This window comes from Papio anubis, chromosome 3 (assembly GCF_008728515.1).
Source record: "Papio anubis isolate 15944 chromosome 3, Panubis1.0, whole genome shotgun sequence".
In the NCBI taxonomy this organism is placed as follows: domain Eukaryota; kingdom Metazoa; phylum Chordata; class Mammalia; order Primates; family Cercopithecidae; genus Papio; species Papio anubis.
The window spans coordinates 89,230,076-89,374,254 of NC_044978.1; the positions used below are offsets into that span (position 1 = coordinate 89,230,076).

Sequence of the window (144,179 nt, forward strand, 5' to 3'; positions counted from 1 at the left end):
TAAGAAGCACCATTCATGTCACATCATATTTCTACGCTCTGGGAGTTGCTTTTCACAGAGAATATGTGTGATTGTTATCCCTAAAATTGTGCAGTGAGGCAATTGGCTAGGTGCTGTGCTGCTTTTTCTTTGTTTTTTTTTTTTTTTTTTTTTTTAGAGACAGAGTCTTGCCATGGCCATGTTGCCCAGTCTGGAGTGCAGTGCTGGCATGATCTTGCCGCACTGTAACCTCTTCCTCCTGGGTTCAAGCTGTTCTCATGCCTCATTCTCTCTTGTAGCTGGGATTACAGTCTTACACCATCGTGCTTGGCAAATTTTTATATTTTCAGTAGAGACAGGAGTTCACCATGTTGGCCAGGCTGGTCTTGAACTCCTGACCTCAAGTGATCCGCCTGCTTTGGCCTCCCAAAATGCTAGTATTACACGTGTGAGCCACAGCACCAGGCCATGTGCTACTTTTTCTTCCTTCCATCCTTCCGCCCTCCTTCCAGTGTAAATATGAGATTAATTTGTGATACTGTCCTTTAAAGAACTTAGAGGTCAGTAAAGGAAGCAGGTATAGAAAGTGCTATGATAAAGCTATACATAGGATGGTATAGAACCACAGACTAGAGGCACCTAAAATGGGCAAGAAAATAGCCTTTACAAATAAAATAGAAGCAAGAGATATAATGCTTTACTTGCAAAAAAACTATAAATACAGTCATGTACCATATAATGATGTTTCAGTTAATGAAAGACCACATACGAGGGTGGTCAGAACAGCAGGCTATACCATATAGCCTAGGTGTGTAGTAGTAGGCTATACCATCTGAGGTTCCTGTCAGTACAGTATGATGTCCATATAATGATGAAATCACCTAACAAAGCATGTCTCGAACTGTATCCACATTGTTAAGCAACACATGACTGTAGTTAATTGTTACAATTGAAATATTAGATGTACTTATTAAAATCCAGAATTCTCATTATCTGGATTATTATTTAATAATGTTCAGGAAATTTTGCCAGTGCAATGGTGCATTAAACAATGTCTTTTAGAAATGAGGTGGCCAGATTTCTATTTGCAGGTAATAATTGTATATCGAAAACTAGAAAAAGAAATGATTATAAATGGAGCTACTTAACCTTTACATGTTGAATGCTGCCACTGTTAAAGTTTCTGAGGGGGTATAATAGAGAAACTATCCCATAGTTCATCTGGAAAAATAAGTAGGTGAAAAAAGAAGTTTTTGAAAGGGTTATATAAACCTAGATTAACTATCTTTGAAAGGTAGTACAGAACTGAATGCACAATTAGATATCAATGGTATGTACTCACCCAAAAAAGATTGCAGTATCATACATGTGAGGGCTTAAAACGTTGTGATAAAGATGGGATCACAATGGGAAAAGGATTATCCAATAAGTAGGGCAGGCATTCTCTGTGCCTGCTAGGGAAGTGTAACTTGTTATACTCTTTATGTACAGCAGTTGGCAGTCTGTGAAACTTAAATTCACATACATAACCTTTTGCCCTGCAGTTCCACTTCTAGAAATTTATCCTACCAAACAAAGCACATAGATGTGCAAAAGTATGTATTTACAAGTATATTCTTTGCAGCTTGGTAATATCAAAGAATTGGAAGCAACCTAAATATCTGCCATAGGTAGGATAACCGTATGCTCTGGCTTTTTGAACACTATCAGTTTATACCTGCTGTTCTTGGTATAATTATTAATCGTGCTCCTTTCACTCTCAGTGTCTCCCTTTAGATAATAAATTACACAGGATTGGTGAAACAAATTTCATTTGCCCAGTGGAAAAAGGAATGAAGAAGTGCTTTAGGTACTGAGATGAAAGGATCTCTAAGGCATAATAATGTTTATTGAGAAAAGCATGGTGTGAAACTGTGTGGCATGCTACAATTGATGTATAAGAAGAAAAATGTGTGTATTCATATTTGTTTGTATATGGTAGACTGTCTCTGAAGATATACATGGAAGAACCTGATCACATTGGTAGTCTCCAAGGAGTGGAACTAGATACCTGGGGGATAAGGATCCCAGGAGTGCTCCTTTTCATTGTAAACTTCATTGTACTTTGAGTTTTTAACTGTTCAAAAATATAAAATTAGAAATAAAATATTTCAACAAACAATAAAATGGGATATTTGGGGAAGAAAGTTATCTCAGGGCCTCCAAAGAAGCAGAAGCAGTTGGATATATGAGTATTTATTTCAAGGAAGTGGCTTATGCGATTGTGGGAACTGGCAAGTCTAAAATCTGTGGGACAGATCAGAAGACTGAAAAGTCTCAGGTAGGAGCTGAGGCTGTGGTTTGGGAGCAAAAGTTCTTCCTCTTGGAAACTTCAGGTTTGCTCTTAAAGCCTTTCAGTTGATTGGATGAGTCTCACCCACATTATGGAGGATTACCTCTTTTTACTTAAATTTAAGGAATTATACATGTTAAGTACAACTCCGGAATACGTCCATAGGAGTACCTAGATTCAAGTTTTATAATAGTTTTTAAATATAATAGTTTTTTAATAACTAGGCAATGTGTCCTAGCCAAGTTGATGCACAAAACTAACCTTCACAGTCCACTCTTAGTCAGCTTGGCACCTGTATGCATCTTTTTTGGGTTTTTTGTTGTTGTTTTGTTTTTTTGTGAGACAGTCTCACTCTGCCACTTAGGCTGGAATGCTGTGGCCTGATCTCAGCTCACTATAACCTCTGCCTCCCGGGTTAAAGCGAGTCTCCTGCCTCAGCCTCCCGAGTAGCTGGGATTACAGATGTGCACCACCACACCTGGCTAATTTTTGTATTTTTAGTAGAGACGGGCTTTTGCCATGTTGGCCAGGCTGATCTTGAACTCCCAACCTCAGGTGATCTGCCTGCCTCAGCCTCCCAAAGTGCTGGGATTACAGGCATGAGCCACTGCACCTGGCCTGTATGCATCTTAAACCATATTTTAGTCTCTATTCAAATAAAGACAGTAACTAGGTTGTACTTCTAACATGTACAACCATGAATATTCCCTGGAGGAGGTTTCCTCAGAAGTGGATGCAATCCATTCCCCAAAGGAGGATGCAAAGTCCTTGGTGATCACTTTTTTCCTTGCTATCCTGTACCTTAATACTGCGATGTAAGGATACTATTAATATATCTTACATTAGCTAAGAGGATAAAGGAGGGGGAAAAAGATTTGTTCAGTATATATATGTGTGTATGTGCAATATATACATATTTGTATACATAAGTACACAGACATAATCACAGTTCTTGTTTTGGCAATTGGACATGTGGTTGTAGCTGGTATTTTTAACACCTTGCATTGCCTATTCCATATTTCCTTGCTCTCAGCAAGCAACTTGGCTATTTGGGATTCTGCCTGGTGAGATACTCCAAACCTTCATTCCTGAAGAATCTGAGCCATTCGTTGTCCTTCCTGTATTGGGTTTTAAAGTTTTCCATTGACTTTAATCAGGGCTTGGTAAAACAGATCTAGTGGATCTCCTGTATTCCAGACATACCCTTCTTTATTTCCTTGTGCAGTAGCAGCCCAGTTTCCCCAGGCAATCAGGACTAGTCACCATAGTCAGTACAGTAATTCTCTTCTTTATGTGTCGATTCAGAGGCATGAGGAGTGCAAAGTGGCAGAGTGGTAATCTTAATGTCCAGTTTAATAGAATCATTGTGTCTCCTGGTTGAGGTATTACTGGTTTTGGAACAAAGTCTGCTAGAACTAAAGAGCGTAGGAACTTGGGGACAGAAAACAAAAATCATGCCAGTGGACAAGGGGTGATAGTGAGTGGCACAGCTCCCATTTCCAACCCTTCATTGCTGGATCTGTGAATCCTGGCTCTGGAAGAAAGAACACCATATATTGGATGCTGATTTTACAGCATATATAGCCTCCTGGAGAACATTGCCTCAGCCCTGCAAGATACCGCCACCTACCTAGTGCTGTAACTGAGCTTTCAAAAGGCTATTCTACCATTTTCTCAAGCCAGCTGCTCCAGGATTATGGGCAACATGGTAAGACCAATGAATTACATGAGCAATATAGAAAACAGTGTTGCCTCCAAATTCCAAAGATGCTTGTTAGGTATATACTGTTTTTTGTTTTGTTTTGTTTTTATTGTCAGAGGGCCAGATGCAACAAGTTGTTCTTTACCTTAGGAGAGATATCTTGACATGTCCCACAACACTGGACCCCTAGAAATTTTGGTAAATTGGAAGGCACTTGAATTTTTGTCATATTTATTTCCCACTCTCTGAGACAAATGTCTCACCAATATGTCTAGGGTATTTGCTACTTCTTGTTGACTAGGTCCAGTCAACGTAATGTCATCAATGTAATGGACGACTGTGATGTCTTGTGGAAGGGAAATGCGATCAAAGACCCTGTGGAGAAATTATGACATAGGGTGAGAGAGCTGATACACCCTTGGGGTAGGACAGTAAAGGTATGTTGTTGGCCTTACCAGCTGAAAGCATACTGCTGTTGGTGGGGCTTATGGACAGGGATGGAGAAAAAGGCATTTGCCAGATCAGTAGCTGCATACTGGGTGTCAGCGGATGTGTTAATTTGCTTAAGCAATGAAATCACATCTGGAAAAGCATCTGCAACTGGAGTCACCACATGAGTAAGTTTGTGATAATGTACTCATTCTCCCAAGACCTATCTTTTTCTGCATAGGTCAAATAGGTGGGCTGAATGGAGATGTGGTGGAATCGCCACCATTGCATCCATCAAGTCCTTGATGGTGGCACTGACCTCTGAAGTCCCTCTGGGAATGTGGGCTTGCTTTTGGTTTACTATCTTCCCAGATAGAGGCAGTTCTAGTGGTTTCTACTTGGCCTTTCCTATTATAATAGCCCACACTCTGTAGATCAGGGAACCAATGTTGGGGTTCTGTCGTTTGCTGAGTACAGCCATACCTCATTCATTAACTATGTCTAGGATTTGTTTTAAAGTGTTCCAAACAGAAAAAAAAAGAAATTTTTAAGTGTAGGAGAGATCAACAATATGGCAAAATATTGATGACATTTTGAAAATTTCAGGAAAAGTTAAGCAAAAAAAATAAAAGATGAAATTGTTGCAGATGGTATCTTTGTGTAGAGAAGGAAAAAAAAAATGTAAGTTTTTTGATCATGCAGTTTGCTCTTGTTTAAGACCTGTCTTTTTGGATCATGGTTTGCCCCTAAGTTTTTGTTGTTGTTGTTGTTAATAAAGGCCAACTTCAGTATCTGATTTAAACAAACCAGGCTGGACTTGTCAGTTGCTCTGGTTTCATCACATAAAGGATACTTTATTGTCTGAGGCTGTGCTTAGCTGTCTTGAATAGCTAAGTTCATCAACCCAGGCATACCTTGTTTTATTGCTCTTTGCTTTACTGTGCTTTGTAGATGTCTTTGTTACAAATTAAAGGTTTATGGCAACCCTGAGTTGAGCAAGTCTATTAGCACCATTTGTTCAACAGCATATATTCACTTTGTGTCTCTGTGTTACAGTTTGGTAATTCTTGCAATATTTCAAACTGGTTTGATGATTATTATATCTGTTATGGTGCTTTGTAATCAGCGATCTTTGATGTTACTATTGTAATATTTTGGGACGCAATAAACCACACCCATATAAGGCAACAAACTTAATAAATGTGTGTGTTCTGGCTGCTTCACTGACTTGCTGTTCCTCCATCTCTCTCCCTCCCCTTGGGCACCCCCTTCCCTGAGACACGACAGTATTTAAGTTAGGCCAATTAATAATCCTAAAATGGTCTCTAAGTGTTCACATGAAAGGAAAAGTCTCACATCTTTCATTTTGAATCAAAAGCTAGAAATGATTAAGCTTAGTGAAAAAGGCGTGTTGAAAACTGAGACAGACCAGAAACTAGGCCTCTTGTGCCAAAAAATTGTGAATGCAAAGGAAACATTTTTGAAGAAAATGAAAAGTGCTACTCTAATCAACACATGAATATGAAGCAAGACAGCGTTATTGCTGAGATGGAGAAAGTTTGAGTGTGAGTGGTCGGGACTGAAGATCAAACTAGCCACAATATTTCCTTAAATCCTAATCCAGAGCAAAGCCCTAACTCCTTTCAATTCTATGAAGGCTGAGAGAGGTAAGAAAGCTGCAGAAGAAAAGTTCAAAGCTAGCAGATGTTGGTTCATGAGATTTAAGGAAAGAAACCATCTCCATAACAAAACTGCAAGGTGAAACAGCAAGTGATGATGTAGATGCTGCAGCAAGGTATGCAAAGGATCTAGCCAAGATCATTGATGAACACCACATTTTCAATGTAGCAGAATAGTCTTCTATTGGAAGAAGAGGCCGTCCTTCGAAGCTTTGAAGCCAGTCATTGACTTCTCCTTTCTAGCACTTTCACAGCTAAAGAGAAGTCGATGCCTGCCTTCAGAGCTTCAAAGGATAGGCTGACTCCCTTGTTAGGGGTTAATACAGCTGGTGTTTAACCTGAAACCAGTGCTTACTTACCATTTTGAAAATCCTAGGGCTCTTAAGAGTTATGCTAAATCTACCCTGCCCCTGCTCTATAAATGAGACAAAGCCTGATAATAGTACATCTGTTCTCAGGATGGTTTACTGGATATTTCAAACCCACTGTTGAGATTTACTGCTCAGAAACAAGAATTCTTTCAAAACATTACTGCTCATTGAAAACGCACCTGGTCACACAAGAGTTCTGATATGTACAATAAGATTAATGTTGTTTTCATACCTGGTAACAGGATCCATTCTGCAGCCCATAAACAGGAGTAATTTTGACTTTCAACTTTCAAATCTTATTATTTAAGGAATACATTTCATAAGGCTATCACTGCCATAGATAGTGATTCCTTTGATGTATCCAGGCAAAGTGAACTGAAAACCTTCCCAGAGGATTCACCCTTCTAAATGCCATTAAGAATATCTGTGGCCAGGTACAGTGACTTACGCCTGTAATTCTAACACTTTGGGAGGCCAAGGCCTCCCAAGAGGAAGTCAGGAGTTCAAGACCAGCCTGGCCAACCCTGTCTTTACCGAAAATACAAAAATTAGCAGGGTGTGGTGGTGCACACTTGTAGTCCCAGCTACTTGGGAGGCTGAGCCAGGAGAATCGCTTGAACCCAGGAGACGGAGATTGCAGTGAGCTGAGATCACACCACTACACTCCCGCCTGAGTGACAGAGTGAGACCTCATCTCAAAAAAAAAAAAAAAAAAAAAACACCCAGAACCCAAAGAACAAACAAAGATAAGAATATTTGTGATTACAGGAGGAGGTCAAAATATCAACATTAGCAGGAGTTGAGAAGAACTTGATTTCAGCCCTTATGAATGACTATGAGAGGTTCAAGACTTACTGGACGAAGTAGCAGATGTGACGAAAATAGTAAGAGAACTAGAATTAAGAGTGAAGCCTGAAGATGGGTCTGAATTGCTGCAATCTCATGATTAAAATTCAATGGATGATGAGTTGTTTCTTATGGATGAGCAAATAAAGTCATTTCTTGAGATGAAATCTACTTCTCCTGAAGATGCTGTGAACTTGTTGAAATGACAATAAAAGATTTAGAATGTTACATAAACTTAGTTGAAAAAGCAGTTGCAGAGTTTGAGAGGAATGACTGCAATTTTGAAAGAAATTCTACTGTTAGTAAAATGCTATCAATCAGCATCTTATGCTACAGTGAAAGCTTTCAGGAAAGGAAAAATCAATTGATGTGGCAAACTTCATTTTTGTCTTATTTTCAGAAATTGCTGCAGCCACCCCAACCCTTAGCAAGCATCACCTGATCAGTGAACAGCCATCACCTTCCAGGCAAGACTCTCCACCAGCAAAACGACTGCAACTTGCTGAAAGCTCAGATGATCATTATAATTTTTTTAGTAATAACTTTAGTATGAATTGGGAAACAAAAAATGGTGGGACTTACTTTATTGCAGTATTTGCTTTATTGTGGTGGTGTGGATCCAAACCTGCAATATCTTCAAGGCATTCCTGGATGGCTATACCAATGATGCATCTGGGAAATAATCATAAGATGGGATCAGGGACCTGCTGGGCTAACTTCTCTGGCTCCAATCTTGCTTTTTCTGTGGAAAGTATGGTCATTCTCAAATGCCTCCCAGATATTTCTGGAAGTCCTTATGGACCCTTCACACGTACTCCTGAAACCACATGGCATCTGCCATTATTTTATTTTCTTCGTTCTTGCTCTCTGGGATGATTATGCCCCACAACCCTGGCCATTGTTGCTACTGCTAAGTCAGGTTATGGCTGCTGTTGTCTACAAGGGCACACAACCCTTGCTTAAGGCCAAGGGTGCCATCTTTGTTCACAGCTGAAAATGTGACACAACTTACTATCTCATTGTCTGTGCACTGGAGACTCTGGTGAAATAGCTCCTTTAGATTTTGCTGAGGAGGGACTGAGTAACAGTCAAGAATGTGCTCTGAATCACCTTTCCCCTCTAATGATGCCCATATTCCATCAACAAAACATGTGTACTTCAACCCTTTCTGTCTTCAGGTGAATTCTTTCTCAAGAAGGCTATTTCCTTTTACCTGCCAGTCAGCTAGACCTGTGCTACTCACAACGTGGTCCACAGACTGGGCTGTTGTGCACACTGTTTGCTAGCAAGATAAGTACAGAAATGCCCATTTTAAGTGTTGAAAAACTTACAACAATTTAACATAGTAACTTTGTGTCTGTTGAACCTGATAATAGTAAACTGGGATTGTGATATTTGTATTTTTTGCTTGATTTTTCTGATAATTTATTGAATTTTATGAGATCTCAGTCTGTGATAGATTATAAATTTTAAAAAACAAAAACAAAAACAAAAACGAAAGAAAATCAGATCCTTTGCCACAGATGGTTTAAGAAACTCTGCTTGACATTATGGTCAGACAGCCTGAATTCATAGTGAGCAGAACGTAGGCTCAGCCTGGCACTCTGCTATGTAGTATACTTGACTAGGAAGAGTTTGGTAGAAACATGGATTTGCTGCAGAGGATCTGAAGTAGTGGAAAAGGAAGGAAGTAGAACTGACCTTCTCCGTATAATAGTTCTCTTGCTTTCTGCCTGAAACAGGGACAGAGCATAATGCCCTGACCTGCATGCCAAGCACTTGTGAGAAATAAGGAGAGAGGAACCCAGTCTCTTGCATGCCACGTGGTTGGGAAAAGAAGGGTCCTGCCCTACTGAGTTCTCTGATGTCCAGCTGTTCTGGCATAGGGTGAAGGTTTCCCCTAGAAATAGTACAGATGCTCCTTGACTTATGGTGCGGTTCCATCCCAATAAGGTCATTTTTAAGTCAAAGATATCAAAGGAGAAAATGTATTTAATACCCCAATAGACCCTTTGTGAAGTTGAACAATCCTAAATCAAATCATGATAAGTCAGGGACCATCTGTATTAGCCTTCCCTCACCATGCTGGTGTCTCCATTGGTCCAGAGAAAACTCCTCCTGCGGGCCAAGATCTTCCCAGAGGGAATTTGGAGAATAACTGCTAATACTCTGTCTTAATAAGTTCATACCTGTTAGCAGACAGGTCATAATGCAGATATCCGACTCTCTTTCCTTCCATATTCCCCTGCTCTGATCTGCCATTGGCACAAAACATCCTCCCTCTTTTTGGACTTGGAGAAACAGCTGAGGAACCTTCACAGGCTCCACTTAGGAGTTAGAATCATTTCTTTGCAGGAATGCTGAGGGCAGGCAAAACACCTAGCCTAGTACTAATTACATAGCAGGTACATGTTAGCTCACCCTTTTCATGTCAAAACCCTCCAACAAATTGTTTTATCCCCTGCTGAAGCACCTGTTCCATCATATAGCTTTGTGTACTTCTCTTACAGTAATTGTATTCTTCTCTTACAGTATTGTAACATATATATATATATGTTTATCGTTTTGTCCATATTCAACCAAGAACTCCTTGAGGTCTTGGACTATTTCTTCAACTTCCAATCCTTTGTGGTTAATAGTCTAACTGAAGTGAATTCTTCATTGCTATTTATGATATTAATCAGTTGTATATTTCTTTCAAGTTACAATATTAAAATATATTTTAATAGCAAAATAGTACATACACAGCAAAATCATGCTCTTTTTAATAAACAGAGTCAAAGAATATAAATAAACAGGTTACGTTTTATAAAAGGTAAACATAGTAAAACACAGTATTACACACAAAGAAACACATTTCTTTCTAAGAAAACAAACATAGAACCATACACATCAGTGAGGATTCATTTGTAACTTCTGGTTTTTTTTTTTTTTTTTTTGAGATGGAGTCTCACTTTGTCACCTAGGCTGGAGTGCAGTGCCACGATCTTGGTTCACTGCAACCTCCACCTCCCAGGTTCAAGCAATTCTGCCTCAGCCTCCTGAGTATCTGGGATTACAGGCACCTGCCACCATGCCCAGCTAATTTTTGTATTTTTAGTAAAGACAAGGTTTCATCATGTTGGCCAGACTGGTCTCGAACTCCTGACCTCAAGTGGTCTGCCTGTCTTGGCCTCACAAAGTGCTGGGATTACAGGCGTGAGCCGCCACGCCCGGCCAGTAACTTCTTACTTTACAAATGACACAATGCATTTTAACTCAACATTTGCTTTATCCCATATAATACAAACATAACAAAATACATTTAAAACGGTGTTGAAATATACAAAAATTTAATGTAATTTCTGAGTCTTAGATGTTTAAATAAGAAACTTCTTTAACCAGGTATCCCTTTGGACTGCAAGAGCAGTTTATATCATAATTTTGCATCATAATCTTTTTACTCTCAGGCTCTTCAAGCATTTTTATCTTCTTTGAAACTTCTATCTAAACAAAAATAGTATTAAAAAAGATAACAGAAGGGGTTAGAGTCTACCAATGAACTGTGGACATCAGTGTCTCATTCTTCTGTTTGTCTCCTTATTCTAGTTTGAAAAAAGCTTTGGAACATATTATTACCTATCATTATTACATATTTCATGTAGCTTTAGTGTTACTCCCCCAACTGGAAATAGAAGTTGCTCTTTAGTAAGGCCCGGGGTGCTTAGGGAGCAATGCAAGATTTTTCTTACATCTCTTGGGTCAACCCTATACAACTAATTCTGGGAAAGGAATTGTTAAAATACACTGTCCTTGAGAAGTGTCTTTTGGTCCATTTGGAGAAATGGTTAAAGATAGCTCAGTGCTTACAAGCGTCTATTATGATTACCCTCATGACAATAACTATTATTAAACTAAAAGTTACCTACTGCTTTATCACCCTTCCTCAATTTATGCTTTCTCACTCTTTAAAACGTTTACCCCCAAAGGGTGAAAATAATGCCTTAAAAATTGTACCTTCATTTACCTTTATTACACTACCTAATTGCCCATAGGACATCTAGCTCTCACAGTTTTATCATTAGAAGCAAAGGACTCACCAAATTTCTGAACCTTTTAAAAAGAGAAAATAAATGCCACAAGCATTTTCCATTTTAGTTTTGGAAATGTTCTTTTTTTTTTTTTTGTATAAAGAGGGAAAATTAAATTTAAAAAAAATAAAAAAAAAAAAACCTCTTCCCTGAAAATATATGATGTTTGCTGTCTCAGTATAAATCCTGCAGAAGTCATCTAAGCTTCTAAGTATCTGTTTCCTTCCTGGTTAATAGCACAACCTGGATGTCAGACAGGCTGACCATGACTCAGAGTGGGACTCTAGGCAACTAGTGTCAATAGGCTTGGGGACCACAGTGAGTGAAAACAAAAACCCTTCCTCTCCTCCACTGTGTGTTCTACGAGTGAGCAGACCTAAGAGTGGTGGTTTAAGCACTTTCTATCAGAATGGTGATTGCTTCAGCATTCTCAAGGAGATGGCAACATCATGGAGGGGCAGCAACGTGAATCAGCAACGTGGTATATGGGTCCCAATCAGCAACTGCTTCTGATTTGTTTTTAAAGGAAAATCCTTAGCTGGTTTTCATTTGAAGCCTGCTGCAGATCACAGCATCAGGGAACATTCCACCTTGCTCCTGGGCCAGAGCAGTCTTTGGCAAGAAAGATCTATTCAAAGATGAACGACCGAGATCGGATCGTACCTTCCCCTCGGTTGAGCTGTTTTCTTATTTGTGACTGTAATAAAGCACACACACGTGTATCCATTATTGAGTGATTGTAATGAACCCTGGATTCTAACAAATATTAAATAAGACATTTGATTAGTAAGGATATCATACAACTATAAGTTAATTATCATGTGCCCACCCCCAACTATAAGCTAATTATCGTGTGTCCAGAAAAATTTTCTGCATTTTTTTTTAGGACACATATTGTAAAGTGATTGCTAAAACATGTACAAATTGGGAATTGGTCTAATACTTATAGTAATCTATAAAATGCAATAGTATTCAATGAGTCAAAAGAAAAATATAGATCTAAAATTAATATGAAAAAATGTTCACAATATATTGCTAAGTGAAGTGAGCAGATATAGAACACCAGCAAGTGATTTGTTTTGTTTGTAGTTTGTATATTATCAATAAAGACGCTATGAACATTATTGTAACATTTTTTAGTGGATACATGCACTCATTTCTCTTAGATATATACCTCAGCGTGAAAATGCTGAATTATAGTGTAAGCATACGTATAGTTTTAAAAGAAACTGCCAAGCAATTTTTCAAAGTAGTCATACACATTTTCATTCCCTCTAGCAATGTAGGAGAGTTCTAGTTCCTTTGCATTCATGTTAATACTTGATATTGACAGTCTTCATTGTATCCATTCTGAAGGGTGTGTAGTGGTACATCATTGTGGTTTTTACTTCTAGCAAGTGATTAAATTTTGTTTTTAAATATTTATTTGTACAGAGAGAAGTCTAAAAGTGTGTATACTTGATATATTGTTCTATAATTCTTGTATAATGATTCTGTGTTACTTTGATAATTAAAAATAGAAAGAATAAGAAATTAATTCATATCTGAGCAAAAGTTTCACAAGGCAAATTATCCCTCACTGAGTAATAAATATATTGGAACAATTTAAAAATGAATGGTATACTTATTTGAATTTCAAACTGAAAAGATAATTGAAAGCAAAAGTCTCAGTATCTAGAAAGGAATTTTCACATATGAGACAATTTTACAAAAACTAGTTAAGAAAAATGTTTTATGTTTGAAATCATCTGGCTGGGCATGGTGGCTCACACCTGTAATCCCAGCACTTTGGGAGGCTGAGGCCATGGATCATTTGAGGTCAGGAGTTCGAGACCAGCCTGGCCAAAATGGTGAAACCCCGTCTCTGCTAAAAATATAAAAATTAACCGGGCATGGTAGCAGGCTCTATAATCCCAGCTATTAGGGAGGCTGAGGCACGAAAGTCGCTTGAACCCGAGAGGCAGAAGTTGTAGTGGGCCAAGATCATACCACTGCACTCCAGCCTGGGCAACAGAACGAGACTCTGTCTCAAAAAAAAAAAAAAAAAAAAAAAAAAAAAAAAAAAGAAATCATCAAAGCTTTCAAGATGGTATTTATAGGAAATTTTAGTCAGCTTTAAGGACAAGTTCTTGGCTAACAACTCACTAACTTGCAAGCACGTGAAAAACACGTAGAAGATTGGTGAAGTTTTGTAAGTACTCACTCAGTCTTCTCCCCGGGAGATATATAGAGAGCAGACAAAATAAACCAGCTTTTGTCCTTGACCTGCACAAAGTGATGCTTACACTGGAAACTAAGCTAAGTTCCTCTGGCAAACTTTCTTCTCTAACAATTTAAGAGGCTTTTCAACTAGAGAAATAGGTCGGCTTTCCTCTGTCAGACCTTCTGGTCCCAAATGTCCCCCTCCAGATAAAGCTGAACTAACTGACACACCTTAAAGGAAGTCTGATAGGTGGTTATTAGGCTAAGGCTCTATGTCTAAGACCCAAATACAGCTTAATTCTTAGTTTTTTACAACCCTGTCTTCATCTCTTCTCATGTCCCAGAAGAATTAACAGACTGTTCCGCAAGCCTGGAAGTAGGCACCCAGACACCTCTTTGATTCTCGGGGATAGTCTGACTCTTTTGATAGAAATATGTTTGAAATCATCAACATGTTATTTCTCAAGACTCGACATCTGAAGGCTTAAAACTCTCACCAGTTTCCAGCGTAATATCTTGATCCACTCATCAGCTTCTACTCCGGTCTTTGCACAGAGATAAAATGTCCTGAATGGAAATACCAAACTAATAGGACAAAAGAAAGAACATAAGATATAGCAGATGATTAGCTCTCTCTCTCTATATATATATATAGGTAGGTTGATTATATATATATAGAGAGAGAGAGAACACTAATTAGAGTATTGCAAGGGAAAAATGAATTGATAAAGGATCCAGGTAAGTACCTTGAAGAGCTGGTATATATGGACCTATTACTGCTAGCAAACTGCAGAAATGTTAAGGAAGTTGTAGATTCATATTACTACTCCAGGTCAGATGTATATACTCGAATAAGACTTTGAAGAAGAAAGAAGCATGTTCAGGACACCCCCAGATCCTTTTGTGGCTTATGTCTTAGGCTAACTCTAATACTTATGTATTTATTCAGCTGATCTCTCAAAGATCTCTCAAAACCTTGTGCTATGATTCAAAGAATAAGCAAGACAGGGAAGTTTGCTAAAAAGAACTCATTTATGTTAGCTTGCTTCAATGAGAATAACTCTGCCTTCTGTGGTTGTTGGCAATTTCAACTATCGAGACAGTAAAAAGAGACAACAAAACTCAATTAGTTATTTCTCCCATCTCTGAACAAGAGTCAGTCTCTGCTTCAGGGATATGAACTTTCCTACTGGCACAAAATACTTTTCCTAGATATAGAGTAATTTTTCATTTGACTGTGTCTGATTACCTAGTTAAAATTATGCAAGCGATAATAAGGTCAGCCCTAAATTACACATTGAACATACTTCCTGTACTTACAGTTGAGATGCAAAATACTAAAAATCTTTTCTCTTTTTGTGAAAAAAAGCCTTCAAGAGGGTTTCTTAAAGCCTATGCTGTATATTTTGTTGATGCCAGCATTTAATATTGAATAGGTAAGAGGTAAGTCCTTGTGCATAGAAGGTAATACCTTGATGTGAGTCTAGTGGAGGGTGAGTGGACAGTGGTGGGGAGGGAGTGATAGAGTGCATATACTCGAAAACTGGTTTCTGTAATTGTCATTGTTTGGTACTCCCTATAGGAGACATTATTAACTGCCAATTAATACAGATACTTTTTCCTTTCTCTTGCTAACAGAACCCCAAGCAATAAATCCTAATTTGTTTAAGCCAATTATCATCAGCTGCTGGGGATGGCCATGGCACCTGGTCTTGGCCAATGAGATATAAGGGACAATCTCATAGGGGAGATTCTGGAGAAACATTGGTTTTCCTGATAAAAAGGGACACACATGGCTGATACCATCCCTACATCTTTCTTTGTACTTTGTTGAAAACATGAGACCTACAGGTGTAGTAGACACTTGAATCCTGAAGTAGCCAGCATGAGAAAAGGCCAGGAGAACTGTAGAGACCCTGGACCTGACCTTGTCACCATAGCTGCTTGCCTCCTGGTTTTTGGATATATGAGAAAAATAAAGCTCTGCTAGCTCATAGGGCATGTCTATGCAAATTTTAAACAAGACACCCATTCTCAGTTGATATTATAGAATTAACATTAATTTCCTCAGGTGTAATAATGATATTGTAGTCCTATAGGTGATATTTTATTCTTAGGAGACACATACTCAAGTCTTTAGGGGTAAAGTGCCATGATGTCTGCAAATTACTTTCAACTGATTCAGGAAAAAAAAAAAAAGTGGATAGACTGGGATAAAGCAAATATGGCAAGATATATTAATAACTGCTGATGGAGGGTATATAAATGTCTGTCTTTCAACTTGTGTGTGCTTGAAAAACTTTAAAATAAAAGGTAGTGGGAAATAAGACATGCCTTTCTCAAGACTCTTCTCCCAGTTAGAACATTTTTATAATATACTGATTATGTTAGAAAAAAATATTTTTGTGCCTTCTGCCAGATATCGTCATAACAATACAAATCACCTATCATTAGAGTCAACAAAGTTATAATTAAAATGGGGGAGAGAGCCTCAAAGAAATTAAATTGTCTAAGATGTAAATGGCATCCTCTATGTGAGTCATACTTCTCCAGTACACAACGTAAGCTGAACTGGCCTGCCTGTTTGTTTAAGCTACTTTAAATGAGGTGTTATGTCACGCTCAGCTGAAAACACTCCTAATATGTAGGCATGCCCCTCAGATCTGAACTTTGTAGATATTGAGATATACAGCTTTCTATTCCTTAGCCAAAATAAGTGTCTGGCAAGAAGACATTAAAAAATGTTTTCTTAATAAAACGACTTACCAAAAACAGTTTACTCTTTCTTGTGAATAATCAAATTGTACAGCTGAACATTCTGTTAGGTCTAGGATCCGAATTGGTTCTGGTGACTAAATAAAATAAAAAGCAACATATATCATCTTAAAACAAAAACAAAAACAAAAACAAAACAAAACAAAACAGAAAATAGACAAATCTGTCCCTCACTCATTCCCCTCACAAGTCTTCCACTATGTGCAATTGTCAAATTTCACTAACAGGACTGACAATAGAAAAGCCCTACCACGGGAAATCCTTGGTTTTGGAATGAGCCTTTCATAAAACTGGACGTTAAGATACTGCCTTTATCAATTTACTGATGAAGATGGATTTTAACACATGGAAGAGAGGCATATTTTTCTCTCATTTTTTAAAAACTTCTACTTTCTTAGAAATTTTATATAAGAAAAGTGAGAAAAAATAATTTTAAATTGGCTTAACGAAATGGGCATGGGAAATGGACAGACTGTATTTTTAATAAAGGGACAAATTGCTGCAGAGAGACAGTTAATAAATTGCGGCAAAAGAATAATTACATTGCCCTAAACAGAGGGAATTATGTGCCCTGGGGAACTATAGCCAATCCAAGAGAGCAATTTCTGGGATACACATCTCATCTTTGCAAAATAACTCTGTTTATTTCAGGAATCAAGATTTCATATCTCCAATCATTTATTAGGTGTTTCAGTTGGATATAAAAATAATTTCAGAGATTTTAAAGACATAAGTTTCTTTCATCTAGAGAATTGATTTTTAAAGGAAAAATATATTATCACGTTTCTCACCATCTGGTCTTTGTAGTATTTCAGTTCATTCCTGTGCAGAGTAAACCATCTTGTTTTCCAGGTCTGAGAAAAACACACACACACAGAAACACACACACACACAAAGTTTTGAATGCAGGAATGTAATATTTGAACCAGATGATTTACTTTCATTTTAAAAGTATCTAAAAAATTAAATACTATAACCCTGAAAAAATTCTTGTGTGTCATTTCTGAGAAAAAAAGTTTCAAAATATCTATAAAAATTAAAATAATTTATTGCATTAAGCTCATAATGAAGGCAGATATATCATTAGTATATTTTTAAATACAAAAAGAATTAGTCTATCGTAAATATTCGATATGATTTATAACAAAAATGAAAGCAGATATATCATTAGCATATTTTTAAATACAAAAAGAATTAAGTCTATCAAAAATATTCATGTGATTTATAACAAACCACTACAATTTCCATTTTATTAACCCTATAATAAAGATAAATATTGTTCTTTGAGTACCTAATATGGACGATACACTATCGTTGGAGGCTTTATATATTATACTCAATTCTCACATACAATGCCAGTGTTATTATTCTTGTCTTACAGATAAGAAAACTGAGGTTTAGGAACCCTGACTCACGTGCTATTCTAAACCTTGCCTAAGAACTCCAAGGTATCAGTGGAAAAAACCGTCGCGGCCCGCTGTTACCTTCTTACATACAAACAGCATCCTACTCTATCCTGTGTGGCAATGTGCCCAGTTAAAAGAAGTAATAGAGGATTTAAACATAAGTATGCTATGAATATGAATACTCTCTGTCCTCAGGGAGCATTTGATCTAGAAGGGACACAAATAAGGAAATTATTTAGGCTAATTCCAAGCACGCCAGTACCTGTGAGAGGTTAAATCCTGTGACTCTTAAAATAAGAAGGAACAGGCACATTCTATGAAGGTCTTCTTGGCACATCCAGATGAAACAAAGGAATTCTAAAGGTACAATCTCATAAATGGGGAACATTTGGATACTCTGAACTTGTAAAAACCTAAATTATGTTTTTCTTTGGATTTTATAACATAGTTTCAGTAGCATGAGTGATGTTTTGGGCCTATCTTTAAGGAAACATTTTATACAATTTTGACTTCTTGTTTTAGAAAAAGAACGAAAGATGTTCTAGAGTTAACTTGCTATCTTCATCCTCAATCATTCCATTAAGAGGACTATATTTTATTGACTTTTAACTATAGGCTATACTTATGTAGGGCTTTGTCGAAGAATAGTCAAGTCATTTTCCAGAATTTCGACTAATGAGCCATAAAATGGACTCTTGCGTCAGGTAAATATTTTAAGTGGGTTAAAATGAGCAGGCAATTATGCTTCCAAGAAAAACTATCAAGATGCCAATTGAATCTACATGACGTGTTCTCTTTTTCTGTGGCTGGCATGAGCAAAACCATACTTCCTTACCTTGACCAGGCCTCCCTGTTTGGTGAGGTAACCTTCTTTGGTGCCCAGCTGAAAAAGAAAAGCACTGGATGAAGCCCAGAACTGTCACAACAGGACGTTTGTCCTTCCTTTCCTGTCCTATTTTTAAATGAAGAATGTTTGCATTTGATCTTTAAATTACTGTCTATTTTTCACCTAGGCACTTGAAAAGCTTCCAGTGCTGTGAGAGATTGTTTTCAGATTGGATCTACCCGCGTCATTCGGTAGCTACTAACTCTAGTTAGCAATTTACAAACAGTAAACCACATCGTTTCACTTATAAAAGTCCGTGTTTGTCAGTGTGTCATGTGAAATCCAGCTGTTTGGATTGTTACAGGGTTATTAGCACATAAACACGCACACATCTATTGTCAATACGTTTGGGAGACTGGATTAAGAAAACAAGGATGTTTTTACTTCAGGGCTTCCCAGAGTCTGTATTATGCTAATACACTTTGTAAATTTTTAAGAGGGAACCTTAGAAACAGCATTTTTACCATTTATTTTATCACATAATCCTCTTCCCCAGCTCCCACACTCTCTTGAGATCCATGTTCCGAGAAACAGACTGTCAGGAGTGTAGATTTATTTACACCTGATTTATCCAAAATGACTTTGAAATAAGAATGAGCCAGTTATTTTAACTTATGTTGTCATTAATTTAAAGGTAAAAACAACAGCACACACTTAGCTAGCACCAATGAATTACAAGGAAGGGTGGAAAATTGTGTGAACAGAAATTTGCATAAGACAAGTAGCCTAACATCAAACAATCTATCATTTCATAAATTTCAGAAGAAATTCAATTCCTAGTAGAATATTTTGTTCAAATGTGATGTCATCACATGTCTTAGTAAGAAACAAAATTAAAAATTGGGAAGTGATTTGGTTGACACCAAGGTTCTTTCTATGGTAATTTCCAGAATATTTTTTCTGAGGTGAATTCTCCCTACCAAATAAAAAGAGGAACAACCATCTCTACCACAATAAAAAGAGTTAAAGCAGGAAATAAGCAAATACTTCATTTAAAATCTTAAGATATAAAATTAAGGATAAACTACCCAAATGTTCACTTAAATAATATTAATCAATATTAGTGAATTTGATATCTCATAATCAGTGTGATTTATTTTGACATTAAAGAAATTGAATTGACACAATTGAGTTTAGGTGTTATGGAAGGGCAAAAAGTAATTATTTGGGGCTTCTACAGGTTAAAACCTGTAGAGGCAAAATAACTAGGAGTAAATGGTTACATAAAAGATCCTGATAGAATTATTTACTGAAATCAAGCTAGGGAATAATCCCATCTTACCTCCACCCAAACAATATAATATAAGTGTAGTATTTTTCTAAGGTTTTGATAGATAAGTGGAAGGCTGCATGGGAAAGCACTGAGACTATTAATTTTATTCAGGGTCTCAAGATGATAAGAAAGTAAATAATTATAGAGCAGATTTATCTTTAAAAATCTATGATCTGTAACAGAAAAACTGTTTATAAGAGCCCCCATTGGCGTACCATCTAAATGTTCAAAAACAAAGGACTATCCTTTCTGCCATCCTACCTACCTACTTGTCTCCCAGCCTTAAATGTAGTCAGAAGCCAACAGGTCAGGTAAAGCAAGGCAGGCATTGATGTGTGTGTGGAGGGCTTTCAAGCACCTTAGTACAAGGTAGTGGAGCCCAAGCAGGGCACAGGGAGCCTCTGTATGGACAATGGCGGTGACGGTGGCAGCAGCAGCTGTGTGCGAGGCATTGAAGCCTGGCAGGGTGTGAAGGGCTTCTGCCTGAAGGGGTGGATTGGGCAGCTACTGCACAGTTTCAGAGCCAAGTTGGGCTAGGTAGGCATCTGTAGTTAGGGTGGGAGCAGCAGTGGCCTGGAACTGGGCATTGAAGCATGACTGGGTGATTGGAGTGTCGGGGTAGGGGTTGGGTAGTAGAAACAGTGATGGGAGATTGCTTATATTCAATTGATCATCCCATAAGTAAGTGTACTGACGATGATAAGATCCGTATTTTCTCACTGTGGAGAAGGGAAAAAACTAGAATGAACTTTGTGGTATTGGAAGTATTGTTGTGAACTCATGGATGGATGAATGAATTGATAGATAAATACAGATGTAAAAGTATGTATGTGTACATGTGTGTATACATACATATCTTCCCAGCTCTGCTCACTGAGTGGGCTGGGAGAGCGACATCCCAATAACAATAAGCATATAGTACCTAGATGTTGATTTCCAGAGTGCTATTCTGAGGAAACAGAGCAGGGTTTCTTGGAGAAATAGCTGGTTCTAGAGCAGCGTACAAAGAAAGAACAAGATAAGTCTGAATCATCCTGCTATTCAGAAAGTAAGAAAGTTCTTAAAGAATTTTGAGGCTAGGCCAGGCACAGAGGCTCACAACTATAATCCCAGCACTTTGGGAGGCCGAAGCATAAGGATTGCTTGAGCCCAGCAGTTCGATACCAGCCTGGTTAAAAATGGTGAAACCTTGACTCTACAAAAAACAAAACAAAACAAAACAAAAACAAATATTAGCTAGGAGTGGTGGTGCACACCCGTAGTACCTGCTACTCAGGTGGCTGAGGAGGGAGAGTCACCTGAACCCAGGAGGTCGAGGCTTCATGAGCCGTGATCACACCACTGTACTCCAGCCTGGGAGACAGAGTGCACAGCGACAAAAAAAAAAAAAAAGGAATTTTGAGGTCATATGAACACAGACACCATTGAAAGGGCTCTTTCCCCAACTGACCAAATCAGAGAAATTTTGAAGGATCAAAATAAATAATGATAGTTAGGATTATAACCATTTGATATAAAATGACTGAAAATTTTGAAGAATAAAAAGCTTTTCCTTACGGTAGAATGACAACCAATAAATGTAAAAAGGAATAAGAGAATCAGAGAGTCACCATTTGATAACAATCACAGTAATGATTAAAACAGCCAAGAAACATCAGTAAATGCTAAAATTGGTGAGTAAAAATTTAATAAGCAACAGAATATTCTTATAGTCTCAAACAACCTCTCCCCAAATATTTTTTAATAACAAAGGGAATATGGTGACTTTAGAGTGAAGAAACCTGGTGGACACCACTTAAGGAATCAAACACACCATAGTGGGACAGATTGCAATTGTGTTATGTCTGAGAGGATGCAGTGAGGAGCACAAACAAAGCATACTTTTGTGGTATTTGTACCCAACATGAAAAAACCTGTATCTAATCATGATTCAATATCATATAAACCAAAGTTGGGGAGCAATTTACAAAATAACTGGCCTTTAAGTTTCAGATGTGTCAAAGTCACCAAATTAAGGAAAAACTGAGGACGTGTTCCAAAGTGAAAAATATTCCAGAGACAGGACAGACAAGTGCAACTTGTGCTTGAGAACTGGATCCTTTTACTCTGAAGGACCTTACTGAGAAAACTAGTGAAGCTTGAATGAGATCTGTGGATGAAACAGTGGCACGGCCTCAATGTTAATTTTCTGGTTTGAAAGGCTCTATGTGGTCATGTAGGCAAATGCCGTTACTTTTGGAAACACACACTGAATTATTCAGGGTGATAGGGCATCATGTAGGCAATTTACTCTCAAATGGCTTGGGGAAAACCAAGTTCTGTGTACTATTCTAGCAATTATTCTGTAACTTTGACATTATTTCAAATAAAAAAGCATGTAAAAACGTAATAATGGATTAACTGAATAAACTGATATACCCAAATAATAGGATATTATGGAATTTGTTTAATGGTGTTTTAGAAAACTAAGTAATTACATGAAAAAGATGCTAAATATATAGTTAATTAAACAAGAATATTACAACTCTACAATGAAGAGCTCATTATTTTACGTGTGTGTGTGTGTGTGTGTGTGTGTGTGTATACACACACACACACAAAAGACTGGAAGGATAAACAACAAAATATTAAACCTGAGAAGAGTTTCAAAAACGAAATACTGGAAAAGGGCAATATGCAAGGAAAGTGTCCAAGAAAAGGAACTACAAAATGTGTCAAAGATTACAGAATAAAAAGAGAAAGATATTGCCAAAGCTAAGGAAACAGAATTTTTAGAAGGAGGGAGTTGTTAAAAATGTCAAATACCACAAAAGGGAAGCTAAGGAAACTAACATTTTAGATAGGACCTATTATGTCAGGAACTTGAACTATATTAATTTCAATCTCTACCAACCAACTAATTGGTATTTCACATTTAACATGTCCAAAATAGAGCTCTTCTTTCTCATCCCCTTAACCCACCCCTCCAGCAGAGTCGGTCTTCTCAGTAAATAGCAGGGCTTCTCTGCCATGACTCTGCTACTCTTTCTTTCATGTATCACATTCAATCCATGTGCAATAATCTTTTTTTAAACAAGCTCAGAAGGTAAATAATTTTTATGTTATGCACAAAAAGTACTATTGAGATTTTTGGGCAAGATAATTCTTTACCACTCTTTGAAGAATAGTTGGCCTCTGATCACTGTTGGGAAACAATTCTCTATGGGTCTCTTGTGTTTCCAAATGCCTTATGGGCAAGGCATTAACAGCTCTTCGTTGCAGACTAATATTTAAAGCATGCTTATACAAGCAGCCTTGGAATATAGAAATATTTCCCTTCAGAGCAAAAGACATGTCTACTGATCATTAGAAAAGATTTGGGTTCCCAAGGCTCAGGAGTCCTCTCCTGTAGGGCAACCCATTATGGATATCAACTGGCCCTTTCAATGTTGCCCTTTGGGAACTTCGACTCAGCACAGGGAACTAGCACAAATACTGATATCCTAGCTCTTGCTCTTCCTGTGAATAACAAAGTATTTTTCATCTCTTACCTAGAAGTCTTGTGTCATCCATCAGCATCCATGAAACTGTAGCAGGCTAACTTGTTAGCTTGCAAGCAGGGTAAAGTCAGACTCTTCATGGCTCTTGACACTCACTCATGATAGTAGTGTTGCAAAGCATTGCACCAGCAGAAACACTCATATTTCTAAATGTTCAGCTGGGAGGTGCTGCTCTTTGAAAACTCCATTGCCTTATGTGATCTGACCCCTCATTACCTCAATAATCTCACCTTCTACAACTTTTCCTCTAGCTCACTTCGTCCCATAATTCTGACCTTCTTTCTAGCCTTTGAAACACCTCAATTTAGTTTCCACTCCAGGGCTTTTGTACCATTTCCTCTGCCTGCAGCACTCTTTCCACATCTTGACATGAATCACTCCTTCCCTTCAGTGAAATCTCTTACTAATGGTTCCTCCTCACAGAGGCCTCCCCTGCTTCCCTCTTCTCCCCTTATCCTACTTTTTCTTTTCATGATGTATTACCATCTGGTATTAGATTACTGCATTGATTATTGTCTGTGATCTTCACTAGAATGTGAGCTCAGTGAGGGGAGGAGGACCATTGTCAAAATCACTGCCAAACTCCCAGTGCTTAAAACAGTTATGAGTGTATTGGAAAAACTTTTTAAAAAGTTTGTTTAATAAATGAATTAATTAAATTTAATACTATCATGGGAACTCAATGCTATGTTGTTTATGAGACATAAATAGCAATTTCCCCAAATGCAGTTACTAAAAGATGTTAAACAGTTTTACACAATCATCTGCATTTCTGGGCAGTGGGGCATCTTTCACTTTCACTTCAAACAAGAAGTTCTTTTAATTCTCTTCCTCCACTGCTAAACCTTGAGCCAGAACTACACCCCAAAAGGAAAATGCAGAAGTCTGAAAACCCTCAGGGCTCTCAGACTGGAGATGGAGGTGCAGCATCATGTAGCCATTTGGGGTAGCAAATGAAGGCTTAGAACTTGTGTTTGATAAGGGACAAGAGCATTCTGATCAGACCAAAACTCTTTCCCCAGTTATGCTGGTCCAGTCATCAATGATTTCTCAATAAGAAGTAATGAGAAACATTTCAGATCCTCTAGGAAACCTTTACAGGTTTTTTTGTCCATAGTGATGTACAATCAACTTCATAAGCTTGTCATTATACAGTGTGAGTTCAAGTCATTGTCAATCAATCACTCACCACTATTTTAAAAACTCCATTTTAAAAGAGGTGAATCCATCTGATAGCTGGAGTGAGCAAAGAAGGTAAGTAACAAGGTTTCCAGAATGTGCTTTAAAGAAGCTTATTTCTGCATAAGGATACTATATCTTCTGCTCACACCAATCTCACAAATTAGGTATTATCTGTATTTTATTGCTGCTAAAGAACACACTTAGTAGGATATGGTTTGATTGACCTTGAGTGGAGACCTTTAGGGGAAGTGTAGCAGAAGAGAATGTGAAGTTAAACTAACAGTGCAAATGAAATAGATGTTGAAGTGACTGGTGACCTACATTAAGGGTAAGGATGGGTAAAGAGGAAATTATGAAGGGACTTGTCAACTGGAAAACAAGAATTGGTTGCAGAGTAGATCTTGATTTGTTCTTTGCTCTTTTCTGCCTTTGGACTATTTATTGTCTTGTGCTCCTAAATTTCTCAAGTTCTGAGTTATGATGCCTTCTCCCCCACTTCTAACAAAGCCAAAATAACTTTCTCAGTCAATTTTCAGGATTTTTGTTTCTGAGGAGATGTAGCACTGCAATGAAAATGTAAGATGTGCCATGAGCCAGACTAGGCTGTAAAGCTGCAAGGACAAGCAATGATTCATGTCCTTAGATGTTTCTGGCTGGTGGGGAGGGCAGAGAGATGTGAAGGTAATTAGCCCACAGCATGGTAATTTTAGAATAAAGGCAAACAGAGGGTGCTCTGGAGCACAGAAGAGGAGTGTTATAAAAGAAGCTAGAGGGGGTGAAGAAAGCCTTCCTGGAAGATACTGATCCCTGATAGCAGTCTTGAGGGATGAGTAGATAGCAATGGTGTTGGCAGCATTTCAGATGCAGGGACAGGAGAAAGACAGGTTTCACAGTGTGAGTGTGGGAGTAGCATGAGATGAAGACAGAGAGCCAAGCAGGGTCCAGGTGGGCCATGAAGACAAACGACACCACCAAAGGATATAAAGCAGAGGTCACGTGGCAAGGCTTCTTTTTAAGAAAGATCTCTCTGGTCAAGGGTAGAGAAAAGTACTGCAGATATAGAAAGTCACACTTATTTTAATGTAATTTGTAGCTGAATGTCTTCAAGTGATTATTTTTCAAGTGTCATGATTACTATCCAGAATTAGTTCTTGATATTTATTTGGGTATTATCTTCTTCATCATCTGCCCAAATTGAGGTTTCTAATACCAGTATTCAGCAAACAAGGAAGAGACAACAAATAGAAGAGCCTTCAGAATAATGAAGGGAAAGGGGTGTTGGAGAGGAACCTCTGCAGAGTCACAGTTCACAAAACAAATGTAAACAGATTCTTGGACAAACAATGAGTGCCCCAGTTGCACTGAAACTGAACAATGGCTCACGTTGCAAAGAAGCACAAGTGTTTTCTGTCTGTAAACCTTAGTCAGTAAAGGAAAAAAGCTAGACAAAATAATACACTGAGTTTTTATAGTAAAGGTGGAGAATATTTGTCTTCCATAGGTAGTTGAAATATTAAAAATATATATTTTCTTAATATAAGAAAATTGTAGAAGAAAACAGTTTAGTAAACTATGTGAATGCAAACTTCTCTTTCCCATTCTACTATGAAGTGGTTTGATTAACTAAGGACAGAGATTTAAGTTCCATTTTCTAAGTATTTAAAATCCTATTACTATTATATTGCTTTCATTTGTTCGTTTTGAGACAAGGTCTCACTCTGTAACCCAGACTGGAGTGCGGTGGCGCAATCACAGCTCTCTGCAGCCTCAGCCTCCTTGACTCAAGTGATCCTTCCACCTTAGCCTCCTGAGTAGCTGGGACTACAGGTGCATGCCACCATGCCCAGTTAATATTTTTAAAAGCTTGTTGTAGAGATGTTTTTGTTGCTCAGGCTGGTCTCCAACACCTGGGCTCAAGCAATTCTCTTACCTCAGCCTCCCAAAGTGTTGGGTTTACAGGCATGAACCACCATGTCCAGCTGCATTGTAATTTTTATGATCGACCCAGGACCAGATGATCTGAGTCATAGGCTTCAAATCTTACATTCCTTTCCAAGTTTTATATTCCAAGCTAGAATTTTTATGTGAACAAATACACTCTTATTAACTTTTATTGAACTCGATTGATTTTAGACAGTGAGAGAGCTTGTGGTGACATTGAAGGTCACTTACAGAAGGTGCTGTGGGCACAAGGTCATTTTCTGTTCTTCCTGTCTGCATTGCTGTGTGAACCCGAACAGACTCATAAATGGAGGGTTCTTCCACTTTTCTTGGGTAGGGATGTTTTAGAACCATCAGAGTGCCTGAATGAAGACAAAAAGTATATAAGCGAACAGTGTTCTCAGAAGGAAGGTCCAAATGCTAACTGGATAACTGTGGCTCAATTGGAAAGTCTTTTATTTTTTTCATGTATTCCCTCACTCATTTTCTCAACATTATCAAACATCAATTAGGTGTCAGGCACTTAAGCTGGACACTGAGATATAAAGCTTGATGGAGATGCTCCTTGGCCTCCTGGTGCTCAGAACTGGTAACAGATATGATCGTTTAAATGAACAGGGTGATGAGACCAATGGCAGCCATGTGAGTGAAGCATGATGATGGTCCCCAGACTGCCTGAAGAACCTTTCCATGAAAGGATTCAGGACAGCTTTCGTAAAGGAGGTGACGTTTGACTTAGATCTTAAGTAGTAACTGGAAGTTTCCCAGGAAGGCTTTATGAAAGCCATGAAAACAAGACTAAACAAACGCACTGGGATAGAGGAAGATCTATTCCATTGCCCTTATTTTTGCCAGTTTCAGAATAAACTTGTAACAAATTAGTGGATTTCAAAAAAAGTGAGCATTCTCCCTACTCTCTGATACTACCCAATCAATGAGAGTAACCAAGCAAAGTCTTCGCATTACTAAGTGAACATGATCTGAACAAGCTGGTGCTCACAAGTGATTGCCTCCCCTTCCACCTGGAGGGGGAGCCTTCAGGCAGAAAAAGGGCTCAGCCCAGGGGGCCAGGAATAGGGGGCTGGGGAACTTTGTTCCAAGGGCTCAGAGCAGTTCTGAGTCTATGCTTCTGACATTTCCTTCTTGAAATCCTTCCCTCAATCAATCAGTCAATCAGAAACTAACTACAAAAAGAGGCAACTTAAGGGGATTTTTTTTTTCTTCCTTGCTATGGTTTCTTGCTTTTAATTTTACTAGGGTCTTTTCTACAGCAGGCCTAAGATTGTACCAGAGATGGAAGAGATGTAAAGAATTCAGCAATTCATTCAACGAATATTTACAGAGCTTTGCACTGTGCCAGGCACTTGTCTAGGTACTGGGAATACAACAGCAAACAAAGGAGTTTAAATGCTCTTATGGAGCTTATGTTCTAGGTAGAGGAGACAGAAAAAAATTTAAAAAAATATTTTATGTGTGAGAAGTGCTATGGAAAAAATGAATAGGGCATGGTAAAGGGATAGAGAATAAAAAAGGTGGGGTTGGGAGAGGGTGACATTTTCCAAGAGTCATAAGGAAGGGCGTCTGAAAATATTTGAAAGATTCTGGAAAGTAGAGAACCTGAATTAGAGTAAGAGAGAGAAAATGAAAAATATCTCCTCTGTGGTTAAAAAACACCCTAATGTTAATGATAAATCTACACAAAACAGGCCGGGCGCAGTGGCTCAGGCCTGTAATCCCAGCACCTTGGAAGACAAAGGCGGGTGTATCACGAGGTCAGGAGATCGAGAGCATCCTAGCTAACATAGTGAAACCCTGTCTCTACTAAAATACAAAAGAAAGAAAGAAAGAAAGAAAGAAAGAAAGAAAGAAAGAAAGAAAGAAAGAAAGAAAGAAAGAAAGAGAGAGAGAGAGAGAGAAAGAAAGAAAGAAAGAAAGAAAGAAAGAAAGAAAGAAAGAAAGAAAGAGTTGGGCGTGGTGGCAGGCACCTGTAGTCTCAGCTACTCGGGAGGCTGAGGCAGGGAAACTGCTTGAACCCGGGAGGCGGGGGTTGCAGTGAGCCGAGATCACACCACTACACTCCAGCCTGGGCGACAGAGAGACTCTGTCTCAAAAAAAAAAAAAAGAAAAATCTACACAAAACAAAATCCTTCTGTGATACTTGAGTACATGCAATATCTAACTGCAAACACAGAACTGTGGCTTTTGACACTTGGGCCCAGATAAGGTGCTGCTGTAAAATGAAAAGCTGTTGAGAAAAGCCAGAAGAGGGTGTCTGATCTCGACCTCAGAGAAGAATGAAAGCCTCCAGCCCTTCCTCTTTCTGCCTCTCATTGGCATTGCAGCATGGGGATCACAATGAAAAATGGATTTCGCCATTATCAGAACGGTCCCATTCTTGTACATTGTCTGTGCTCTCTTTTGTCGATGTGATCTTCCCATAAGAACAGAGCCAGTCATATGAAGAGAAGGGGTGGACTACAGTTTTACAGTCAGAATGAAAAAAGCAGTACCTATATCAAGAGTAGCCGCTGTGCAGACTCAGGGGCTCTGTGAACACAGTGCTCACATTGCAGATGCATGGTAAATTCAGCGCTGGCTCCTACCCCTAAGAAACACTCCCAGTGATGTGCCTCATAGTCACTCTGGACCCTTGGAAAGAGCACTGGATGCACAGGCAGAGGAACAGGGTTCAATTGTCACTACTGCCATTCAGTACTTATTGGCCTTGGACAACCATTACAAGCTTCTGCTCCTTTTCTGACTAGTGAGAATAACTATGCTTCTTTCAGAAGGCACCAAATAAATGTTGGTGGGAAAATTATAACATATTAGATATTATTATTCTTTGACAGAATATTTTTAAATCCTTAAATAAAATTTGAATGATTGCATCTTTGGGGACATGAATTTTGAAATCTTAAAAAAGACCTACATGCAATATTCTGCTACGAATAAAAATGGTGGTAGTCAGTAATCACTACTTGTGATTACTAGAGTTAAATTGGTGCCTCTTAAACACTTTCACCCTGCAGAAGAGGAGAGGGGAATTGAAGCCTAGGGATCAAAGCAGCTCCCAAATTAGATACATTTTGAACTCATATGCTTTATCTTCAAAGTTGATGCTTAATTTTCATTCTACTTCATATATTTAATACTTAATATGAAAACAATGCTTTAAATGACACTCCAGAAAGATGTACTCACTTGATATGACCAGACACACACTTCACATAATAATACCTGTGTTAATTTTTTTTTTTTTTTTTTTGAGGTGGAATCTTGCTCTGTCACCCAGGCTGGAGTGCGGTGTCACGATCTCGGCTCACAGCAACCTCTGCCTCCTGGCTTCAAGCAATTCTCCTGCCTCTGCCTCCCGAGTAGCTGGTATTACAGGCATCTACCACCACACCTGGCTAATTTTTGTATTTTCAGTAGAGATGGGGTTTCGCCATGTTGGCCAGACTGGTCTCGAACTCCTGACCTCAGGTGATCCACCCACCTCGGCCTCCCAAAGTGTTGGGATTACAGGCGTGAGCCACCGTGCCTGGCCTAATTTTTTATTGCTATTGTAGCAAATTCCCACAAACATAATAGCTTAAAACAACTCAAATTTATCATCTTACAGTTCTGGAAGTCAGAAGTTCGAAATGGGTCTCACTAGTCTAAAACTGGCAAGGCTGCTTTCCTAGTGGAGGCTCTAGGGAGGATTCATTCCTTTGCATTTTCCAGCTTTGAAAGGTGCCCTCATGTCTTGACTTGTGGCCATATTCCTCTGTCTTCAAAACCAGTAACAGCCAGTCAGATCCTTCTCCTGCTGCCATCTTTCTGGTTCTCCCTCTTCTGGCTCCCTACTACTTATAAGGACCCTGTCAATTACAATGGTCTCACTTAGACAATCTAGGATAATCTCCCCACCCCAAAGTTATCTGATCAGCTGCTTTTATACCATCTGCAAACTTAATTCCCTCTTGCCATGTAACAATATATTACAGGTCCAGGGAGACATGTGCACATCTTTGTGGGGGCATTATTCTGCTACCACAGTATCAGTCCCTGTAGGAGAAATGGCTGCCGGGGCCAGTTGTGCTGCAGGGTAAGGATCTCTGGGCTGGGCTACTGCCTGAGCCTGCAGTGCTGTTACCTCTTGGTATTAGAGAGCCACTGCCTTTCCAACGTGTGCATTTCCAACCTCTGTGAGCCTCTTCAGCCCACATATGGGTCAAATTTATCTTTGTATCCATACTACCTGATACAGTTTCTGACATAATGAAGGCAGATGAGTAAATGAATTAATGAATGAATGTTACAGTAATGCAGGCTTGAGCCAGGAAAGAGCCTGGGATGAACCAGCCTCCCAGGTCCACAATTCTCCAGACCTAGGGCAAGAAAGGACAACAATCGCAGGCACAGCTCTTCAAATCTCTAGTGGAGGAACCCAAATTCTATTTTGAAAATCTCCTCTAAAGTTTAATTCAACAAGAGTAAAACAAAGGAAAATGGTATTGAGTCAACCAGGAGAGTAGATCTGACTGTAGATTGATTTTAACTAGTAACCCCACAAATGAGGCTAAACTAAATTGTGAGATGAAGAAGATGACAATGTACTTATAAAATGGCAACTTATATGGATACAAATCTGGTGTCCTAAAAGACAGTTCTCCTTAGCTGACTATTCTTGCCCAAGGAAAAGCCAATATACGGACTTCTTGGCATGGCTGTGAGGCTTAATGATTTCCCCTTCTGCAGAGATTATACCTCCCAGTGTACAGAGATAGATTCCCTACAACCATGTAATACCCCCAGACCCGGCCCTGCCTTCGAACACCTGATCTGGTCACACTAATTGGATTCAATTCTTGGGTATCCACTTAATTACTTCTCTAGAGAGAAGGTCCACCAACTTCAGTTTCTGAACTACACGAAGTAGACTATTGTTTCCTGCCTTTGACATGAAACCTGATTTCAGAAAGACTGGGTGGAGGTACACTTCTGAGACGATCACAGCTGAATTAAGACAGACATATCAATTGACTGAAAGCCTCAGAGTTGCCGTGATTACTAAGCAGATTCCTTGTTGTCTCTTGGTTGTTCAACTTGCCCTTAAATTCTGGGAGGGTATATTGTTAATATCCTTTTCAAAAATTCTGCTTCTGGGCCAGGCACGGTGGCTCACGCCTGTAATCCCAGCACTTTGGGAGGCCAAGGCGGGCAGATCACAAGTTCAGGAGATCGAGACCATCCTGACTAACATGGTGAAACCCCGTCTTTACTAAAAAAGAAAATATAAAAAATTAGCCGGGCGTGGAGGCACACATCTGTAGTCCCAGCTACTCGGGAGGCTGAGGCAGGAGAATTGCTTGAACCTGGAAGGCAGAGGTTGCAGTGAGCCGAAATCATGCCACTGCACTCCAGCCTGGGTGACAGAGTGAGACTCTATCACAAAAAGAAAAAAAATTCTGCTCCTGTTCTCCTGTTCTTGTACCCTACTCACTTAAAAACAAAATCAAAAACAAGACAAAAGACAAAAAAAAAAAAAAAAAAAAAAAAAACAGCTAGCCAGAGTTGATTTCTGTCATTTCCAATCAAAAGAAACTTAGCCGGGCGCGATGGCTCATGCCTGTAATCCCAGCACTTTCGGAGGACGAGGGGGGCGGATCACGAGGTCAGGAGATCAAGACCATCCTGGCCAACATGATGAAACCCCATCTCTACTACAAATACAAAAATTAGCTGGACAATGGTGGCGCGTGCCTGTATCCCAGCTACTTGGGCGGCTGAGGCAGGAGAATCGCTTGAACCAGGGAATCAGAGGTTGCAGTGAGTCGAGATGGCACCACTGCACTGCAGCCTGGCAACAGAGTGAGACTCTGTCTCAAAACAAACAAACAAACTTAACTACTACAAACAAACTACAAACAAACAAACTTAACTACTGTGGCTACCACAGACTCTTAATACTCTGCATCCAAGGTCCAAGATAGTGTCTCAGCTTGGGATGAAAGGGACTCTGATTTACTGAGATTCAGACCAAATGAACTCCAGGACTCAACTGGGAGATTTAGAAAAAGGCAACAGGAGGCAGGGGTAGCAGAGCAAGAAGAGGGAGGAAGACCAGTAACCACAGGCCTTGGAAACTTGGCTGTAAGTTTCACTTCAGTTTCTGAACTACGTAAAGGTGACTATTTTTTCCTGCCTTTGACATGAAACCTGGTTTCAGCCATGCTTAGTGGAGGTACATTTTGAGATGATCAGAGCTGGACCGCAGCAGGCATTTCCGTTTACTTTGACTGAATGGTAACTCTGTGTAAGAGTTACATACATAACTATATGCAATAATATGAAATTACATTGAAGGACCCTTTATCTTGTATTCCAGCAGAAATTCAGAAAGAGAGTAAAAACAGTCTCAATTCTTAGGCATTGCTTTGGTATCTGAAATAGAGTGTAGCACAGGGCACACAAAACTCCTAAAGAAAGACTTTTGTTTAAAGTATTTATTTTATGCAAGGAGGTCAGTGCTTATTCATCAGGTACCCCAGCTATCCTGTAAGGTGTTTGAAGGCAAGAACAATATCTGATTTATCTTTCTATATTATCAGTGGCTCACAGTGCCATTTCACTCAAAACACTTTGTTGAATTAAATTAAAATCAGATCATGTCCATTCATGTTTCATTACTGCCCTCAGGTTCAGAAAACAAGCTCTGAAACGGGCATAATGAGTTCCTCTCTCCCCTCCTTCCAATAAGAAGTAGATTTCTTGGGGTTGGCAGGAGAGAATAGGGTTATTCAAGATCTTTTTCCTTCCTTCTTTGCCACCTGCTTTGCAAATGGACTTTAAGCCATGTTCATTTACATATGAAGGGGCTTTAATATTTAATTTCCACTCTAATAGGGTGAAGTGCATTGAACTAGGAGAGGCATAGCAGTTAGTCAGTGTAGGAGAAAATTCTGTTCAAATATCCAAGTCAAGTCACTCTTTCTGGAGTGCTCACTTGATTCTACCACTTATGTAAGTCCACTATGGAACTGGATTAAAGTTTGAAGAGAACATCACAAATATTTGACAAATGCAAATTCAATTGTCCCTAAACTAACTCTTCATGATTTATCAAAGAACGTACAGCTTTTGCATAGAATCTGATGGAATTAAAAACCATAAAAGGGTTTTATTAAATATAAATAATAATTATTAAATACTTATACTATGCTAAGAATCATTCCAAATGTCCTATGTGCCTAATTTCACTCAATCTTCACAATAAGTCATAAAAGTATGAGCTACGACCACCAAATCAGTTTCGTAAGATGATGAAACTGAAGCTCAGAGAGATTATATAACTTGCCTGAGGAGACACGCAGAGCCGGCAAATGGCAGAGGCTGGAGTTGAAACTTAGAATTCGTGTGTTTACTCATTATACCATAATTATTCTCAGGCTCAATGTAGTCACCATGGAAACCTCTAGGGCATGTGAACTACTGTGCTCTCTTGTGGGCAAGAGTTGACACGTATAAATCAAAGTTTGAAGAAATGGATTCTTTAGGAGGCAGCTTGAGGAAAGGAGATGTGAGTTTTTGCTTCCCCATTTCTAACCAGGCCTCAGTTTCTTCATTTATAAAGGAAAAATGCAAAAGTCCCTGAGCTCCCTTTCAACTCTAACATCCTGTAAATCTAGTTAAGCAGACAGGCCCAAATAAGGGGAAAAAAACATCGAGAAGCTTAGTTACCAAATGCTTGTACTGCTTCCTGTAAATGTACAATATTCATTTGAAATACTTTGTTCCTGCTGTCATTTGATCTTACCTCTCATTTTCCCTTTCTTTCAGTTTCTCATTCAAACTTTAACTTTTATTTTACCTTGTTATACTTAGATAGGCTGTTTGATATCCTTGCCGGAGAGACATGACTAAGATGAACCTGAATATTTGGGGGGATGTTTTCTTGTCAGCCTTTTTATGTTTTAAAATTTCCTCTAGTATAATTTCTGAAATAGCAATTAGTGTAAATAAAATGGGAATAACAATAAATACAAAGGCAGAGGTTAAAGTTGATTCACACCCTTTAGAACAATAGGTTGACTTCATGTACCAAACACATTATTATAGACTTTAAAGAAGAGATAAAGAAGAAACTGAGGGATAGGACTAAGACACGTGTTATAGCCCGACCATATCCTACAATCATTCTATTATATTATTGTGGCAAGACTTCTTCTAAATTCATTTAAGGCCACACTGTGCCATGGCAGCAATGTATTGCAGTGCCACTGTGGGACGAGTTTCAAGAGATAGCAAGGTGCGTGGAAAGCATCTATGCTTCAGGACCAGGTTAGCCCAGATTCCAATATCAGCTCTGAATTCTTCTAAATCCATTTAAGGCCATGCTGTACCATGGCAACAATCTATTGCTACTGTGGGACCAGTTTCAGAAGATAGCAAGGTGCATGGAAAGCATCTATGCTTTAGAACCAGATTAGCCCAGATTCCAATCTCAGCCCTAATGTTTACCAGCAGTAAAAACTGGGGCAAGTAACTTATAACCTCTGAGTTTTCATTTCCTCATCTGCAAATAGACCGTTGTATGCATTATTGTGGGTGGTTGAGATGAAATAAGTTGATGTAGGTGAATGCCTGGAAACTAGCAAACACTAAAAATGTTGGCCTTAATTCCCTTCTCAGCTGCTTTTTCCTTTTTCAAACAAAACTCATCTATCAACTGAGAACATTTTGTATTTTTGGCAAACATAAACTAAAGAAGTTTGGCAAAATTCTAAGCTGTCACTAGTTGTTTTCTGAAGAATCACCCAGTTCTCAAATTAAAATTAATTTTAACCGCATTATTTAAAAATGCCACCTGGGTAGTGTCACAAAATTAAATAATAATAGCAGTAGCAGTTGTCAAAAGATTGGGAATCCCCATATCAAAACAAAAAGAGAAATGGAGATTTGACATTTACAAAAAAAATAAGATGACATCTTTAACACTGAGAACCAATTATTATAAAGGATAAGCACAAACATAGAACTTAACTTGTATTATACTTTTGCATGCCAGTTAGGTGATTACAGTCACAACACAATATAATAAATTGTACATGGCAATTTCATGTTAAGAATTATTGAAATATAAACAAAAGGTAATGGTAAAAGTAATTTTTTGTTCTAATCATATTTAGACATTTAAGCATAAAGATAAATGCCATCCACATTTTCAAGACTATATATATGAAACTTAGCTAATTATAAGAGGATATGACAAAATTAATAATAGACCAAACATATTTATACTAATAAAAAAGTTTCTCAAATTTTCAAATCTATTTGAGTTTAGTTTAGAGTTCGTGCACAGACATGAATATGTTTTATTTGATATCCTACTATTAAGACAGAAAAACTCCAACCTGCCTGCCCACTGAGGTGGAGCCTTAGGAAGTCCGTGCCCTTTGCAGCGGGGAGGAGCCTGGCCCTTCCTCTTCCTGTGAGGAACATAGAATTCAAACTGTTCGGCAGGCAGCGCTCTAGCAGGGATCCTGGCTAGGCCCTCTTTTCTTTCTTTTCATCCAATAAAACCCTGCTTCACTCACCCTTCAAACCATCTGCAAGCCTAAATTTTTGTGTCTGTGGGATGGAGAGGGACCCAATCTTTAGCTGAACTAAGGAAAAGTACTGCAACACTATCACAAATGAAAGGCAAATTCTGAATTTAATCATCACTGAGCATACATGCAACACAAAACATCATTTCAAATTATGCTTTTATAAACTTTGAAAGTTAAAATTGTCACAAGTTTGCTAGTTTTGGTGTTGCCATAAAAAACTGCAATGCAGGCATTGGGAATGGGGCATCCGACATATTGTGGACATGATTAGTACTTATTTTTTCAGGTCCTGGGACACAGCAGGAAGCAAAGCTGACAAAAATCCCTTTCTTCATGGAGTTTCCAGACTAGTGTGGAAAAAGAAGTATTTTTTAAAAAATAAGTGAATTATATATGTCAGAAGGTAAAAGGGCCATTGAGAAAAATAAAGCAAGAGAGTACATTGTATATCTCTATCATGTACTCAGGAAATTATTAGGTTTTGACAATTGGAAGTATCTTAAGAGTGTTTATGAGTATTGATAAAAAGAAATTAGAGTGAACAGAAACTTTAACGGAGATTAGAGAGATGAAATAGAGATTATGACAAGGGAAAGGGAAATTATCATAACATACTCTTAAAGTTGGCAAGAGGCTTAGATGTTGCTTAGGAAATCCTTGCTTTTCAGATTAGCAAACAGAAATCCTAAAAGTGTAAAGAGTAGGGAATAGGAAAAAAAAGATATCTTAAAATAGCATTAATCCCCTTAGGTCAACACTTTTATCTATTTTGAGTGCAAAGATTTTCTAACGACCCAGAATCAAATATTCTGGGTTTCACTCTACTGAAGGCATTATATATAACTGCAAGGCAAAAGTGTAAAGTTTTGGTTATTTGGATATCATTTATGTTGCCCTCAAAGGTAGATAAATGTATTATAAGAAAGTCTCTCTTTAATAAACTTGCCCTCTAGGCCCTGCAGGGTGAGGCTGGGCCTGCATTGGGTCTGACTGACAGGAGTGGCCTGAAATATCCAATTCTAGTCCTTCTCATTCCGGTAATCTGAAGTTGAGAGCCCTGGGAGGGGCTTGTCCATTGTGTGGACAAATGCTTTTCCTGGTGATGTTAATCAAACATAAACTATAAGAAGTATTCATACTTCATCTAATGATGAACATGAAATCATTAGCCTGAAGATCTGCTGATCACTGGGAGCCAATACTAGGAGCCCATGCTTAAAGGAACAAGAAGAAAAGGCCTATTTTTAGAAGGTGGCGTCTCAGGTTCCATTCACCATTCTTTATAGTCTGCAATGCTGACTCTGTAACCTCGAGGACTTTCTGGGCTTACAAGTCATCATGACTTGAACACATTATCTTGTTCCCAAGGCCTATTACTCCCAGAGGGGCAAGATTTGAACACTCATCTGTCATGGGTTTTGCCTGTTGTTCCTAGCCCTGATGGCTTTCCCTTCATCTGGCTGGGACAGATAAGAGGAATAAAGCTAGCGGACTCTAACTCAAGGGCAGGAAGCCAGCAAGTCAAGTGCATATCCATCAGCACCAGGGGCTGGAAGCAGGAATTCAAACAGCAGCAAATTCTTCATTGGGTAATGAGTAGAACAGAGGAGAGGCAGTGGAGAGGATAAAAATATTAGGCTCCTGAGTTATATTGTAATAAATAAAATGATAATTATAGTCAAGATAATAATATAGCAAGTTTGAGTTTTAGAGTAATTACTGTAGAAGTCTGGATTACAAATCCTTACAATCCCTAATGCATTAATCATAAGGCTTCTTTACTCAGAACAGTGTTAGTTACAAGGAAGCTTATCATTGTCCCAAATGCAATATCAAAACATCTTTATTTTGGAGCATCCTTAGGTGATCCTCTTGCCTAGTAATTGGATCAGTGCCAGAAGGTTCAACCAGAAAGCACTGCATTCACTTTGATCTTAAATGTTTTGAAATCTGCCAGTAGGCAGAATATGTATCTTTTCCCTAACTTGGAGTAGGTCAGGAAGGAGCACAGGGAATGATCAAAGAAGTTGAAAATAGAGCCTAGGAGAAGAGTTTAAAAGAAGGGAGCTGTCTTTGGTTGGAGGAAAAAGAGAAGGCAGAAAAATGGCAACTCTAGTGACTTCGAAGGCTACAAAGAGTTCTTACTTAGAGTTATCCATTTATTCATTTATTTATTCACCCAAAATGCCCTGCAATGGGCCAGGACCTGGCAGATATGAAAGACAAAAATTAGAGGTACACAAAACAAAGCCCTGGCTTTAAAAATCTCCTCTCCATTGCCTGTGACCAATAACTGAACAAAATCAAGTATAGAATTGGATGCAAGTAGGAAAGGAGACTGAAGTGAAGGGATTTGAGAAACTGAAATGCTTGCCAAGGCCAAGGTAGCAATGGAAATAAATATACCTCCACTGGCCATTTGTTCATGAGAACAACTGCTTGTTAAATGGTGAAGTAATTTTCAAGGTTGATTGGGAGAATATATACCAGAAGAAAGAAGGCAAAAAAGGTTATAACTTCAGTTTGTAGTTTAGATTATTCTGTCTTAGGCTTGGTGTAGTCAGTATAAAGCAGAGCAACGATTTTCCAGTTTTCCACTGTGCACTTTATGTATACTAGACACTGTCTGAGTCACATCAGAGACTATCCATGCCATATAAATAGCAGAAAAGACAGAAGCCAATGATGCCACCTCTTCCCACCACACTGAAGTTAACAGAAAGCCCACTGGCAAGTTTGCCAAGAAAACACATATGTTCAAACTCATGGTAACCGGTTGTGTTATTAAGTCTTGAGTTCCTCTTGTGCCACAGGTTCTTGGAATTTCCTAGTCTTTGATTAACTGAGATTTATCATTATTTAGGACAAAAGTGTTGTGATTCTATATCACAAATACAGGTATGATCTTTACTTCATTAAAATAATATAAATAAACAAGATATTCAATCTTAGATAATTCAAGTGCCAAGATAGACTGTTTTTTGTGTTTATTCTTTAAACACGAATTTTCTGCTTTAATTCTCTTACCATTCAAACAGGACAATTCAAGCTTTTCCAGCTATAATTAAGTCTAGCTTAAAATCTTATTTAAAAAACTGTGACAATAGAAACAGAATTTTATAACTCAGGAGAGCACTTCCTAGTCAATATTTTCAATATTCAGCGATCCCTGTGAACATTTAAGTGGGAATTTTCATTTTTTAAAATGCTTAAAATTTACTTCTGTGGGTCTCACTCATGTGCAAACTGCCCATACGTGAAATTATGGGTAATCAAAACGTCATTTTTACCTTTCTTCTTTTTGTGAGTATTGTGTATGTTATTTTTAAATGGACAGCCCATTTTAAAGAAATGCTTTTAATCAATCCATTAAGTAACACATTCTGAGAAAATATCTACTTTATACAAAGTACACTGTTTTCTCCTCAAGATAATGTTGAAATATAAATGACAACTATGACATTCTTTAACTGAAATCTGCCTTGTTTCTCCTCCATCCCGAAACAATATTTCATAGGTCAAATGTCTGCTCAAAGCTTACCTGTCTCGCTTCCAATCAAAGGCTGATTTGCAAAATGCTTGACAAAATCCTTCAAAGATGAGAATTCATTAAAGCCAAATTTAAATGAATATCCAGTATATTCAACATGAAAGTGTTTAACAGAATCTTTGGCCCTAAAAGGGAAAAATAAGTTATTAATGCTATTTAACAAATAAATACCTTGTTGAAGGGAAATATGATCTTAGATGTTAGCATCACTATTAACCCTTTCTAAGAGCTGAGAATTAGACAATCATTGAAACCACTGACAATTTTAAAGAGCATCACCAGTTTCTTTTGGCAGGGCGTGCTCTTTTCGACTTTTATTTATTTATTTATTATTTTGAGACAGAGTCTTGCTCTGTCGCCCAGGCTGGAGTGCAGTGGCATGATCTCAGCTCCCTGCAACCTCCGCCTCCTGGATTCAAGTGATTCTCTGGCCTCAGCCTCCTGAGTAGCTGGGATTAGAGGTGTCTGCCTTGATGTCCAGCTAATTTTTGCATATTTAGTAAAGACTGGGTTTTGCCATGTTGGCCCAGCTTGTCTTGAACTCCTGACCTCAGGTGATCCTCCCGCCTCGGCTTCCCAAAGAGCTGAGATTACAGGTGTTAGCCACCACGCCCTGCCTCAACTTTTTACTCTAATGGAAGACAAGAGACTGTTCTCCCTATCTACTCCTAGACTTACCAAAAGAGTCCTTGAACATTATGCTGCTAATGGGGCATGAGTTTAAGAAGGGCAGAGAATAGGAATGACAGAAATGACATATGACACCCTCACCACACTCTCCTCCATCTTGGGCTTTTCTCCCTTGCTTGTCTGGGAGTCAATCAGAATTCAGCTCTGTCGCTTGATTAGTTATGTGAGCCCAGCTCTTTTCCTCCCATGCATGTTCCACTGCCTACTGAATAAAATATCAAATTTCCTACGTTGTCATTTTCCACTTCATTTTTGAAATGAGCAGATTATTAAATTTTATATATATATATCTGCCTCCCCACTTTATTTGACCCCATTCTATCTTTCTAGCCTCACTTCCTGCTATTCCTCTCAGTGCAGCCCATGCTTCAATGTTAGCATGCATCAGAATCATCTGACGGGCTTGTGAGAACCCAGCTTGCTGCCACCTCCACCTCCACCCCTGCAGATTCAGATTTGGTAGATCCAAGGTGGGGCCTGAGACTGTGCATTCCTAGCATGTTCTTAGGTGACACACCTGGTCTGGGGACCACACCTTTAGAACTGCTGCCCTAGTCCAACTGGACCTACTGCTCTTCAACGAGTTTCCACTTCTGTCCCTTAGTTCACACTGTTCCTTTTTCCTGAAACAGTCTTTCTCTTTGTCTCTGCTGGTAGAAATCCCAGCCACTCATTAAGTTGCAGTTCAAGTACCACCTCCTCTGTCAAGTATTACATGATAATTCCAGCTTAAAGTTAATTGCTTTTTCTCTTCTGAACCACCTAAACACTTATCTTGCTTTCTTGTATGTTATTTCTCAACCTCTACTTTGTAGTATGTTACTTGTATGTGGTCTTTTTGGCTCTGTGAGGCTATAATTCCCCAAAATAAGGTATTTGAATCTTCTACAGCAGGGGTCCCCCATCCTGGGACTGCAGACCAGGTACCTGTTAGGAACCAGGCCGCACAGCAGGAGGTGAGCAGTGAGTGAGCATTACCGCCTGAGCTCTGCCTCCTGTCAGATCAGGCATGAGAGTCTCAGGAGCCTGAACCCTATTGTGAACACATGTGAGGGATCTAGGCTGCACACTCCTCATGAGAATCTAATGCCTGATGATCTGAGGTGGAACAGTTTCATCCTGAACCCCCATTTCCCACAAAACCAGTCCCTGGTGCCAAAAAGGTTGGGGACCACTGTTCTACAGCACTTACCAAAGTGGCTGGTGCAGAATCAATGCTTTCAAATATTCATCAGTAAAAGAATGAACAAATAAGTGAATATTTGTTCATAAAACAAAAATAGTCATTCTCCTGAATTAGTCCATGGTTTTTGTCACCTCTGCTGGTCATTTTTTAAATATAAGCATTCTCTAGTGCTTGTAACGAAAATCAATAATTTATTATTTATGTATATGAAATATACCTCATTGATTTATAAAAAGCTTATTATCTAATTGCTCAGATGGGACATACATAGGTGAAAAGTTAATTAACTTTTCATTTTTGGAAGATTCATGCCAGGGGTCCCCATCCATCCCCCTGTCAGCCACACAGCAAGAAAATGAGTGATGGGTGAACTAGTGAAGCTTCATTTGTATTTATAGTTGCTCCCCATTGTTTGCATTCTCACTGAGCTCCACCTCCTGTCAGATCAGTAGAGGCAATAGATTCTCATAGGAGCGCAAACCCTGTTGTGAACTGCACATGCAAGCAATCTAGGCTGTGTGCCTCTGATGTTAATCTAATGCCTGACGAACTGTTACTGACTCCCATCACCCCCAGATGGGACAATCTAGTTTCAGGAAAACAAGCTCAGGGCTGCCACTGATACTGAATGATGGTGAGTTGTATAATTATTTCATTATACATTACAGTGTAATAATAACAGAAATAAAACACACAATAAATGTAATGCACTTGAATCATCCCAAAACCATCTGCTGCTGCCCCGGTCTGTGGAAAAATTGTCCCAGGTGCCAAAAATGTTGGGGACCTCTGGTGTATGCAATAAAGCATCTACAACTTAACCATTAGATGGACTTTTGACATTTGCTGTTGAGCAGAGAAAGCACAATTCTTGTTGCCACTCAAACAGAATTCCATCTTGGATTAATAAGTTTTTCATCTATGTTATTCAGAAAATGTATAAATAAAATATAACAGGGTGACATGTTAATGAATATGCTTTTTTCTCCTCTGTGACCCCTACTTACCCCATCACCCTCTACCTATTTCGCACACCCACTTCAAGTAGGCCTGTAGATTTTCACTGTTCCAGGAATGGGAGCTGTGGCAGGCAGCATTCTAAGATGACCCCAAGTCCCAGCCCGTGGAGTACACACTTTATGCCAATTATTCAATCCAAAACTAGTCTACATGCTACTGGGAAGGGATTTTGCAGGTCCTTAAAGTCCCAAGTCAGTTGATGTTAAGATATGGACATTATCTGAGTGGGCCTGAAACTAATCACATGAGCCCTGTGAAACAGAGAGTTTTCTCTGGCTGCTCATCGAAGAAAAAGTCAGGGAGGTGTTTTCTGGCTGGCATGCAAGAAAGCAAACACCGATGTGGTAAACAGCCATGGGGCCATGTGGCAAAGAACTGTGGGTGGCCTCTCGGAGTTGAGAATGCCCCTCTGGCTGACAGCTAAAAGGAAAATGAGGACCTCTGTTCTACAGCAGCAAGGGAATGGATGAAAAAGAATGAAGAGGAAAGGAGAAAATGAAGGAAAAAGACACTAAATGCCAGATCAGAGCCACAACCTTCTCCAACACCTTTATTTCAGCCTGGCAGGACCTGGACAGAGAATCCAGCCAGAAACTGAGATAATCAAGTTGTGTTACTTTAAGTCCCTAAGTTTTTGATAATTTGTTATGTAGCATAGAAAATGAATATAGAGGCAAGGCCCGGAGCCCAAAGACAGAGTGTGAATGCTGCTACTGAGTTAGTGACAAGTAGTGACCGTGCAGAGTGGGAAAGAAGTGAGAGAGCCTCTGAGGCCAGATTAGCTTGAGGGACTGCACTACGAAGGGAAGAGTGACTCTCCATGGGATATGGAAGTGCCATCAGAACGGTAACACAATAACAGTTTGAGCTTAATGGGTGGGTGGCTGAGGGAAATTTCATGGAGTCCTCACATCCCCTGCCTAATCCATGGAGAAGTGCCTAAGAACCCAAGAAAACTTGCTACATGTCAGTGGAAGGCAGAGTGTCAGATCCTGGCTGAGAACCAGCCACCTCCCCTGACTACCAGAAGCTCGGTCAGCCTCTCTGATCTGGGGTGCCAGCCAGGAAGAAGCGGGTGTGGGGTGGGGAGGACCTGAAAGGTCTGGACAACGATTGCAATTGCCTGGATGAACCTGGTGGGGACTGGATTAACTTTCTTACCATTTGGGAGAAATGGAGACTCAATAAGAAAAGTTAGCCCACTATAGGAAAAATTGTAAAGTTGCATATTACCTGCTTGAGGTTGTGACTATGAAAGCTGTACAGTCATAAATCCATTCTGCATTTACAGATAAATCAGGGAATGTGAAAAGGGCATTCAGCCAGGTGTCAGGAATCTGGATTCTGGCACTGTTTCCATTGTTGATTTTTGGGGTACCAGACATTCCACTGCTTTGGGTTTCAGATTCTTCAACAGCCCCATGAAAGGTTTGTATCAAATAATTCCTCATGTCTCCTCCAGCTCTAACAATTTTTTTCCTGCTAATGAATGGAGCAGGAATGTTTTTATACCTTTATCATTTAGAGTTTGGAATCCTTTAACTTGGTGGTCTAACAGGAATTGGGAAGTTTTGCTATCTGAGAGTTTGAGTGATGATAAAGTCAGTAAGTGACAGAGGAGCCCATGCTGAAGTCATAGAGCCCTGAAGCACCTTACCTAACGGAGAGAGAGTACAGCCCAGTGGTCTCATTGCTGTCCCGCAGAAGGTAGCTGCCGTCACACCCATTTGAGAGGAGAAGAGCTTCGGCAGCATGGCGCGTGAGGTTGCCGTGATACCACCTAGAAAAGAGGGAACAGCGCTTTCACTCAGGCCAAACCATGGCATGACTCCCCTGCACTGGCTTTTCCTCGCAAAGATTAGCTAGCAACATTCTTCAAGATAAGTAGCCCAGAGATTCAGCTCTCAACATCAGGACAAGGAAATTGCTGGGTGGGGTTGAAAGGAGAGCACGGAGTTGACTAGTAGTAGTGTGACATGGGTTGAATTGTGTCCTGAAGGTTCTTATGTTGAAGGGCTAACCTCCCAGTACCTCAAAATGTGACCTTGTTTGGAGACAGGGTCTTTACCAAGTTAAAATGAGGCCATGGCTGGGTGTGGTGGCTCACGCCTGTAATTCCAGCACTTTGGGAGGCCGAGGCAGGCAGATCACTTGAGGTCAGGGGTTTGAGACCAGCCTGGCCAACATGGTGACACCCCGTCTCCATTAAAAAACACAAAAATTAGCCTGACATGGTGGCAGGCACCTGTAATCCCAGCTACTCGGGAGGCTGAGGCAGGAGAATCGCTTGAACCTGGTGGACGGAGGTTGCAATGAGCCAAGATCATGCCATTGCACTCCAGCCTGGGCAACAGAGTGAAATTCCATCTCAAAAAAAAAAAAGAGGTCATTAGAGTGAACCCTAATTCAATATGACTGGTTTCCTCTTGTAAAAGGGAAAATCAGGAGACAGACTTGCCTATGGGGAGAACACCACATGAACATGACAGTCACTTGCAAGCCACGGGAAGAGACCTGGAATAGATTCTCCCTCATGACCCTTGGAAGGAACCAATCCTGTTGACACCTTGATTTCCAACTTTGAGCCTTCAGAACTATGAGGCAATGGATTTCTTATAGTCAGCTGCCCAGGCTGTGGTTCTTCGTTATAGCAGCCCTCACAAACTAATACAGTGTTGCTTTGTAATCAGAATTGGTTTAAAGTCCAAGTCAAAATAGGCTTTGACAAATTGCCTCTTCCTTTTTTCTTTTTTGTTTTCTCACACTCTTTTTCAAGTGTGGTACTTTTTCATGGCTTAACCTCTGAGCTATAATACTAAAGTCTATTGTCATGAGTGAAACGAAGCTGGATGGAAGCAATTATAGTATGAAATAAATGCCATCAAGTACTGTTTCAGCCTGACAAACATCTGAAGGGCTAGGGAATGCCACAAGGAGATTCAAATTGATCTTTGTGTTTTAGAAAAGGTAATATATATCTATGGTAAAAAAAAAAAAAAAAAGTCCAACTTGTCCAAAAGGAGACACAGCAAAACATGTTTTCCTCACCCTTGGCCCTCAGGCTCCCTGCTCCTTTCCTAGAGGACACCATGGTAACCATTTTCCTGTGCTTCCTCTTAAGAGATAGTCTACACATGGTGGGAGGATCACAAGGTCAGGAGATTGAGACTATCCTGGCTAACACAGTGAAACCCCATCTCTACTACAATTACCAAAAAATTAGCCAGGCATGGTGGCAGGTGCCTGTAGTCCCAGCTACTCAGGAGGCTGAGGCAGGAGAATGGCATGAACCCAGGAGGCGGAGCTTGCAGTGAGCCGAGATCGCGCCCCTGCACTCCAGCCTGGGTGACAGAGCGAGACTCCATCTCAAAAAAAAAAAAAAAAAAAAAAAGATTGTCTACGTATCTAGAGGCATTGGGTGTGTACCCCCACTCCTGATTCTACAAACATAAGAGCATTATTTATTCTTTTTATTTTCTAGGCATATTGCTCTGCACCATTTTTCTTTTCTCCAATGACAGGTCATTCACATTCTTTTAAACGATGTCATAGAGGCATGCAATGTGATGATTAGGATTGTGGCCCCGGGGGTTGCTTTGCCTGGATTCCAATCCAGTTGGTACCTCTTACTAGCTGTATGGCCTTGGACATGTTACTTAACCAATCTGAGCTTTGATTCTCATGTTTAAAATAGTATGACAAGGCCGGGCGCAGTGGCTCAAGCCTGTAATCCCAATACTTTGGGAGGCCGAGGTGGGCAGATCACAAGGTCAGGAGTTCGAGACCAGCCTGGCCAATATGGTGAAACCCCGTCTCCACTAAAAATACAAAAATTAGCCGGGAGTGGTGGCGGATGCCTGTATTCCCAGCTACTCAGGAGGCTGAGGCAGGAGAATCGCTTGAACCCGGGAGGCGGAAGTTGTAATGAGCCAAGATTGGGCCACTGCACTCCAGCCTGGGAGACAGAGCGAGACTCCGTCTCAAAAAAATAATAATAAATAAATAAATAAATAAAATAGTATGACAAGTAGGCATACTGCATAGGCCAGTTGTGAGTCCTGCACACATTAACATGGGTGATGTGCTCCATAAAGCCTGTGCTTAGTATGCATTAATTGCTACCAGGAAGCCATTGAGATCCACAAAGCCGTAGCTTTCAGTTTACTCTCTGTGGCATGATTTTCTTATTGCTCAAATATAATTTTTGTTACTTTTTATTTCGATTAGATAACAGAAAGCTAGATAGCAGGGGCAGTTGCTGACTGCTAGGGACCACAGTTTAGGTCAATGAAGATGAAAGAGACAGGCAATTATACAAGTGTCAGTGTGATGAACTAAATGCTATTAAAGAGGTATGTATAGTGTAAAAACGCTTTGAGGAATAGCCCTGTTCTGGCATTAAGGGATCTTGCTGTCACGAACCACACTGGCATCCACTGTGACATCCCTGCGGCATAAAATTTTAGCCTGAGTAATAAAGAGTAAACGTAAGTGCATCTGTGGAAGGAAGTTTCTATATAAGTCTCCAGGATACCTATTTTCTAAATCTGTATTTCCTAATGCATGTTTCTTAGCATATTTTATCTTTGGGGCAGAGATGCTTTCATCCTATATTAGAAATATACTTGCTAGCTGAAAGCAATGGCATGAAACACATTTTATAAGAATAATCACAGAGCTATTTACCCAAAGCAGCTCCATTCATTGAACTGATTCCCAGACAAGTTCAAATCTGTTCACCACAAAATGCTTTCAAAGAACAATTGGAAGAATTGTAAGTGAAGCAATAATAAACTTCAAGTTCAACTGAAGCCAAAATTCTAATTCTTTTTGATAGGTGGAGTTTCTACAAGGTTATTAAAACTTAGATATATTTTGCCAATAATTAATTTTATAATAAACATTTCAGCATATGTTTCAGTTTGAGCCAGTAGATTGTTTATTTAAAGCAATATTTGATTCGCAAAATTCCAAAACATTTAAAGGATTTGGACATTCCTTTGGATTCTTTTCAATAGAATTGGAAGTTTTTGTTTAAAGCATTTATAGAATTCTTCTGACATCTAGTTATATAGCCTGATAACAGTTGTTTATTTAAAGCAATATTTGATTCGTAAAATTCCAAAACATTTAAAGGATTTGGACATTCCTTTGGATTATTTTCAATAGAATTGGAAGTTTGTGTTTAAAGCATTTATAGAATTCTTCTGACATCTAATTATAGCCTGATAACAGTTTTTACTAATAATGTTTTAATGATAACTTAAAAAACAATAACTATATACCATAAATACATAAGAAATACTTGAATATAATGCAGGAAGAATCACACTATGCTGCAGTCTGGAAAAATCTTGGAGACTGCAATTCCTTGGTGGCAGCTTTGCTTGAGTCAATATTGCCTTTTCAGGATTCTACAGACTCCAGGGCCTGGGTAAGCCCAGTATAGAGCTTTCCAGGCAGCCACCTACATTCCATGATGTCAACGGTGCAATAAGGATCTTCATTCCCCAAATAGCTTTTTCATAAAAACCTAAACTTCCCCTTTTAGTTGAGTTAAGCGTTCCTTTCCAGGAACATTCCAATGAGCATTTCTTCCAGGGGAGTGAATATATATCCTAATGACATTGTGTATCCTTTGTAGAAATATGTCCTGTTTTGATAAGGATGACTCAAGACTGTGTCCATAAAAGTTAAAAATAGAGTTAAGTTGGTAGTTTTTGCATAATCAACCTTTTCTGCCTTCAATCATTGCTTCAAATCCATGCAAGGCATTGTGCTAAGCAGGTCAAAGGGAACAAAAATGAAAAAGCCACATACTGGGTGACAAGTAACCATTAATCTAGTCAGGAGGATAAGACAAGCATATTGCAAACGATATTCAAGAGAGAATAAAGTACCCAAGGGATGTTCTGAGAAGAAGGATCAAAATCAGATTCCATGAATGAGCCAACATCTGTATAGGTCTTGAAAGATAACCTGTTTTGTTTTTTTTTTTAAAGTGTGTATTACCTTTTATTCTGATTATAAAGGATATATAGTAAAAATCAAAATATACACATGTAAAGAAGAGAAAGTATATGTATTTTTCAGAAGAGGAAAGATGTGTTTCAAATAAATAATCTCACTGTTAATCAGAGAAATGCAGATTAAAACAATAATGTGATATTTTTCTCTATCCACCAGATCAGTTATAATGAAAGGGTTAGATAGTATTAAGTATTGGAGAATTTGGGCAATGGCTATTATTGTCCATTGTTGATAAGGGTCTAAGTTGGAGGGGAATTTAGCACATAGGGTGTAACTGAACCTGCACATATGACCAGTGATTCCTCTTCTAGTTTCCACCTAGTGAAACACCCACACGTGAGCAGAAGAAAATATGAACAAGGGTGTTCACTGCAGAATTGTTTGTAAGAGTAAAAAATCTAGAGTCATCCTAAATGTCCATCAACATGGAGATGATAAATAAAGCTGAGTGCTAAAAGGATGAGATTATGTAAAAAGTTAATCAGAAGTGTTTGAAAAGGCGTGAGCATATTTTTGATTGCCAGATAATGAGGGCAGGGAGGTGGGGTGCTATTGTTATTTTGTGAGAGGGTGTCAGGGATGCTTAACATCCTACAAAAGATACAGTCTTGAAGAACCAAGAATTATCTTGTTCATGATGTCAATCACAATCCCCCCCTTCCACTGAGAATCACTGAAGATGTGCATGTATACACACACACCAAAGTTGATAGATCCCAACATATATTGTAAAGCTAGAAGAACTAGTTGCAGGCACCAAATGCTACCACTTAGTTTTAACACGTCCCCCTATAAAAAATCAACAACAAAAATGCACTTAAATATTAAGATATGTAAAAACATAAAATAAGAGTTTAAAAAAATATATACCAAATTCATAAGTATGATTTTCTTTGTAGAAGAAACCAGAATTGGTTCAAAGGGGACTTTAGCTTGATCAGATTTTTCTAATTTAGCTTATTCTAATGAAAAAAAAAGATTTCTATATTGAGTAACTACAAATTTAATTAGAAAAAAAGAAAACAGCTAATTTTTTCCTTAATCCAACTTCCAGAGATAACCTTGTTAATAATTTGTCTTTTTCCTTCATTTATTCAACTACTGCTTATTGAGTACTTGGACTGGCCTAGGCACTTAGGTGAAGATTGAGAGAGAGAGAGAAAGAGAGAGGAAGAGAGAGTTTGGCTTTTTCCCATTAGAAGTCTGGTGGGGTTTGGAGTAGTAGTTGTTCAAGGAGATATAACGTGGGAGGGAATAGCAGCAGCAAAGGCCTAGAAGTGAGAGAATGCCAGACAGTCATGTGAGAATCAGAATATCATGCAGTCATGTGAGAATTCAAAGTGAGTGATGAAGGGCAACAGTTGGGCATGGTGAGAAATGAAGCTGGAGGACATTGAGGCTGTATATGTGGCACTGGATACTGACAGTTCCTTGTTTGATGTTTATAGAGCCACCTGTGGCTTAATATGCATGTTCAATAGCTCATTACATAAAATCTACTTGCATGGACCTTAAAGTTTCTATAATTAGATCTATATTAGATTTTTTTTTTTTTTTTTCCTAGATGGAGTCTTGCTCTGTCGCCCAGGCTGGAGTGCAGTGGTACAATCTCGGCTCGCTGCAACCTCTGCCTCCTGGGTTCAAGCAATTCTCATGCCTCAGCTTCCCTAGTAGCTGAGACTACAGGCATGTGCCACCACGCCTGGGTAATTTTTGTATTTTTAGTAGAAATGGGGTTTCACCATGTTGGCCAGGCTGGTCTTGAACTCCTCACCTCAGGTCATCTGCCCGCCTTGGCCTCCCAAAGTGCTGGGATTACAAGTGTGAGCCACTGTGCTGGTCCAGAACTATATTCAATTAAAAAAAATTAATATTCCAATTATTAGGGATAAGAGGCAGATTTGAATGGTCTTGAAGCTTATAAAATCTAGAGGTCTCTTTAAGAAAAATTACACAAAATTACAAAAAAGAAAGGAATATTTATTTAACATGAGAAATCACAGATTACAAATTTTAAAAACTGAAAAATATCACAAACATCACAACACAGAGAAAATAACTTATTTTTATTAATTAACGGTTGAATCAAACCTTATAATTTTTTTCTCTATAGTTTTGCTGTCTGGTCTTTGATTGTCTCTTCATGTAATAATTTAATAATATAATTTCCTATAGAGGGAATGGAATGATAATTAAGTCTTTCATCTAGAACACTTTAAAAAAATTCTCGATAGTATAGAAAAACTATTTTCAGCTTCTCAATGTGATTGGTAATGAAGTTTTTATAGTTGTTGGTGAGGAGAGGCCATGCCTTTGTCTCTGGTCATTCCCTCAGGTAGTCCATCTGCTCCAACAATTTTTAACTTATTCACTATGTGACCCCCTGGCAAGCAGCAACCTGAGTTTTCTCATCCATCAAGGTGACTAGTAAGAATGCGTAGGAAAAAAACTTTCCTTTTTTTTTCGAGATGGAGTTTCGCTCTTGTCACCCAGGCTGGAGTGCAATGGTGCCATCTCGGCTCACTGCAACCTCCACCTCCCAGGTTCAAGCAATTCTCCTGCCTCAGCCTTCTGAGTAGGTGGGACTACAGGTGTGCATCACCACACCTGGCTAATTTTTGTATTTTTAGTAGAGACAGGGTTTCACCATATTGGCCAGGCTGGTCTCAAACTGCTGACCTCAGGTGACCCGCCAACCTCAGCCTCCCAAAGTGTTGGGATTACAAGTGTGACTCACTGCGGCTGGCCAGAAAACCTTCTTATTTTCATGTATTGGAACAATTTTCTTCTTTTATAAACTTTTTATGCAATTCTTTAACTTTTACAGAAAAAAAATGAGCTAGATTTGCTAAATTAAACAATGTATTATGAATATGCTAGACATTGTGCAAAGTGGTAGGAACACACTGTTATGAAGTTGGGAATAGGTTCATTTTTTGAAACTAAAAAAAAAAAAAAAAAATTCTTCTAGTCTCATTTTCCCTGAAGAAGCAAAAAAGAGCAAGAAACTCCTATTAGAAAGAATGTTATAGTCTCCATTTTCCCCAAGGCCCACACATTGCCATAATTATGTCTAGGGCTGATAGAGTCAACAGAGAAAAGACTAATCAAGCTCCAAAGGAATATTTGTACTGGGTTTATAAGATTATGAAAACCAGCAATTCAACTTGAAGGAAACAGTGATATTATCCTTTCCATGATACAATAAAAAACTAGGAAACACCCACCCACTAAAGAATTTTCATAGCTGCCTTTTAGTAAGATATAGAAAATAAACAGCCACAGAAAATGCAGACAGGCTGGATCCAGAAAGCTGGTCCTCAGTTCAGCTTCCTTTCCTTTCATTCTGGGGCCTCTTTGAGCTAGAATCTTCTGGAAAATTGCTCCAGAATAGTGGAACTTTCATAGTTTCTTATCCCATTGGGTTTTATTGTTTTAATTTACTAATCTAACTTTATACCTCATTTGTTCTGTTCTTTAAAGGAGAGGTTTTTAAATTTTTTGAATTGACTCACAGTATAAAATACATTTTATATCACTCTGTGTATATATAAACATACATATGTCACACACACACACACACAAAACAAAAAGTTACAGGACATAACACCTATCTTTCTATAGGCTATTAACTTGAAAATTTTCTTTTCTCTTTATTTTGAACAAATATTCATGTGACCCATTAAATTCACTTTAAGCCTACTAACGGGTTGTACCTGGTATTTGAACAACAATGCAAAGCTTTGCTACTCAAAGTATGGACCAACAGCATCAGCATCACCTGGAATCTTGTCAGAAATGCACAACCGCAGTGTTTGAATAATTTCTAAACTCTTTAGGACTCATCCAATCTTTGCCTACATATTGCTAATGATGGGGAACTCAGTACTTGTATAGGCAAGCTCAGTCCATATGTTCATGATTCATGGTTAGAAAACTCTTGGGCTACATTGAATTGCCATTTTTTTTTGCTGTATGGCTTTCAGCAGATGGTTTCAGAGCTACTCCTTGGAGTTACATAGATGACACATGTAGAAAGAGTTGAAAGCATTTAGAATGCACATTCTTCTCTTTCCATCATCTTCAACTTTTCCTTTTATGACATGGTTTCAGTTCCTTTATCATCCAGGGACCTTATCACCCAGAGACCTCATCTCCTCTGAAAACCTTTCAAACTTAAAAAACCTACCTTAACGTTAAGCTCTAACCTGCAAAACAAAGCAGCACAGGAGCTCCCTTATTCTGGCTGCTGGGCACACATAAAGCAGCCTGAGATCGCATTAGTTTCTTCACAATTGCATCATGCAGCTGATTCACACTGGACTTACTGATGATTAAAACTTCCAATCAGGTCATTTTCCTCATCTGCACTTATAAGAGTGATGGTTTTAAAATCAAGTGCAATAAGAAACTTTTTACTACTGGGAAATGCCAAGTGAAAAGAGATGCTAATGAGCAGCCAACCTGGACCACACACAACCTCAGGCCCCTCCCTTAATTTGCTAAGTCTCACGTGATTGCTGTGCAGTTTAGAGTTTGAGGAGCATGCATGGGAAGGACTCTTGGGCCTGAAAACTTTAATTCACTTCAATAATGTGAACAGTTCAAGTTCACAGAATTTGGCATCTGAAGAGAAGGGCAAAGCAAAGTACTAAGTGACTTTTCAGTACCAACAGAATGGAAAAGAGAAGGATCTGCAGGTTAACGTAGAAGAATCACCAAATAGCTGCTATCTTAGTGATGCGGACAGTAGATATTATAGCAGAGGAACGGGAGCTCACAGTGGGCTGGAATGATCAGGGAAAACTTCATGGAGCAGGAAGATGATTAACTGCAGTTTGAAGAATGAATATAGGTTTCATTAGGCAGTGAGAGGCATTCTGAGAGGAGAAATGACATAAGCAAAGGCACCGGAGTTGACATGTGCTTGGTGTATACGGGCAACCAAATGCCTAGCTGGAGCACAGAGTCCCTGTTGGGGAGTGATGAAAAATAACTCTGGAAGAACTGGTGGACACAGAAAGCAATCTTGCACTTTAAAACATATGCCACACATCCATTTAGATAGTACATTTCTTGATGACAAAATTTCTTAGTAACTCATGTCTATAGATTATTCACATATTTATTGATATATTTTTCCCTGCCTGGAAAAGATACATGAAATGGAACCTCAATTCTGTTTCATCAGAGTTATAAAGAGGACATACATTTCAACCCAAAGTGGGAACAAAAATTCCTGATTCTGGGAAAGCAGCCAAAACGCCCTGGAGTTGAACAGCCAACAAAAGCATTCTTCTTTAGAAAATTTTCTCTTATTTCTTCATTTTCAAAGTTGTTCTCACTTTTATATGACACTGACACCCCTCTGAACTATCTAGACCAAAGATGACAAATGCATAACATATGTGCCACACCCCTTCTCTAAGGTGATACATGGCACAGCTAATTGATGTGTCTTTCTTCCTGAGCCTATACTTAGCCTCACAATCTTTCTGAACACAATGGTGGTAGAACGTAAGATGAATCTGTTAGGTATTCACACTCTAAGGGTTAATCTGTTCTTACCACTTGAACTATTCCATGGGATTGCTTGCCTGCTGATTTCATTCATGTTCATTTGTTCATAGGGTCGGTGCTAGATACTTTGATTTTGTGGAAGGTAAAGCATTTGGCCCTCTATGCCATTAGAAATCATGGGTTTAGGGTGTCTTACGTAACTCAAGAGCTACCAGTGCTGTAATTTCTATTCGAATTGGGTCGTGACATATATAAGAAAGATGGTGTTGCTCACACAAGCCCGTTAAGTCACATGCTCACAAGTGTGGGCTTATTTTTCCATTGATAATAGCAATGGACCTGTTCAAATAGAGAGAATCAAGCAAAAGCCTTATAAAGGATTTTGGAAGTTCTTACATGGTCTCATACAGGTGTAGTGTTATATACAGGGGAGGCCAAAGAGATTCTTCAGAATCTCTCCAATAGGGAGGTTTCTGTGATGGAACCAGCAGGGCTGTATCTTTCAAAATTACTTTTCTAAATGCCCATGTTCACATGAGCTAAGAGCAGAGCTAAATGGTGAGATCAGCTGCCCCAGCCTTTAGAAAACAGAACTGAGTGATGATGGAGGCAGAGCATGTAAATATCTCATTGATCTGTGAGTTAAAGGCAGGTCCCAAGTTTTTTGGTGGGAGTCAAGGCTCAGCTAATGGAAATCAAAACTGAAAGGGAGGAGAGAATTCTGTAGTAGTTTGGGATCAGGATGAACCTGTTTGTGAAGAAGTCTGAGGAATGAGGCAAGAAGCTCTGGAAGATGAAAACACAGAGACAGACAGAGATGGAGACTCAGAGATTCAGAGACAGAGTGGCACAAAGACTCAGAGACAAAAAGTCAAAGAGCTGCATACAGACAGATAGAAAGATAGAGACACAAAACTCAAGAGATCAAGATAGACCCGCCAGCTCACACAGATAGCCAGAAGCACATGGGGACAGAGACTTAGGGAACACACATGCAGACCCAAAGAGTGATCCAGGAGACAGGGGCAGAGAAAACAATGAAAGACAAAGATGTGTCTTTAAAGATAAAGAAAAATCCACAGAGCCTGACTCAGAGATGGACCAACATACCCAGGGAAGTCACATGGACAGACCTGAGGAACAGAGCCACAACTTGGGGGAGGAGTGAAAACCGCATCTCACTGTGCTGAGATCCTTCTGTTCGGTCCCCAGGGAAGCCTTCACAGTGCAGGAATGACTGCAAGACCAAAAGAGCACCACTGCTCCCCAGTAAATGAGGCTCAGGGACCATTTTATTTGGACTGGAAAAAACCTTGAAAAGGTCTAGAATGACTAGGCAGGGAATTAAAATCAGAGGTTCTCTTAAGAGGGCTCACCTTCAAGTAAAATCAAGCTTGACTCTGGGCTTACTATGGTTACTCTTGTAACTTATACCTCATAAAGTGCTGGTTCAGGGTAATTGTCTTCGAACTGTGGTTGCCATTGACAACCTACCATTGTGGGCTAGTATAGGAGACAGAGGGGGTCACTTTCTGGAAGCTTCAGCTACAAGAAAGAGCTTGTAGGGGTCTGTAAAAAATACAGGCAGATTCTTGTTTCATTAATTATCTCTTCTCTATTCCATGGTTCTGGCAATACCTCTAACCAATGTCAGTTTATTCCATTAGTAAAAACCGCCGGACATAAGAGGACTGAGTCTGAAAGTGATGGATGCAAGTACATCATCAGCGTTGGTGCAATGGAAAGCTCACTGGCTTAAGTCAGGAGGCTTGAGCTCTGGTCTTGGCCTTGACTCAACTTGGGGCAATTCAACAAACATTTAAACATCTGCTCTTTATCAAGTGGTATGCTCGGGTGGAGAAGGCAAAGATGAATAACCCACTGTCCTGCTCCTAAGGAGTTCACCATTAAAAGGAGTTTACTGTGCTCTAGCCTAAAGCAGGTGGCCAAACCTCTTAGTACCTCAGGACCGACATCTGCAAAATGGTTTCAAGATTATCTGGTGAATCAACCCAAAACATACCATCAACTTGTATAAGTCAGAACTCTAGGAGCAGTAACATGAAATCCAGGAAAATTTAGAAATTTATAATGATAAAGCAAACAATGAGTTATATTTGTGAGACATTAAGGTTTTCAAAATTTCTCTGATACCATTTTGAAAATGTACACAAAAGCAGTAGAATTAGTTTTGTTTGGACATGAATCGCTTATTTTGCTTAGCTCAATGGAATGACTGGATTCTAACCTTGTTCCTTCCTGACTATTCCCAGGTCGGCACTCTAGTTTCCTACTCACCAATCTGCAAACTTCCTCACTAACTCATTGTCTTGGCTCTAGCCCCTTGCCACCCATCATGCTGAACTACCAGATTAATCTACCTAAAACCAAAACATGATGACTATGTACTTCCACATTCCTACAAACCTTCAGTACGTCCACATTGTTCACTGACCAAATCTATTTTAGGCCCTCTGGAATCTAGATCAACCCAAATATCCATGCTTTCAGAGGGAAACAAGAGCCTACTTGGAGACAGATCAAGGAGATGATGGAAAAATATCCTACCAAAAAACAAAAGCAAAATTATACATATTATATGATTACAATTTAATCTCTGTATATGTGTGCATGTGTGTACAGTAAAACATTTTTTAAAAACTGGAATCGAGATGAACAATGTTATTTTAGGTGGTAGTACATGACTGACATTTTAGTGCTTTTCTTTATATTTTGATGCTTCTCTTTATTTCTCTAATTTTTAATAATTAATATATAACTATTATTTTCAACTATTTATTATAAATAATTTCAGATATACTGGAAGATAGAAAAATAGCATGAATGTTACTGCATTTAAATAATACCCGTATTTTAGGCAGAAGAATTTTTAACCTTTTGCCACATTTTTAATACAACATTTAATTTTGAGTCTTTTGATGAGCAGTTTTAAATTACAGATATCTTGACACTTTAACCCTAAATAATTCAACATGCATCTCTAAAAAGTTACATTCTTTTACATAACCATCATACTGTTATCAAAACAAGTGATTACTCTTATGCTTTTTAAAGTTATAAATATTTTTTAAACAAAGAAGGTCTAACAACAGATAATGGGGGCAGGTGCTAGTGGTCAGGGTCAGGGGGAGCATGAGCATAGAGAAGCAGGTGGTGAGCAAGGAACACCAATAAGGCCCAGCAGTGGGCACTGTGCTCCTGGTAGAGGCAGGCCTCTATCAGGGAGTAGAAACCAGAAGTCTGTGGGCTCAGAATAGGAATTTATCCTCTAGGGGAGTTGGTAGGAGCCAGAAATTAATGCAGCCTTTAACGAAATGTCTAAGAGTATGGTCATGAAAGCAGAATTACAAGAGAAAAGTCAAGTGGAAGCTTCTTATAGGACGAGACTGATGGAGGTAGAGACCAGAACCAGACCACCTGAATGCTGACAAACCAGATGGGTCCTGGGGACTGGGCGGGTTTGAGTTCATGTGAGCTTTTTCGATTCCGAGTCCTTGCATATTTTGCTACCATCACTCCTTTACTCATACCGTTTTCTCTGTAGAAAATGTCACATTTTCTAACTTCAACTGACAAAAATAATATCAGCTCCAAGGCCATCTTCTCCACTTCCACTGTGGAGAAATAGCCTTCCATAGGAGGTTGTTTTATCTAGACACTGTCACAGCCCTCAGCCCGCACAACACTGCATTCTAACTCTACACGCATATGAATCCTCCATCTCTGCACAGCCATGCCTTCTTTATTGTAGTCTCCACTATGCTGCCTTGCCTGGCGTCATCATTCAACAGATAGATCTATGACCCAGTAGAAGAGTGAATGAATGAAACAAAGTTACTCCACCCAACATGGACAATCTGTGGGACAGATTTCCACTTGTAAGTAGAAGTAAGTCACCTTTCGGAGGAACAGAAAAACACCACAACTGAAGAGGAAATTCACTTGAGTTAAGAAGAGATGGAACTGTACACTAGTTACGTACTAATTATACAACCACAGAAGAACCACCTTCCGTTTTTAGAATCCAAGATTACAAAGTTGTGCACAGAAGAGGAACAAGCTGTATTGCTGTAGTTGGTGTCACACCTCTGTAAACAGGTTCCACCGAAATTTTGACTTTACTATACGTTTCTTAGCTGAATAAATTTTTCTAGTCCTGAAAATGAAATCTACACAAAATTCAATAACATCTGATTAACTAGGATGCTGGCCTGGCTTTGTGTACATGTGTATGTATATTATGTGAAGAATAGAAAGAATAATGTCTTTTACAGTAAACTTTGTTATAGTCACAGAACTTTCTTTGCTTCTCTCAGTTTATAATAAGCACTACGAACATGTACTTGTATAATAAGATGAGAGAAATTTGATGAAAACCAGTTTACATTAATGGTTACATTAGTTTACATCAAGCATGAAGGCTCTGGAGCAAAACGCTTGGATTTGAAGGTATATTAGAATGGAAACTTGTGCATGTGATTAAAACTCAGTTCTTTACTTTTCTTATCTGTAAATGGGGATGACATTAGTAATAATACCCACCTCACAGCAATGTGTGAATTAAACAAGTTCATCTGGGCAAAGGGCTTAAACTAGTGCTTGGCACATAGCAAGCATCCAATAATTACGAATTGTCATGATTAGAATATATACCTTTGACCAGTGGGCTCTACAAAGCAGCACCACGCAGTGGAAAGCTCTGGGGTAAGTCCCTAGGTGTGTCTCTCAGCTCCACCACTTACAAAGTCTGTGATCTGGGTTGTATACTTAGCTTATTGAAGTCACCTTTTGCATCTATGAAATGAGTATGGTGATATCGTATTGAAAGTGTTCTTGTGAATGGTATTATGCATGTGAATGGCACGGTGCTGGTGCATAGTAGGTGGTCAGTAAATCAGGACTATCACAGCAGGGAAACAACCTGGTTTGTGAAGTCAGCATGGGTTTTGAATACAGACTCTCCGAGACTGTAGGCAACCTGATTTTTCTGCTCTTGAGTCTCTTCCTATGTAAAGTGCCTTTTGAAGATGAGAGCTAGTGTCTACAAAATGCCTGCCTTATAATAGGGGCTCATTTTATTTGTTATAATTTATTCCTTGGGTCAGCAAATCACCAGCTGAGGGTCAATTCCTGCCAGATACCTGTTTTAGGGAGCCAAGAATGGCTGTGCATTTTGAAATGCTTGGGGGAAATAGAAGACTATTTTGTGACTCATAAAAATTACATGAAATTTACATTTCAGTATATAAATAACGTTTTGTTTGAACACCATCACGGTCATTTGTTTCTGTGTTCTCTTGTAGTTTTTGCACAACAGCAGATGTGAGTAGTTGAGGTAGAGACTGTAAGGCCTGCAAAGCCTAAAACGTTCACTACGCAGACCTTTATATAAAAAGGTTTGCTGCTCCATGATCTACTCTAACCTTCTCTCATATGTGAAGAATTAGCTGTCAATTAATTTAAATATTCAGAGCTTAGAATCTAGTTATTTGGCACTGGTCAACCCAGCCAAACACTGGCACTTTCTTATACAACTTCCAATTTGAGAAAATATCTAAAAAAGAGAATGTTTATTATGTTTCTCACATGGAGTTACAACTGACTAGATCATTTGAATATTTAATTGTAAAGTATGCTAAAATATTTTCATTTTATGTTATTTCTTTTGTGTTTCTACTTATATAGAGCTATATGTAGAAATAGTATAGTAACCTTTGTTAAAGCCAAAGAATCGCTGGAATTTTCAGTTATTCTTTACCAGTTTGTTACTTAGGTGATATCTCCAGTATTTGTTACTTGTTTAATTTTGCCATCTCTTCATTTTGCAAGCAGCAAATAGCCTGACCCATCTCCTGGTTCATGGTCCACCTCCCTCCTCTCCCCTGATTCTCCATGCCCCTCACTTCTTGCCCTCCCCACACCCCTCTTCCCCCTAAGCCCGTACCCTCCCCTGCAAAGTGTAAGCGAAGCTGAGCAACAATTTAAGATGGTTTTATTTCTCCTTTGCTTCTGGACACATTAATGTATTTTAGATGAAAGAAAATTAACGTTTTTAGGCTGACACTGTGTAAATGAGACATGGAAAAGCATGGTGTTGCTTGATTTAGGTATTTTAGAAAATAATAAACCTGTACTCTGAGCAAGTTGTATATGTCCTAGAAAGGCAAGTGACGGATTTGCTGCAGTTCAGGGCTCAATTTACAGGACTTACATATTCCAGAGCCTGAAAAAAACAGATGCCCAAGAACAAAGACTTCTGATATTTCTGTAATTTAACCACTAACTTATCTGTTTATGTCTATCAAAAATATAAACATAAGGATTTATCTAACTACCCAAATAACCTCTTCAAAATAATTGAAAAATTAAGTCATTAAAACCAGCCAACTTTTATCTATCAGTTACATTAAATCATTTTGTTTTTAAGGAGGTTTTGGAAACTAAATTAATCAGAAGGTTTGGTAGAAATTCTATCTCACCAGTGGTTAAAGATTCAAAGAAAAAGTCAATATTATGTTTGAGTTATGTTCAGTATTCTAGCAGAGGCAACAAGTCATTGTCAAGACTTCTCAAATTGTTATCTATAAAAAGTGTATCAGTGAGGTGTTGCAGGGGCAAGTACTGGCACAAGTTGATTATTAAATATTCAATTCAATGATGTTAACTTGTTGGCAGCTTGAAATTGTCTATAGTGGGAGTATTTATACCAGGGAATTAGGCAAATTCTTGAAATCAGGGCTTTCTCCACCCCTCAACTCACCCCAGGTGTTTTTCCAGCACACTATTGAGTATGCTTAAAGAAGCCCTACATCTGAGAGTTCTTTTTGGGAGAACGGAAATGTACTAAAACTGATTTATGGTGACAGTTGTATCACTCTGTAAAGTTAGTCAAAAGTCTTGAATTGTACACTTGAAACGGGTACATTTTATGATATGTAAAATACACCTTAATAAAGTTGCTAATCGAAATGCCCCTAAGCCAATAAACAAAATATCAACATTTATTAGTACTTTTAAGATTCAAGTACACACCCAACAGACTTAAAATGAAAAATAAGACATTTACCTAATGCATTTGGTGGATACATATTCTATGCAGTGATCATCAACCTAGGGTCTCACTTTGGAATTACTTGGAGAGTTTGACAAGAAAACGCCCACCCTCAGAGATACTGAAATCATTTGTCAAGTCTGTGGTTTGGGTGTCAGGAGTGGTTTTTTTTTTTTGTTTCTTTTTTTTTTTTTTTTTTTTTTTAAAAAAAAGAAAGAAAAAGCTCCTTGGGTTGTTCCAGAGCACAGCCAAGGTCAAGAACCTGGACTGTAGAGCAGTTTTCCCAGATACCTGCAGGTTGCCCATTGCTATAGAAATCATCCTCATGTTTAATAATTGTTCAGGCCTTCTGAAATAGGGAAATCTGGACACGAATGTATCCTTTTTTTGCAGGGAAGTGGTGTGACTCGGTTTTGTATTCAATGTTGATTCTTTGCACATGGAAGAAAGACACAGTCCACAGTCCTATTTCCCCCATGGGGTTCACCTGTAGTTGCTTCTTGCTATTGGCATCGTGGTGGGGCACAGAGACAGCATCTAATTCATCTTTGTCATCTAAGCGTGTTCCCACAGTACTCAACCACGGACTCTGGGTTCTAGGATTGTTTGTTTAACTAAACGACCAGAATTGAATAAATTCTTCTGTCTCCTCCTTTGGGGTTTTCTATTACAGTGGGCTGGGAATCAGTTAACAGAACATGTAAAGCGTTGTAGCTTAATGGTTCAATAAGGCACTGCGGGCCACAGGTCAGCTTCAGCATTTGGACTTGGTGAAAACTGTGCTGGATGCTCACAGAAGGGTCCTTTGCCTCTTCTGTTTGGGGATTCATTCTAGAGGGATAGAGAGATTCTAGAGCTCTGGCTTCCTAATAAGGGGAGTTTTCTTTAATGAAAATTCCAGTTGTTTTATCTGATTTGCCAAATGAAAGTAGAGTTCAATTCCGAGACCTCAGTTTTATAATCTAAAGACAGGAATCACTGATAAACTTTTACAGTAATACAACATAAAAAGATACAATCTCTGCAGCCTTAACACAGAGAGGTTTCAATTCTATTTTGGTTTTTCTTCGGTTTAGGACATAACCTGTGGCAGGTTGGATGCCCAGCTTTGCTATGTAATTGATGTGTGACTAGCAAGCAAGTTATTCAAACCTGTTTGGTGCTTGTTTTCATCCTTTGTAAGATGAAGATGACAACAGCTCCCATGTCATTGGATTGTTATGAAGATTTAGAGCTATTTACTCAGGCAGAAGGTACAGGTTTTACCTCTCCTCATGCACAGGTGCCAAAGCCACCCTCATTGGGATATTCCCAGTGCATTAGGCAGAAGGTTCAGTTTCTCTAGGAAATCCCCAATTCCTCTCTTGTGTAATACTTGCTTCTTTTATTAAATACCCGGATGAGTTGTCATCTGGGTCACTTCTCAAAGACAGAGCTCCAATGACTCCACCTACCTATGCTTACCTGTTTGAAGAAGAAATTTTATCCTCTTCGTGGATTGTTGGTATTTAAAGGCTCAAAGTTGGCCCTCTGGACATACATAAAATATAAAACTCCCAAATGCAGTATCAGGAGAAAGAAACATACAAGCGAGACTACTGCAGAAACTTCCTCATTCTCTATCTTTTGAAAAAGTCCCTCTCCCTTACAGTAGGGTAGGCTTTCTGTTTATCTTACCAGCAACACGGTCCTTTTACTGTCCCTGGGTCAGTGCTGGAAACTCTTGAACAACACATGTATTCACAAACCAGAGCAACATCAAGGAAGTCAGGCAACGTCACCTCTATATCCCAATTCTGTCCCTCTTCTCAAAGAATGTCCAGCATTTGATTTTTTTTCTCTATTTTCTCAACCTACTTGTTTTCACATCTAGAAAAATAATGCAGGCTTTTGCAATGGAATTAGCCCCAAACAGGAAGATACTTAACAGATACAAATGAATAAAGTGGAAAAGAAATAAACAGTTGAAGTGGCAGAGGGCAACAAGGCGCTGAAGATAGTCATTAACCAAAGCATGAAGGTGGGAGTGCGGAGTCAATGTCCACCCACTAGGCACTTTGAAAGGAGATCTGCTCCCTTACCCCAAGTCCTGCAGCAGCTCAGCTTCTCCATCGGATCTGCTCCACAGATCTGAGGGATCCTGGGTGCTCATCTTCCCTTCTAGAAGTTCTGCTCTGCCCATTCGCGCCCTTCACAGAGGCAGAGAGAGACAACTCGGCTGCTCCTGCCACCCTCTCCCTCTGTGAGACAGCAGCCCGCTGTGGCTCTGAGTCTCCAAGGCAAGGAAGTGAAACTTGGTTACTTACTCCTCCTACCAATACCACCACCCTGGCCTGGAGGCACTGGCAGGAGTGTTCTGTCAGTGAGGAAGTATGCAAACTTAGGTAGTTACCTCTGAGGACACCCACACTGCATCACGCAACAGGCAGTTGCTATCAAAGGAAATGAAGAGGCGGTCACCCCACCTGGGATTGGACAACAGTGCAAACTGCTTGTGTGAGGCCAAACCCTAGCTTCTCCCTAATGCGATCAGCCTCTGGTTTGTAGGGGAGGATGAGTGCACTCTTTTACCAATCTTCTTTCTGTCTTACACACCAACACAGGGAACACTGAGGAAGCTTCTATATCAGGAACACCTTTAGAGTGGGTAGAAAAAACAGAAGCAAACCACAAGTTCAACCCCGAAGTTTGCTGTTTTAGTACTTTTGTAATATTTGTGCTTGTTTACCCAGATCTTCTAATATATCCTCGATTCTCTGAATAGGGATGATTCAGAGATAATTATTGTTTCCTCCACGGAAGAAGAATTAGGAGAGAAGAAGGTAGGAAAAAGTTACAAGGGGCCATTCTGGTGCCCACCTAATGGGGCATATTAGAACTCCTGCAGTCTTTTTTTTCTTCTTTTCCTTTTTTTTTTTTTTTTTTTGAGACAGAGTCTCGCTCTGTCACCCAGTCTGGAGTGCAATGGCGTGATCTGAGATCACTACAACCTCCGCCTCCCGGGGTTCAGGTGATTCTCCTGTCTCAGCCTCCCAAGTAGCTGGGATTACAGGCACCCACCATCATGCTCAGCTAATTTTTGTATTTTTGTAGAGATAGGGTTTCACCCTCAGGTGATCCACCCATCTCACCCTCCCAAAGTGCTGGGCTTACAGGCATGAGCCACTGTGCCTGGCCTGAACTCCTGGAGTCTTTGAGCGCCACTTCCTTCATGGGCTTACTCACACCTGCATGGCTTTGTGCCCAGATTCATATGTAGAGGGGGATTCTATCTGCCTGCAATGCTAAAGGTAAATGGCGGTGACTGAATCCTTGGGAAGTAGGACAAAGTGCAGTATCAAATGAGTCAAGGACATACGTTGCTTCCTGCCTTTTCTATGTACCTACAGGTCTCTCTCTCCCTCTCGCTTTCTCTCTATTTCTTCTTATCTCTACTCCCTGACTCACTCAGCACTCACCAGGGTGCTCTGTAACTTGTTCTCACAGTGTGGCCTGAGGACTAGCAGCACAGCAGAGCTGTTCCTAAAGGACTAGATGATTGCAAGAGGCTGCTGTTCACCTCACACGGTTCTATCCTTCATGTTCCTCCCTATTACCACTGTGAGACCCTGGGTAACGCTGGTTGCCAGTGAGAAATTCCCGAGTGTCTAGAGGCAGTCTGCTGAAGACTAAGCTCTGATAATACATATGTAACTGACTAAATGAGCACTTACAATTCTTTTGGCTACAGTTTGTTCACAGAGGAGGACAGGGCCCACTCAAACAGAGAGGCCAGTGCAGGCCAGGGAGATACTGAATATGCACACAGCAGCGACAGGGGAACAGCCTGTGCACTAGAGTTCCTGTTCCCTTTCTAGAGCCCTTTATTTGGTGTTTTAGTATCTATTTCATTCCCATTTTTAGCAAATTCTGGTTATTCTTTTTCTTAACTTTTTTGGAAGCTCAAGTAGCAGAATTTTCTAAGATCGTCCCTCTTTTCTCTCTGAATCTCCCAGTCTTTGTCCCTTTCTCATGCTGCTGTCCTATCTGTTGTCCTCTCCTTTGATGTCATTGTTCCACTTTGTCATTTACTCAATTTTCCCGGTATCCCTACCACCGTGCCTTCTCCACTAACTGCACACTTAGTTTTGCAGTGGTAACAGCTGCAGGAGGCTTACTAGATAGTTTCAACAAAATGCTGGACCTTCATAAAAATATTTGGTAATATATGTTTTACATTATTCAAATGATATAATTCTTAAATATTTGTTTATTTATTTATTTTTTAGAGATGCCCAGGCTGGTCTCAAACTCCTGGGTTCAAGCAATCCTCCCATTTAGGCCTCTCTAAATATTGAGATTACAGGTGTGAGCCACTACATCCAGTATGTTTATTAAAGGAACCTCAACTTTTGCTTCCAAGCAAGTACAAGGTATGTTTTTAAAAATCACGTAATTTACTTATTATTTCAACAATCTCTTTTCAGTGGTGCTGGTTCACAGCCCTGAATTTTTTCCACACAGGGGTTGGAGGTTTCCTCTCAGTGGTGATTTTAAGCAGAGTTCTGCTGGATGCCTTAGACCCTCAGTCATGTCTGTTATGTCTAAAACCCAACTGCATACAGAGTCTTGAAAATCCCATGCAAAACAAGAAGTGAGTCTAACTGGGTAAGGGGTCAGGGGTTGGGGGAGGTTTAGGAAATATGTCCCCAACTCCACATTGTATCCTCAACTCCAGCACAATTCTAAGACCACTTCTGAGAAGCTATCTGACCATGTTATCTCCTTTCTTTTTTCCCCAAAGTGGATGAGACTTAAGATCAACTTAATTTTAGTCTCCAAAAGAATACATATGCCTTTGTCCACACTCTTTGTCTGTCTAGAATGCTTTTCTATTCTATGTTCTGTCCAGCCAACTCCTTTGCATTTTCCAGTCTCAGCATAAATATTATCTCTTTTTGAGAGGTGTTTCCTCGCTACCCCCTCTGTATACGGGGTCAGGTGACTGTCCGTGTTGCTAAGCACCTGCACTACCTTAAAGTACTTCATGTCTCGATTACAACATTTTTGCCACTGTATTGAGATTATTTTATTTTGTTTTGTTATGTGTCCCTCAAGACAAAACTCTCATCTAATTGGACTGAGAGAGCACTTAACGGCAGAGTTTCTGTCTTGTTCATCTTTATACCTGTTTCACTCAGCACAGTATGCGGCGAGGACTAGCAGCTCAATGATTCTTGTTGACTCAGTGGTAGAGTCTCTTTCTGAAGCTTTTGATTGAAAGCCTAAAACTGGGATTTTTTTTTTTTTTAAATTTTGGGGTGTGTGGCAGTATCGGCTTTCTGGAAAGTAGGCACCAACAGGGAATGAAAAGTACAGGGAATTTATTGGGTGGATGTGTCCTATGAAGGACAGAGGTAAGAAGGAGAAGAGCAGACAGGGTGAGTCTCAGACCACAATGTAGAGCTGTGTGTTAGTGTCCTAGGCCTGCCTCAACAGGGGACCACACATTGGATGGCTAAAAACAATAGAAATGTATTGCCTCCCAGTTCTGGAGTCAGAAGTCCTAAACCAAGGTGTTGGTAGGATGGGCTTCTTTGGAGACTCTGAGGGAGAATCTGTTCCAGGCCCCTCTCCCAGATTCTTGTGGTCACCGGGAATCCTTGGCATTCCTTGGCTGGTAGACACAATACTTTGACCTCTGCCTCCATTTTCACACCACCTTCTCCTCTCCACATCTTCACCTGGACTTCTTATAAAGACATCAGTCATTGGATTTAGGACCCTCCCTAACCCATTATGAACTCATCTTAATTAATTCCATCTGCAAAGACTCTATTTCCAAATAGGGTCACATTCTAAGGTTCCAGGTAGATAAGAATTTTAGGGGTCAATTATTCAATTCAGGATAAGCTGACATCTGTGAACGGAGAGAGAGAAGGGAGGAACTGGGTAGACAGAACGTTGGACTGCATTTCTAAGAAAACTTCAGTCAGGCCCATGGGGAGCCCCAGAGCAAGGATTTGGCCTAGAGCAAGCATTTGCATTGGGCAGAAAGAGCCAGATCTAGTAGCCCCATCATGCTCAGACAATGGCTGGGAGCAGCCAGGGAAAGCTCTGGCGGGAGTGTGGACAGCAGAACTAGAAGGCACCATCTCCAGGCACTCCAAAAACATCTGCCAGAAAGAAACCATCAGAAATCTTCCCAACCACACTTAAGACATCTGCCAGAGACAAACCAAGCAGAAATCTTCCCAATCTTCCTCTTTTCTTCTTCTTTATTTCTCTTCTCTATTGTTTTCCTACCTTTCACTTTCAACACTCAGTCCTGAACTCCATTCTCACCCTTCATTCTCTAATGTGAAGTATTTTTTCTATTTGTCAGTTCAGTCACTTGGTTTAATCCCTTGATATCACTTCAAGTGTGATAAGGTTTTCCAGAAGTAGCACTGCTGTGTAGTTCATAAAATCCACTTCAGGAAAGATGGAAAACAGAGTCCCCTGGGGTACAGGGGAATCCTTGTCCTGCACCCAAGTGTCCTAGGAATCTCCTTGTAGTGTGTCACAAAGAAAAAGCTCCATTCTCTCAGGACTTCCCGACGGCAATACGTGTCCGCCATCCACTGTATGTCTAAAGTAGATCAAAGTGCACAAGACCCACAGAAATGGTTCAGGCTCATGGCTTCTGTGGATTTTGTCTCAGTTTCTACCAATATTCCAGCTACTCTTTCATTTAAATAGTGATACAACTGTCTTCATGATAAAACAAATAGATGTTTAACGTTCTCCTCACTCTCTTCAATCAAAGCTCCCCTCCTCCTTCTCCTCCTGAATGTGGCTCCCTTTTGGCTCAGGGCTATACCATTGCTTTTCGCTCTTCCTGGGTCTCGCTTCCTCCAGATCTCACTGTGGCTCTCTCACTTCATTTAGGGGTTTTGTTCTAAGGTCACCTTCTCAGAAAGAACTTCCTTATCTACCGTGTCTAAAATACTTTTCTGCCTGCCTCAAGCCTATCACTTCTATTTCCTTACCCTGCCTTATTGCTTTTCAAAGCTCTTAATATTGGTAGAAAATACTTTCCTACCAATTCATAAATAGTCGCTGTCATGTGGTGATTGTAGAAGTCCTGAGGCCCTGAATGTCCCTCAGTCATCTTGGCCACCCCATCCCTCCCAGGACATCTATTGTTATGTAACTGAGAGGGGCATTTAGAGTCTTGTTCTGGGCTGGGCATGGTGGCTCACGCCTGTAATCCCAGCACTTTGGGAGGCCGAGGTGGGCGGATCACGAGGTCAGGAGATCGAGACCATCCTGGCTAACACGGTGAAACCCCGTCTCCACTAAAAATACCAAAAATTAGCCAGGCGTGTTGGTGGGTGCCTGTAGTCCCAGCTACTCCGGAGGCTGTGGCAGGAGAATAGCATGAACTCAGAAGGTGGAGCTTGCAGTGAGCGGAGATCACGCCACTGCACTCCAGCCTAGGTGACAGAGCGAGACTCCGTCTCAAAAAAAAAAAAAAAAAAAAAAAAAAATCTTGCTCTGGAACCAAGGCCAGCATCATGTCAGTTCTTATCCTTCAGTGCCTGTGGCATGCTAGTTGTATATTTAACAGGTGTATTGAAGTATAATTTGTATATCGTAATGTTCATTTTTCTTAGGTGTACAATAATTTTGAGTAAATTTGCAGAGTCGTGCAACCATCATTGCAATATAATTTTAGAATGCTTTTCATCACCTCAGAAGATCCTTTGTATCTATAACACTCTAAATACCACCTCTGTTTTTAGCTCTACCTGAAATTATGTAGAATATTTGCTTACTTGTGGCAAATTCTCTTGATGGATGGAGAGTAGATAGATGATGGATAGATAGATAGATACATACATACATACATGTCCTAACCCACATGTTCTTCTGCAATGTGACCTTGCTGCTCCCTGTCAAGAGGCAGCACCTAACTCCCGTGCTTTGAATCTGGCCTGGCCTCTGTGATTCACTTGTGACCGATAGAATGTGGTGGAAGTGACACTGGGTCACTTCTGAGGCTAGGCCAGAAGAAGCCTTGCAGTTTCTATCGTGGTCTCACGGCCTGTTGGAATGCTCACTCTCCAGATGTTACTTTCAGGGGTTCCCCTTAGGAACACAGCTGTTATGCCTAGAAGCATGTGGAATGCTTCATGTGTGTGCTCCGGTCAACAGTCCCAGATAAGCCCAGCCTGAATCATTCTAGTCCAGGTGCCAGACTTGATTGAAGAAGCCTCCAGATGATTCCAGCCTCCAGCCATTCAAATCACTCTTTCCTAGTGGTTTGCATATTGCCAGCTGAGATCCCAGACATCAAAGAGGAGAGACAAACCATGCCCTGATTGAATTTTGGATCTAAAGAATACTTGCACTTAATAAGATGTTTGCTATTTGATGCCATGAAGTTTGGGATGGTTTGTTAGGCAGTGATATGGTTTGGCTCTGTGTCTCCACTCAAATCTCATCTTGTAGCTCCCATAATTCCCACATGTTGTGGGAGGGACCCAGTGGGAAATGACTGAATCATGGGGTGGGTCTTTCCCCTGCTGTTCTCGTGGTAGTGAATAGGTCTTATGAGATCTGGTGGTTGTAAAAATGGGAGTTTCCCTGCACAAGCTCTCTCTTTGTCTGCTGCCATCCATGTAAGATGACTTGCTCCTTGTTGCCTTCTGCCATGATTGTGAGGCCTCCCCCAGTCATGTGGAACTGTAATTCCAATAAACCTCTTTCTTTTGTAAATTGCCTAGTCTCGGGTATGTCTTTATCAGCAGCATGAAAATGGATTAATACAGCCAGCGATAGATAACTGAAACACTTGCCTATCATCTGGGTCACTGCCTAGAATGTGAGCTCTCAGAGGCAGGGACTTCCAGGGTCTTGATCACCTTATATCTTTGATGGTTACTTTTATGTGTCGTCTTGGCCAGACCACAGATCAGATGTTATTCAGGGTGTTTCTATAAGAGTGTTTTTGAGTGAATTAATATTTAAATGGTAGGCTCTGAGTAAAGCAGATTGCTCTCTATAATGTGGGTGGACCTCATCCAACCAGTTGAAAATTTGAACAGAACCAAAAGACCAGCCTCCCACGAGCAACATAATTTTCCAGTAGACTGCATTTGGTCTTCATCTGCAGCATCAACTCTTCCTGATACTATTGTAGACAGCCTGTGGACTTGAACTAGTTCTCCAGCCTGTCAGCCCACCCTGCAGATCTTGGACGTGCCAGCCTCCATAATTATGTGAGGCAATTCCTTATTTTACACACACACTCCCTCTCTCTCTCACACACACACTCACACACACACTCACACTCCACATATATACATACTATTGGTTGTGTTTCTCTAGAGAACCTTCACTGATATAGTATCCGTAGTCCCTAAAATGGTGGTTCTCAATTGCATCCTCATATTTGAGGTGGTTTTCATTAGTAGTTGTAACAACCTGGGGAGCCTACTGACATCTAGTGTGCAGTGACGCTGAATATCCTAGTGTGCAGTACAGCCCCCACAATAAATAATTATCTAACTGAAAGTATCAAAAGGGCTACCTGGTCTACTTCAAGCACATTTTTTTTTCTCACTTTAAGAGCATCCTAAAAACCATAATACAGTAAATCCACTGAAGGTAACTATGCAAAGTCACCTACCTAACGAGAGAGCTAAGGTGAAATAAAAAGCCAGCCTTTCCCAGAAATCACTGGGGAGGATTTCAGGGAGAAAGGGCTAAGACCCTACCTTTTTTTACAAGCAACCTGAGGTCAAGTGAGCACAAGTCAAGTAACATTAATGGGACATTGAGGTCACTCTTCATTTGTGTCTACCACACACCCTGTGCCCAAGCCCATCGCCAGCCTGACTTGGATAATCAGTTCTACATGGTTACAGGAAGTCAGTCTAATTGGTTCACTGGTGACATTTCCCAGCAGCCGGTGTTGAAACAATTAAAGCTTTGCCCTCAAACAAGAAATACAGCCACTCTCTGTGGTTATAAAAGAACAGCTCCCCCTGTTGGTGCTAGCTATATTCATCTTTTCAAATGAAAAAAATAACTAACATATTTGACTGCATCACAATGGGCTCCTGAAGGTCTAGAAAGAGAAAGACGTGACCAATAACAGCAAACTTAACCAGGATCCATAAATATATGTTTCTTTAGATTATGAGTGTTCATAATCATTTTCATTTGTATATCATGAACATTAGGTTATTGAGACAGAGCAGATATCACTATTCTTGTTATTTTTTAATAGACAAGAAATTAGCAGCACCAGGAAGAGAATTTATGTGCATAAGTCACTCTCCAGTTAAGAAAATAGAAGCCACTGTAGACATTTAGCTGCCACTGCTGGTCTGTGGGACCAGAAGGACACAACTCTGTTGATGCAGCTGGAAACTGGCACTGAGACTTCTGGAACATGCAGCTGCCCACCATTGCTGAGGGCTGCTCATGCTGCCGAAAGCACTGCCTAAGGAAGAAAAAAAAAGGATTTCTACCCTTCTCCAGTCTTCCTGTTAGCAAATTCTTTCTGGAAGACAGCTGGCAAGGGAATTAGTGAAATGTAGTTTGTTGGCTTCCAGTCCCCTATGACACCAGGGGAGGAGAGGAGGTCAGAAGTGGAGCTGAAGCCAGTGGATGAATAACTAGCACGTAACATTTTCACTCAAGGTTCTTTTCACTCTGTCTCATTCTCTCCTGTGTTCATCAGGGTATGCTAAATTGCTACTTCAGAAAGACTCAAAATTTAACACTTCAACACAGAAGTGAATTTCTTATTCACATGACTGTGAATAATGTGGGTCACTCTCCCCACCCCATCCCTAGGGGTCCTGGGTCACTCTCCCCACCCCATCCCTAGGGGTCCTGGGTCACTCTTCCCTCACCCCATTTCTAGGGGTCCTGGGTCACTCTCCCCACCTTTATCGCTAGGGGTCCTGGGTCACTCTCCCCACCTTAATCACTAGGGGTCTTGGGTACTCTCCCCACCCCATCCCACAGACTGGGTAGCTTACACACAAGAGACATTTATTTCTCACATTTCTGGAGTCTAGGAAGTCCAAGATCAAGGCACCAGCAGATGTGGGGTCTCATAATGCCTGATTCATTGTTCATAGATGCTGGCTGTCTTCTTGCTGTGTCTTCACATGGTGGGAGGAGCTGAGAAGTTCTCTGGGACCACTTTTATAAGACACGAATCCTGTTAATGAGAATTATGACCCTATGACTTAATCATCTCCCAAAGGCTCCACCTCCAAATACTATCACATTGGGGATTAGGCTTTTACATAGGAATACTGTGGGACACAAATGTTCAGTTTATGGTAGTGAGGAATGGTTTGCCTCTGCTGGAATGTATATTCTATCACTGACATAGGTTAGAATTGCTAGTTTCTGGTGATAATAAAGAGCAGAATGACTTCTCATTGGTTTTAACATTGTTTCTTTATTCCTTTTTTCTTTCTTTCTTTTTTTTTTTCTTTTTCTTTTTCTTTTTTTTTTTTTTTGAGACAGTGTCTGGCTCTGTCACCCAGACTGGAGTGCAGTGGCATGATCTCAGCTCACTGCAACATCTGCCTCCCCAGCTCAAGCCATCCTCCCACCTCAGTCTCCTGAATAGCTGGGACTACAAGCATATGCTACTACACCAGGCTTATTTTTGTATTTTTTGGTAGAGACACGGTTTTGCCATTTTTCCCAGGCTGGTCTTGAATTCCTGGGCTGAAGCAATCCTCCCACCTCAGGCTCCCAAAGTGTTAGGTTTAGAGGTGTGAGCCACAACGCACAGCCTGCTTGTTTATTCTTATTGACAGTACCAGGGATTGAAGTGCTCCCATGCACCCCCTCACCTTTGTATGTCACTGGTAAAAAAGATTCTTATATAAGAAGGAAAGTTATTCTAAGTCACTTTTAAGTTCCCTTTTAACTTTGAAATAATGTAACATTTTGAAACAAATACCCAGGGTTGCTGAAGCTATCCTGCACACATACATAATACATATTAGGCTTTCTAGCTGAAGCTGGGGATGATTTATCTTTAACCAAACACCTCTTATCACAGCCAATCAACATGCCTTCAGATAGAGCAGTGTTTATATGTTATTCCAATAATGTTAAGAGAACACATGTGTGGTTTAAGAAGACTGCTGTGTTTTGCATGTCTCCTAATTTCCTAGAACTTCACTCTGGCTTTCTTAACAGGTAATGCAAACAGATTAAGTAATATTATGCTCCCTTCTGCAAAGCCTTTACTTCAGCACTTACTTTGCCATTTTTAGATGCAGCGTCTTAAAAATATGCAAACATGTGCACTTGCGGGTGAGTGTGGCAGATGCTGTTTGCGCTGGTGAAGCAAGGCACCATCTGCATGGAAAGGTCATGCTTAATTGTGTCAGCACTGATTTCTGAGTAATGAAAGTCTGGACAAAAATGAAACTTCAAACACACCAGCTTTTGCATTTAAGTCTGCAAAAGTAGCTGCTAACTCAACCAAATGAAATTAAATAAGGTTACTTTTGGATCCTGTGAGCCTGATCCAAATACTTTTTGTCTCCTTGGCCACACTTCATCTGAAAAGATTGCTGTGTTAACTAATGGGAGCTAATGGCAAACAACAAAGATTACTTGACCAACTGGCCAGCTGAGATATCTCCCAGATTCTTAACTTCCAGGAAGCGCCAGGGTAGATTCAGCTTTTGAAAATGGGTAAAACTTGAAATCGTTCATGATAATGTGCGCGAATTGAGCATCTCAGCCAAAATGTCGGAATGTTTGGTCTACTGGCGGTAGGACTTAAGAAATGAATAACAGGGGTCTTAGAGCTTTTCATGGAGAGCGTCTTAGAGGGAAATGGCTTCAGTTCCCCTATTTAACAGGTTGGGCACGTGGGGTTGGAAACTACTAAGATACTTGCCTGAGATTTCACCCCTGGTTATAGGGGATCTGGCACTTCTGACTGAGCCCAATTCTTTCCTTACTGAGTCCAGTAATACAGCTAACTTTAGTGTTTTCTTTTAAATCACAAAATGTTTTCCAGGCCAGCATTAAATTAATAGAAAACTAGAACCTCAGATACATGTTGTTTGTCTATTTAAAGCCTGCGTAAAACAAACTCCGCGGGAGTAAAAACTGTGGCTTACAGGTCCTCATACGACTTACTTTGAAACCCCATCAAAATAAATATTTCTTAAAATAGCCCTGGAAGCAATGAGGATGGACATTATAGAAAATATAACCTTACTCTAGCGCTGCCCTCGCCACCCCCCGACCCCCGGTGTATTTAATTTGTGGATTCGCCCTGCCGCTGTGCTTCCCACACCTCTTCCCCTCCACTTACACAGGCAGGACCTCGGTGATGAGGATATGCTACCACTAGGTGGCAGTAATACCGCGTTGGTGGGCTCGGGGGAGCTGTTTTATCTGATGTCAAGATTAGACCCATTGCTTTTTCCTTCCTCTCTGTGAAAGTATAGTTCTTTATTAAAGTAGCTGAATTCAGGTGATACGACCCAACACCACATTTATAGAAGATACCTTAGACGCCAGACTATTAAACTACTAAATGATCCAGGTATAATTTATTACCTGTTTCACCAAGTTTTAAATGGTTCAATTCTTAGTTCTGCTCTCTTTTCCCTTTAAAGCTTTGAGACCTTTACTGAAATAATTTAAATGAGTAGGAAGTGATTGAAATCTAAAATTTCAATTTTATACCTAAAAATGATTTTCAAGCCTGCAATTGCAATATATTTTAAGCACTTACTTTTTCCTCAGCTCATTTGGTAAACATAAATCTTTAAAGCATTTCAATTTTTATTTAAAATAAGGAATGTAGGTGACTCTAAATTGCTAACGTAGAGTGCTGTCACAGTAACAGTGACTGGAAATAGTGAAAATTCTTCAGAGTTCTCAGTGTTACAGTGAAGGCAGCTTGGGAACAGAGACAATGACTCAGCCACAGCGACAACTTTGAAGTAGATTTTGTCACTGTTCATGGCTGGCCCATGGGTCTGAGTTTTCTCTGTTAATCATATAAATATGAGATCTTTGGTATTTTAAATATTTTAAGGGTGGTAAAGAGAAGTTTCTCTTAACATGTAAATGTTTTTGTTTTGTCTATCTAAAGAAGATATTATAGAGATGATTTGTTTTGAGATGGGGGTCTCGCTGTGTTGTCCAGGCTGGTGTTGAACTCCTGGCCTCAAGTAATCCTCCTGCCTCAGTCTCTCAAAGTGCTGGGATTACAAGTATCAGTCAATGTGCCCAGACACAAAGTGAATTTTATCCAGAAGGTTAGGTGGGGGATGGAAGCAGGAGGAAGAACAGAATTATGAGGAACTATGAGTGGTTAAAAAAAAATGTGAAGAGAGTAGGAAAACTATAAAAGAGGGTACTGACAGGATGGTGTGATAGGTGACTGAACCAGTAATATGCCCGAAGCAAAAAGGATAAACCTGGCCCTGAAGGGGGTCACATCAGAGCAAAAAATGAAGGCTTCAGAGGAGCCTGGAGGGTGGGGAGCATGGAGGTGACACACCAGAAGCTGAAAGCCAAGGGCTCCAGCACGGTTTCTCCCAGGACAGGCTGCGCACCACCAGCCTCAAAATCCCCACGGCACAGGGCCCTAGGGCCTGCATCTTGGACAGTTGCCCCAGGTGATTCTGATGTCCTGCAAAGGTTGAAGAGCACCCAAGTCTGTGGAAGAGCCTGCAGACCAAAAGTAATGTGGTGATGGGTCTGTGGGCTCCTGGGGCAATGATAGGTACTAAAAGCCTATGCCAAGAGAAGATGGTACCTCATGACGTAACAAGCTATCCATGTTTGTGTCAGTCAACACCCGTCACAAAAGAAGCCTGTCATTCCTTGGACCATCTGTGTGTGCTCACAGGCAATGGGCTATGTAAGGAGAGAAAGAAGGACTTCCAAAAACAAGAAAGGTTGAGGTCTTTTAGTGCTTGGAGGTATCAACTAAGTAACCTCAAGCTCTTGTCTAGTATCTCTTGGCTACAGCTCAGCTGAGACTCAGCTATGCTAGCATCAGGAGTTGGTGGCTCCCTGTGGAGATCCTCCAAGTGCTCTCAGCAGACAAGGCCTTCTTAGGGGAATAGGTCGCTCAATGACACTGATGATCCAGATGTCCAGAGGTCCCATGGTGGGGGACTTAACTTGATCCAGGCTTACGCTTCAGACACATACAAACCAATCTGACAGACAAGGACAGATGGGAAAGGGACGGAGATGGACTTCTGGAGGAAAAAGGGAGTCCCCGGGAGGAAGAATTCTTATAGGTGAGGATTCATGGCTTCAGAGCCAGGGGCAGGCAGGTCTCAGTGGTTGTTCTTGGCCTTAACCTAATCTTGCCTACTCTCTAGCAAGATTTTGCGTCTTGGAAGGAAAGGGCATGGTGATGCTCAGTAGTGTTATTGCTTCCTAAGTGATCTAAGTCACCTCAGCCTGTTGGGTTGAGGGGATCCAAGTCCCCTAACCCTTTCCTTTAATTAACGAAAAGAATAACCCCTCCAGGCTTCCCTATCTCACATGCTGTGGCCAGTCCAGTGATCTGATAATCCAGTGAGATTTTCATGAATTCTGGGGGCTTACAATATCATAGTTTCTGTTCTTCTTACTTCCTGCTCCCACTGACATCTGAGCCACTGAGGCAGTCAGCCAGCGCACCTTCTGAGGTTCTCTTCTCTTTGCACCACCTGACCAAACAGTAGACATGGTGCATCTAAGTGCAGCTGTCTCATTAAACAGTCAAGGACAGCAAACTTGACTAAAGTTTTGCTTAGGGAAATGAAGGCAAGTTTGCATTATAACACAGCGTAACATTAAATAGCAGACATAGCCAAGCATGGTGGCTTATGCCTGTAATCCTAGCACTTTGGGAAGCCAAGGTGGAAGGATTGTTTGAGGCAAACAGTTCAAGACCAGCCTGAGCAAAATAGCAAAGACAGCCCGTCTCTAGAAAAAGCTTTAAAATATTAGCCAGGTATGGTGGCACATGCCTATAGTTCCTGCTGCTCAGAGGCTGAGGCAGTAGGATCATGTTAGCCAAGGAGTTTGAGGCTGCAGTGAGCTATGGTTGCACCATTGCACTCCAGCCTGAATGACAGAGCAAGATGTGTCTCTAAAAAAATCTAAAAATAAATAAATAAATGGCAGACTCTGAGTTGAATTTCTTCAATTCCGCCACAGAGCACTTACTACTTGGTGACCAGCTTTGCCTTCTGGCCACTACTTCCCACCATCTGCACCTTTTCTTCTCTCAAATTTCTCACTCCCTAGCCTCCTGTCCAGCATAGAGATGGTCATTTGAAGAGAAATGCTGTCACCTGAAAGGGAGGTGAGCATTGGAGACCATTAAGCAGATGGCAAAGAACTCTAGGTGACAGCAGTTTGCCATGCAGCTGCCCTGGGTCATGAGTGTCGGGGATGTGTCCCCTCACTATTTGGATGGCTGGAGACTGTGATGCAGCAGCATTAAACCTCAGAGACCTGAAGCAGAGGCTGCCCCAAGAACAGAGCAACAGCTAGAGCAGCAGGTGAACAGAGCTGCAGGCAGAGGCTGACTATGTGTGAGAGCCCCCCCAATTTTTTCCTGGGGACTTTTAGACAGACACAAGAATGGGAAGGACTGAGACCCGGCCACCAGCAGGTGGAGGGTATTAATCCAGCAACTATAGGAACGAATAATGTGTTTGCCTAGGACTGACAAGCTGATGGGCCTTGGGGAATATCCACCAAGATACAGAATAGGATGCAGTGCCTTGCTTGCCTTGCCTTGCCTTGCCTTGCCTTTTTGAGATAGGGTCTCAGTGTAGTGGCACATTCACAGCTCACTGCAGCCTCAACCTCCCAGGATCAAGCATCCTCCCGCCTCAGACTCTTGATTAGCTGGGACTATAGGTGCGTACCACCATACCTAGCTAATTGTTTAATCAAATTAAACAATAACAATTTTTGTAGAGACAAGGTCTTGCTATGTTGCCCAGGTTAGTCTTGAACTGCTGGATTCAAGCACTCCTCCTGCCTCAGCTTCCCAAAGTGCTGGCAATGTAGGCATGAGCCACTGCACCTGGCCCGCTGCAGTTTCTTGTGTTCTCACATCCTCTTTCAATACCCAGAAAAGATAAATCATCTTCCCAACATGCAAACCAAAAAATAAATATTATAAATCTACTCTAAGCTGTGGCCAGTGCTTCTTAATTTAATGTGCATATACATCATCTGGGGATGTGGTTAAAACAGATTCTGATTCAATAGGTCTGAGATGGGGCCTCAGGCCTGCGTCACTGACAAAAGCATCCACGTGATGTTGATTCTGCTTGGGCCACTTTGAGAAGCAAGGGTGTGAGAGCACCCCAATGTGCTCCTTGCCCTCCTCCTCCCCACCTATATTTACAAACAATGACAAAAAATAGGTACTGAAGGACAAGAGGTAATTCATAATCTACAAGGATGATAGTTTATGGTAGAGTCCAGGCTCTACAGTGAAATGGGGGTGGTGGGATGGGAGAGGAGAAGCAATCCTGAGGCTCCTTCATGGCTCTCTTAATGAGAACATTCATTTTATCTTCATTGGACTAGCCCAGTAACAAAATGTGCAAATAAATCCTCTACTGCACAGCTCTTCCTTCTGAGGGGCTTGACAGTTTGCTATCTCCTGATTGCAGTTTCCTGACCCGTCGGTAACACTCTTCTTAAAAGGTGGCTCAGTATGATGTTAGTGGGGATTTTTTGCTTCCAAACTTGACATTTTAATTATAGAATAAAAGACTTGGACCATTTTCAGAGAACAAGATAGGGGGATTATTTTGAGGGACACTTTGGTGTCCCTAAATCATCTTGGAGAGACAGCTAACTTCTAACAGCCCTACACTCACCTTGCTTTAATCAGATCTTCTCCTAAGCACTCAATAAAATGTAACAATGTACTGGGGTGAGTCTTTGTCCCGGGGTTATTTGAGCATTCGCTGTGGCAGCTGCATCCAGCCCCAAGTGACATGTATGATCAATTCTTGCCAACGTGAAGGCCACCCATCCAGCTCTTCCTTTATACAGCCCTTTGCAGAACGGCTCCCCAAAGGGTTATAATTAGAATTGTAAAAGCACATAAACAAAATACAAGCCACATGAGCCTGCCTGCCCAGCTTCAGGACATTTGAAAGTGTCAGAGAAAAATCTTCGTTTAAAAGTTTTTAGGACAAAAATACAAAGGAGTAGAATTGGACTGAAACAGAAAGGTCAAACAAAAATAGAGCAAACTAGTGGCAAAAAAGCTATTTGTTTATTGAGGATTACGTTTAAAGGTAGGAATTTATCTGGAGAGAGTGAATTGAAGCCTGGGGAACTAACTCTCTGGTTCCTGTGACCTCCTTTAACTTGTGACTGGAAAAGCTCATTTGAGGATTTTGATGAGCTGGAAAACTCAGCTTGCAGGGTGTGTCTTTGGAGAAATCCCTTAGTAGTAAATGGTTGTATGTAAATCTGACAATTCATTGACTAAGAGCTCACTGAACACTAGTCAGTTGCTAGATTTGGGAAGCAGGTGGAGTTCAGCTACTCCACCTCAAAAGAGGCTACTGTGGGATATTGATTGTTTTCAGTTAAAGGCGTTTGAAAAATAGCAGATGCCAGAAGGGCACTCTGATCTCTGATCTTCCTTTTTCTTCCTGAAAGCAGGAAATAAAACTCCCATGTGAAAGGTACCCTCCTTGTACCAGGAAAAAGAAAGATATTCTTATCACCAGAGATGCGGAGTTGGGGCCAAGAGAAATCTGTGCAAACAAATACTGTTAAAGGAACCCTTATCTTCCTTGATGCTTTTCCACAGTTAACTGCCTGAGCTCAAGCTCCTTTGTTTTGCCGCATTTCCTTAATTTGCTGCTCTTTGTCAAGCCTAGAAGATAAACCTTTGGTTCTAACTGCTTCTTTGGGTCTTCAGATTTTTTGGTAAAGGCTTCCATATATATGTAAAAACCTATTGCAATTCTTATGCTTTTCTCTTTTTAATCTGTTTTATGTCCGTCCCAGCTGGAGATGCTGGAAGCTTGGAGGAAAATTTTCCTTTCCCTACACAGGGGATGAGAGAGGTGCATATATGGCCTCTGCTTTGAGGAAAGGAAAAAATGCACAGGAAAATACGGAACACCGTTTATAGTGAACACGTAAACAAAGAGCCAGTTCATTATAGCTGGGGTCCCATAGTGGAATGCCACCTCAATTCACTCACCTTCTAGTGAAGAAGAAGATTCATTTGACGTTAAATTAGGAGTCAAACAAACAAAAACTGGGGGACTTTTGAAATGCCAATTAAGAATAGAGTCTTCCCTCTGTTTCTGATAGTCACAAGTTATTCTCTATGAGGTATACCACAAAATCACTGTCATTTATAAAACTAATGCTAGCCTGTAACTAATACCCTGTACTAAATTATGTTTTACCAAAGTGTTTCAGATGCAGTAACAGTAACTGCTATTACCTAAACTGTTCACAATGATTATTTAGATACTAAAATTCCTTACAGGTATACTGAGAGGGGCTCCTGTGCCACACCGTTAGTTAACCCCTTTAAACCATTCCCTCATCTGGTTATCATAGACTCTTGTGAGGAGGCCTCAGTATCATTATCTCTGAGGTAGAAACAGATAACCTGAGACTTGTACACAGAAGTGGCAGTGAGGAGGGAAATTCTGATTCAAACGTGGGTCTATCTGGCTCATAACCTTTGCTCACTCCAACCTGCTTGCCCACCCATGATTCCCCCAAGGAGGTCAGGAGCTCCCTGGGCATTGGAGAAGGACCTTGCTGGCCCACATGCTGGAATCACTTCCCCCTGACTGGAACTGGTGCCTCCAGGCTGCAAGAAGGAAACTGTGATGTTGAGATAGACACAGGAGCCTCATCCCTCATTCCTGGGGGGAAGAGGGATCATAGAACATCAAGCGCATTTCTCAGGTTTTGATTAAACAAAGCAAATACTGTAAAAGAAAAATCAAATAGGTGTCCGTAAGAAGTTTATTAAAAAATAAAGAAAATCTATTTTTTAAACCAAAAATAAAACTCTAAGCTCCCAACCAACCAACTGATGGACCTTCCCCTCAGGCAAGGGCATTCCAAAGTTAATTTGAAAAACTAGTTCAGGCCATGTGGGAGTGGGGGTTGGACATGCCTCATTATAACCTGCACCTTTTGGAATTCAGGTACAGCTGACCAGCATTAACATTAAAACAAAGACCTTAAGACTGAGAGAACAGACTCTTCAAGTTCAACAAGAAACATTTACAATCTGCTCTCTCTGAAGCCTGCTACCTGGAAGCTTCATTAGTATAAGGACCTTGTTCTCCACAGTTCCTTATCTTGACCCAGACATCCCTTTCTATCCGACTCTAGGTTTTTAGAAAATAAATCTTTCAACCAACTGCCAAACAGATTATGATTCGGAAGCCCCCTGGCTGCCCCCATTGTTCCAGACAGAATCAATGTACATCTTACATGTATTGATTGAGGTCTTATCTCCCTAAAATGTATAAAACAAAGTTATAGCCAAACCACCTTGTCACATGTTCTCAGGATTTCCTGGAGCTGTGTCACAAGTCATTAGTCACTCATATTTGGCTCAGAATAAATTTCTTCAAATATTTTACAGGGTTTGACTCTTTTCATCCACAATTTTCAAAAGCACTTTGCAGCAACTCATGGAATGTACCTCTGATTTCCTAAGGATAACTACCTCTTCCTCCTCCTCACCACTACCTCTTTTCATCCTGAATTTTAAAATGATAATACGATCAACACTTGGAGTTAGACTCATTAAAGGTTTATTTTTAGGAGAGGTTTACAAGAACTATGTGACCCACCTGTGGCAATTAAGGATCCTAGAGCGCTGTTGTGTGAGCCCTGGGAACTGGCACCCTGAGCCTTGGCTGTCTTCCAGATTGGGCTACTATATTTAGCCTCACTAAAGTTCTCCCCTGAAGTTGAGCTCATGGCCACATTTTCATTTCCTGAGTTATTATGTGGGGTCACCCATTTCTTGAGGGGCCCTACCTTCTGAACCTAGCTCTGTCATTGCTCTGTCAAAGATTTGCAGAGGGCAAGTCATTCAATCCCTGGGACTCACCCTGACCATCTAGAAGAATGGAATGATTCATGGACAACTGCCATGAAAAATAGCTAATTACTGGAAATGATTGTGGAAATCTGGAATACTATGTACGTCTTCCAGCCTCAGGAGGAGGGGAGCAACATGTGCAGATGGTATTTTTCCACCAAGTGTGGGACTTGGAGGAGCTGTCAGATGTAGACAAGGTTCAGCAGAAGAGGTCATGGTTTGGGAATGAGCCAGACAGGGCCTGGGGCAGAGAGGACTTAATTTGAGGCAGTGTTCAAGGATCCGAGAAAGGGTCTGTTCTTTCCACTCCTCTCTAGTGCGACACTGACCCTGCCTCATGGGTACATGCATCATGGGAGGGTATAATTACCTAAAATCATTCAAATTAGTGATTAGAAGGTGGATATTGGATTCTTACAAAGAATGCTGTTGTTGGTTTCCCATTTCTTGGAAAGTTTGTATCTTCTGATTGTTTGGTTTTAGGACAAGACACATAGGTCAGTCTTAGTCTTGTTAAAATACCACCTTTGTTACATATTTGCTCATTTATATTTTATGGTTGTAAAAGAAACAACCATAAAAATTGATGTCAGCTTTGTGGAAACTACCTAAAACTCTAAGAAAGTAGTGAATTTTCTAAGTGTATTTTTCTTTTCAGATGACTTTTTCATCTTCCTCAAACTATGAGATGATGAAATAGCACAGGAATCAAGAACTCTTTTTTGGATAAAGTTCATCTCCAAAATGTCAAAGTTATGCAAGTTTTCTGCCGTAAGTAGGGGAAAGCATCAAACACACACATACACACATACACATACACGCTTACACAAACTCACAATTGCTCAGGAATCATAGGCTGTGCGTACTCCTTTGCAGGTAAGGAGTATCATTATAAAATGTCAATTGGTTCAACACACTGCCAAAATATAACTATGAAACTATCAAAATTCCACATCTGGGGTATCAAAACTGCTTTATACTTTCGTTTTTCTCATTCAAAGATGGTTTATAAAAGTGTTTTGGAAGCAATAAAAGCTATTACCTAATTTGTTTAAGGTGATTACATGATATGCAAGATCACTTAAAGGTATTAATCCCTACAATCTGAGTCTTTAAAAATTTTCAACCCATAAATACTTTAATGATTATTCTGGAAATACATGAGGGCATTAGCTTTACTTTAAAAGGTATTTAAAACTCTTCACCACATTTTTCCATTTAGCTGTTTGCTTCCAGTTACCCTTGGGCAAGCTGTTTGGTCAGAGGGCTGGCTGTGCCTTTGCTCCTAAGGCAGGTCTTACAGGCTGCCCATTGCAGAGGTGTGCCAACTGTTTGGAGCTCCTCAAGGTCACAGGTGAAGCCTTGCCTCCTTAGAATCTTTGGGATAAAGGATATTCTTAAGATTGGATATAGGTAAGGCATAGCTTGTTATAATACACCAAAGGCAATTGCTTATATAAATAAGGACCTTAGTAGCTGAAATTAAAATAAGCGAACTTCATTTTGTGCCATCAGGTCAAAGCATGCCTGGTCTCCCCCTAACAAGGCAAAAGATTGTGGACATTATAGCTGTGTTACAAGACTTCACATAACATTTGGCTCAACAAGCTGCTGAAATTTTCTAGAAAAAATTTGATATCTGAGAATATTTTCTATTGTCCTGTCTCCAATTTGGAAGATTCACCAGAACCAGAATAGTCTTAGGTCTCTCCAGTGGTTAATTTTCTAAACAAATGAATGACCCAAAACTCAATGTTTACAAGTCTCTGAAACACAGTCATAACTTATGTCAAGCGCTATGAGTGAACATCAGCTGAGCATTTCTAATTATTATTGGGTAGCCTCTATATGGATGACCATGATGCAGTTTAAGATCCAATGTGTCCTCCAATGTTTTCTTCTAGGAATGCTTCCTACTTGTTTCTTCTTCCTCACCTGAAAGTATCTGTAACCTCCCAGTTACTGGATCAGAAGTCAGATTCTTTACTGGTCTTCATCTACTAATAGTTAATTCTGGTCTGGGCAGATTCAGAAGGTCTGCAGGTATAAATTTCTTTATTTGTGAATGGAAATAGGTTGCAGGCCTCTTCCATAGGATGGGATGCAGATGAAAAGTGTTGTGGAGCATGGCATGCAAACACCAACTCAAACTGTGGAGCCATCCTTTCCTCCTCTCTGTACCTTGGCTGACAGATTGCATCTGCCTCTTTTTGGTCACTCTTGCTGTTTCTGGATGAGGTCAGGCCTCTATCATCTTACTCTAGGGATATGGTGTCTGGTTTCAACTGGCCTTTTAAAAAAAATCTCCATTTCATCATTCACATTCTTGATAGCAAACTAATGCTCACATATGATTATACTACAGTCTCCTGCTCAAAACTGTGAATGACTCATTATTTACACATAGAAAAAAAATTGTATTTCCTTAGTTTGGCTTTTAATTTCCTTATCATCTAGCTTCAAACTACATTTTAAACATCCTTTTTTTTCATTATATCCTCCATTCTAGGTACACAAGTCTCCTCCTTATTTTTCAAATACAATTCATGCATTTGTATATTCTTTCTTTATTTATTTATTTTTAGATGGAGTCTTGCCCTATCACCCAGGCTGGAGTGCAGTGGCATGATCTTGACTCACTGCAACTTTTGCTCTCAGGTTCAAGTAATTCTCTTGCCTCAGCCTCCTGAGTAGATGGAACTACATGTGTGCACCACCATGCCTGGCTAATTTTTGTATTTTTAGAAGAGATGGGGGTTTGCCATGCTGGCCAGACTGGTCTCCAACTCCTGACCTCAAGTGATCCACCCGCCTCAGCCTCCCAAAGTGCTGGGATTACAGGTATGATCCACTGTGCCTGCCCAGTATATTCTTGTGCCTCCATTTATTTATTGTCTTCTGTTGTCTTAGAACGTTTCTCTTCCCAGCCACTCCAGAAGAATATTGCCAAAAGATATCCATGAGGAATCATTCTAGAAACCTTTCAAAGTATCCTTCCAGCCCATCTCCCTTAGCATATTCTGTATCTCTTACAGCCTTAGCCTTACTCTGCCCTATGTAGCTTGTACTTCTTGTATGTAGCCACCAGAGATTTTATACTCTTTGAGGGCATCAATTGCCTCATTCTTCTTTGTTTTCCTTCTTCCCTCAAACATTTGGCAGAGAGCCTTTCCCAGAGTGAGTGCTCACTAGACATGTTTTGACAAATTGAAAAAAGAAATTGCAAAGAAATAGTAAGTTGTACCTTTGCTTAACTTACTAAGAATTAAGTTGGAGATAAGAGAGACCCAACAATGTGCCAGAAGTCGCCAGAACCTGGGACAATTGACCTGGAGTGACTTTTGACAGGTTCTAAGCTCAACAGTATTATACCATTACAGCTTTGTGATCCTTTTGAGACAAAATGTCAGGCTCAGATGTGGCCATTGACTGTGGCAGTTAATTAAGTACAGGTGTCCTCAAAAGCCATCTGTAGGGAAGGCGCTCTTGGGCTTGCTGCACGCTCACTAATCCCTAGGGCTGTGGAGGAGCGCAATGTCATTTTAATTTAGTTTGACTAGCAGCAGCTTTGTTTAGACACCTGTTCTTCTTCAGTAACCAAAGGTAACTGATATCTGTGTGCTTGTACGTGCCCAGACAGGCTTCCAGTCAACTAAAATTATCCTTCTTGAGGGATCTATTTGAATCTGACATTTGTTCATTTATTTTCTTCAAAATATAGTAGAGAAACCAAGAGATTGCTCATTACTATTTCAGTGGTAGACTTCCACATATTTTCTCAGGTTTCAGGTTTAGGGTACTTTTAGATCCCTATGAGGGCCAGGCAACCATGCATTTTGGAGGAAAGGAGGAAAAGGCTGAAGGCTGGAGAATTTTGTCCTCTAAATAGAATTCCTCAGGAAAATGTCCTTGCTTTTGCCTATACTGTTCCTATTGATTGCAGTGCTCTCTCTCCTACCCTATCCTTCCTAATTCTATTCACACTTTAATTTAACTTAAGACCCTATGCTCTTTTCATGTGGTCTTGCTGATTCATGCAGATCACATTATCTGTCCTTTTTCTGAGCTACTCTGAACCACTCATCAGTATCACTCAAATTGCATTTTTTTCCTCTCACTGTTAATTTGATTTTCATGACCAGAAGGCAATTATTTTTGGGCTGGGTAATGCATGTCCTTTGCTACCTATCATGCCATCACTTGGTAAATACTTATTGGTTGACTGGAAGCTATTGAAATAAAATCAAAGAATATAATGTAATTGAAGCTTCAACTACTAGAGCAGCCTCATGATACTCCTGATTCCTAGAAATCATTTGGAAACTAAAAAGCAGACTGAATTGTTGCTTAAAAACATATTTCCTTGAAGACTGAGTGTATTACAACACAAATCTTGCACTAATGGAAGTTTTAATAATTTGTGGGCAGTTACTAACCAAGCATGAATAATATTCATAGAGGCTCAGTGGAAGAGACTTTAGGCATGACCCAGTTTTTAACCTTGTTAGTAGTATGGAGAGAAGAGAAACAGTCAGAGAAGGCCTCCAAAAAAGACAGGATTAGTTCAGGGGCTTACTGGGGACATACTGAACCAGAATAGGTTGGAAGCAAGATGATACCTCTACAAGTCTGAAAGAGCCACAGCATTACTAGGCTTGGGGCTACCCCTAAAGAAGCTATGGCTGCAGTGACCAAAGACTCAGATTACAACATTGAAGTTTCTTTGAATACCTGGAAAGCCTTCCCAAGAACGTTGGATACAAATACAAATACAAATAAGTACAAACTACAACGACTATAATAAATACCCAACTTTTTAATGCCTAGACATCAACAAACATCCACAAGCATCCAGACCATCCAGGAAAACATGACCTCACCAAAGAAACTAAATAAGGCACCAGAGACCAATCCTGGAGAGACCAAGATATGTGATATCTTTCAGACAGAGAATTCAAAATAACTGCTTTGAAGAAGCTCAGTAAAATCCAAGAAAACACACAGAGAAGGAATTCAGAATCCTGTGAGATAAATTTAACAAAGATATTGAAATGAAAAGAAACAAGCAGAAAATCTGCAGCTGAAAAGTACAATTGACATAGTGAAAAATAAATCAGAGTCTCTTAACAGCAGAATTGATCAAACAGAAGAATTAGTGAGCTTGAAGACAAGTGATTTGAAAATACAGTCAAGAGTAGACAAAAGAGTTTCGTACCTTCATATAATTTCTTATTGCTCATTAATGTGAAGTTAAAGTGTAGAGTTTTTATTAGTTTTCTCTTTGCTTGTTGGTTTGTTTGTTTATGTTAAGTTGTCATCAGTTTAAAATAATGAGTTATAAGGTATTATTTGCAAGCCTCATGGTAACCTCAAATCAAAAAACATACGACAGATACACAAAAAGTAAAAAGCAAGAAATTAAAACATATTACCAGAGAAAATCACCTTCACTAAAAGGAATACAAGAAGGAAGAGAAGACCTCAAAACAACCAGAAACAAATAACAAAATGGCAAGAGTAGTCCTTACTTATCAATGATAACATTGAATGCAAAGAAGTATAAAGAAAAGGTGCTCAACATCATTGATCATTCAAGAGATGCAAATCAAACCTACAATGAGATATCATCTCATCCCAGTTAAAATGGCTTTTATCCAAAAGACAGGCAGCAACAAATGCTGGCAAAGATATGCAGAAAAGGGAACACTCATACACTGTTTGTGGGAATGTAAATTAGTACAACCACTATGGAGACCAGGTTGGAGTTTCCTCAATAGACTGAAAATACAGCTACCCCTAACCCAGCAATCCCAGTGCTATGTATATACCCAAAAGACAGGAAATCAGTACACCGAAGAGATATGTGCACTACCATGTTTGTTGCAGTACTACTCATAGTCACCAAGATTTGGAAGCAACCTAAATGTACATCAGCAGATGAATGGATAAAGAAAATGTGGTACATATACACAATGGAGTACTATTCAGCCATCAAATCCTGTCATTTGCAACAACATGGATGGAACTGGAGGTCATTAAGTGAAATAAGTGAGGCACAGAAATATAAACTTCACATGTTTGCACTTATTTGTGGAAGCTAAAAAAATTAAAACAACTGAACTCACAGAGATAGAGAGTAGATTTCTGGCTGTCAGTGGCTGGGAAGCGTAGTGGGAGAGTAGGGAATGTGGGGATGGTTAATGTGTACAAAAATATTGTTAGAAAGAATATATAAGATCTAGTATTTGATAGTACAACAGGGTGACTACAGTCAACAGGTTAGAAACAAGATGGAGTTTGTTAGATCAGATCTCTTTCACTGTCTCAGTTATAATTTTGCAAAGGTGGTTTCACCACATCTGGCTAATGTTTAAATTTTTAGAGACGAGGTCTCCCTATGATGCCCAGGCTGGGTTTCCAACTTCGGGGCTCAAGTGGTCCCTCCTCCTTGGTCTCCCAAAGTGCTGGGATTATAGGCATAAGCAATAGCTCCTAGCCTGTACATATTTTTAAACTCAAGGTTTCTAATTCATTTTTTGGCAAGTTTAAACTATGATTTGACAACCAAAACCAATGATTGAGGCAAGGTTGTGCCACTGTACTCTAGCCTGGGTGACAGAGCTAGACCCTATCTCTAAAACAAAAGAAAACACCAAGGGCATAGTTGTCACCATGCAAATTCTATTAAGTAAGGATGTATTTATGGAATATTTGAATTTTATTACTGAAAGAAACCTTGCAAATTGGTATGAGGGCAATTTTGGATTAGCAAAGATATTAGATTTATTTGATTTGTATTAGATTTAATTTATCAGGGAAAGGGCTGATATATTAAATCTAATATATTATGATATAGAGCCATTGACAGTTATGAAGAAGAAAGAATTTCTATCTTTTTAACATTGATAAAAGGTTTTAAATAATATTATATCATAGTTAAATATGGTGTGATAAGTTAACAGCACCAGTAAAAATAGCATAATTGCTCGACGGGTTCTTCTTGCCGACTGCACAGATGAAAAACAGTTAACTGAGAACTCAGTTCACTAAGACATGGTATTTCAGTATAGAAAGAGTTGAATTAATGTAAGGCTAGCCATGCAGAAGACAGAGTTGTCACTGAAATCAGTCTCCCTGAAGGCTCAAAGGTTAGGGTTTTTCAATGATAATCTGGCAGGCAGTGGGGTAGGAAATGGGGAGTGTTGACTGGTTGTTGATGAAATTATACGGGTGTGAAAAATGGTCCCCCTGTACTGAGTTCACCTCTGGGTAGGGGCCACAGGACCAGTTGAGTCATGAGTTGCAGGGCTGGGTGGACAGTTGCAGCTCAGCTGGTTGTCAGAAATGCAAAAGTCTGAAAAAAAATCTCAAAAACCAATCTTAGGTTCTATAGTAGTAATGTTATCTACAGGAGTAATTGGGGAAATTACGAATCTTGTGATCCCTGGAATAATTGTTGGTTATCATTTCACTGCACATACATTTTAGCAGAATTCAGGCCCCTCTCATAATCTTAACCTTGTGGGCTTTTATTAGTTTTACAAAGGCAATTTAGTTTTGGGAAGAAATATTATCATCCTTGCCTTATGGTTAAACTATAAATTAAATTCTTCCGAAAGTTAGCTTGGTCTATACCCAGGAATGACAAAGGACAGTTCGGAGGTTAGAAGAAAGGTAGAGTCAACTATGTCACATTTCTCTTACGGGTTTCTCTTAATTTGCAAAGGTGGTATTACTACGAAGCAAGGTTTTACATTACAGTGTAAACTTGTGGAAAGGGAATGATAAAATTAATATTACTGATAGTGGCAGAAGCCAGACAAATTCCTGGACAGACAAGGATGGGTACGGGTGAATCCCGACCTTCAAGCCAAAGAGAGCCTAAAACCCAAAGACTGAGCTGCCAGTTTGTGGTAGAGTCCACGACTGGAGCGTGAACTTCCTCCATGCCTTTTAGCCTATCAAATAGTGCTTTTACCAGGCCTGCTCATGGACCAATTAGCACAAACTCCCCCATTCTGAGACCATAGAAACTCTGGACTCCTCTGCATGTGGGTCTCCCCATTTTGGGACCCCTCTCACACAGAAGGCTACCCTCTCACACAGAAGGGTCCTCTCTCTGCTGAGAGCTTTCCTTCTGTGGCTCAATAAAATTATTCTCCGTCTTGCTCACTCTCTAGTGTCCACATATCTCATTCCTCTTGGACGCTGGATAAGAACCTGGAAACTGCTGAACAGCAGATGAGAAAGGAGTTGTAACACTCTAACCCCCCTTCCTGCTCGCCTAGCAATGGGGGAAAAAAAGCCGCTGGGTGCCACACGCCCCCTCTCGCCAAGATGTGGGTGGTGGGACCGAATGAGCTGTGATATGCCCCCATTCACTGAAGCTGCGGCTGGAGGGAATGAATATGAACTGCAACACTACCTAGAGGCTCAGACCTCAGAACTCCTCAAGTAAAAGCCGTGACACCCCTTTGGGGCTCTGCTGGTTGCTGGCATCTCCTAGTTTTCAGACAGCAAATCTCTTCTCCTAAGTGTACCAGTCATATTGGATTAGGGTCCACCCTAAGGCCTTCATTTTAACTTAATCACTGCTATAACAACCTGTCTCCCAATATGTCTACCCTCTTTGGTATTGGGGGTTAGGACTTCAACACATACATTTTTGAGGTGGGTATAATGCAGCTCACAACAAAAGGCAGGATAGAAGCAGCAGATGTGAGAAGAGATCACGTAACGACCTATGCAAGAGATGGTGGAACTTGGACCAGGGTGGTTATGGTGAAGATGGTGATAAGAAGTAGGATTCTGAATCATGGTGAAGATCAGGAAAACAAGATTTGCCAGTAGATTGAAAGTGAGGTGTGAGAGGAAGATGAGTCAGGGTGACACCACAAAACTAAAATTCCAGATGGGCTTAACCATGGGAGACAGTGTGAGGAGATAGAAGTGAAGAGTGAGATAAGTGTAAGCATAGGAAGGTACTTACCTGGCTTAGAAGGAGGATAAAGACACTACGCTTTTTAAACTGTAATTACCAGGAGTACTTATTAGTAGTAAATTTCAGGTAGATTAAATAGTTAAAAGGGAAAAGAGACTATAAAACTATTAGACACAAAACATAGAAAACTATTTTCACTATTTTGGAGCAGAGAAGTTTGCTAATTAAGAAATAAACCTCAAAGTCATTTATGAATGATTGAAACTTTAACCAAAACATGCATATACATTTTTGCATATATCACAAAGCATATTATAAAAAATACGAAAAGCTAGGTGACAGAGGTGTAAAAAAGGAAAAAGATTATTTTCTTTACCACTAGGTTCATGGCTAAAGACCGTAAAACAAAGATAGATTAACAAGAAAAAAGCATACAAACTTATTTAATCCAAGTTTTATGTGACATGGGAGCCTTTGTAAGAAGTGGAAGACCTGAAAAAATGGTTAATTGTATGTATTTTCATGTTAGATTTGATGAAGTGGATAGCTGTGGAGAAATAGGACTGGACAAAGAGTACAATCTAATGATAATAAACTGTGGGAAATTTAGCAAGTCCCATTAGTTCATATTCTTCTCTGTGACCTTTCTTCAGAGATAAGGATGTTCCTTTCCTCTAGGTATAGGGAGGGCACACCTCAGCTGAGAGTGTCATGACCTGCTTCAGGGAAAGGTCAGACAATCCCTCCTAGGTTTTATAGCCTGCTTCAGAGGATACGGATGGGGGAAGGCCATAGAAACCTTCCTGCTTCTGCTGTTTTTCTAAATGCCAACACACCAAATTTTGAGGTAACATGTCCTGAACCCCATCACAGGGTGGACAGTATTTGCAACCCATTTAATGAGCCAAAGTTTTATAACCAAAAGTTACAATCAACCCGACAGAAAAAATCGGCAAAAAATATGGACAGGTAATTCAAAAACTAGAAAAAAAGGTTAATAGATGTTAACCATAGAAAAGATGCATAATCTGAATAGTAATTGGGGAAATGTGAATTTTTAAAATGAGAAATTAATTTTGTATTCATCAGATTGACAAAAACTTTAAAAAGTGAAATTATATCATTTTAGAAACTCTTGAAAGAAGTGTATATTTAAAAGCCTATCCTGGAGAGTAATTTTGTAGTAGCTGCCAAAAATTGTAAATGCATTATCTTCAATCTAGTAATCCTATCCTGAAGTTTCTGTCTTAGATAAATATTCCCACATATAAACAAAGAGATATATATGTGTGTAGAAGAAGAAAAATTTTTTTCCTCTTCCCATCTTAGGTTCATTTGCTGAGGCCCTGTAAATTAGACCAATAAGAGAAAAACAAACAGAAGTTTATGAGCATGTTCATCACACATACATATGGAAGCACTCAGAGTTGAGTAACTCAAAGGTTAGTTGGAACTTGCACTTATATAGCATCTCAATGACAACAATAAATTTTAGAGCCATGAGAAGACAAAAAAAAAAAAAGATTCTGAGTTTCTAGTGCAGCAAATTGTCAGAAGGAAAATCTGTAAGAAAACTGATGGACGATAAGGGCTAGTTAATAAAGTTGATGCAGTCTTCCAGATGACAAGGGTCTAGAATTGTCTCCACAGTGATTAACTTGTGTCCTTCCTGGTAAAGGGGAAAAGAAGGACACCTTTACAAATTTATGTCCTAGTTTTAGGCAAATAGGGGGACAGCAGCGGCTCCTGTTGCCCAGGCTGGAGTGCGGTGGCACGATTTTGGCTCACTGCAACCTCCGCCTCCTGGGTTCAAGCGATTCTCTGGCCTCAGCCTCCTGAGTAGCTGGGATTACAGGCACCCGCCACCACACCCAGCTAATTTTTGTATTTTTAGTAGCTTCTTTTCACTTGCCTTCAGCTCAAAATAATCCTAATGCAAAAATGGTATGTTTTCGGATGGCATATTCTACCACCCTACATAAACAAATATGTTATTAAAGCATTATTTATAATGGGGCTAAATTGAATAAAACCTAAATACACATCACCTGTAAATTACTTAAACTATGGTACATGCTCACTATGGAATACTCAGCAGTATTTAAAAAGAACAAGGTAGATGTATAAATATTACAAATATATCAAAACAAAAAGGCAACAATTTTCAATATTAAACATGATCCCATTTATGTCCAAAATCCAAGCTACATATTTGCATATGAACATATATATGTATTTATAGAAAATAGACGGAAGATATGAGCCAACCTTACAACAATTTTTCGTGAAGGGAGTCAGATGTTACTTTGGAGACTGAGGAGGAGAATGAAGAATCATTTGCTTTATGAGTCTTGGTTTTGTTTTGACAATAGGAATGTATTAATTGTATACATATATTATTTAAGGATTTAAGTCAGGTGATATCTTAATGATGAACGAAGAACATCTAGAAAAACTAACTTCCCAAGAGCAGGAAGCAGACCCATCTGGCCCTGAATGAAAGAGAATCAATAACTGCAGTACTGGTAACACTTGCCTAAGAAAACACAGGGTCATGCCCTGAAGGTTGCTTTTTTTTTTCTTTTTTTTTTTTTGGAGGCCATGTCTCAGTCATCTGGCTGGAGTGCAGTGGTGTGATCTCAGCTCACTGCAACCTCCACCTCATGGGTTCAAGTGATTCTCTTGCCTCAGCCACCCAAATAGCTGGGACTATAGATGTGTGCCACCGTGCCCGGCTAATTTTTGAATTTTTTGTAGAGACAGGGTTTCATCCTGTTGGCGAGGCTGGTCTTGAACTCATGAGCTCAAGCAATCTACTGGCCCTGGACTCTGAAAGTGCTGGGATTATAGGTAGGAGCCACCACACCTGGCCTTTCTGAGGCTTTCGCTGAAATAAGAAGCAGTGGTGAGTGGACTTCTGATCCAGAAGAGAGATAATTTGAATGTAGCATAATATTGCCCTTTGATGGCATATTCGGAGACATAGGAAGGTCAAGATTAAATGTGCGATGAGATCTTAACAGATCTGGTTCAGACACCAATTCTGTTGACTGTAATTTTTGATTTATCTGCAAAGAACAGGTATTACCAGTGTAATAAAAGGTAGTATTAAAAGTTTGAAATACACCATTTCTTTAAAAACTGGTGTAAAAATGAGGACAAGAGATCCCATGAAATTGTGGGAAAAAGAAGAAGAAAATAGGCAAAATGAACAAGACAGAGCATGGGGACGTTTAGAGTAGAGGCCCAAGATTGAACTGAATTAACTGCCATCACTGAAAAATTAAAAAGTGTAATTTAAAAGTCTAACTTTCTGGCTTGTCTTGAAAAATCTGAAGATCTAGAACACAGAACTGGTGTTCCTACGTGGAAATCATACATGGGGACTTCACAGCCCCTGAACCTCCAGTCAATCTCAACTGATTTTGGATGCTGAGTTTCTTAACCTTTATACTGATGCATGGATGCAGACTCACAATTATGGACTCCCTGTGGACCTCCTTGTCAGAATAGTGTTTTTAAATGCACAAATTAAAATACAGAGAATCACAAGGGAAACCAACTATGTTGTGATTCAGTTCTGCCCTTGTGCCCCTTGGGTGTTGAGGCCTAGGATCAGTTGCCCTTTCCATTGAGCTCCATCACTCTGGATTTTGTTTTTCAATTTTTGTTAAGTTCCAGGGTACATGTGCAAGATGTGCAGGTTTGTTACATAGGTAAATGTGTGCCATGGTGGTTTGCTGCACCTATCAATCCATCACCTAGTTATTAAGCTCAGCATGCATTACTTTTCCTAGTGCTCTTCCTCCCCCTGAACCCCCATAAAGGCCCCCGTGTGTGTTGTTCCCTTCCCTGTGTCCATGTGTTCTCATTGTTCAGCTCCCATTTATAAGTGAGAACACATGGTGTTTGGTTTTCTGTTCCTGTGTTAGTTTGCTGAGGATATGGCTTCCAGCTCCATTCATGCCCCTGTAAAAGGCATGGTTTTATTCCTTTTTATGGCTGCATAGTATTCCATGGTGTATATGTGCCACATTTTCTTTATCCAGTTTATCATTTATGGGCATTTGGGTTGATTCCATGTCTTTGCTATTGTGAATAGTGTTGCAATGAACATATGTGTTCATGTATTTTAATAATAGAATGATTTATATTCTTTTGTGTATATACCCAGTAATGGGATGGCTGGGTCAAATGGTATTTCTGGTTCTAGATCTTTGAGGAATTGCCACACCGTCTTCCACAGTGGTTGAACTAATTTACAGTCCCACCAACAGTGTAAAAGCTTTCCTATTTCTCTCTAACCTCACCAGCTGTTGTTTTTTTTACTTTTTAATAATTGCCATTCTGACTGACATGAGATAGTATATCATTGTGGGTTTGATTTGCATTTATCTAATGATCAATGATGTTGAGCATTTATTCATGTTTGTTGGCCGCATGAATGTCTTCTTTTCAGATGTTTCTGTACATGTCCTTTGCCCACTTTTTAATGTGGTTGTTTGTGTTTTGGTTATAAATTTGTTTAAGTTCCTTGTAGATCCTGGATATTAGACCTTTGCTAGTGGGATAAATTGCAAAAATTTTCTCCTACTCTCTAGGTTGCTTGTTCACTCTGATGACGGTCTGTTTTGCTGTGCAGAATCTCTTTAGTTTAATTAGATTCCATTTGTCAAGTTTGCTTTTGTTGCAATTGCTTTTGGCAATTTAGTCATGAAATCTTTGCCCATGCCTATGTCCTGAATAGTATTGCCTAGATTTTCTTCTAGGGTTTTTATAGTTTTGGGTTTTACATTTAAGTCTTTAGCCCATCTTGAGTTAATTTTTGTATAAGGTGTAAGGAAGGCATCCAGTTTCAATTTTCTGCATATGGCTAGCCAGTTCTACCAGCACCATTTATTAAATAGGGAATCTTTTTCCCATTGCTTGTTTTTGTTAGGTTTGTCAAAGACCAGATGGCTGTAAATGTGTGGTCTTATTTCTTAGTTCTCCATCATGTTCCCTTGGTCTTATGGGTCCGTTTTTGTACCAGTACCATGCTGTTTTGGTTACTGTAGCCTTGTAGTATAGTTTTTAGTTTGGTAGCATGATGCCTCCAGCTTAGGAATGTCTTGGCTATATGAGCTCCTTTTTAGTTCCATACAAATTTTAAAACAGTTTCTTCTAATTCTGTGAAGAATGCCAATGGTAGTTTAATGGGAATAGCATTGAATCTACAAATACTTTGGGTAGTATTGCCATTTTCACGATATTGATTTTTTTCCTATCCATGAGCATGGGATGTTTTTCCATTTGTTTGTGTCCTTTCTGATTTCCTTGAGCAGTGGTTTGTAATTCTCCTTGAAGATGTCCTTCACTTCCCTTGTTAGCTGTATTCCTAGGTATTTCATTCTCTTTGTACCAGTTGTGAATTGGACAATTCACAAATTCATGATTTGGTTCTCAGCTTGCCTGTTGATGTATAGGGATGCTAGTGATTTTTGTACATTGATTTTGCATCCTGAGACTGCTGAAGTTTCTTATCAGGTTAAGAATCTCTTGGACTGAGATGATGGGGTTTTCTAGATATAGGACTATGCCATCTGCAAACAATTTGACTTCCTTTTTTCCTATTTGAATTCTCTTTATTTCCTTCTCTTGCCTGATTGCCCTAGCCAGAACTTCCAATACTCTATTGAATAGGAGAGGTGAGAGAGGGTATCCTTATTTTGTTCAGGTTTTCGAGGGGAATGCTTCCAGGTTTTGCCCATTTCAGTATGATATTGGCTGTGGGGTTGTCATATGTGGCTCTTATTATTATGTTCCTTCAGTACCTGGTTTTTTGAGAGTTTTTAGCATGAAGTGATGTTGAATTTTATTGAAGGTCTTTTCTGCAGCTAATAAGATAATCTTGCGGTTTTTGTCTTTAGATCTGTTTATATGATGAAGATGAATTACATTTACTAATTTGTGTATATTGAACCAGTCTTGCATCCCAGGGATGAAGCCAACTTGATTGTGTTGGATAAGCTTTTTGATGTGCTGGTGTATTCGGTTTGCCAGTATTTTATCAATAATTTTTGCATCAACGTTCATCAGGCATATTGGCCTGAAGTTTTCTTTTTTTGTTGTATCATTGCCAGGTTTTGATATCAGGATGATCCTGGCCTCATCGAATCAGTTAGGGAGGAGTACCTCCTTTTCAATTGTTTGTAATAGTTTCAGAAGAAAGGGTATTAGCTCCTCTTTTTTTTTTTTTTGAGACGGAATCTCACTCTGTCGCCCAGGCTGGAGTTCAGTGGTCAGATCTCAGCTCACTGCAAGCTCCGCCTCCTGGGTTTACGCCATTCTCCTGCCTCAGCCTCCCGAGTAGCTGGTACTACAGGCCCCCACCACCTCGCCCGGCTAGTTTTTTGTATTTTTTAGTAGAGACGGGGTTTCACCGTGTTAGCCAGGATGGTCTCAATCTGCTGACCTCGTGATCCGCCCGTCTCGGCCTCCCAAAGTGCTGGGATTACAGGCTTGAGCCACCGCACCCGGCCTCAGCTCCTCTTTGGAGCTCTGCTAGAATTCAGTTATAAATCCATCTGGTCCTGGGCTTTTTTGATTGGTAGGCTATTTATTACTGCCTCAATTTCAGAACTTATTATTGATCTTTTCAGGGATTCAACTTCTTCCTGGTTCAGTACTGAGAGGGTGTATGTGTCAGGAATTTGTCCATTTCTTCTAGATTTTCTAGTTTATTTGCATAGAGGTGTTTACAATATTTTCTGATGGTTGTTTGTATTTTATGGGGTCACTGGTGATATCCCCTTTATCATTTTTTATTGTGTCTATTTGATTATTCCCTCTTTTCTTCTTTATTAGTCTAGTCAGTGGCCTATTTTATTAATTTTTTCAAAAAACCAGCTCCTGTATTCATTGATTTTTTGAAGGGTTTTTCTTATCTCTATCTTCTTCAGTTCTGCTCTGGTTTTGGTAATTTCTTGTCTTCTGCTGGCTTTGGGGTTTCTTTGCTCTTGTTTTTCTAGTTCTTTTAGTTGTGTTGTCACAACTAAAAGGGTGTCAATTTGAGATCCTTCTAGCTTTTTGATGTGAAAATTTGGTGCTATAAATTTCCCTCTTAAAACTGCTTTAGCTGCATCCTAGAGATTCTGGTATGTTGCCTTTTTCTTCTCACTGGTTTCAAAGAACTTCTTGATTTCTGCTTTAATTTTATTATTTAACCAGGAGTCATTCAGGAGCAGGTTGTTCAATTTCCATGTAGTTATGTGGTTTTGAGTGAATTTTTAAACCTTGAGTTCTAATTTGATTGCACTGTGGTCTGAAAGACTGTTAAGATTTCTCTTTTTTTGTATTTGCTAAGGAGTGATTTACTTCCAATTATGTGATCAATTTTACAGTAAGTGCCATGTGGTGTTGAGAAGAATGTATATTCTGTTGCTTTATGGTAAAGAGTTCTGTAGATATCTATCAGGTTCACTTGATCCAGAGCTGAGTTCAAGTCCTGAATATCTTTGTTAATTTTCTGTCTCAATGATCTAATATTGACAGTGGGGTGTTAACATCTCCACTATTATCGTGTCAGAGTCTAGCCTCTTTGTAGGTCTCTAAGAACTTGTTTTATGAATCTGGGTGCTCCTGTATTGGGTGCATACATATTTAGAATAGTTAGCTCTTCTTGTTGAATTGATCCCTTTACCATTATGTAATGCCCTTGTCTTTTTTATCTTTGTTGGTTTAAAGTCTGTTTTGCAGAAACTAGGATTGCAACCCCTGCTTTTTTCTGTTTTCCATTTGCTTGGTAAATTTTCCTCCATCCTTTTATTTTGAGTTTATGCATGTCTTTGCATGTGAGATGGGTCTCTTGAATACAATACAATAATGGATCTTGACTCTTTTTATTTTATTTTATTTTATTTTATTTTATTTTATTTAAGAGGGAGTCTTGCTCTGTCACCCAGGCTAGAGTACAGTGGTGAAATCTTGGCTCACTGTGACCTCTGCCTTGTGGGTTCAAGTGATTCTTCTGCCTCAGCCTCCCAAGTAGCTGAGACTACAGGCACGCACCACCACGCCTGGCTAATTTTTGTATTTTAATAGAGATGGGGTTTCACTGTGTTGGTCAGGCTGCTCTCAAACTCCTGATCTCAAATGATCTGCCTACCTCGGCCTCCCAAAGTGCTGGGATTACAGGTGTGGGCTACCACACCGTCCTGGATCTTGACTCTTTATCCAGATTGCCATTCTATGTCTTATAATTGGGCCATTTAGCCCATTTACATTTAAGGTTAATATTGTTATATGTGAATTTGATCCTGTCATCATGATGCTAGCTGGTTATTTTGAAGACTTGTTTATGTAGTTGCTTCATAGTGTCATTGGCTTGTGTACTTCAGTACACAAACTAAAGTACACAAGTGTTTTTGGAGTGGCTGGTAACAGTTTTTTCTTTTCATATTTAGTGCTTCCTTCAGAAGCTCTTGCAAGGCAGGCCTGGTGGTGACAAATTCCCTCAGCATTTGCTTGTCTGAAAAAGATTTTATTTCTCTTTCACTTAGGAAGCTTAGTTTAGGTGGATATGAAATTCTGGGTTGGAAATTCTTTTCTTTAAGAATGTCGAATATTGGCCCCCCATCTCTTCTGGCTTGTCGGGTTTCCTCTGAGAGGTCTGCTGTTAGTCTGATGGGCTTCCTTTTATAGGTGACCTGGCCTTTCTCTCTGGCTGCCCTTAACATTTTTTCCTTCTTTTCTACCTTGGAGAAGCTGATGATTATGTGTCTTGGGGTTGATCTTCTTGTGTAGTACCTGATGAGGTTCTCTGGATTTTTTGAATTTGAATGTTGGCCTGTCTTGCTAGATTGGGAAAGTTCTCCTGGATGATATTCTGAAGTATGTTTTCCAATTTGGTTTTGTTCTCCTCATCTCTATCAGATAGCCCATCAGTCATAAGTTTGATCTTTTTACATAATCCCATAGTCTTTGGAGGTTTTGTTCATTCGTTTTCATTCTTTTTTTTTTCTCTCTAATCTTGTCTGCATGTCTTATTTTAGCAAGATAATCTTTAAGCTCTGATATCCTTTCTTCCACTTGGTCTATTTGGCTATTGATACTTGTGTTTGCATTGTGAAGTTCTTGTCTTGTGTTTTTCAGCTCTATCAGATCATTTATGTTCTTCTCTAAACTGGATATTCTGATAAACAGCTCCTGTAATATTTTATCATGGTTTTTAACTTCTTTGCAATTAGTTAGAATATACTCCTTCAGCTCAGCAAAGTTCATAATTACCTATCTTCTGAAGCCTACTTCTGTCAATTCATCCATCTCAGCCTCAGTCCAGTTCTGTGCCCTTGCTGGAGACATGTTGCAATCATCTGGATAAAAGACACTCTAGCTTTTTGAGTTTTCAGTATTTTTGTGTTGATTCTTTCTCACCTTCATGGGTTTATCTACCTTTGACCTTTGAGGCTGCTGACCTTTGGACTGGGTTTTTGGGGGTCTTTTTCATTGATGTTGTTGCTTTGTTTTTCTTTTAGCAGTCAGGCCTCTCTTCTGTAGGGCTGCTGGGGTCCCACCCCAGACCCCATTTGCTTGGGTCTCTCTTGCCCCTGGAAGTATCACCAATGGAAGCTGAAGAACATAAAAGATGGCAGCCTGCTCCTTTCTCTGGGAGCTCTGTCCCTGAGGGGCACTGACCTGATGCTGGTCGGAATGCTCCTGTTTGAGGTATCTGGAGACTTCTATTGGGAGATCTCATTCAGGCAAGAGGAGTGGGATCAGGGACCCACTTAAATAAGCAGTCTGGCTGCCCCTTGGCAGAGCAAGTGTGCTGCGATGGGGGTAATTCTTCTCGTCTGGGCTGCCCTGACCCTCTAGAGCCAGCAGGCAGAAAAGACTAAGACTGCTGATCCATGATCCTGCAGCCACTATTCTTCCTAGGGGCTCCTCTGAGGGATACCAGAGTTCTGTCCATAACCCCCTGGCTAGGGATGCTGAAATTTCCACAGGGAGCCCCAGCCTGGTGAAGAGGAGTGGACTGCGGTCCTGCTTAAAGGAACAGTCTGGCCACGAACTGCCCCAGCTTCTGTGCTGCGCTGTGGTGAATTACTACTGGTACAAACTGCCCAGTCTCACTGGCACTGGTGGCAGGCAAAAACGGTGGACTGGATCCGCAGTGATGGCAGCTGCCTCTCCCAACCCTAGAACTTGGTCTTCTTAGTCAGTCTCTAGCCTGCTGTGCTAGCTGGTGGGGATTCCAAGTCTGTTGGTTTTAGCCTGTGGGTTTGCATGGGAACAAGGCCACTTGGCTCCGTGGCTTCAGCCCCCTTCCCACAGGAATGGATGGATCTCCTGTCTCACTGGGGTTCCTGGAACCAGAGTATATAAAACTCCCATGTCTCAGTGCCTGCTTGAGTGGCCACACACCGAGCAGTCCCCATGAGTCTGCACAGCTCTTTGCTTGGGACCCAAGGCCCTGGTGGCATGGGCTCATGAGGGAACATCCTGATCCATGGGTTGCAATGATCTGTGGGGAAAGCGTGGTTTTCAGGGAAGGGTAGCACAATCCCTCACCACCTCCCTTGGCTGGAGGGATGGAGTTCCTTTTGAGGCATGAAGCTCCCAGGTGGGCCCTTACTCTATCCTGCTTTTCCTCACTCTCTGTGGGTCATGCCTACCACCTAGTTGGTCTCAGTGAGAGAACTTTGGTACCTCAATTGAAGATGCAGAATTCACTCACTATTTTCATCCTTCTTGGTGGGAGCTGCAGAGGGGAGCTGTTTCAATTCAGCCTTCTTGGCTGCTCCAACCCATCGCTGTGTTTTTGACACATGGCTTGTCTCCCGCCTTTTGTTACCTGCCTGGACCCATGTAGGCATTTGAATTTATCCCAATTCAGAGAAATTCATGAAGACAAAGATTAAAGAGCACAAGAGTAACAGATTCTCCACAGAAGTTAGAGCCAAGATCTCAGTGTGGTATAGAGTAATGCAAATAGTCTTTGAAGTCAGAGAAACCAGCTTTGCTATATGATCTTATAAAATTTATTTAACCTCCTTAAGCCTCAGTTTCCTCATTTGTAATACCACATCATATGATTGTTCTAAGAATCAACTAAAATAATGCATAAAAACAAAGTGGTGGGTCAAAGAATGCCATCAGTAAAGGGTAGATATAATTATTCTCCAAAGTCTCATTTCTCAACTGCAAAATAGGATTGGTACCACCTGTTTCACAGCTCTATTGCAAAGGTTAAATGAGACATTTGAAAAGTACTTTCTGCTTTCTGGCTTAAGAGCCAATCAATATATGCTGGTTTTCTTTCTTCTTTCCCAAAATTAATATAAAAGAAACATCTATTTTGGTGTACAATATTTGTCTTGATTATGATATTACAGGATTTTATTATGTTGCAGAAAGCAGTCAAATGAAACCAGAAATAACACAAAAGTGACTGGAAAACAAATACTTAGAATCAGCTTAAATATTCTTCCAAAAAAGAGTAACCACCAACAGAATCCACAGCATTTATGTGCCTAGAATAGAGATTATGAAAGATGTACTTTCTTTCTTTCTTTTTCTTTTTTTTTTTTTTTTGAGACAAAGTCTCACTCTGTCACCCAGACTGGAGTGCAGTGGGGTGTGATCTCGGCTCACTGCAACCTCTGCCTTCCAGGTTATAGCAATTGTCCTGCCTCTGCCTCCCAAGTAGCTGGGACTATAGGCACGCACCACCACACCTGGCTAATTTTTCTAATTTTTTAGTAGAGACAGGGCTTCACCATATTGGCCAGGCTGCTCTCAAACTCCTGACCTTGTGATCTGCCCACCTCAGCCTCCCAAAGTGCTGTGATTACGGGCATGAGCCACCACACCCAGCTGATGCTGTACTTTGTTTTCTAATTTTGCTATGCTAATAAAAGAAATCAGTTTCCCAAAAATGTTAATTTAAGCAGAGGTATGAGAGACAAAAACAGTTATCACAATTTTTTAAAATGTTGGAACAAGAAGATATAAAAATAAAAGGGTATAAATATAGCAAAATATGTAAGAGGATGAATTCTGGAGTTTGAATTCCAGCTTCATCTCTTAGTAGCTGTGTGGCCTTAGGCAAGTTACTTATCCTCTGTGCTGCACTTTCTTGTCCTTCCTTCATGCCTCATTTCTATCTTTAAAACAGCTACAATGATAGTAGCTGTCTCACTGGATTGTTGTATATGGCAAATGAGTTAGTTGAATATATCTAAAGTGTGTTTAAAACAGTGCCTGAAACATCATAAATGCTATGTATAAGCTATTATTATCCTAAGAGGCAAGACTGATAGAATTCTGATTCTCTTTTCTAAATATCAGAGACTGGAAGTATATGTCATAAACATGTCAAAATACTCTCAAGTAAAGTGTCAATGGTGACTCTGATAGAGAAGATTTTAAAAGCAAACATTGCCCCTGCTCCCAACCACAGAAGTAGAATAAATAGTAAAAACCAAAGAGCAAGTCAAAGGCAACTGTGGAGACACAAGGGAGCTGTTAAAAGGAGCAATTGGTCACGAAAGAGTAACCACCTAGAGAAAATTTCAGCGACTTTTTTTTCCCCTTAAGATACAGGGTGGTGGTAGTGTTAGGAGAGGAACTTTGAAAGGGAAGTTATGGATAAGAGAGTTATAGTATTTTGTAAGTTCATTTTAAAAATTTATGTGAATAATATATGTTTACCATGTGCAAATTTAAAAATGCATGTGAGGTAAAATAAACAATAACAACAACCCATGATCCTACTGTGGTGGGCAGAATAATGGCCAACACAGGTGTCCACATCCTAATCCTGCAGCCTGTGAATATGGTAGGTTATGTGGCAAAGGGGAATTAAAGTTTCAGATTGAATTAAGGTTGCTAATTAGCTGCCTTAAGGTAGGAAAATTATTCTCTTGAGCTAGGTGGGCCCAATGTAATCACAAGGGTCCTTACAAATGAAAGAGGAAGTCAGAAGACAGACCAGAGAGATGGCTGCATTAGAAGGTTGGGCTGGCTTGGAAGACAGAGGAAGGGGCCATGAGCCAAGGAATGCAGGCAGCCTCTAGAAACTGGAAGGACAAAGAAACAGATTCTCCCCTAGAGTCTCTAGAAAGAAATGCAGCTCTGCTGACATCTGAATTTTAACCCAGTGAAGCTCATTTTGGATTTCCTAACTGTATTAGTCCATTTTGCATTGCTATAAAAGAATACTACATGAAGGTCAGTAATTTATAACGAAAAGAGGTTTATGTTGGCCTCACATTTCTGCAGACTGCACAGGAAGCATAATGACAACATCTGCTTCTGCTCGGCCTCAGGAAGATTTTCCTCACGGTGGAAGGCAAAGGGGAGGCAGGCATCACATGGTGAGAGAATAAGTGAGAGAGACGTCAGGCTTTTCTAAACAAACAGCTCTCACATGAGCTAATAGAGTGAGAACTCATTCCTTACTGTGAGAAAAGTGTCAAGCCATTCTTAAGGGAGCAACCTCATTACCCAAACACCATTCACTAGGCCCCACATTCAACACTGGGGGTCACATTTCAACATGAGATTTGGAGAGGACAAATGCTAAACCATATCACTAATGAAAGCATTGTAAGATAACAAATTGATGTTGTTTGAAGCCATCATATTAGTGGTAATTTGTTACAACAACTATGGGTGTATTAGTCCTTTTTCACACTGCTATAAAGAAATACCTGAGACTGAGCAATTTATAAAGGAAAGAGGTTTAATCGGCTAACAGTTCCATATGGCTGGGGAGGTCTTAGGAAACTTATAATCATGGCAGAAGGCGAACGGGAAGTAAGCACCTTTTCACAAGGCAGCAAGAGAAAGAAGAGCAAAGGAGGAGCTTCTAAACATGTAAAAAATCATCAGATTTTGTGAGAACTCACTCACTATCATGAGAGCTGCATGGATGAAAGTGCCCCCATGATCCAATCACCTCCCTCCCTCGACATGTGGGGATTACATATCAAGTTAAGATTTGGGTAGGGACACAGAGCCAAACTGTATCAATGGGAAACAAGTACACGTACTATCCAGGGACAACCACTAGTATAGGTAAACATTTTAATGTACATATATATATTTGTGCGTATGTTTTTTGTATAACCAGATTGTTTGAAAGCAGAATTCTTTAAGGGACTGCTTTGGAAACAGGAAAAGTAGAGCGAGAAGGGAAATAATGCAAGTTAGGGTTCAGTTACCAGTCAAATAATGAAACAGCAGTGTCAAAATAGTTGATGTCTGCAATGGCCTGAGTCAGCCAGGGCACACATAGAAAACTGCTGTGAATGGTACTCAGAAGACCTGCAATAGGGCTCACTAGGATGACTCACACTTCAGAAAAGAATTTGCCAGAATTAGTTGCTAAAAGGTTGAGTCACTCATGACAGTATGCCAGTTGGCAAAAAGAGTACCACTTTTAAGTTAAATACAGCTGAGGTTAAAGATGCAAAAATTATCTCATGTGGTAGGACACTTTCTCCCTCCAGTGCACTGTCCTTGCTCACCTGCCAGACCATTCACCATTTCCACCTATGGGTCTGGGTGCAGTGATGTTTAGACACACCAGAGTTCTCCCTTTCTTTGCTTTAATCCCTCTTCAGTTCACACGATGTCATTCTGGGCAACAGGCTGTTAGGAGTCTATCTCTGAACTTAACCTGGCTAGTATATATTATGGCTTCTTCTTAGGGTCGCTTCCATTTTCTCTTGTTAAGGCTGAATCCTCCTTTCTAGAACTGCACCATTTTTCATGCCCACCTTCTGACAGACTCACACAATAACAACAGCATCTCTTGGAACCCTAGATTTATTTTGCCATTCAGGCAATGAGCTTTTAGGTTCCTTTTTACACAGGTCAGGCTCCCATGGGATGCCAAGAATCTTGGGTGCAGACACGATCAGTCCAGTGATGCAAGGGCAGTGGCAGTCTTTTCACTTAAGCAAAAGAAAATTAGACTTTGGAAGCTGCTGATATTTTAAACATTGTTTCAAGTGGTTTCAAGACAAACTTGCTGCAAAGCTGTGAAGAACAGCAGAGGCCATGGCATGGATGCTGCAGAGGTTCAAGACAGCAGTGGAGAAATAAAAAATGTGCCAAAGAATGGGTGTGGGAAGACACTTATGACGTTCAGGACTATAGAAGAAACCTGAGCAGACAAATATAATTTTCTCCTTAAGATCACCCATGATATAATATGCCTGAGAAGATGCCAATGATGGGGTCTTGCATCCTAGTGCCAGCTGGTTGGGAAACCAATCAAGTGACTAGCAGAGAGAGATAAGGATCTCAGGAAAGATACATAAGAGACAATCTTGTGAAGGTGATTGGAAGTTGCTACCAGTGCTTAGTTATAAGTAACTGACATCCTTCTGGCAGTAGATTTTTAGAAGTACAGCAAAGAAGTGGTATAATTATAGCTCACTGTTGAGTGCTTACCCACAGACACTGTTTTAAGTGCTTTACATACATGATTTTATTATTATTTGTTTTGAGAGATGGGGTGTCGGTCTGTCGCCCAGGCTGGAGTGCAGTGGCACAACCTCCGCTCACTGCAACCTCTGCCTCCTGGTTTCAAGTGATTCTTATGCCTCAGCCTCCTGAGTAGCTGGGATTACAGATATGTGCCACCATACCTGGCTATTTTTGTATTTTTAGTAGAGACAGGTTTCACCATGTTGGTTAGCCTGGTCTTGAATTCCTTACCTCAAGTGATCTGCCCACCTTGGCCTCCCAAAGTGCTGGGATTACAGGTGTGAGCTACTGCTCCTGGACCACATGATTTTATTTAGTATACCTTATTATAGCAGCCCTATGAGGGATGTTGTGGTAAACAGAATTCTAAGATGGCCTCCTTGTTCTCTGCCCCGTAACAATAGGCCCTGCATTATCTCCTCCCCAGGAGTGCAGGTGGAACCTGTGACTTGCTTCAAACCAACAGAATATGTCAATCCCTCAGTGATCCTTGTTTATTTCCTTCATGGTGCTTAGGACAATCCAAACAATAATCATTTACTTCCTATTCCTCCATGAGAACTTGGATGATGCCTGTTTTGTTCATTGTTGGATCTGCAGTGGTAATACACTTGTGCCTGGCATTTACCAGCAGCTCAACAAACACATAATTTATCAGATGAATGAATTAAGGGAGATGCACAAGCCTGTTTTATGTAATGTAAAGAAATAAAGAAGCAGAACTATAGGAAGGAGTGGACTTGAGGATGAAGCTTTTGCTCAGGAAATTGACATGCTCAGATGGTAGCCATGCATGGGAGGCTCACACGGCCTACTGCTGGCCAGCAATGAAGTGTTCAGGGCAAACTTCTTACCAAAAGATGGAGAGAGGCTGGAGGAAAGGCAACAATACTTGGTCTCTGTATCTCTGAATAAAAGTTGTCTACATGTGGGCAAATTGATGAATGAAGGAAAACAGAATCACAATTGTGTGAATAAAGTTACTGATTGAGTGGAAACACAGCAGTCAGAAATAGGTAAAAGTTCCAAAGGAAGATCCAACAAAAAGGATAACACACGCTCTTGAAGAGAAGATTCTGGTAGATGAAAAGAAAATAATGAAGACTTGGGGATACTGCAATTATAGGAAACAGCTATCATATATCTATGGAAAGTTCTTAGTAATTGGGAAGTGTAAAAATATTATAATTAAATAAATTTTGGGTATTATTAATTTGCATATTTACATAAATGTTTTCATAGAAACCTGTGAAATAACATACAAACATAAAAGAACTTTAAAAAAGCAAAAAAGCAATTGCAACAAAAGCCAAAATTGACAAATGGGATCTAATTAAATTAAAGAGCTTCTGCACAGCAAAATAAACTCTCATCAGAGTAAACAGGCAACCTACAGAATGGGAGAAAATAGAGAAATTCAAATCAAAACCACAATGAGATACCATCTCACAACAGTTAGAACGGCGATCATTAAAAAGTCAGGAAACAACAGATCCTGGCGAGGCTGTGGAGAAATAGGAAAGCTTTTACACTGCTGGTGGGAGTGTAAATTAGTTCAACCATTGTGGAAGACAGTGTGGCGATTCCTCAAGAATCTAGAACCAGATATACCATTTAACCCAGCAATCCCATTACTGGGTATATATTTAAAGGATTATAAATTATTCTACTATAAAGACACATGCACATGTATGTTTATTGCAGCACTATTCACAATAACAAAGTGTTAGAACCAATCCAAATGCACATCAATGATAGAGTAGATAAGGAAACTGTGGCACATATACACCATGGAATACTATGCACCCATAAACACGGATGAGTTCATGTCCTTTGCAGGGACATGGATGAAGCTGAAAGCCATCATTCTCAGCAAACTAACACAGGAACAGAAAACCAAACACCGTATGTTCTCACCCATAAGTGGGAGTTGAACAATGAGAACACATGGAAACAGGGAGGGGAACATCACACACAGAGGCCTGTCAGGGGGTAGGGGCTAGGGGAGGGATAGCATTAGGACAAACACCTAATACATACAGGGCTTAAAACCTAGATGACGGGTTGATAGGTGCAGCAAACCACCATGGCACATGTATACCTATGTAACAAACCTGCACATTCTGCATATATATCCCAGAACTTAAAGTAAAATAAAATAAAAAAGCAACATACAAATGTAAGCAATTTTTTTCTTTATAATCCTGGCAGTGAGAAAATTATTAATGCAAGCATCCCCTTGGAGAGAGGAAGTACTAAAGCTAGGCAAGCCTTGAGACGTGGAGTTCTTTTCCTCACCAAAATACCATGAACAAAGGAAAAAAATGTTCAGGAGAGGAGCTGCTCTATATAAGTAAGGTGAGTAAAATAAAGGTGCCAGTTGTTAATATATTGCTTGCATTACTTTTTTGAATTGTAACTTTCCTAGTATTTCCTGTATCAACTTTTATACTTTAGTGCTTAGTTCTTTCTCAGATGTACTTCATAAATACCCAAGAAAGAGTTAATCATATGAGGCTCTTAAAACAATTCCTGGCACGTAGTAAGCAACTCCATATGTATTTGATAAATAAGTGCATGATTCTAAACATTCACCTCAAGTCTGAATTTCATCTTCCATATGGTTTTCTTTATCATACGTAAACTCAACAGGGTTAAAATGTGAAATGAAACAAATGATTCACAAAAAGACTGGGAATGGGTGTATTAAGTGGGTTGGTACATTTATAAAAAAAGAGTTAAATGACTCATCTTACAAATTTATTCTATTCTTCACACTCTTCTTCCCCCACTTCATGTGATCTATAAATATATCTAAACACTGGGAATTTTACCCTAACACTTTTAAAGACTTCAGCAGAAAGCTTGTATTTCTCTATAAAAATAGCCCTTTCCTTTTCATTTGTGAATAATCACTTCCCCCAATCATCCTTAAAAGAAGCATGACAAAAAATTGCTTAAAATTCATGTTTCTATGTTCTATTTATTGCTCTGAAAATACAGGATATCTATCGAGGAATGTGGAGTAGTTTAGTTTTCAATTTGCTTTGTCAGCATATGGACCAGGACTGAATTTACGTTTCTTCAATTCCAGATCTCTAATGGACCACACTAGAATTCCTTCTGGTGAACTGTGGGAAATTTTCCACTTCCCAGTTGGTGCTGCCTGAACTTCATTTAGAACTCTGTGATATGTGCCTCCTGCCTTGTGTTTCTTTCTTTGAGCAAATGTGGAAGACCGGATGGCATAGAGGGGGAGGACACAGAGGCGGGACTGCAAGTGCCTGCACCTGTTGGAAATGGCAGGTCCTTTGCTTTCTTCCCCGCCCCTCACGCCTCATGTCCTTGTCTTCAGCTCTCAGGGCTGAAGGTTCTGCATTCTTTTTTCCTAGCTTGTTTCTGGCCCCAGTTCTTACATGTTGTCCACTAATAGGAGCAATGCATGAATGAAATGCGATGAGGAGAGGGTGGGAACCATGGGCTGGGTAGGATCCATATACAGCATATAGAGGGCTGTATACAGCATATAGAAGGCTGTAAAGAGGGTACAATCTGACCTGGAGCAGATGTTGTACTTCTGTGAGCCATCCTGGTGGCTCTACATTAGGGAGCTAATTTTTCAACCCATATTACTTTGGAAGAGAGGGTGCACAGTACTTCACATTTAAAAATAAAATTTGTCTTTAAAAATATCTATTTTATTTTATTTTTTTGAGACAGAATCTCCTTCTTTTGCCCAGGCTGGAGTGCGATGGTGTGATCAGAGCTCATGGCAGCCTTCACCTCCCAGGCTCAAGCAATCATCTCACCACAGCCTCCTGAGTAGCTGGGACCACAGGTATGCACCACCACATCCAGCTAATTTTTAAATTATTTGTAGAGATGGGTCTCACTGTGTTGCTCAGGCTGGTCTCAAACTCCTCAACTCAAGTGATCCTTCTGCATTAGCCTCCCAAAGTGCTGAGATTACAGACATGAGCCACCATGCTCGACCTTAAAACTGGTCTTTGAATTAGGGAGGAACAACTAGTAACAGGATAATTAGTTAAAAAAAAAACAAACAAAAACTAAACTAAACTAAAATTCAACGTTTTACCTCAGACAGATGGGATAAAGGAAGTTTTCAATTTATTTCAGGGCTAATAGCAACAATTTAAAAAAATGCTAAAAACTACACCTTGCTCAATAGTGAAAGAAAGTTGTTATGAGATTTGTTTTGGATGGGCACATATACAGTTCACTTTCTGGCACATTGATGACTAATTCTCCCTTTTAAAAACAAAGACAGCAGGGTCTATATCCCAAGACTTAGGTTCTAGCCTGAGCAGCTTGTCAGATGTTATTTAAACTCTTTGGACCTCAGCTTTTCTCATTTGTAAAATAAAAGATTTAGTTTAAGTGAGGGGTCAGCAACCTTTTCCTTAAAAGGAAAGACGGTAAATATTTTAGGCTCTGAGGTTCATATAGTGCATGTAACAACTCAGCTCTGCTGTTGTGGTGTGAAAGCAGAGGTAGACAATAATAAAACAAGTGGTATACATGGATTGAAACATCACCCTGTACACCATAAACGTGTACAATTATTATATGTCAAATAAAAATAAAACTTTAAAAAACTCATTTAAAAATTTCAAAAATTCAGTCATTTAAATGACTGACAAAAGTGATGAATCATTAGGCCAGGTGCAGTGGCTCAGGCCTGTAATCCCAGCACTTTGAGAGGCTGATGCGAGCAGATTGCTTGAGCTCAGGAGTTCAAGACCAGCCTGGCCAACATGGTAAAACCCCATCTAAAAATAAAAAAATTAGCCTGGCATGGTGGCGCTTGCCTGTAATCCCAGCCACTCAGGAGGCTGAGGTGGAAGGATCGCTTGAACCCAGGAGACAGAGGTTGCAGTGAGTCGAGATTGCACCACTGCACTCCAGCCTGGGGCACAGTGAGACCTTGTCTCAAAAAAAAGAAAAAAAAAGTCATTAAAAAAATTCAAATGACTAACAAATATGAAAAAAAAAAAAAAAAGAAAACAAATTAACATGGTTGTGTTCGGATACAATTTTATCACAAAAACAGGTGCGGGGCTGGATTTAGTGTGCAGAAGGTAGTTTTCTGACCACTCTAGAGAGGTCTAGATCACTCATCTTTCAACTGTTTTCCTCAAAGATTTCTGGGGCTGCCTCAGGAAGAAAAAGAAGTGGGGAGCCTGAGCACATGGGATTGTGCAGCTGTCGCCTCCATTTCAATCAAAGCAATTCTTTTACATATTTTGGATTTCTAAGATTTTTGTAAAGGTTTTTCACTTGAAAAGCATGTAAAGAAAACATTAAGTCTTTAAAGTCCCCTTGAAAATTGTATGCTTCTGGCCGGGTGCGGTGGCTCTCGCCTATAATCCCAGCACTTTGGGAGGCCAAGGAGGGCAGATCACGAGGTGAATCTTGATCGAGACCATCCTGGCCAACATTGTGAAACCCCCTCTCTACTAAAAATACAGAAATTAGCTGGGCGTAGAGGTGCACGCCTGTAGTCTCAGCTACTCAGGAGGCTGAGGCAGGAAATCACTTGAACCCGGGAGGCGGAGGTTGCAGTGAGCCGAGATCGTGCCACTGCACTCCAGCCTGGTGACAGAGCGAGACTCAGTCTCAAACAACAACAACAACAAAACAAAACAACAATAACAACAACAACAAAAACGTATGCTTCTAGGCAGTGTCAGCCACTCATGCTTTTGACCGCCTGCTTCCCACCCTCCTGCCTTACCCGCGCTTCACCCTGATGATATTGCGGCCGCCATGTTTCCTTCTCCTGTCCAGAATTCTCCGTGGATTAGACCCCTATATTCCAATGTCTTTCTAGATAACTCTCTGGATTTTCCGCAAGTACATCATAATCAATTATGTCAAAAATACTCATTGTTTTTAACTCTAAAGCTGCTCCTTTTCTCTTTTTTCATCTAAGTTAATGGCTTCAGCTTCCCTCTAGTCACACAAAGCAGAAACCTGGGACTTAACTCTTTTCTCTCCACTGAGAACCAGCCCCTGGTTCTGACAGGTTTTATCTTGTGATCACATGTACTAATCTGTTCCCACCTCTGCGTTAGTGCCTTCATCCTGATGTAGGCCTCCATCTCTCACCTGGGCGGTTCCCAGATGAGAGAAAAGGAGAGAGAGAAACTGGTGACAGGAATAAATGGGTCTTTGCCACCTTCTCAGTGTGTGAGAATGATCTGTCTAAAATGCAGCACTGAGCTGGAAACTCGCCTGATTAAAAACCTTCATTAGTTTTTTATTCTATGCAAGATAAATCTCAAGTTCCTTAACCCGGAATTAATATAAAAGTTGTCCACGACCAACTTCACTGGTTAGAACCATATGAAATAGCCGTTTCTCTAGGTCAAAATGGCTGACTGTAATAATGGTTTATGGTTAACCTAAAACTTTTCTGGTGTCATCTCCTACCATTCCCTAATTCCTACTTCATACAAGGGAAGGGGGGGAGGGGGGAAGGGGGAAATTCCTTTGCTGGAACTGAGATCCGCATCTTGACTGACCTCATTAATTTCTATACATCTTTCTCATCCTAGTTCTGGTGGACATTTCCTTCAGATCTCCAAACGGCTTCCTGAGAAAATGTTCCCTCTCTGTATTCCCAAAGTAACCACTGCAAAAGACAGCCATAGTACTTAGGCATTGCATTGAAATTGTCAAATGATCTGTTTGTGTGCCAGCCATCTGCCCAGACGTTCAGGAATTTGGAAGCATCTTTGCCTCCCCTCTGCCTGGTACAATGGATTTAGTCTATTGAACTATACTTAATAGACTGGATCAAAGCTGTCAAGGTGTACCCCAATTCTTAGCAAATAACTATCACTAATAAATTGATTTTGGATTTCACAGTTATGTTTGAGTTTCAGAACTCTTTGGTGGATTTGAGACTGGCCAGTGTTTTTATGTGCTGATTAATGTGATTTGAAGCATGAAGCACTAACTAAATGAATATTTTGCTTTGAGGATTGAAGAATAAATCAAGCTAAAAGGCTTGTACTTTTAGCCATAAGATTTATAGAAGAATAAATGATTAGAGTAAAGGATTTCTGGAGTTGTACTGTGGGAGAAAAACATTTTTATATTTTGAGTAATGCAAACTTTCATTTTCAAGTTCTCTGAATGTGCAAAATTGCTTTTCTTCGTTACATCCAGATCTGCATAGATGAAGATGTGATATTTCAGCCCTCCTCCCCCACAAAAAACATGCTGAGAAGATTGTAGGCAAATAGTAATTTTAGTTTAGATAAAAAATAATTCTCAGTCATAATTATAGCAACCCAGCTGTGAAACTATATATGGCGTGGGAACAGACATATATATTGGGCTGTTGGGGGAGGTGAGCAAATTTTATTCATGCAAGGATGGAATGTTCCCACATAAAGCTCTCCTGCCTGGTGGAGAGGTAGACAACAAACAAGCCAGTAAGTAACGTCAGTTAATGGGTCACATAGTTGTGTGGGGCTCCTGGAGTAAAGAGCCCAAAGAGGGAGGCAGCAGGCTGCAAACAGGTGATGGCTGTACATATTCAAATAACTGGAGTGAAGCAACAAAAAATAGCAGGCTTATATGGGAGGTAAATATTGAGCACCTCTCCTAGATACTGTGCCAACTGGAGGGCTCTCACAAAGAAAGCCTCACTGTGGCATCCTCCCCTGTCCTTTAAATGCCACACACAGCTGTTAAGCCATCTTGCTCACCAATATGTGTTAGAAGCCTCGTCCCCAACACAGCACTAGGCATATAGCAATTAGTAAAGGTTTTTTGATAGTCAAAACTCTCCCACAGGGAGAGGGAAAATTGAAGACCAAGAAGGGACACAAGGCCTGTGCAGAAGCTACATGAGAATACCACAGTTGCAACATATCCTGTGCTCAGAAAGGGCTTTATGTCCTGGATATTGAAGCGACGTGTGTGGAGGATGTGCACAGGATTTCATGGCTACCATAATCAGTGTGAAATCTAAATATAGTGAATACCATGTTTTTCTCCTCTTCTTCCTCCCCTGCTTCCCTCTTGCTTCAGAGCTGTGTGGCTCATCAGAGAAAGCAAGGTGACTTTTCTAAATGCAGTTGTGTGGAGTCTTATTTTACTGCCACACCTGGTTCCATGTCCATATGAAACCCACATGTGTTCCCATTTTCCTTTTATCTTCACTTTGAGTACTTTTAAGTGTCTGGGTTACTCTCCATTTTCCTTTTTGGCTCCCAGTCATCATTCTCATAATGATCTTTAATGGCTTTCTCTGGGCCTTGACCAGAGATTTTAATATGTATATACTCTCTGCTTCTTGTAATAATGGTGATGATGGTGTGCATTGTTAAGCCACCATTTACTGAGCATTATTACATGCCAAACACTGCTATGAGAAATTCAAACATGTTATTTACTCTCATTCACTCATTATTTGATTTTTATTCTCTGTGTAACTCATTAAGTTAGGTATTACCATCTCCATTTTTAGATAAAGAACCCAGTGGTAAGAGAGAGAAGTCTGATTAATACTGTTAGCAATTAGCAAAGCTAGAATTTAATCTGTATTCTGTTTGACCTCAAAGCTCAGGCTCCTTCTACTTGATAACTTCTGTTGCAAGTGGTTGCACCTGGTTCTCCGTTATCACCTGTTTTTGTTCATGTAAGTTGGCTTCATTTATTTTTCTTTAAATGTATCCTACATATTTGACTGGTATTTTTGTGTGACTGTTTCCAAATTTGCCTTTCTGTTCTAACTCACATTCAGAGCCCACCACCTAGCATTCTCAAAAAATGTTTTGGAGTATTTTTTACAAACCTTTACAGAAAGGCAAAATATCTGACCATTATTCCCAAGCCCTTCCTAATTTAGCTCTTTATAACTCAGAGAGCCCTCATAATTTGTCCTGTTCCCTAACCACAAAATCTTTCTGCTTAATTTTAACCTTTCCTATAAGAATGTGCAAACAAAATTCAAATACAGGTATTATGTTTTTGAATGTTCTTGAACTGATCTCCTCTATGTCTTTCAAGGGCATCCTTTTAATTATTGACTAATTTACTGAAAAGGTTTCAGATTGTTGTAACAGAAAATAATGAGATAAAGTTAATATTCTTCTTCTGGCATCCAAAATAGGATTTTTGCAATGATGGTTTTGAAAGCTGGGCATTTTGGAAGAATACAATTTTAAAGTTCCTTTATCCTCTCTTTCAACATATGAAGAGTAAATCCTGGTGTACTGGTTCATAAAGATTTATTTAAGAAAATTCCCGATCTGATAGAAAGAAGAAGGAAGAATGAGCTATGGGAGAAGGAAGATTTCAAACGATAATGGGGGAAGAATCATCCAGAGGGAGCCTACCTGCTTACGTGTTCTGGAGAAGGCTGGAGGGCTCTAAGAGAAGCCAGACATATGGCCATTTTCAACAAGATTCAGAGAGACGATACAGAGGTACCAGCAGGAGTGAGCTGAAAAGTTAATGCCTCAGCTTACACAAAGCAGTGATGGAGTTCAGGTGTGCCCAGATGCTGATTTAGGAAAGCACTGTGGCTCTTAGAGCATCTTGGTAGGTAGAGTCTGGGTCTGGGGAGAGGAAATGTTTGACAGTGGAGAGCAAGAAGATCAAAGTCCACGTGGTCAGATACAGTGGAACACTCTCCAAAAAGTAGGATAGGATTCATTGCAACTCAGTATTCACCCATTCAAGGAGCCACTGAGACCAGCCACTCTGCAGCAGAGCCTGGCAAGAGGTAGAAGACACTGCATGGATCCACATCTTTCTACCATTCCACCAACCATGGGATCACATGAGCCAGAATTATTTCCCATATATATAAGGCCATCCTGAAAGAATCAAGGAGAAGAAATACATTTGGGAGGCTAAGAAATTCCAAGTATGAACACAGCTCAGGCTCATTACCGAAGAAAAAACCACAGAAAATATTCACAAAAAAGAAGAAAATACTCATAATCAGAGACATCTTGCAACAGATCCTGTTAGATCCTTTCAATATCGTTCCCTCATCTCTCTCTCTCTGTCTCTTGCTCTCTCTCATGCAGGCACTTATTTTCTGTGGCTCAGCCTCTTACCACTCATGTGACCTTGAGCATATTCATCATTTGTGAAATGAAGGTAATAATAATACAGTCATGTGCTGCACAATGACGTTTTGGTCAATGACAGACTGCATATACATTGGTGGTCCCATAAGATTATAACGGAGCTGGAAAATTCCTATTGTCTAGTGACATGATAGCCATGGTAAGGTCACAGCACAATGCAACAGTGTTTGTGGTACTGGGTGTAAACAAACCTTCACAAACTCTTTCACAGTATGTATCATTACGTATAGTATATAATACTTGCTATTGATAATAAATGACTGTGTTACTGATTTATGTATTTACTATACTTTTTATCATAATTTTAGAGTATACTTAATTCTTCTACTTATTAAAATAAAAGTTAACTGTAAAACAGCCTCAGGCAGGTCCTTCAGGAGGTATTCAGAAGAAGGCACTGTTATCATAGGAGGTGATAGTTCCATGCATATTATTGCCCCTGAAGACCTTCCAGTGGGACAGAATGTGGAGGTGTAAGATGGTGATACTGATGATCCTTACCCTGTGTAGAACTAGGCTAATACGTGTGCTTATGTCTTAGTTTTTAACAGCAAAGTTTAAAAAGTAAAAAAATTAAAAATTAAAAATGTTAAAATAGAAAAATGCTTATAGAATATATAAAGAAAGAGTATTTTTGTACAGCTGTACAATGTGTTTCTGTTTTAAGCTAAGCATTATTAGAAAAGAGTGAAAAAGTATTTAAAAATTGTAAAGTTTATAAAGTAAAAAAGTTCAAGTAAGCTGAGGTTAATTTAATGTTGAATAAAATTTTTTACTTTGGGAGGCCAAGGCAGGCGGATCACGAGGTCAGGAGTTCAAGACCATCCTGGCCAACATGATGAAACCCTGTCTCTACTAAAAATACAAAAATTAGCTGGGTTTCGTGGTGCATGCCTGTAATCTCAGCTACTCAGGAGGCTGAGGCAGGAGAATCACTTGAACTCGGGAGGCAGATGTTGCAGTGAGCTGAGATCGCACCATTGCACTCTAGCCTGGGCAACAGAGCAAGACTCCGTCTGAAAAAAACAAAAAAGTGTAAATAAACCTACTGGATCCTAAGGGTGCAGTGTTTATAAGTTCTGCCATAGTATATAGTAATGTCCTAGACCTTTACATTCAGTCACCACTCACTCACTGACTCACCCACCCAGAGCAACTTCCAATTCTGTAAGCTCCATTCATGTTAAGTGCCTTATACAGGAGTAGTTTTTTAAAATCCTTTATACCATATTTTTACTGTAATTTTAAATGTTTAGATACACGAATACTTAACACTGTGTTATAATTGCTCACTGTATTCAATATAATAACATGCTGTCCAGGTTTATAGCCTAGCAGCAACAGGCTATACCATATAGCCAAGGTGCATAGTAGGCTAGACCATCTAGGTTTGTGTAAGTACACTCTGTGTTTGCGCAATAAAGAAATTGCTGAATAATCCATTTCTCAGAATGTATTCCCACTGTTAAGCAATGCATACTGTATCTACCTCATGGAACTGTTTTAGAATTAAATAAGGTGCATATAAATGTTTAGCAGTATAGTTGTCCTTCTGTATCCATAGGAGATTTGTCCCCTCCGCAGATATCAAAACTCAAGGATGCCCAAATCGCTGATATAAAATAGCATAGTATTTACATATAACTTGCATGCATCTTCCTATATACACTAAATCATCTCTATATTACTTTATAATACCTAATACAATGTAAATGCTATGTAAATAGTTGTTATACTATTTTGTATCAAGAATAATGGCAGGAGAAAATCTGAACGTGTTCAGTACAGATATAATCATTCATTTTTATTCCAAATATTTTTGAACTGTCGTTGGTTGGATACACATATGTGGGACCCATGGGTATGGAGGTCCAATTGTATATCTAGCACACAGTAATTATTCAACACATTTCAACTGTTTAGTTTTTAAAAATGGGGTATAACACATATTTTTAAGGTAAATATGTGAACATCTTTTTGCATCACTAGATGCAATTTTCTATAACATTAAAGAGTTGAATAGTATTTGAGCATGTGACTGTACCGTAATTGAACCAAATCTCTATTGTTGGGAATTTAGGTTTTCCGAACTTGTACTGTTGCAAATAGTTACGATACAGATATTTTTATAAGTACATATCTGGAATAAATCCTTGAGTGCTTCTTTATGTTGAATGTCCAGAAGTGCAATTTCTCGGTGACAGGACAGACACATTTAAAAACCTTGAATAAATGTTTTCAGATTGCTCTCCAGTAAGGCTGTACTCAAGATTGAGATACCTTTTAATAAATTCACCAAAACATGTCTGACTGAATATCCTTCATCATCCTTGGCAATGTAACAATGATTCACCACAAGATAAAGTTCTTCTGTGAATCAAAGAAACCCCACCTAGAACAAGAGGTCTGACATTTGGCTTTTTCAGGCAGTGAAACCTGAGAGAAACAGAGAAAGAGGTTCTCAGTTCACCTGCCTGTTTTTATGACTGGTTGTCTGTCAACCGTCATGATTTTCTTACCGAGGCAACCTGTCTTTTCTTTGAAAAGCATTTTGTGAAGGCTCTTGTTTGAAAGATACCCACATTTTAATTGGCAGACCTTCTACATCATTATGTTACATCTCTAACTGAAAATGACATTAAAAAACAAAAACCTATTACCCTGAAAACCCCTCCAGTCTTGAGATTAGTTCTCACCCCCGCATGGCTTATCATGGTTATGATTTCCTTAGGGATTACTTACAGGAGTAAGAGCAGTCTGCTTTGAGCATGGCAAGATTGAAAGCCACTAGTCTACAGAACTTAATTTAGAAACAACCTGCAAAAGATAGTTAGTAACTAAGGAAGGTTAACTGAGCTCTCCCTGGGGATGGTTCTCCTGGCTTAGCTGTAACTGTGCAGAGCCTTTTTTACTTTTTGCATCTGTTATACCCAGGAGGCCAGAGAGGGAAAGGGGACCAACATGAGTCAAATAGAGTCAGCTCTTCTGCCCTATCCCTGCTGCCCTACTTAGGAAGGAAGTGAAGTTCAGTCTTAGAAACTAACATACTTTTTCAGACAGACATGTATGTTCATCCTTTCTCAAACAACACCATGGTGTAGTAATTACCAGATTCAGTTGTTTCAGGTGTCTCATGTCAAACCTAGATGCAGATCATGTTGAGCTATAAAATAATGATGGTCATTTAGTCAGATACTTTGAATATTTTTCAAATTTAAATAAGATATTGGTCATTTAGTCAGATATTTTAAAGAAAATCTTAGATTTCTTTTGTGGTATAATGAATGGCTTGATAGTATTAACAGTCTTAGGTGAATGAATTCAACAAATTCTTGATAAACATCTATGATGGGCAAAGTGCACTTAGGCAACACAAGTATGTTTCTCTCAAAAGAGCTCAGAGTCTGGAATAAGAGATAAAATGTAAATAAGTAACTAAAATACAAGGTAGAGAATGATAGTTGCCACAAGAGGCATATAGACTAGGTATTATGGGATTTTAAAAGGGAGACAGATGCTATCCAGCAGGGCAAAATCTAGGAGAGTGTGTTAAAGGAAGAGGCACTCCAAATAGGTATGGACCTACTGAGATAAAAGCAAAGGTCTGCTGGTGGGAGAGTGCTTAAAATTGTTAGCCCTTCTTTTTGATTAACATATGGGATGTGTGAAGGGTTTAGAGGATAGTGGGAAGATGCAGTTAGAAAGGTATAGAAGCCAAAACATGAATATATATATATATACATATATATATATATATATATATATATATATATATATATATATATATAAAAGATCAGCATTGTCAGAATCTTCAATCTGAGATAGCTTATTTCAGATTCTTCATTTCATATCTGAGGAAAATTAGCCCCAGAGAGGTGAAGTGGCCTGCCTGAGGTCTCACAGCTGGTTAAGGAGCAGAATAAAAATAATCAGGGGAATGAAGGCTTTTTGAATTTCTCAAGTTATAGTTAAATTTAACATAAGGTATAACTAAAAAAATCTCTTCATGATACACACATTGTGACTACATTAACTATTACTTGAAGCAATAACAGAAAATATTTATGATACACTTTCAATACATGTCCAGCAGTATGCTAAGTGTTTAAAAATCATACTCTCACTTACTCTTCCCGTTAACTCGTGGAGTAGTTAGCATTATTATTTCCATTTCACTCATGAAGACACTGAAGCTGGAAGGAGTTAAATAAATGGCTCAAAGTCACACAGCTAATGAATGGCAAAACCTGAATTTGAATTCATTCCCTGACCACATGCTGTTAAGTGTTAAGCTCTTCTGCCTCCCACAATATTCCATATATTATGGAAAGTTTATCACTGTGTTCAGGTGATTTTTTAATACCTTCAAGTCTAAGTATCTAGACTAGAATTCATTCTTAATAATTAAAGACAGTCATTGGTTAGCCCTTGATGTCAATAATTGACTTTAATTCCTTCATTAATTTATTTAGTAAATATTTATTCAAAAAACAGACAAAAACCTGTCTTCATGGAATTTACATTTCAAGTGGGCAGTTTCAAAAATATGGATAAATGATAATGTGTTTGTGCTACTATAACAAAATACCTGAGACTGGATAATTTGCAAAGAGCAGAAATTTATTTTCTCACAGTTCTAGGGGCTGGGAAATCCCAGATGAAAGCACTGGTAGAGTCGGTGTTCAGTGAGGGCTGCTCTTTGCTTCTAAGATGACACCTCCTTGTGGTGTTCTCACATGGTGGAAAGGGGCAAAAAGAGATGAATGCTGTGTCCTCACATGGAAGAAGAAGTGGAAGGTTCAGGCAGATTTCCAAAGCTTCTTTTATAAGGGCATTAATCCATCCATGATGGAGGAGCCCTCATAACTTGATCACTTCCTCAAAGGCTCCAACTCTTAACACTACCACAAGGAGGACTAAATTTCAACACGACTTTTGGAGCGGCATAAACATTCAGACCATACCAGATACTAAAAATAAGCTTGTTGGTAAGGTCTTTGAAAACATTTTTTGGAGTATCATTTACTGTTTGTATAACACATATACAGAAAAAATGCATAAATCATTAGTGTACACTTTGGTAAATCTTCACAGCGCAAATGCTTCCATGAACCCAGCACCTGGATTAAGAAATAGACCCTAGCTAAGACTCCAAAAGTCTCATTTTACTTACTTCCAGCAAATAGCCATTCCCCAAAAGTGACCACTCTCTTGATTTCTCAAATCTCAGATTAGTTTTGCTTGTTTTAAACTTTATGAAAACAGAATAACAGAGTATGAATTTTCTATGGTTTGAATGTGTCCCCCAAAAGTTCACATGTTGAGAACTTAATTTCCATTGTAACGGTATTAAGAGATGGGGCCTTTAGGACGTGATTAGGTCATGAGGGCTACCCATGATGAATGAATTAATGCCATTGTTTTGGAAGTGGGTCAGTTATCAAGGGAAAGGGCTCCTAATCAAAGGATAAGTTCAGCTCCCATTTCCTTTCTGTCTTTTGCACTCACTTGCCATGCGATGCCTTCCACCATGGGATAACCCTCACCAGATGCTGGTGCCATGTTCCCAGACTTCCCAGCCTCAAAAATGATGAGCCAAATAAACTGTTCTTCATAATTTACTCAGTCTATGGTACTCTGTTACAGCAGCAGAAAATAGACTAAGACAGACCTTCGTGGTGTATGGTTTCTTTCACTTAAATTATGTTTACTAATTTTTCTTGCTGTATAATAGACCAGTGCATGAAATTCACAATTTATTTATCCATTCTGCTACTGGATGACATTTTGAGAAGCTTCTAGATTTTGGGACACATGTACACATATCTCTCTGGAATATACCCAGGAGGGAAGTAGCTGGATCCGAGGATATTCTTGTGCTGCGGAGGCTCACCTTTAGTGGTTATTGCCAGTTTTCCAAGGTGATTGTGTCAATTTACACTTCCACCAGTAGTTCTCTACAACCTTGCTGACACTTGGTATTGTCTGTTACATGTAAGCCATATGATAAGCATGCAGTGCATCTCATTGTGGTTTTAACTTGCATTTCCCTGATGATTGATGAAACTGCACATCTTTTCATGTTTATTAACCATTTGCATATTCTGCTCAATTAAACAAATCAATATTTTAAAGTTATACTAGAGAAATAGAAGTCACTTAAAAAACTTGTTTCATTAGAGGCAAGCTTTTTTTGTTAACTTATCTGGGACACACATTCTCAACAAAAATGTCAGGAGAAGGCTAGAGAACACAATCAGGTTGGCCCTAAGCAAAGTTCTCTATTAAGCACAATTTGCCTTTGATACTCTTTTTTCTTACGTATGGATTTTGTCTCTTCCAACTTTTCTGTGCTATCACAGCTTCATCAACAACTCTTCCTCACTAGACTCCTCTTATTCTGTATCCTGGGGATGGGAGGGTGAGGCAGGAATTGCATTTAAAAGTACCATGGCTATGTTTCTCTTTGGACATTGTTTATATAAGCACATTTATGAGATTCTAATGTGCAAAGACTTAGAGCCAAATTTGACAGTAAGGACAAAATAGAGTTTAACTAAATTTGAAGTGAGAAAAATCTGGATTGGAGCAGGAAAGGACTTAACCCTAAATAGAGATAAGGAGGAGAAATGGGAGGGGAGAGTGAGAATTAAGAATCCAGCAGCATGAGGTGACTTATGCCTGTAATCCCAGCACTTTGAGAGGTAAAGGCAGAAGAATCACTTGAGCTCAGGAGTTCTAGATCAGCCACAGCAACATAGTGAGACCCCATCTCTACAAAATTAGCTGGATGTGGTGGCACATGTCTGTGGTCCTAACTACTTGGGAAGCAGAGGTGGGAGGACCACTGAGCCCAGGAGGTTGAGGCTGCAGTGAGCCATGATTGTGCCACTGCACTGCAGCCTGGTGACAGAGAGAGACCCCACCTCAAAAAGGAAGAAGAGGAAGAGGAAGAGGAAGGGGAAGAAGAAGAAGAAGAAGAAGAAGAAGAAGAAGAAGAAGAAGAAGAAGAAGAAGAGGAAGAAGGAGGAGGAGGAGGAGGAGGAGGAGGAGAAGAAGAGAGAAGAGAAGAGAAGAGAAAAGAAAAGAGAAAAGAGAAGAGAGGAGAGAAGGAGGAAGAAGAAGAAGAAAAAGAAGGAGGAGGAGGAGAAGAAGAATTCTATTGGAGGGATCTAAATAATTTTTAAATTTTACTTTTTAATTTTGAATTTCTGAAAAAATACATTTACTTGGTTCATAAATCAAAACAATATTGAGAAATACAGCAGAATGTCTTAGTGCAAATTTTGTCCCTATCCACCTCATTCCACGCCTCTCCCCCATAGATAATTTATCTTTTAGTTTTTATGGTATCTTTCCAGTGTTTCTTTATGCAAAGACAAATCAAAATGAATTTATATTATTTTTTCACTTTCAAAAATATTTTAACAGTGATGTCTAATTTTCAGTTTAAGTTATTTGAGCTGTAAAAAAATACCCCTCAAAATCTAGTAAAATCCACTTTACATAACAATCTTGTATGAAATGTGTATGTGTGTGGTTGTGTGGGTGTGGAGGAAAGGGACTGAGTTCTACATCTGAGCTGACATTATGTGGAATAGTAGCACATGTGGGATAGAGAGATCATCTATACACTGATTTAATTCAGCAAAAGCAAAAAAAGCTAGAGGTGAAGGTGAGAACATCAACCCACCAGGAACTGATAAATACCTTGGGAAGTGTGTTGGATTTTTTACAAAATGCATATCTGTGGTTGCAGCCAATCTTATTTAGTCCCCAAGGGGACAGTGTGGCCTCAGTTGATATCTGAATTATATATTATTGTCTTCAACTATCAAATACTTTTTAATTATTAACTGATTGATACGGCTTGGTGTATCGCCACCCAAATCTCATCTTGAATTATAGCTTCCATAATTCCCATGTGTTGTGGGAGGGACCCAGTGGGAGATAAGTGAATCATGGGAGTGGTTCCCCCATACTGTTCCCATGGTTGTGAATAAGTCTCATGAGATCTGATGGTTCTATGAGAGTTTCAGCTTTCACTTGGTTCTCATTCTCATTCTCTCTTTGTCTGCTGCCATTTAAGATGTATCTTTTGCTTTCCACCAGGATTGTGAGGCCTCCCCAGCCACGTGGAACTGTCAGTCCATTGAACCTCTTTTCTTTTGTAAATTACCCGGTCTTGGGTATGTCTTTATCAGCAGTGTGAAAATGGACTAATACCCTGATGTGCTGGGAATTGATGATAAACCATCAACATTGTCAAGCTGAGAAGCTTAGATATTTTCTAAAGGCAAATGGAAAGTCTTTGAAGGTTGTTGAACACAGGAATGGCATAAACAGAACTGTATTTCTAGAAGTTTAATGTGGCAGCAGAAAAATGAACAATACCTGGATTTGGGAATATCCATTAAAAAACATACTAGTTATCTATTGCTGCATAACAAATTATCTAAAATTTAGCAGTTTAAAACAACAGGCATTTGTTATCTCACAGTTTCTGTAGGTCAGAAATCTGGGGGTAATTATTGGCAGGATTCAGCTCCTCAAGGGCTATTGGACTGGCAGCCTAAGCTCCTCAATGACCATTCACCAGAGCCTGCCTCAGTTCCTCCCTGTAAGCCTTTCCATAGGGCAGCTCATAACATGGCAGCCAGCTTCCATCAGACAAGTGAGAGAGCAAGAGAGGGGTAGGTAGCAAGATGGAAACCAGAGTCTTTTGGTTACCTAATCTTGGAAGCAATATACCATCACATGTGCCATATGTGAAGCAAGTTGCCAAGCCTGGTTCACATTCAAGGGGAACTGATTCCACAAGGTGTAAATAACAGCAGGCAGGGATCACTGGAGGTCATTTTATTGGTTCTTTCAACCTAACAACCTGGAGATAGTGAGGAATTGCAGTAGGTGGTTCCTGTTGGCAAGGAGTGAGGGGAATGGTATGAAAATGAAGACAGAATTAGAATTGCCAGGACTTGCAAACAGATTGGATGGGGAGGATGATTGGAAGAAAGGAGTCAAGCTTGGCTGATTGGGATGATTGCCAAGGGAGTCACAGAAGGATGAAACACATGAGGAGAAGCAGATTTGGGAGAAATGTCAAGTAATGAGAATAGGTTTTAGCAGACTTAGCAGTAAAGAATTGGGAGAGAAAGGAATGAGAGTTGTTTTGGTCCCATTAATTTGTGGCAGCTGGTGTAAAATCAAGCGCATGCAGACTGGAATCAGACCTGGGTTCAAATAGTGACTCTTGCATCACTTACAAGTCCTGCCCCTCTGGACAAACTATGCTGAAGCTCAGTTACTCTTTTGTTAATGTGGAAGCCAATTCCTACCTCTCTTAGTTGTTTTCAGGATTACATGAGATTACATACTTCCTACTACAGAGTAGGTGCTTAATAGATGGAACTACTCTGATACGGTTCTCCTACATATTTTCAAAAGCAAGTATGAAAATACCCTTTCTCAGTGTCTCCTTACAACCATTGAATAACCCCACTTGAATCATGTTACTATGATTATTTCAACAGCTGCCATAAAGTTTACTTCTGCGTATTTGTACAGCTCAAATCATCATATGTGTACAATATGTTAATGTCTTCACTGTGTCCTTAAAATACCCCCAAATGAGGTACCTAAACATTTAGACTTGGAAGTCACTAGCTTACTCTTCATGTGCATCATTAGTGTATTGCTTTCCCTCTCTCTTTTTCTCTCTCTCTCTCTGATTCCTACTCCAATCTCTAGCTTGAATTTTATTTATTTAATTATTTACTTACTTAGAGATGGAGTCTCGCATTGTCGCCCAGGCGGAGTGCAATGGTGCGATCTTGGCTCACTGCAACCTCCACCTCCTGGGTTCAAGCGATTCTCCTGCCTACGCCTCCCAAGTAGCTGGGATTACAAGTGCCTGCCACCATGCCTGGCTAATTTTTTGTATTTTTAGTAGAGATGGGGTTTCGTCACATTGGCCAGGCTGGTCTCAAACTCCTGACCTCGTGATCCACTGGCCTCGGCCTCCCAAAGTGCTGAGATTACCAGTATGAGTCACTGCACCCAGTCTGAACTTTATTTTTAATAGTCTCTTTTATTGTACAGAAAGACAGAGTAGTAAGTGGGGAAAAAGACCTGGGTTTGAATCATAACTTTCTTATTTTATGAGCTATGTAAATTTTTTGGGCTCTAGCTTTCTCATTCATAAAAATGGGGAGAGTATTACCTGTCTTATATTCTTAGAGAGAGAATACCTGATAATTATAGGGGTTGAAGTTGCCATCCTTGTTTTCCCTGTACCAACTCAGAGGTCAGGACCTTGTCATTATGTCTACCTAAGTGCCCAGTGCAGAGCGTGTACTGTGAGAAGTTGATATTGTGGGTGGACTAGTACAGTGGGTGGGTGGGTGGGTTGGTGGATAAATGGGGCCCCAACAGCGGCCATCATGTACACCACCCTCCAAGAGCTGATAGGCAAGAATGCTGTAACATGGATGACGGTCATCTTTGCCACCATTTGGTCAACATTTCCAATATTGTATCTAACTTTCCACCACGTTAATATTTTCAAATAATTCTTCCATGTTTAGGAGATTCAGGAAGGGCAGAGACTAAAAATGAAGTATGTGAAAGATTATTTGAGATAGAAATGAATGTTAAGATAATTTTTCTTCTTTGTTGTACCATGAATCTATAGCACTGCAAAAATCCACAAGGCTACATGTGTAATGTCAGAATTACACATGTAAATTTCACTAAACATTTTTTTAAGCAACATTGGTATTCCTTTGCAGTTGATAATTGCTAACGTTAGCTGAGTACCCAAACTGTACCACGTACTGTATTTTATACTTACTAACTTGTTTAATATTTGCCATAAACCAGTCAGGTGGGTATTATGACCCCCTTTTACAGCTGAAAAAACTGAGGCATAAATTGTTGGCCTTCTTGGAGATCATGGGAAGTGACAGAGTTGGGCATTGATAAATAGGCAGCTTGGCTTCAGAGCCCATACTTCTAACCACCCCTATGCTAAATTTTAAGTTCTAAATAAGTGTTTTCAAAGTGTGATCTGCCAACTTTTTGGTCTCAGAATCACCTGCAAGTCTTCTTAAAATACCTATATCTGAGCTCCACTCCTGACCTACTGAATCAGAGAGCCTGTAGGTAGTCCCTAGAAATCAGAATTTTAGCAAGAATTTCAGTATTATTCTAACACATACTAAAGTTTAAGAACCACTGCATGAAATAGTACAAAATCTCAAATTGGCCAAAAGTCAAGAATCATGGGATACCAGGTCTTGCCTATTTTCTTCCATTGCAAGGACCATTGATGAGCCCCTCTTGAAAATTGAAAGCTTAGCCCATGGAGATCTCTGATTTTTTAATTTTTATTTTATTTATTTATTCTTTTTTTTGAGACAGAGTTTTGCTCTGTCACCAGACTGGAGTGTAGTGGTACAATCTCAGCTCACTGCAGCCTCCGCCTCCTGGGTTGAAGTGATTCTCCTGCCTCAGCCTCCCAAATAGCTGGGATTACAGGCACCCACTACCATGCCCAGCTCATTTTTGTATTTTTAGTAGAGATGGGATTTCACCATGTTAGCCAAGATGGTCTCAATCTCTTGACCTCGTGATTCACCTGCCTTGGCCTCCCAAAGTACTGGGATTACAGGCATGAGCTACCATGCCCTGCTGAGACCTCTGATTTAATTGAAGTAACAGCAGCCAGTGTAACTATTCCAGTTCTGCTGTAACTTTAGGTTCTAGGGTTCATACGTACGTTTCTGCACGTTCCTGAGACATTAATTTCTAACAGATTAATTTCCTTTATTTATCTTGTCTGGTCTTGGGCAGCTTCTAAGGATCTGTTATCCTGGCAAGAAGCTCAGGGCTCTTCATGAAAGAATGTCTGTCCAGAGTCTGCACATTTGGCTTCAAAACTACCTTCCCCATAGTTCTCCACTTCTGCATTATTCTCTTGACACTCTTGTTTGAGGATGCATCCACTGGCTCATTTATTCTGATCATGTATCATCCTGTATCACAGGGTCCTTCCCTGGCACACTCCCAGTCCTCTCTACCCCAGCACTCTCACAGGGGTTACCATTTCTGAAATAAACAATTATAAGAGACATCCCATCTTAGATTTGACTGAGTCAGCCTACCTCCCACCAGATGTCTGTCCCAGCCTCACAGTTCCTATCTGGTGAATTCCCAAGAATCCCTGTGCCGGCAGGGCTGGGCTTGCCTTTCTTTCCCTTCAACTTGCCCTCCCTTCCAGGATTGTGGTCCTGCCCCTAAACTCCATCTGGAATTCAGATGCTGGATTTTCACTCTATTTTTACCTCTTGATTTCCTCAATGTTGCATGTTTAGCTCTAGACACACTTTATTTTTAAGTTGCTATAGGAGGACTCCTTTCTTGATTTAGGGTTATTTTTGTTCCATGTATTATCTCTTGGTTTGGAACATTCCCTGTCTCCTCATCTTTCACTTGGTAACTCCTTCTTAAATGTTGGCTCCAATGTCTCTTCCTCCTTTAGCCCCTCTCAATATTTGGCCAAATGTTCCTCCTGTGACATATGAACCATTCTGTAGTTCTGCAATCACAGAGCTCACTATATGATGGCATCATTACCTTTTTACCTCTACCTAGTCCCTCCTAGGTTTTAAGCTTCCTAATGGCAGGGTATCCATCTTCCCCTTAGATCCTTAGTGGCCAGTGCACAGTTGTTGTTCAGTAAACATGTACTAAATAAGTGAACAATGAATAATGCTTTTCCAAATGCTGGCTAAGTGCCTATCTGAATCAAAATGCCTCTTGCTCTGGCTTGAAACAATGCTATGTTCTGATGCCCAATTCATACCCTTATAACACTTTGCTTGGCTCTCTACACTCCAGCAGTGGCATTTGTTGCTATACTTTTCAGATACTGCATCTGATCAGTGGGACTTCCCCAAAGGGGAAGCAATTGGTTTCCTTGCCATAGGGTTTGTCTGATTCCACACCTGCTCCTTTACAATCTACACTTTCCTATTCTGGTTTGCATCCTGTAGACAGGATGTAGACTACCTCAAAGATGGTCCCCAGTGGTTTTCACTTCCTGGTATTCTTGCCTGCGTGTACATTCAATTACATCCTGGAATCAACCAGAAGTTGTAGAAATGATGAAATATGGCTTCCAAGGTTAGGTCATAAAAGATGTTGTGGCTTATACCTCATTCTCTCTTGGATTCCTATCTTTGGGGGAAGCCAGCTGCCATGTCATGAGGATTCCCAAGCCACTGTTGGAAGGAACTGTGGCTTCTTGCCAAGAGCCAGTTTCAATTTGTGAACATGTGAATGAGACATTCTGGAAGAAGATCTTTTAGCTTTGTTCAAACTGATGACTGCAGCCTTGGCAGGCATCTTGACTGCAACCACCAACCATCCAAGTGACTCCTGAATTCCTGATCAATAGAAACTATGCAATAATAAATGTTTATTGTTGTTATAAGTTGCTAGATTTGGAAATTTGTTACACAACAATATATGATTAAGTGTCTTATCAATCCTTGTTTCATCAGTGGCATCGAGAATACTCAGCCAACCATGAAAGCAGTCTTAACAGGCTGACGAACCTTCATTAAGACATACGAAAACCTGACCAAGAAGTTTACACACACACAGACACACACACACACCCCAAAATGTGTCCCCCTCACTCCCCATAGGTCCTACCTGAACCAAATTGTTGGCCCATTTAAACATAATACATATGACAAGGTAAAATTTGGCTCCAAAAGAAACAAAATAAAACATAATACCTACGTGTGGCTTCAAATGCAATACTAAGTCTATATCTCCAGAAAATCCACTGGAAAAACGAGTTGTAAGAGGGCCTAACATTGGTGCAATAATAAAGGGGCATCCATATCAGGATAGATACTAGAATTTTTTAACCTAGAAGATAAAGATTGAAAGGAAATAGAATTTAAGTCCTTAATATTCTATAGGATTTGGACAAGTTAAAGAGGAATTGTTCCTCTGCTGTCAGTGTGAATGCTTACACCTCTAACAGTATGGTCTTTGTGGATGTCTTGTCTATATTTGGATTATTTAAAAAATGATCCACACCATGAAATAAACATAGTTTTAAAAAATCATATAGAAATGGCAAGTTGGAAATAGAGACATGCATGCAAAGCTTATAAAAATTATAAGCTTCAAGGAAGATGACATAAGAAGGTCATCCCATCCTCTTATTGATTAGTGCTTAGTCTTAATGTCTCAGACGAATACCTTCTGAGAACATTCTCATTGTCTTGCAATTATCCTCATCCAAATCAGCTTTCTTACCAGTGCTCTTACTTCTGCTATTCCCCTTTCCCAATTCATTCTCCACAAGGCAGCTGGCATATTTACTTAAAACCATGAACTAAGTAAGTCTCCTTTGCTTAAATGTTCAGTCCCTTTTCATTGCTCTTCCTCTGAAACAGTCCCTCCTGTGACTTGTCAGACCCTGCAGTCCTGGTCTAACTTCATCCCCCTGCCGTCTTCCTTTTCCAGCCATCTTCCAATTGCTTCCTATCTCTGGCTTTGGCAGCGGGAGTGCCTCCTGTGACTGATTCATTTTCCTCCTTCAGGTTGCAGTTTAACTCCCACTTTCCAGAAAGGTCTTCACAGAGAATCCCATCGAAAGTATTCTACACAAGTTGTGTTACTTGATTACATGGTTGATTTCCTTTGCACCATTTATCCTTATCTAAAATTACATATTTTTTCTTACTTGTGTATTATTCATTTATAACACCAGTCTGTGGTTTCTAGAGGCTTGCAAGTATGGGGGTAGGGAAGATAGAGAAAAGTGGGCTAATGGATACACAGTTACAGCCAGATTGAAATAATAAGTTCTAATATTCTAATAGTACTGTAGGATGACTGTAGTTAACTATAATTCATTGTATATTTTCAAATAGCTAGAAGAGAGGATTTTGAATGTTACCAACGTAAAGAAACGATAAATGTTTGAGGGAATGGATATGCTAATTACTCTGATTCCATCACTACACATTGTATACATGTATCAAAATATCACTCTGTACCCCATAAATATATACAGTTATTATGTGCCAATTATAATAACAAAATCTGTAAACTTCAAATGTCTTGTTCATCATTTTACTCCCCAAACCTAGCACAGTCCTTGACATTTATAACAATACTTATTGCTCCTTTTATAGTATTAGATATATTATCATTATTAGAGCAATGAATAAGACAAAATAGACAATGAAACTGCTAGATATTTCCTGGCAGATTTCCATAACCAACACCATTTACAATCTCTTCCCTTACTCTTTTCCTTCCTCCTCTGTCCCTCACCCAACTTCTTCTTCTCTCTCTCTCTCTCTCTCTCTCTCTCTCAATTTCTCTATGTCTTGGAATATCTAAAGCTTTAGTTTTACACTTCACTGTTCACAGAGAGTCGAGGCAATTCTATTGTGTGCTCTTAGGTCTTGGTGGAAAGACTGTATGAGTTTATTAATTGTTGTGAGAAGTCAGGGACCCCGAACGGAGGGACCGGCTGAAGCCGTGGCAGAAGAACATAAATTGTGAAGATTTCATGGACATTTATTAGTTCCCCAAATTAATACTTTTATAATTTCGTACGCCTGTCTTTACTGCAATCTCTGAACATAAATTGTGAAGATTTCATGGACAGTTATCACTTCCCCAATCAATACCCTTGTGATTTCCTATGCCTGTCTTTAATCTCTTATTCCCGTCATCTTCTTTATAATTTGAGGAGGATGTGTGTCACCTCAGGACCCTGTGATGATTGCGTTAACTGCACAAATTGTAGAGCATGTGTGTTTGAACAATATGAAATCTGGGCATCGTGAAAAAAGAACAAGATAACAGCGGTGTTCAGGGAACAAGGGAGGTAACTTTGAACTGGCTGCCGATGAGCAGGACAGAACAGAGTCATATTTCTCCTCTTTCAAAAGCAAATAGGAGAAATATCGCTGAATTATTTTTCTCAGCATGGAACATCCCTGAGAAAGAGAATGCGTCCCTGAGGGCAGGCCTATAAACGGCCGCCTTGGAAGTGTGCCATCTTTTATGGTCGAAGCAGAAGGGATGAAATAAGCCCCGGTCTCCTGTAGCGCTCCCAGGCTTATTAGGACAAGGAAAATTCCCACCTAATAAATTTTGGTCAGGTTGTCTGCTCTCAAAACCTGTTTCCTGATAAGATGTTATCAATGACAATGTGTGCCCGAAATTTCATTAGCAATTTTAATTTCGCCCCATCTGGTGGTCCTGTGATCTCGCCCTGCCTCCATTTGCTTTGTGATATTTTATTACCTTGTGAAGTATGTGATCTCTGTGACCCACACCCTATTCGTGCACTCCCTCCCCTTTTGAAAATCGCTAATAAAAACTTGCTCGTTTTACGGCTCGGGGAACATCACGGATCCTGCTAAGATGTGATGTCTCCCCCGGATACCCAGCGTTAAATTTCTCTCTCTTGTACTCTTTCCCTTTATTTCTCAAACCAGCTGAGACACCCAAGAAATAGAAAAGAACTCACGTAACCATCGGGAGCGCGTTCTCCCAATAATTAATAACTGCCGCTTCTCCAAGGGCCTTGGTTTCTCTTTCAGAACAATGACCATGCATTTTCTATTTGGTGAAGCCTTTTGACATACTTAGTTCAATGGTGTTTTTCTGTTGTGGAGGATTATTAGTCTGTGACAGAAAGTGCTGAGGGAGTGAAGGAAAGTGCCATGGTTGGCAGTACTATTAATAGCAATTTGGGGAATTGAGACCTACAGGAGTAAGACTCTAGTTCAACCTGAGAACATGACATCCGTGCTGGCCAGGAACAACAAGCTTTCTGGTAGCATTGCCTGCAAACATTTACTGAATATTTTTTTTCACTTGACCAAACGGCAGGTTAATATGACCTGAATTAAAATAGAATAAAAGAAACAATAACCTTTTATTTGTTAAGTTGCTTGTGTATTAGATTTTTGATAAATTTTCATTTTATTACTGCTTTCATGAAATTTATTACATGCTTTTTTATTAAGATAAAGAAAAAATTCTTTTGATTTTCATTTTTATTCGTATTTTCCCATATACACATGCTGCTGGTATAATAATGTTTTGCATAATGATAAAATATTGGAATAAAAATCAAGGTCTGAGATAATGGCTATTGTGGCAACTTTAAAATTGGGAACCAAGAGATAAGCATTAAGATAAGATTTAAAAAAAAAGTTTATCTTCCATAGGGTTAGAAAAAAGTATACCATAGATTTATTTAGCAGACTTTATTTACAACAGGGCTTCCTAATCAATTATCAGTAATCAAAACTGAGTACATATACACAATTCCATATCTACAATGCTGAAGTCTAGTGGTCTGAAAATGAAAAGTTTTTGTTTGCTTTTGTGACAAACCAATTTGGCAACAAAATCTAACCTGAACTGATGCAAAGCTATTAATAATCTTTATCCAAATGAAGGTGAATAGCCATCATTTTACAGAAGAAATATTAATGTGCTTAATTTGGAGTTGTTGCCCCAACACCTTTTGGAAATATTATTTAAAAAGAGCTTGTGCAATTTATTACCTTTGAAAGAATATGAAAACAATGAATTCAGTAACATGTGACATGCAATCCCAAGGTTTTCGAATGGGGGATTGAGGACCTATATCACAAAATCATAAATAAATATTTGATTTGGAAAGTACCTAAGATATAATATATTTCAACCTTCTCATTTTATGAATGAGGACTCAGTCCAGAAAAGTGCAGTGACCTGCCAAAGGTCTTACTACTTGGTTAGTAGCAGAGATAGAAATAGACTCCAATCCCCAGGTGCTCAAGTCCCAGGCTCCTTCTACTCACAGCCCTTTAATGAGCTCTTCCTCAGTGGCTGAGATTTCTAAACAAGTGAAATATACATGAATGTGTCCTTCATCAAGTCTCACTGTGTCCATGTGGAAGTACATGCAAAATTGGGCACATATCTACTTTAAAAGAAACATGTCCCTCTCTTCTCTTCTCAAATCTGTTCCTATAACATTATTTCACTAATCAGCACAGCCTTGCCTAATTTGTTAGGCACTGTTACAAATGCTGAAAAGGCAAAGTCCTTCATCTTACCCTTTAGTTTAACTTCATTGTTTAACAAGTTTCTATTAAAAACACTTCATTAGTTCTCCAGGAATTTACAGCCATCTCCTATGCGCCTGGTATGGTAGAAGGACTAAATCGGCGATTTTCAACCAGGGGCAAATTTGTGCTTCAGGGAATGTTTGACAATGACTAGAGACATATTTGGTTGTCACAACTTGGCATGTTTTACTGCCATTTAGTGGGTAGAGGCCAGGGGTGCTACTAAACACTTTATAATGCAAAATACAACCCCTGACTTAAAAGGTAAATAGTGCCAAGATCAAGAAACGCCAAGACAAAAATATATACTATTATCCTTTTCTTCAGAGACTATATACTCTAATTGGAAAATAACAACTTAACATTCATGAAGTTAATTAGAATAATTAAGTACAAAATTCAGCGGTCTCAAGATTTAGAGTCAGAAGACCAAAGTTCAAGCCTCACCCTAATACTTCCTTTGTGACCTTTGGAAAATTATTTAAACATCTGGGGCCTCAGTTTTCTTACCTCTAAAGTAGGACTATTGATAACCAACTAAATTATTTCATGGGCATGCTGTGGGTACCAAATGAGATGGTGTCTGTGAAAATACTTTGACAACTGCTTTATGTAAACATAAAGCATAGACAGACATATTTCACACTTATCAACCTCGCATTGAACTTGAGAAGTGTCTACCCTGATCTCAGTGAACCACACTGTCAGAGGCATGTGAACCAGAGCAACTCCATCTTAAATAGGAGCTAGGTAAAATGAGGCCGAAACCTACGGGGCTGCGTTCCCAGATGGTTAAGGCATTCTAAGTTACAGGATGAGATGGGAGGTCAACACAAAATACAGGTCCTAAAAAACTTGCTGATAAAACAGGTTGCAATAAAGGAGGTAGCCAAAAGCCACCAAAACCAAAATGGCCACAAGAGTGACCTCTGGTCATCCTCACTGATGTGCTCCCACCAGCACCATGGCAGTTTACAAATGCCATGGTAACATCAGGAAGCTACCCCATATGGTCTCAAAAGGGAAGGCATGAATAATCCACCCCTTGTTTAGCATATCATCAAGAAGTAACCATAAAAATGGGCAAAAAGCAGCCGTCGGGGCTGCTCTGTCTATGGAGTAGCCGTTCTTTTATCCCTTTACTTTCTTAATAAACTTCCTTTCACTTTGCACTGTCGACTCACCCTGAATTCTTTCTTGTATGAGATCCAAGAACCCTCTCTTGGGGTCTGGACTGGGACCCCCTTCCTGTAACATATTCCTGGCGGCTATGAAAGGATTATATAGTGAGGAAATCCTGACCCAACGGCTACCTTTGGGTAAGTGTTGGGGTCCCGTGACATCTTTCTGAAAACCACAGAAGCGACTATACTGCAGAAACCTCCTACCCAAAGGCTAATTTTGGGTAAGTGGTGGGATCCAGTAACATCTTTCTCGCAAACCACAAAAGGGACAATACTGAGGCCACCCTGACCCAAAGGCAATAGATTGGAGCACTGATTGGATGACTTTGGATAAGTGGTGGGGTACCCAGATAAAGAATGGGATTGGGTTAGAGGACCAACTTAGCGGAGTCAGAGTCTGTCCTACGACAGAGTGGGTTAGAGGCCCCTCTTAATAAAATGCAAGGAAGCTTGACCGACCTTGGGTTAGAGGCCCACTTAGGAGGGTTAGAGTTCCTTCTTAGATTTAGGGGGTTAGAGGCCCCTCTCAGTAAACTCCCTCTCAGCTAAGAAAAAGTTTGGCACTAGGGGATGTTAACTTCTATTCTCTTTGGATTAAGCTGCCTTGAACTCTTTGCTGATGGCCGTGGGTGACAGGGTTAGGCATGTACAGGATCGTGGGACATGGGGAGCCTTTTTCTCTCCCAAAAGGAGAAACTTGAGAGCTAATGAAACTGCTGGGGAAAAAAAAAATCCCTTCATGACAGCAGCCTCCTGAAATTTTCAGTGTTGCTGCAGTGGGTGGGTTTTTCTCTGGCCTCCCTGAGAATTTTGCCTTCCCTCCCTGCCACAGGCAATGCTTTTCTTTCTCTCCTTTCCCTTTCTTATCTTTTCTATTACTTAGGGTGACCACCTTGCCCAGAGACCTCGTGTCGAAACTCCTAGTTGGAAGTTGGATGAAAGATGACGGGACCCATCTGAGGGCAAATTTAAGGCTTGTCAGTTTGATACCGGGTGCTAAGCAGAGTGGCTAATGTCTATGTTTTATCACATGTATTTTGCTCTGGCTAGAACAACAACAACAAAAAATTTTCCTTTATGATATGACTTGGCCCCCAGGGCAATGGTGTTGCAAACTGGATCACTAGGGCTGCTCAGGGAAAGGGAACCTAGAAGCCTGATATGCTGGGAAAAGGGTAAAATTTCTTACCCATCAGATTTCTGGCTTCTCTCTCTCTGTGCAAACAGTTGAATAAAAGGTTCCAAAAACAAAAATCAGTATTTATCTCCTCTATAAAGTTTAGACTAATGCAAAAAAGAGTTATTTTATTTTTTGAGACAGTTTCTCTCTTGTTGCCCAGGCTAGAGTGCAACCCTCACCTCCCAGGTTCAAGTGATTCTCCTGCTTCAACTTCCCAAATAGCTCGGATTACAAGCATGTACCACAATGTCCAGCTAATTTTGTATTTTTAGTAGAGATGGGGCTTTTCCATGTTGGTCAGGCTAGTCTCGAACTCCCGACTTCAGGTGATCCACCCACCTCAGCCTCCCAAAGTGCTGGCATTATAGGCGTGAGCCACTGTGCCCAACTGAGAATTCTAAAGCTAGTCTTAAGCTGGTGTATTTTGTGCTATGAATTTGTTTATCTTTAGGCTAAAACATGGGCTTAGAACACCTGTAAGCCTGCTTTCCAAAACAACCCAGCAAGCTGGTCAGTAACAAACTTGGCTTCAGGTCCCTGAAACAAAGAGAAAAACTGGCTGAAGTCCCTGCCTTGTTTTATGTTCTCGGGAGCTTGATCTTTTAACCATGTGGTGGTGCTTTCTTTTGGTCTCCGCCTTCAGGGAACAGGAATTTTAAGGTTCATGTCATAGCTCTAAAAATCATATAAAATAATTAAAAACATTTTCAATCTCAAAATTAACTACTCTAGACTTCTTCTCGGCGGGGGGCGGGGGCGGGGGCAGGAGTAGAGACTGTCCTGTGCTGTAACTCAGTAGTTAAGGTTTTGCACTTTCACGGTAGCTGTGTGGATTCAATTCCCCACCTAGGAAGTAAGTCATTTTTGGTTTAGTATCTGAGTGACCTTGTTTATTCTCTTCTCCTCCATGGACTGTCTTAAATTTTCCTTTCTCTAAGCACCTAGGAGGTTATCTTTGGTCAAGTTGAGAAGCTAGAAATATTGGCCGCTTGGCATGGCTAGAATAAAGTGTTAAAGAATTGTTTTAAGTAAAACAATATCTAAAGGTTTAAAGAAGTTGTGGAAGATTTATAAAAATTAATTGCAAGAGATTCTGTGTGTGAACATACTGGCTAAAGTTAAGAGTATTATTCAGTTTTTCTGTAAATTAAACATTGGAATAGAAGCACAATAAATTTTTCTTAGAGCACTAATCTGCTGTTTTGCAAAAAATGTAAAGGGTTATAAAAGGTTTATAAGAATATTACCTTGTGGTTAAACATTAAAATTGATTAAATATGTCTATAAAGTTTTATGAAAAATTGGGTTTAACATTAATAGTACATTAATGTAAAGGTGAAATTTGGCTTATTTGGTATAAAATCATATAGGAAGCATTATCAAATGTGAAATAGTGTTTTGCTTTCTTTGGACTGTATTTGCATAAATGTTTTATTGGTATATGTTTGAAAGTTATGGGAAACTCCTATAATTCTAACATGAATTAGTGTGTGTTGTTAATAATTATAATTATTATGTAAAATTTTGTGTGCCACAGAAGTAACTAAATTTCCTTATCAATTTTGGCTTTAATAGTGGCTAGAACTTTTTATCATCCACAGACAATTGTTGTCTTGTTTTAATCCTCTTTAGAAGGTGGTTTATATAACCAACTATAGAACTCTTGCGAGCATTCTTAAATGCAGGTTCAATTGCTCATGCCTGTAATCCCAGCACTTTGGGAGGCCGAGGTTGGTGGATCACCTGAGGTGGGAAGTTTGAGACCAGCCTGACCAACATGCAGAAACCCCATCTCTACTAAAAATACAAAAATTACCTGGGCATGGTGGCACGTGCCTGTAATCCCAGCTACTTAGGAGGCTGAGGCAGAAGAATCACTTGAACCTGGGAGGCAGAGGTTGCGGTGAGCCGAGATTGCACCATTGCATTCCAGCCTGGACAACAAGAGCAAAACTCTGTCTCAAAAAAATAAATAAATAAAAGAAAAGAAAAAACTTTCAGAACTCTCATAGAGAACTGAAATGTTCATAACTATTGAACGGAAGTTAACTACATGGCCTAAACTGAAGAAGTTTAGTCTTTTCAACTTTGCTTAAAATGTTGCTGATCCTTTGTTTTGTTTTTCAGAGTCGAGGAAACTTTTCTTTTGAGCTATTTACAGCTTTTAATAGTTGAGTGTACTCCTATGAACAAAATTTGGAGTATATTCATTTCTCTCTACCAGATTTTTCCAGAATTTGGAAACTAGTTGTGAGTATTCTTAACTTACGGCAACATAGTTATTTGCATAGGTGCAATGAGAATCTGTTTTCCTTTGTAACAGGACACAATTGGAGAAATTGGTTATTTTGCCAAGGCCTTGACTGGAATAGTGTGTTTTCCTTTAGGGAATTTAACTTAACTTATAGAGCCACTAAAAACCCTTGGGGAACTGGCCTCATACCTTGCCTACAACAATCCCTGTACAAGGTTTCTAATATATGGTAAGTAAAGAATGTAACTTTCCCACAGGTCTGGGAGCCCCAAGTTATCTCCTCAAAAGGAAAGGAATTTACCCAACTCATAGGTATTTGGCAGGGTTTGGCTTTTAAAAAGTCTTATCTGAGATTCCTAATAAAACAGAGTTCCATCAAAGACAATTAAAAAGCCTATGTGAAAAATAATTATTCTTGCTGCATTTTATACAAATAATCAGGCCAAATGTAATAAAGCAAATCAGTCTTACTATAATTTGTCTTTAGTAAAACTGGGAAACTGGAGTGAGAAATATTATGTTTCAAAAACTATGGTACACTCATTACTAAATTCTAGTTTCATTAGTTGTTTCTAAGTTTGTTTCTGCAATTTAGGCTGACCCTGCTTATTCCTGTAAACCAAACAGTGATCTCTGACTGCTGCTCAGAAGAAACAAGAGGGATGGGTTATGTAAAAATCTGGAACAGTATTCTAATCTGGGCACATTACAATCAGCTAACAACTCTGTATCAGCTTAGTTCCAGTAGTTGCCCAGTTCATGAAAAGCCTTCTAATTTAATTTACCTGGAATAACTTTACTTATTTTGCTTTACTCTTGTGGAATATATTGCTGTTACACTCTTTGTGTAGGAATATGGGACAAGCTTACTGAATGTTTTCTTAAATTATACACTTACTAATCTTCCAGATATCACCTTTTGTTGAAACTCAAGAGTTATGAATGGACCTTACCATACTGATGCTTTCTGACTGAGCTCCTCTCTACCCTGAATGCAAGAGACCCCTCATAGTTAGGCAGGAATACCATTGCCCCTATTCAGCCTGAAGAAGTTACAGAAGGTGGACCTTCATCCCTCTGCAACCCTTAGGATTAAGAGTTTTCTTACAAAAGGGAGGGGGGAAATGTCAGAGGCAAGTAAACCAGAGCAACTCCATCTTAAATAGGAGCTGGGTAAAATAAGGCTGAAACCTACTGGGCTGCGTTCCCAGACAGTTAAGGCATTCCAAGTCACAGGAGGAGATAGGAGTTCAACACAAAATACAGGTCATAAAGACCTTGCTTATAAAACAGGTTGCAATAAAGAAGCTGGCCAAAACCCACCAAAACTAAAGTGGTGATGAGAGTGACCTCTGGTTGTCCTCACTGCTACGCTCCCACCAGCACTGTAACAGTTTACAAATGCCATGGTAACATCAGAAGTTACCCTATATGGTCTAAAAAGGGAAGGCATGAATAATCCACCCCTTGTTTAGCATATCATCAAGAAGTAACCATAAAAATGGGCAACAAGCAGCCCTTGGGGCTGCACATTCTATGAAGTAACCTTTCTTTTATCTCTTTATTTTCTTAATATACTTGCTTTCACTTTGCACTATGGACTCGCCCTGAATCCTTTCTTGTGTGAGAGCCAAGAACCCTCTCTTGGGGTCTGGAGTGGGACTCCTTTTCTGTAACAACACCACCATCCATTTGTAATACAAGTTGGGAACCCAATAACATCATTGATCTTCTTCTTTCTCTCCCCAGTTTGTCACTGAGTCTTGAGGAGTGGACATTTTTTTTTTCTTTTTAAAAGAGATTAAATGCAGAAATAGAAATCTAAATTAACCTTTCATGCAGGCAGTTACTGATGAGTCTGATGTTGAATCACAGGCTAATACACAACATTCTATGCTGGATTGTCTTCCTCTCCTTCTACCTTGCCCTGCTTCCCCTTGAAATTTCTTCCTTTATCATTTGGGAGGAAATACTCTCCTGGAGGCTCAGTAGGAAGTCCATTGTTTCCTGATACCTCACCACCTTTGTTTTTGGATATAGACTTAAAGCCAGGTAGATAATTGTTTTCAGAGTGAGAATCAGGATGTGAGCAAAAGCATGTGTTTTTGGATATAGACCCAAAGCCAGGTAAATAGTTGTTTTCAGAGTGAGAATCAGGATGTGAGGAGCAAAGGTATGTGAGGTCCTCAGTTGAGGCCTAGTGAAGGAGAACAGATAGTTTTACGTTGCCAGAGTTCCCTCTGGTTCCTTAAGTTCCCAAACATGAGTCCTTGAGGATGTCTGGTACGTCTTTGTGGAATGCATGAGTTAATTGGCCAGTCTGGGGATGTCTATCATATTTGTAAGAGGGTACCACAATTTATGACTCTGTGGACTATTTGGCTTTATGCACGTTTAGCATATAAACTCCTATTTATAGCAAATGACTTACTATGGCTTCATTATTCACTCCTTAAAAGATGTTTGGCTTATGAAGTTACTCCCAACAGTGTAATAAAGACCATTTCAATGCAATTAAAATATATTTTGATTTACAAACAAATGTTTCAAAGGCAGATATCTTCTGCTGTGTCAAGTGATATATATGGGGTGGAAGGAAAGGACAAATGGGCAGTCCCTGCATTGCTGGAAGAATCATATGTATACACACATTGAAAAAGGAGAAAAAAGCTTTCTTTTAAAAGCTGATTGATGCAAATCAGTTTATAGAACCAAATCCAATTTCTAAATCCATACTATCTTCATTGTTTATAGTGTGCAAATCTCTTTCTACGGTTTAATATGAACAGAAATAAATGCAGTAAAGTTATTTATTTATATTTTCTTTCCCTTGATGTTTTGAGCTCTATGATAGCATAAAATCTCAGCATACAAAAGTTCTTAGGTGAAATGTCCTTTAAAAATTCCCAGCATCACTTAATGACATATAAATGGTTACAATACAAGCACTGGATTTTTCCCATATGACATACATTTTTCCTATTACACAGGACCACCCATGTTCTGATTTGATCCTAGCCATAAAGCAAAAGGGAACAATTTTGCCTGACTGCAGTAGTTGGCTCAGCCATCATGCCCATCCTTGCACAAAGCCAGACCGGAAACTTCATTCTAACATGAATACTAGGTTACCTTTCTCTTCCCAGGCCATACATCTCTTTGACTAGCTTTCTCCATGTATGCACACCAAAAAGCCTCCTGGTGGTGGGGATGATTGAGGAGCAGGGAGATAAAAACACACTAGATAAATATCATTTTACAAATTATGAGGAAATCTGGGCTCTAAACTCTAATACAACATAAATTAGCTTATCCCGTTGGATTTTTACATAATTTTCTAGGGCCTTATATCTCATATTTACTAGTTTTAGTGATGTTAATGCTTATGGATGTGCATGGACAGAGCTATCTGATGGCTTTATATGGAGGCTAACTCTAAAACACATACCAGACTGAGACTGACCCTTTAACAATTCCAACAGACTTTCCAGGAAAAACCTCTTTCTAACCCAGAAAATCCCATCCTCTATTTTTTCTTTCATTGAGCTCCATCTAATGGCAATTGCATGCTTTTCAGCAAGGAGGGAAATTCATGGCTTCCAGGGAAAGGGTAAACTCTCTCAAGGGTGTCAGGGGAGCTGAGTTTGGGCTTTCTCAGTAACAGTAGTAAGCCTTGGGGTTTATCATTTGCTGCATCAGGATTTTACTGATTGGATTGATTTCAGTTCAAGGCACAGAGAAAGTCAACGCAAGAGAAAGAATGTGCTTTAACTTAATCATATCATAAAGCAACGTACCCCTGGTGCACAGCTCCAAGACACATTTGTCAGAGCCATCCGGCTGTTCTAAATGCCAAGTCAGATAAGAAAATAGCTGACTTGAGACAGAAAACTCCAGGCAGCCTCTAGAACAGCCCTTTATTGCATTGTTTTATAACACTGAAGCAATGTAGAAATGTGCAGAAAATGCACACGGCAGTGGGTATGCATTTCAAGATGAAAACAGTAAGAGCAAAGATCTATGCCTCATTGGTCACTATACTGCTCATAGGAGTGGAGAGACCTGCAGTAACTGTTCCAAGGCTGTCATTCAGTAGCTGCTGAATGCACGCTCTGCTGAGTCACTGGCCTTGGCAAGTCATGTTGGCTGGGACCTGGTAGGCAGGTGATAGAGAAAAAAAACTGCTCTTTAAACTTAGCTGCTCTTTAAACTAAGTGAGTTCATTTTATAAGACACACTTTTAATTTTAGTTCATCTCTTTACTTCTTATGTTTGAGCCACTCAAACAATATTATGAATATATTTACTTATGAATGTCTTGAGTAATTACAAATAATCAGTCTCTAGGGAGAAGGAGACTTTGACTTTTTCTTCCCTCCCACCAAATGTGTAGGTACATGCAGACACACGCATGCACACATACACACACAGATGTAT

At 39.7% G+C, this 144,179-nt stretch overlaps 1 protein-coding gene and 1 long non-coding RNA gene across 4 annotated transcripts; both read right to left on the reverse strand.

Annotated features, from left to right (window-relative positions):
* Positions 1-10,033: 10,033 nt before the first annotated feature.
* Positions 10,034-63,690, reverse strand: DAPP1 (dual adaptor of phosphotyrosine and 3-phosphoinositides 1). 3 transcript variants are annotated; one of them, XM_017958883.3, is made up of 9 exons: positions 63,361-63,682; positions 44,315-44,437; positions 39,753-39,886; positions 26,844-26,974; positions 18,627-18,674; positions 17,177-17,239; positions 16,377-16,462; positions 14,108-14,195; positions 10,082-12,105 (listed from the first exon to the last, which is right to left on the reverse strand). In XM_017958883.3, exons 1-9 carry the CDS (start codon positions 63,459-63,461, stop codon positions 12,037-12,039), a joined length of 843 nt encoding a protein of 280 aa, XP_017814372.1. In that variant the 5' UTR covers positions 63,462-63,682; the 3' UTR covers positions 10,082-12,036. The 3 variants fall into 3 exon arrangements, with proteins under 3 accessions (XP_009205511.3, XP_017814372.1, XP_017814373.1); XM_017958884.3 differs by lacking the exon at positions 10,082-12,105 and adding an exon at positions 13,477-13,673 and having other exon boundaries at positions 63,361-63,690; XM_009207247.4 differs by lacking the exons at positions 44,315-44,437; positions 63,361-63,682 and adding an exon at positions 43,891-44,297 and having other exon boundaries at positions 10,034-12,105.
* A 6,293-nt stretch (positions 63,691-69,983) lies between these two features.
* LOC108585972 lies at positions 69,984-113,337 on the reverse strand. The gene is made up of 3 exons (XR_001902601.3): positions 112,574-113,337; positions 72,322-72,482; positions 69,984-71,753 (listed from the first exon to the last, which is right to left on the reverse strand). It is a non-coding gene; the product is annotated as an uncharacterized LOC108585972 (long non-coding RNA).
* Between the last annotated feature and the right edge of the window lie 30,842 nt (positions 113,338-144,179).

Coding starts and splice junctions, on each gene's coding strand:
- DAPP1 (XM_017958883.3), bottom strand. CDS start 63,461: ATGGGCAGAGCAGAACTTCTAGAAGGGAAGATGAGCACCCAGGATCCC. Junction 44,438..63,360: donor GAGCTGCTGCAGGACTTGGG/GTAAGGGAGCAG, acceptor CCTCTTTTCTAG/GTGGTATCACGGCAACCTCA. Junction 16,463..17,176: donor AATACTACAAAGACCAGATG/GTGAGAAACGTG, acceptor TATTTTATTTAG/TCACCAGAACCAATTCGGAT.